Source organism: Ceratotherium simum, chromosome 36 (assembly GCF_057802395.1).
Source record: "Ceratotherium simum simum isolate JZ-2026a chromosome 36, ASM5780239v1, whole genome shotgun sequence".
NCBI classification, from domain to species: Eukaryota; Metazoa; Chordata; class Mammalia; order Perissodactyla; family Rhinocerotidae; genus Ceratotherium; species Ceratotherium simum.
The window spans coordinates 21,721,717-21,846,827 of record NC_141935.1 but is presented as its reverse complement, the minus strand read 5'-3'; the positions used below and the strand labels follow the sequence as shown (position 1 = coordinate 21,846,827).

Sequence of the window (125,111 nt, the reverse complement as noted above, 5' to 3'; positions counted from 1 at the left end):
TTTTGTATGTGGGTCGCTGCCACAGCATGGCTGATGAGTGGTGTAGGTCCACACCTGGGATCTGAACCTGAGAACCCCGGCTGCTGAAGCGGAGCGCACCGAGCTTAACCAGTATGCCACGGGGCTGGCCCTCTCATCTCACACGTTTTAAGATCTTTCATAAAACAATCTGAAATTCATTCACATTAAGGTGTAAATAACAGAAATTATCTTAAAGCATTACCCATCTCTTCTAGATTCCTATGGGACAACCAAGTTAGTGGAGCATGATCCTACCCTTAGGGCTGGCTACATAATTTGCAGGGCTCAGTGCAAAACGAAAATGTGTCCACACTCTTCAAAACCCAAGAAAAAGAGCCATCAAAATATAAAGCTTTTTCCTTTAAAAATATTTTTTTCTTGTAAAATGTAATGGGGTAGTAGTGATACATGAGAAACAGCATAAACTTACAAATTGCAAAAATATATTTTTAGTGTCATAATTTTATATAATACAATGAATAATAATACTCTATTAATCTGATATCTTGATTGATCAAAAGAGTTTTCTGGCTTACTTTTCTGCAAATGCATTGATCAGGCCATCAGAATTTATACTTTCAAGATGGTGACAGCAGAGCATTAACCAAACTTGGGGCCTTTCTGAGAGCAGGGCCTGTGTGGCTGCACAGGTTGCCTGCCCATGAAGTTGGCCCTGCCTACTCTGTTGCTAGTTGGGTTCTCCAGCAGTGGATGCTGAGATGGAGTTTGGTATGCAGAGTATTTATTAGGGATCAACACCTGTGAATGGAAGAGAGAAGAAGCAGTCTTGGTCAGAGGGAGAAGTCAGAATGCAATGCAGTTGTGACAAAATTTTGGCCAATCCCATGGGATGCTCTGGACCATCCATGGCCCATGAGAGATGCTAAGTTGGGCCAAAATGTCTTTATAACCTTGCCTCTATCTGTCATTGGATGTCGGCTGCCCCAACTGCAGGGAGTGGGATTAGCAGAAAGTTTCCAGCTCTCAGCTCCTTTAGGGTTTGTCTCAGTTGCAGAGAGCCACCTCACCCAAGGACATGCCCTCCCCAGGTTGACCCACATCCTTCTTTGTCTTTTGAAGAGAATATTAGCAAACTAATCCAGCTATATGCATATGATAATAATCACAACCAAACTTTGGTCTGTTCCAAGAACAGAGGGTTGATTTAACATTAGGGAATCAGAGAATCAATCATTGATTGATTGACTGATCTACATTAATGGAATGATACATAAGGATACAGATGCAGAAAATTTGAAAATAAAATTTTGGGAAAAGATAAATCATGTAAACATTAACAAGAAGAAAGTTGGAGCAACTATATTAATACCAGAAAAAATAAACTTTAAGGCAAAAAACATTATTAGAGAGATAAGGGAGTCGTTTGTAATGATAAAGGCTCAAATCATGAAGACATTTAACGGACAGGAAGAAGGATGGCTGAAAGGAAGTGCGGCAACGAATACGGAGAGACTTGAGCATCTCCAGGAAGCTCAGAGCCTCCTCACACCTCTCCCACCAGCTAGCAAATAGATATTTCAGGTTAATTTCTTTTGCTTAGAGCTTTATTGTATAGTTAAAATAAAAAAAAATTAAAAACAAATGAAGAAAGAAAGGGAGAAAGGAATGAAAGAAAGAAGGAAGGAAGAAAGGAAAAGAAAGAAAGAGAAAGAAAGAAGGAAGGAAGGAAGGAGTTATCAAGCTATTTGAAGACATGGAGGGAATTTAAATGCATTTTGCTAAGTGAAAGAACCCAGTCTGAAAAGGCTACATACTGTATGATTCCAACTATATGACATTCTGGAAAAGGCAAAACTACGGAGACAATAAAAAGATGGTTGCTAGATGTTCAGCAGGAGGAAAAGGGGGAGGGATGAGTAGGTGAAGCATAAAGGATTTTTAGGGCACTGAAACTACTCTGTTTGATAGTGCAATATTAGATACAAGTCATCATACCTGTGTCAAACCCACAGAACGTATAATACAAGGAGTGAACCCTAATGTAAACTATGGACTATCGTTAAAATAATGTATTCATATTGTTCATCAATTGCAACAAATGAATCACACTAATGCAAGATGTTAATAATTGGAGAAACTGTGTGTGTGTGTGTTGCGGGGTGGTGCGTGGTATATAGGAACACTCTGTATTTTCTGTTCAATTTTTCTGTAAACCTAAAACTTCTCTAAAAAATAAAGTCTCCTAATTAAAAAAAATATTGCAAGGAGGCTGTGTACAGAGACTCTTTTGGTGCAAGTAACAGAAACCAACTCAAACTAAGCCAAAAACAAAAGTACCACGCATGATACAGTCTGGATCCTGAGGTGTGGGGGCCTGCAGAGTGAAGACTTAATCCAAGGTCATGGCAAAGCATCTGAAGTTCTTAGCAGGGCTGTGATAGTACTGTGGAAGGTGCATACAGGACCTGAAGCAGAATACTTGCCATGGGTGAGCTCATTAAAGACATGAACTCATGGTGGTACTCTGAGAAGTCTTGCTGCCAGCCACAGTGGGAAACCTATGACACCTGCTGGTGGACATACAACATGCAAATGGCCTGCAAGATCAGTTCTTGATGCAAAAGACTGGGGCAGATCTGTGGAGGGCTGCTGAGGCCTGGGGACAGGAGGCCCAGTATGAAATCCGCATCTGGTTTGTGTCTCCATCCCTGTTCTTTCTCCAGCCTCATTTTCTCTTACCTTTCTCTATAATAAACCCCACTAGTCAGCACTGGAACCTCTCTTTTATTAAGTAAAAGAGAAACTGAGTCAAAAAGTGGTCTAGGAGTAGAATAGTGGTTTCCAGGGTCTGGGGGGAGGGAGAAATGGGGAACTAGTGTTTAACGGGCACAGAGTTTCAGTTGGGGAAGACGAAAAAGTTCTGGAGATGGACGGTAGTGATGTTTGCTCAACAATGTGAATGTACTTAACACCACCAAACTGTACACTTATATGGTTAAAATGATAACTTTTATGTTATTTATATTTTACCACAATAAAATTTTTTTTTAAAAGTAAGTGCATGATCAAGATTCTGGAATATCATGGGAAAACCAAGGGTAGCATATACATATACCTCAGGGACAATTGAAACAGAGACTCAAAATAACAGTAGGATTCTCTCTCCAGATCTTGCCTCTCTCGCCCTCATGGCAGGAAACGTGGGTGGAAAAGTACTGAACATTTTATTTCTCATTTCAGCCTTCAGATACAAGTCTGAAAACCCAGGGAAGGGACCCATTGGCCCATCTCGGGTGAGATATACTCCCCTGCATCTGTCAACTATGGGCAATAGGGTGTTCAAGTCACCAGGACTATGGTGTATGTAGTGGCCAATTTTGGTTAATGCTCCATGTACATTCAAAAAGATTGTATACTCTGCTGTTGTTAGGTGCAGTATTCTATGCAGGCCAATGCACGTTAACTGTATTGTTCAAATCTTCTATATCCTTATGGATATTTTTGTCTGCTTGTTGTATGTATACTAAAAGTATTGTATTAAAATCTTACATTAAGATTGCCTATTTTCCTTTTTTGTCCTGTCAATTTTTACTTTATATATTTTGAAGCTATGTTGTTAGGAGCATACAAATTTAAAATTATTACTAGAACTTCCTGATGAATTGATCTTTTATTATTATGAAATGTCTCTTTATCTCTAGCAATGCTTTTTGCCTCAAAGGGTTCTTTTTCTGATATTAGTATAGCTATACCAGTTATACTATATTTTCTTTCGATAAGTGGTTGTGTGCAGTTTTTGTTCTACTTTTAATATTTCTATATTTTTATAATTAAAGCATATCACCTTGTTGTTTAACTAGTCTGAGAATTTTATGCTTTAAATGTAGTCATTTAGATTTAATGTAACTACTGATATATTTGTATTTAAACGTACTTTCTTTTGGCTTTTTATTTGTCCCATCTATTCAATGTTCTCCTCATCTCTCTCTCTCTTTTTTTTTTTTTTGCTTTGTTTTGGATCAATTAACCTTTTTATTATTCCATTTCACCATTAGATTGGCTAGTTATACATTCATTTACTATTCTTTTCGTGGTTATCCTAGATATTACAAACTATATCTTTGTCTTATTAAATTCTAAGGTAAATTAGTACTTTCACCATTTTCTGGACAATGCAAAGCCCTTATAACACTTAAATTTCTTTGATCTCCTCCTGATTTACGTGTTTCTGTGATCACATATTTTCATTTTCTCTATATTTAAAATCCCATAAAACATTATTGTTGTTATTATTTTACACAGTCAATTTTCTTTTCTTTTTTTTTTTGGTGAGGAGACCAGCCCTGTGCTAACATCTGCCAATCTTCCTCTTTTTTTTTTTTTTTGCTGAGGAAGACCGGCCCTGGGCTAACATCTGTGCCCATCTTCCTCCACTTTATATGGGACACCACCACAGCATGGCCTGACAAGCAGTGTTTCGGTGTGTGCCCGGGATCCGAACTGGCAAACCCCGGGCCGCCACACTGGAGCGCGCACACTTAACCGCTCGCGCCACTGGGTTGGCCCCTACACAGTCAATTTTCATTTGGAGATGCATACATATTTACCTCTTTCTTTGCTTTTCATTTCTTTGCTTTTTGCATCTCAGACCTTTTATCAGGAATCATTTTCCTGCTTGGAGTTTACTCAGTTTTCATTTGTCTTTAAACAAAACTCAGATTTTTTTTTTAAAATCTGAAAATATCTTTACTTTAGCTTAATGCTTGAAGGATATGTTTGCTGGGCATAGAATTATGGGTTGGTCCTGATTTTCTTTCAGCACATTGACTATTTCATTCCACTGAATTCTTTTTGTGTGTGTGTGTGGAAGATCAGCCCTAAGCTAACATCTGCCAATCCTCCTCTTTTTGCTGAGGAAGACTGGCCGTGGGCTAACATCTATGCCCATCTTCCTCCACTTTATATGGGACGCTGCCACAGCATGGCTTGCCAAGCAGTGCGTCAGTGTACATCCAGGATCCGAACCTGTGAACCCCGGGCCGCTGCAGAGGAGTGTGCGCACTTAACTGCTTGCGCCACCGGGCCGGCCCCATTCCACTGAATTCTGACTACCATTGTTGCTGCTGAGAAGATCAATTGTCAATCTATTTCTTTTTTTGGGTGAGGAAGGTTAGCCCTCAGCTAACATCTGTTCCCAATCCTCCTCTTTTTGCTGAGGAAGATTGGCTGTGTGCTAACATCTGTGCCCATCTTCCTCTACTTTATATGGGATGCTGCCACAGCATGGCGTGACAAGCGGTGCATCAGTCCGCGCCTGGGATCTGAACCAGTGAACCCTGGGCCACCGAAGCGGAGCACGCAAACTTAACCACTACACCAGGGGGCCAGCCCCTAATGATATGTTTTAAAGTGGTATTTTATTGGTTTCACTATAATAATCTTAGATATTTTGTGGTTAGTGTATGAAAATTCCCAAAGCTTAAGTCTTTGTGTATCTATTTTCTGTTGTTACTTATGGCTCTTGATAAATATTGCTTTTGAAAAATAGGAATATTAAGAGACCTAGGATGATACCACCTTCCTCCAGAGAGGATTTTCATTTGTTTCAGATCCTGGGTCTAGTCCGGGACCACCTCAGACTTTCAAGGCTTGAGGTTCTTTGGACAAGTCACTCAGATTCAGGCTGCAATTCTAGGTGATGGTTTACTTCTGTTACACCTTTAGGAGATGAACCTTCAGGGTCTAATTTAAAGTGTGGGAGGGTGTTGGATTTCTCGCCTTCACAGGTCCTGGGCCATGGCTGTTGTTCGCTTCTTCCCACAGGGCTGTTGTTTAGTTTCAAAGTTATTTCTGAGTTGTTCTATCAGGAGCAGCAAAAACAAACCAACAAACACACATAAACGCTCAGGGCAAAGCAGCTTTGTATGCACGACTTATCTCTCTGGGTTCTTGCCTTCCTGGATTTTGAGCTGGTCAGTCTGCACCAATTTTTAAACTTTTGATGCTTTTAAAATTTAAACACTTTCATCCAGCAATTTGTTATCCTAGTGGGAGGGTTGTTTTGAATTACCTAACCTATCATTACTAGAAGCAAAAGACCTTTTCTCCACTCTTTTATTTTATCCTTTTTAATTTTATTTTTACCCTTTTGTTATGGAAAATGTAAAACACACACAAAAGTAAAGAGAGGAGCAGAATGAACTCCCTTCTACTCATCACACAGCTTCAACATTGATCAACTTTCTCAAATTCTTGTTTTATTTACTCACCCTTGCATTTTTTTTGGCTTGAATATTTTAAATCAAAAGGCAGAAAAATGGCAGTGTAATTGAAAAAACTTTAGTGTGTTTATCAGATTAGCATTTAAAATCTATCTATATCTATCTATCTATCTATCTATCTATCTATCTATCTATCTATCTATCTATCGATACATATCTATCTATAATATCTTATTAAACCCAACAAAACTAACAATAATATCTTAATATCATGTAGTACCCATCTTATGTTCAGTTTTCCTCGGTTGTCTCCAAAATGTTTTTTTTTTTTTACAGTTTATTCAAATTGGGATCCAAAGAAGGCTCATGCATTGCATTTGATTGATGGGTTTCTTAACTACCTTTAGATCTATAACAGCCTTGCTCTCACTCCCTTTTTTCCCATGACATTTATTTGTGGAAGAAAGTGCATCATTTGTCCCGCAGAATTTCCCACATTCAGGAGCTGGCTGATTGTATTCTCATGGTGTCATTTAACATGTGTCTCTAACCCAGTGGTGCTTAACTGGGGGTGATTTTGCCACCCCAGGAACATTTGGCAATGTCTGGACATTTTTGGTTGTCATGACTACAGGGGTGTTATGACATCTAGTAAGTTGAGACCAGGGGTACTGCTAAACAACCTATAACGCACAGAACAGCTCCCCCCTACAAGGAATTATCTGGTCCAAAATGTGAATAATACAGACATTGAAAAACCCTGCTTAACTTTCTATTTTCTTTAAAATGGCAATTAGATTTAGAGGTTTGATTAGATTCAAGTCCATTTTTGGGGAGAAGATAGAATTCATCACAGGTGGACCTGTGTGGTACAACCTATTATATCATGTAAGAAGGCAACAGTGTCCGATTTTAGTGATGCGTGATTGATAAGTGGGTTTAGGTGTTGTCAGCCTGATCCATCCATTATAAAGTTCCTTATTAACTTTTCATCTAATAGTTTAGCATCCATTGGGGATGGCTGCTTACATCCATCATTTCATTAAGGGTTGCAAAATGGTGACTCTTTTAATTCTATCACTCATTCTCTTATTAGCTGCAATTCTTCTGTAAAGCAAAGCATTGCCTTGTCGACTATTTACTCTGAAATATGGTCCATACAGGAAAGGCAGGATGAACGCATGATTCTTTCCCTTTATCAATTTTCAGAATGCCCCAGTCATTTAAAAAAAAATGTTTAAAATATTGTTTATAGGTGTTTTCAGAAAAACCAGCCAGCAACTATCCTCTGAGGAGTATAACAGGAAGAGTGTTACTACACAGATAATGTTATACCAAGCCCTTGGTTTTAAATGAGTCCACGTGCCTGTTGGGATGCAACAGGGTTCTAGGGGGCAGCAGAGACCACCAGCTGCTGAAGCCAGACACCTTGCCTTTGATAACTTTAAAAATTCCTTGCCACTGACTGCCTTTTTTGCAGCCCTAATTTCAGCTAGCTAGAATCTCACCGGATCTGAGAGGCCCCATCCTGTCGTGGCTGCCGCTCTGAGCACGGGCTTCTCTCTGGTGCTCCCGGCCCTTGTTACCTGGGGCTGAAAGAAGAGGGTCTCACCTCAGACGAGCAGCAGGAACCGGCAGCCCCTGCGGGAACTCTGTGATAAGACAGCAGCCTCCTCCAGTTCAACTCCCCAGGGGCATTCTACAGGTTTTCAAGCCATCATTTGACTCTTTAAACAGTATCAATATAGTATCTTGGAAAAAAATACGGGCTTTTAGGTAAGACAAACCTGGGTTCAAATCCTGGTTCTGCTCCTCATGAACCTGTGTGATGAAGCTCAGTTTCCCCATCTGTAAAATGCGGGTGGTGATAGTTGCTATTGCTCAGGGTTGTTGCTGAAACAGAGGATGACGTAAGTAAAGGCTCAGCCCGGGGATTGCTGCGCGGTGCTTGTGCGCATGCGCAGTACCCGGGAAGGCGCGCCTCGTCTTCTCCTGGGACGGACTTCGCCTGGCTCTGGCTGATGGTGGCGTTCAGCTTGGCTGGGAGCTTGTCGCCTCCAGACAAGTGTAGCTTGGGTGAGAGCTTAGCAGAACCTTGTTCTGGGCCTCCCGTGTCCTCTATGTCAGATGAGAAAAGGAAGACCCGGGAAAACATGACTTCTCCAGGTGATGGTGAGGATGGGACAAGCCGAGGCTGGGATCCGGGTCTCCTGAGTCTTGGTCTAGGGCTCTTCTTGGTTGCATCTAAATTACTATTTTACTTAGATACTCCTAGCCCTTTTCTAAGCTCTTCTCAAGTTATCTTGGTTTCAGTCATGCTTGCAAACCTTTTCGGAGAATCAAGCACGAAACAAGAGCCCTCAGGATACATGTGTACTTAAATTCCTGTAATGATACCCACCCTGGGCTTAATTATACTATGCCTCTTGCCTATCCAAGGAAGTGAGACACAAAGCTTGAATATGACTTGTATGTTTAGCTCGTTATTTATTCATCAATCTTGTACTGAACAGCTACTGTGTGACAGGTGTCAGGTAGTGGGCACGGCCAAGGGGATTGAGGTAATGGGAGAGATAGAGACCCAGGGATGAAAAATGCAGTCCCTGCATGCAAGAAATATCAACTCTAATAGGAGGAGTGGAGGAGATATGGAGCTAGGATGCAAACCAATGATTACAATTCAATGTGATGCACAGGTTGGCCTGGGAGCCTTTGTGGAGGAGTGATGCTTGAACTTAATCTAGGAAGATGAGTCTTGGCTGAGCAGGGAGAGAACAGAGTGACTGTCGTTTCAGTTAGAGGGGGCATGGAAGTAGAAAAGGACCTGGTGGCTTTGGGGGATTTCTCATAGTTAGTTCTGCCTGGAGGAAGCGTGGGTGGTCTGGGTTGTGATGGTGATGGGGCTGGGGCAGGAGCCAGGTGGTGAGAGTCATGGTGCCCGGCCAAGGAGCTGGGATGTCATCATCAAGGCAAGATGAGGGGCACTGAAGTACTTCAAGCAACAGAAGCAGACTAGAGACTGGTTGGATTTGAGAAATTTGGAAGGCTATTGCCGTGAACCAGGCTAGAAGGGATAAAGAATTGAAGCCGTGGCTTTGGGGATGGGGAGGAGGGAAGCAACTTAAGGAATATTTAGGAGAAAGACTGGACAAGACATGTGTGCAAACAGTCACCACGGGAAGGATCTATCTCAAATTTTTTTAAAAAATAAATTTAAGCTCATCTTGATTTTTTAGAATTAATTAATTAATTTTTATTTTTTGTGTTTTTTTGCTGAGGAAGATTCGCGCTGAGCTAACATCTGTGCCAATCTTCCTCTATTTTTTGTGGGTCAATGCCACAGTGTGGCTGCTGATGAGTGGTTTAGGTCCACACCAAAGCGGAGTGCACTGAACTTAACCACTAGGCCACGGGGCCAGCCCCATATGTCAATGTTTTGTCATCAACCTTGGGAAGTTGCTACTACACGCCCGAGTTACCACCTGGCTCTTGCAGGTTCAGGGTGGGGCATTCCTCTAAAGTTTGTTAGAAATGGAAGTCTAATAAGAACCTAGGAATATTTTTTTCCTCCTTTGCCTTCTCTTTGAAAATTCAGTGTTCTCTTTGTCCTGGTGATGTGGGCAGCTGGGGGTGGGACACTGGGCTGTTTCCCAGTGTAGCCTGCTGGGAGAAATGACTGAGGGGCTGTGGACGCCTTCCTCCCGTCCAGTTTCACTCCCGGCTCTGCTGTGGCACCAGGGTTGTCGGATTTGAGGGTCGATGGGCAGGATTCCCAGCCCATAAATATCTCCCCTGCTGCCTGCTATGGGAATTTTCTGTTACTGTCAATGTTTAAAATTGGATTAATTATAATCCTTGCTTCATGACATATTCTCATCACTAGTCCATGCATGGATTTTTAAAATTTATTATGAATAGTATAATGAACTCCTATGAATCCTCCACCCTACCCAAGAATGAAAACATTACCTAAAACTTACATTTTCTCTATACTCCTCTCCCACCCCATCTCCCCCTCTTCAAGATGGGAAGGACCACTATTCTGACCTCTGTGTTTATCTTTCCTTTTTTGGTGTGTTTTATTTCATACATTTGTATGTATGTGTGTTTTTTCTTACACATTCAAAATTGCCCTACTAAAAAGGGGAGGAACCTCCTTAAATTTGGAGAAGAGCAAGTATGTGCTCCTTGGGAATAGAGTCTGGCAGCTTCCTAAATATGTTTCTTATTCAAAATTTAAAACATTCCTGGGGCCGGCCTGGTGGCGCAGTGGTTAAGTTTGTGCGCTCCGCTTAGTGGCCCGGGGTTCGCCAGTTCAGATCCCTGACGCACACTGACGCACCACTTATCAAGCCATGCTGTGACAACGTCCCATATAAAGTAGAGGAAGATGGGCATGGATGTTAGCCCAGGGCCAATCTTCCTCAGCAAAAAAAGAGGAGGATTGGCATCGGATATTAGCTCAGGGCTGATCTTGCTCACAAAAAAAACAAAAACAAAAACATTCCTCTGACAAAAAAATCATTGAATAATTGATAGTTCAAGAAAATATGTCATGTTTATGGTCCAGCATGTCACCAAGCACCCTGGAGTGTGTATGTCCCCAGGTAGAGAGGCACTTCTGGCTTCCATGACTGCTGGCAAAGTGGGCTATGGCAGCCTGAGAAACACAGATAGGGGCTGGGGCAGCGGAAGACCCTGTGTGCATAAAAATGGCGAAGGGCTCCGAGGGATGTGGATGGACACTGACGTCACATGCCACAGCAACTAATCCCTTAGCTTGGTCAGGGGCAGTGGACCTGTGTGGCCTGGCTCAAAAGGTGAGCTGGGCCAATTGGATTCTCTCTCTTGGGAAAATGGACTGAGAAAACCACCAAGAACTATTTGCTAGTTAGTGGTGGGAGTTGTACTTGACGAGGCAAGAGATAGAGTTGGAGCAGGAGAAGCCATGATGGGCCATGGGGAAGGCAAAGTTGTACTGGAGCAAAAATGATGAGTAGTCCAAGGAGGCCAGTTGATAGCAGGACAGAATTAGGTGGTTGACCAGAGTGGAGGCTTGTTACTGGGAGGACGGTAGTGGGAGGACCCACAAGTCCTGGTGTTGAGGCTGCTGGAGCTGTGTGTCCAACATTCAGTGGAATTCAACTTCTGATTGCAGAAAGCCAGGCACCATCACGGCTCTACCTCTAAGATTTCCTGTTCTCAGATATCCATAACCCATAATCCAGCTTCTTACCTACGCTATGCCTGTCTCTGTACCTGCACAGATGAACGTGACTGGAATAAAGCATACAATCAAGCTGTGGTGGTTTTAAAACATGCCCACAAATTCTTTGATATTCCCCCATTTAAGAGGTGGAGGCTAATTCCCTCCTTTTGATGGAGGGCTGGACTTAGTGACTTGCTTCTAATGAAGAGAATAAATCAGAAGTGACAGTGCAACTTCAGAAACGAGGTCATAAAAGGCACTGCAATTTCCTTGTTGGTCTTTTGGATCACTTGCTCTGGAGGAAGTCAGCTGCCCTGTCGTGAGGATACTCAAGCAGCCTCTGAAGAGCCCCACAAAGTGAGGGACTGAGGCCTCCTGCCAACAGCCATGTGTGTGTGCCATCTTGGAAGTAGTCCTCCCACCCCAGTCAGGCTTTCAGTTGACTGCAGCCCCAGCCAACATCTTAATGCAACCTCAAGAAAGACTCGGAGGCCGGAACCATCCGGTTAAGCTACTCCTTGACTTCCTTACCCACAGAAATTGTGAGATAATAAATATTTGTTGTTCTAGGCCACTGAGTTTGGGATAATTTGTCAGCAGCAATAGATAACTAACATACATGCTGATTTGTCTCACATTCAACTGATCACTAACTCAACTGGACTCTTAATGCTGCCTGGTAACAATACTGTTATGTCTCCTGTCCCGTCATTTTCCCATTGTCTTAGACCATTATTTTGTACCTTCTCCCTTTCAAATCTCCAACACCTCCATCCCATTCTCACTCTCAGCTGATGTCCTTAATGCCTATTTCCGTGAGTAAAAATTCAAGCAAGCGGAAGAGAACTGCGCGAGGTACCACTGCCACATCTGCCCTCACATCTGCATCTGCCTTCTCTCCTATGACTAGGGATGGGCTGTCTGTGCTCCCAGCTAAGGCCAGCCTCTCCCCTTGGGTTCTAGATCTGATCCCCTCTTGCCCACTCAAGGACATCCCACATGAAGTTCTCTCCCCACCTCTGTTTCTAGGAGGAAAGAGCATTGACCTGTGTCCAATTGCTACTTTTAGGTCAAGTAAGATGAGGACTGAGAAGTAACCCTGGGTTTTAGCAACATCAGGGGCATGAGGGTCATTGGCCAATGGTTTACCTTGAATATCTGACTGGAGGGATGGTAAGGGAGAATGGGAGGGGAGAATTAGAGATGATGAGTATACACACCTCTTTGATGAAATTTTGTTGTAAAAAGAAAGAGAGAAATGGGGCAGGGATATGGGGTCAAGAAAGGTTAGAAACAGGAGAAATTAAAGCAAGTTTGTATGCTGAAGGAAATGATCTAGGAGAGAAGGAGAAAACCGATGACATAGGTACATCCATGGCCAGTTGGCAGCAGGGACTGAGAGCAAGAAAGTGTGTGACATGGTGATATGCCCAGCAAGAAAATCTTTTTTTAAAGATTTTATTTATTTATTTTTTTCCCCCAAAGCCCCAGTAGATAGTTGTATGTCATAGCTGCACATCCCTCTAGTTGCTGTATGTGGGACGCGGCCTTAGCATGGCGGGAGAAGCAGTACGTCGGTGCACGCCCGGGATCCGAACCCGGGCCACCAGCAGCGGAGTGCAGGCACTTAACCTCTAAGCCACGGGGCCCGCAATCTCAGTATTCTTAATGAGCCCCCAATCCCATGAGGCACTGTGAGAAGGACTGCATGATGAACTCCAGATGTGCACAATTGCTGCCTTCCTTGGCCTTGTTTTCTAAAACAGACCAGGTCAGGAGAATCCCTAGCTTTGTTTCCCAGCTTTTTCTTTTCTAGGAAGTGGTTTCCTTTTAGAGGAAATCACAAGTCTCTTCTATTTACAAAATCTCAGTCCTGGACTGTTACAGCCCCAGGGGTGGGTGGGATGAGGTCTCTGGGAGTGCCAGTGCTCGGTGGATCCTGGCTGTGTCTTCCCTTCCCATTCACCCCTCCTGGCCACTCCTGGACTCCCAGGAGGGAAGCTTGGGAATTCGTATTCCCACCTGCCCAGCCCCACTGCCACCCCCCTATTTAGGCTGTCATCAATTCTTGCTTCATTTACAGCAACTGCCTCTTAACCTTAGAGAAAAATTCCACTCTCAAAGCCCCTACATGTTCTTTCATCTTGCCCATCCCCTCATCCCCCACTCCAGCCACCCTGGATCACTGATATTCCTTCCTGCCATTACTCATCCTCCTCCTCTAGTCTCAAACACTCCTTTCTCACTTGCCCTCTTTCAAAATCCTAATCATCCTTCAAGTCTTTTATTCTTCAGGATCCAAGTGAAATGCCACCTCCTCCATGAAGCCTTCCTTATCATCCATCCTCTCAGAACTGACTACTCCTTTCTTTGTGTGTTGCTTTGTCTTTCCTATGGCATTGAAGTTCCTTGCGGGCAGGGATGGTGTTTATTTGTCCTTTCATCCTTCTACCCAGCATCTTCCTCTGCCTGGCATAGTGTGGCATGGAGAGGGCTTATGGGTGGGAGGGCTGAATGAGTCAATGGACTTCTTCCTTTCAGGCATCGTGCCTCATGGCCTATCGCCCAGATCAGGGCTTCCCCCTGGTAGGCAGTGTAGGTCCTGTGTTGTAGAAAGAACATGGAATTTAAAATCAGAAGACTTGGGCTCAAGTTTGCCATGTGAGTGACCTTGGGCTAGCCTGACAATTCGACCTACTTATAGACTTGCTGTGAGTTTCTAATCAGCCATGGACTTGCAAGTGCTACATAGACCTAACATTCTATTGGAATGTAAGTTTTTACAGCGTTAGTCATACTGGGTCAGCAGGATCTGGGTTGGCCACTGTGGGGCAGTCTCAGCTGGCATCCCAGCTGGGCTTGATTGGACCCTTTCCTGCCAGGGATGAGGGCCTCGGGTGGTGTGTGATCCCAAGACATGAAGAGTGATCCCACAGACCTGGAGAGGGATGAGCCCACACTCCTGACCCATCCAGCCTTCTGTTTTCTCGGGGCTGGTTAGACAGGGTTTGGTCTGACAGCTCTGGCACTCTTTGGCATGATGGGACACTTGCTGTCCTGGGCAGATAGGGAACCAATCTTTTCCTTAGAAAAGGAACCAATCTTTTCATTAGAGACCACTAATGAACGCTTGGATCATAACATGCCTTCTTCTCTGTAATACTATTTTCTTTAATTATTAATTTTTTATTGTGATATAATTCACATAATATAAAACTCACCATTTTAAAGTATACATTTCTGGGGCTGGCCCCGTGGCTTAGTGGTTAAGTGCGTGCACTCCGCTACTGGTGGCCTGGGTTCGGATCCCGGGCGCGCACCGACGCACCGCTTCTCTGGCCATGCTGAGGCCGTGTCCCACATACAGCAACTAGAAGGATGTGCAGCTATGACATACAACTGTCTACTGGGGCTTTGGGGGGAAAAAGGAGGAGGATTGGCAATAGATGTTAGCTCAGAGCCGGTCTTCCTCAGCAAAAAGAGGAGGATTAGCATGGATGTTAGCTCGGGGCTGATCTTCCTCACAAAAAATTAAAAAAAAAAAAAAGTATACATTTCTGTGATTTTTAGTAAATTCACTATGTTGTGCAACTATCACCATTATCTAATTCCAGAAAATTTTCATCACCCCAAAAGGAAACCTCTTACCTATTTGTAGTCAATCCCAATTCCCCTCTCTTCCCAATCCCTGGCAACCGATGATCTACTTTCTGTTTCTATGGATTTGCCTATTCTGGATATTTCATATAACTGGAACCAGATAACATGTATTTTTTTGTGACTGCCTTCTTTGTGACTGCCTTCTTTCACTTAGCATAATGTTTTCAAGGGTCATCCATGTTGTAGCTTGTGTCAGTACTTAATTCCTTTCTATGGCTGGATAATATTCAGTTGCATGAGTATACCATGTATTGTTTATCCATTGATCTGTTGATGACATTTGGGTTGTTTCTACTTTTTCGTTGTTATGAATAATGCTGTTATGAGCATTCAAGCACAAGTGTTTGTGTGGACTTAGGTTTTCAATTCTCTTTCGGTTCCCTGGAGTGGAATGTTTCTTGGAGTTACTATGTAACTTGGTGTTTAGCATTTTGAGGAACTGCCGGACTATTTCCAAAGTGGCTGCACCATGTTGCGTTCCCATCGGCAATGTATGAGAACTCTGCAACACTCTTGACATTGGCTTTAGTCCCTGCTTGCCTTAGAATTCCGAAATGGGAAGGCCCAGGAGAGAGAAGGCTGCCGCCAGCCTCCACTCATCCCTTTCCCATATAGTTATGCGCGACAACAAGCTTTGCAAACTTCAATTGTCTGAAAAGCATACTTGGGCCCTTGGGTGGTTTATCTTCCTTGCGGCGGGGACAACACAGCCTTGGTCCTTGCAGCCGAGGAGGAGCCATCGGTGGATAAGCTCAGCGCTGTGGCTTGGCTGGTGTGCACACCGGAGGGAGCAGCGTTTACCTGCGCCGTTTGCGAGAAGAGTTCTCATTATGTAGGTGCCGCCAGGCGTGTTTCTGCTCAGCCTCATCAGCCTCTGTAATGGATCCTGGGCTTCCTGCAAGGATGCTGGTCTTGGCTCTTGTGGATATCTGGGCGTGAGGCTGGGGAGACATCAGTCCAGGTTGACAGAGCCAGTGGGCGCAGGCTGCTTCCTCCTGGGCGCCTGCTGGATAACAAGGAGATGTTCGCTGTCTGCTCAGGAGGGGCTGGTGAGCAGGGACGGCTCCTGCCTCCCTTCGCTTCTCTTTTCGTGACTCTGTAAATGAAGGCTCCATTCGCAGCGGCTCAGACCTGTCTGCCTGGATGAGGAATGGTTTGTTTGTGCAGCCTCTGGATGTGACGAGGGAGGTGATTTAGGCAGGTGGGGTGGGAAGGAGATTGCTAACCCCAAAGGAGTCCCTTATGGAGAAGGAAGATTACCAGCTGCGCTTACTCTGCGATTGGATGGAGGCAGGGCTTGTTCATTTCAGTCACTCGAAAGGGAATGTTCCTGGGAGGCATGGGGGAGAACGGAGCCAGAGAAAACAATCCCATCAGATCCTGTCAATTAACTAATGACCTTTCCTGAAGGTGTCAGGTCCATTGTACCTGGTGTGCATATATCCAACCACTGGGTGTCTTATACCCATGGGTGTTTATTCATTCAACAAGCATTTGTTCAGTCCCTACTATGCACGGGGAGCCTTTCTAAGCTTGGATGATACAGCAATGAGCAAAACCAACACAGACAATCGTCCTTGTGGCGATCAGAGCCTGGTGGGGTGGAGCGGCATTAATTAAACGATTGCTGGGCGGGGCATTGCAGATTGCTATGGAAGCATATAAGACGGGGATGGCTTGTATAGGGGGGTTCAGAAAGCCTTCCCTGGGGCACTCGGGGTCTGAAGGATGAGCGGGGGGTGGGAAGTGGGGAAAAGAGCATTTCCGGCAGAGGGCACAGCAGGTGCAAAGTTCTGATGTGGGACACAGCAGACCTTCCAGGACCTGAAAGGAAGCCAGGAGGTAGAGAGCAGAGAGAGAGGGGAGCGTGGGAGAGGAGGGAGGAGGTGGAGAGGCAGGGAAGGGCGGATCTGCTTAGGGTCTTTTGGCTGTGCAGACCCATCCCCCCAAGAGGAATGGGCAGCCATTGGGGGTGTTACGCTTGGAAGTGACATGGTCAGATTTGTGTTTGAAATGGCCACTCTGAGTAGAGTAAGACTGCTCCTGAGCATCAATCCCAGGCCTCAGATAATTAGGCAGTAGATTCAAAAGTAAAAATATTTATGTTTTTCCTTTCCTTTCCCACACAGAGTTGCTAGATTTCTCCAGGAATCCAATGTGCCTGAGAGGATTCTGTGTTGATTGAATGGAGTTGTGGTTCTGGTTTTAAAGGGCCACCCAAGTGAGACCAGGGTCAACTTTGGGGGCTGGTGAAATGTCACTGTGAACCCTGGATGAGCTTAGTTGCAGGGCAGATGTTGAATCAAGGACAATGGTGCCAAGAAATGCAGGAAGGGCTCCCAGAGGGGTGAGGGCCATGGCCAAGTCTTCTGATGCTGGCTTGAGCCTCTGAAGGTCATTTTGGCCTTGAATTTCTGGTGAAACCTGAAAAACCACATTTTTTTATCCTGGATGCCTGGGAAGCAGACCCTTCTTTCTGCTTGCCGGACCTGCCCACCTAGCTAAGTGCTTTACACATAGGCTGTCACTGGCTGAGGTCAGAGCTGGGGGGCCTCAGAGGTCAGTGGGTCCAGAGCTTCTTGGGATGTGGTCTGTGGACCCCTCCATTGGCATCATCTCTGGGATCATAGTTTAAAAACTTCAGACTCCTGGTCCTACCTCAGACCACTGAGTCAGACCTTTTTGGGGAGGGAGGAACAGTGGTAAGGTCACTGAACCCTAAGGGACCGGCGACTCACAAGTGGGTCCTTTGGCCCAGAGCTGTTTGCACCAATAGAATGAGACTGGGTTGGGAATAGCAGAGCAGAAATGTTATTCGTTGATCAATGAATGGAGGAGGCAGAGGAGGCAGAGCTCGTGCTCTAAAACACCTCCCTGAAGGGAAGGTGAGCCGGGTCTTATGGGATGTGAAGAGGGCGGGGTCTCCACATCACTGCTTGGTGCGGGGGCATTTGGGGCATGCACAGATCTTCCCTTCTTGCACACGGCACCTTTTGCACACGTTTCCTTTTGCACACAGCACTCCATTGCCATCTTGGACCTGTCTGGTTTGGACCTGTTCTGTGGTTTGGCCCTCTGGCAGCGTTCTGCCGTGGTTCCTATAAGCAAGTACAACTTAGGAACAAAGCATTAGACATGGAAAATGTTTTAGGGACTTCCCTGGGTGACAGTAGGCCCTCAGGGAATCAGCATTTAAGAAGTGCTCCTGGGGATTCTTACACACACTATTAGTTTCCTGTGGCTGCTGTAAAAAATTACCACAAACGTGGTGGCTTAAGGCAACAGAATATATTCTCTCACAATTTGGAAGGCCAGAAGTCCAAAATCAGTTTCACTGGGCTGAAACTAGGGTGTGGGCAAGGCCACATGCCCCCCATAGGCTCTGGGGGAGAATTTGTTCTTTGCCTCTTCCAGCTTCCGGTGGCTGCCGGCATTCCTGGGCCTGTGGCAGCATCATTCCAATCTCCGCCTCTGTGGACACACCGCCCTCTCCTTGTTTGTCTGTTGTCAGATCTCACTCTGCCTCCGTCTTATGAGGACACTTGTGATTGCATTTAAGGCCACGATAATCTTCCCCTTTCAAGATCTTTAATTTAACTTAATCTGCAAAAATCCTTTTTCCAAATAAGGTACTATATACAGGTTCCAGAGATTAGGACTTAACATCTTTGGGGGACCATTTTCCAGCCTGCCACACACACTGAAATTCAGAAATCACTGATGTGGTCCACATCCTTTGGGTAGAACAGGCCTGGGTTCTGGAGCTCTGAGAAAATTGGTTAATCCAAGGTCACAGAGCCCATTTCACTTCTGAGATTAGAACCCACGACTCCTGATTCCCAGGTCTTCTCTTTCTGGTCCTGGTTCCTAGGAATCATGAAAGCTGATGTACCAATTGCTTCTTAGTACCATTCAAAGCAAATTACACGTACCACCTCATCACTCTTCCAAACAACCCTATGAGGTAGGTCCTGCTATTATCTTCCATTTTATAGATGAGAAAATTAGGGGGAAGAGAGGTTAAATAACTTGCCCAAGGTGACAGAGCTAATTACTGGTGCAGCTGAGATAGAAACGACCACAGTCAGTGGCCAAAACCTTCATTCGTCACTGGAACAGCCTCCACTGAGGCTGATCCACTCTGTGAATCGCCTGTCTCTGATATTTTGTCTTCCCAGCAAATGTGGACCTAAACTTTTCTGGAAGGAAAGAAAACCTCTGTAACCGCTGCCCTCCTCATGCTCAGAACCACTTCTCCAACTCCTTGGTGGATACTTGCCTCAAACTGCGAGATAGGCCTGCTCATCTCAGCCAGTGGGGCCAATGGGAGGCAGGAAGGTCTTTCAGAGTGGTGGGGATGGCTGTGATCCTAATGGATTTCTTAGGTTAATGGCCCAGGAGGGGCCTTAGAAGGTTCCCAGCCTCCGAAGTGTCTGCTGAAAGGCAGGAGGGGAAGGAGGTGCAGATTGATTTGTACCTTGGGTACATATTTGCTCCTGGCCGTGACTCAGCCTCCCTTGGGAGCAGGGCCTCGGGTGAAATGTTTACCTGCTCCGCCTCCCCTCCATGCTGCCTTATAGCTCCCGCCCTGTGGGGCAGGTCTCAGAGCACAGAGCAGCTCTGCCCTCCTGTCTACCCCACGGAGCCCACGGCCATGGCAGCCCTGGTGGCCGGAGTGTCCAAGCAGCGGGCGGCAGCGGAAGGTCTTGGCTCCAACCAGAAAGCCGTGAAGTACTTGGGCCAGGACTTCGAGACCCTGAGGCAACAGTGCTTGGACTCAGGGGTCCTGTTCAAGGACCCGGAGTTCCCAGCATGCCCGTCAGCCTTGGGCTACAAGGATCTTGGACCAGGCTCCCCCCAAACTCAAGGCATTGTCTGGAAGCGGCCCACGGTAAGGAGATGGGCTTGCTTTTGGGTGTCATCCGGGATGGAGGGCCCTCACTTCTGGTCAGAAGTAGTTGAGGGAGATGTCATGGCTCTAGATCCCAAGTTCCTGGATCTCATATTCTAGAACAACCTCCCACCGCCTTTAAAAAATCTTTTTGGAGGCAGTGAGGTACAGAGGGAAGAGCAGCTTGGGCTTCGGAACCAGATAAATTAGATCTGAATCCTGGCTCTGTCCGTGTGGCCTCGGACAGATAACCTCTGTGAACCTCAGTTTTCTCATCTGTAAAATGGGCTTACTGGCACCTTACTTTTCAGGTTGGTACGAGGACTAGAGATGAAACACAGAGCGTAGTGACTGGCACGTAATAGGCGCAGAATACGTGGTAGTTGTTGTATTATTGCGTCCTGGGCCAGCACACAATGCAACAGATCAGTGCTGGATGTAAGCAGTCCTGGGGTGGATGTGAAAGGTGCAAGGTGTTTAAGGTCATGAATTGTCATTGTTCTCTCAGAGCTGGTGAGTGGAGAGGTGGGGGCTGTGGGTCTGTGAACGCAGGTGGAAGTCAGGGGCTCCTAGGTGCTGTCATTGATGCCACCCAAAGCTCCAGGGCAGGGGATGGAGAACAGTCCTCCCCAAATCTAGCCCTATGACTTGCTGCTCTGTGATCCCGTCAAGCGATTTAACCTCCCCGCGCAGAGTGGTTGTGAGAAGTGAGATGATCGTACGAAGAGCTCTGATCAGTGTCTGCCACAGAAAAGGTCTCACAAGAGAGCGCACTCAGTGGTCTTTGACCAGGGTGCCTTTATTTTCTAGACCACAATGGGAAAATCGAGTCATGGTACCTGTTTTCTTGGCAGTGGTTGAAAAGGGAGGATAAGGAGAGAATAATTCTTTGGACATGGTCAAAATCATCATTTAGCTCCAGCTCTCTCAACCCCTCTGTTTTCATCCTCTCAATTTGGCACAGCAGTTTCCATCTCTGAGAATGACTCCTGTGCCCTGCCTCCCTCCTGCCCACCATGGCCCATCTTCCCATCCCCCTCCAAAACTTATGGGGTTACCCTGGGATGTTGGCAAAATCAAGGTTGGGAATCACACTTTTGTATTCTAATGTCGAGAGTTGACAGCCACGTTTCATTTCAACAGTTTTCCAGGCCCTGTTCTGTGTCAGGTGTTGGCTGTGCCCTGTTTAGGAAGGTGGTCGGGGAGAAACTGAGGCAGGAGCTGGGGTCTCAGCTCTGATGGAGATTATGGGGAGACAGACACGTGAATAAAGGACTGACACCCTGGGCAGGATGAAGGACGTACTCAACAGAGGCATGAACCATGGGTGTGGGAACCTGGGATGTTAGGACCCGTTGATGGAAAGACTTAGGGAGGAGGATGCATTCTAGCAGGATTGAAGGACCCCAAGGGGCTTGGGGGCGGGGGGAGATGGAAATGGGGGGAAGAGATTTCACTTTGTGACCAAAGTCAAGTGTCAGTTAACCTTTGCCTCGTTTTTCTCCTTTGTTTGAAATTCTTAAAGCCCTTACCTCCTCAACCACGTTGCCTGTTCCCCCTCTCAGACTGCGTCTTCACCTGGCCCCACTGTCCACGTAAATATGGTAGCTTTAGACTGGGTGTGCTGATTGTGCCTGTCAACAGAATGCTATAAAATCCAGAGGATGAGGTGCTAGAGCCTGATTAATGTGGAATTGAAGTACTCCCATTATTTGGAGTTTTCAGGTGAATAAATAATGCTTGTCAAAATCTACCCTTTCCATCCTCCATTGTCAGTGAGGAATTGTCACACGGCTGTCTTTGGCCAGGCTGTGCTCACACATTGCAAGGTACATTACAGGACACAGTTTTATTCTCTAAGATCTTACAGATTATTAAATAGACTCCTGAGGCAGTAATGACCCTGATTTTATCTCTATCAGGGACGTGCCTTGGAACCTGGGAAAATCAGACTGTTCCTAAATGCTTCATTTCTTTCTCTCAAGAGCCTCTCAGGGCCTGAAAGATGGTTGGGTTATCCATAAATGAGGTGCAGTAATGAGTTCACTTGCTACTTTCTTCCCTCCCTTCCTCTCCCCTCCCTCCCTCCTCCCTTCCTCCCTTCTTTCTCTGTCCCTGTCTCTCTCTCCCTCCCTCCCTTCCTTTCTTCTTTCTTTCTCTCATTGTGGTAAAATACACATAACATAAAATTTACCATCTTAATCATTTTTAAGTGTACAGTTCAGTGCCCATCTTCCTCTATTTTATATGGGACGCCGCCATAGCATGGCTTGACAAGCAGCACGTCGGTGTGCGCCTGGGATCCGAACTGGCGAACCCCGGGCCGCTGCAGTGGAGTGCGCGCACTTAACCGCTTGCCACTGAGCTGGCCCCTATTTTTGATTTTTTTGAGGAACCGCCATATCGTTTTTCATAACCACTGAACCATTTTACATTCCCATCAACAGTGCACAAGGGTTCCAATTTCTCCACATCCTTACCAACGCTTGTTATTTTCTGTTTTTTGATAGTGGCCATCCTAATGGGTGTGAGGTGGTATCTCATTGTGGTTTTGGTTTGCATTTCCCTAATGATTAGTGATGTTGAGCGTCTTTTCATGTGCTCATTGACCATTGGTATATCTTCTTTGGAGAAATGCCTGTTTAAGTCCTTTGCCCATTTTTAAATTGGATTGTTTGCTTTTTTGTTTCGCTTGCTGCTTTTAGGATGACTTCTTACTTTCTTAGTCTTCGGGGCTTTAAGTCAACTGCCCAGATGTGGCTTTTATGATCCTGGTTCCTACAAAGATGTTAATTTTTACCTGCCTTTGGGAGAAAGGTAATGGGATGGGCTAACTACATCTGCATGTATGTTTTTACCCTCTCAATAATAAATAGATCTTGGTACTTAGATGTTTTCTGAAATCATAAAATTTGACATCCTGCCCCTGCTGGGTGTTTCTGCCTATTTTGAAGCTGCTGAGTGAAAGATTTGCTTGGGCTCTTGGTCCAAGGGTTGGAAGACAGATTTTGCCCAAATTCGAAGATCTCAAGGTCAAGCTTGGGTTCTCAGGGTAAACGTTTGGCTACTCACGACCCTAAGGCGTTGTTTCCCACTAGTGTCGGGGACGAGCAGCAATCCTATCACAAACAAGGTAGCTGGCCGTGTAAGACCAGGGGGTGCTGTTAGCTGCTGCTTCTCTGCGTTCTCATGTCCCGGCTTCCCCACTGTGCTGAGTCGATGCCCAGCCCAGGCCCCTGTGGTTTGAAGGATGTTCAGTGTGTGCGGGCCCTAGTGTGGCCCAGTCAGTGATATTTGTCTCTGTCCAATTTTTGGCAATTCACCAGTTTCTTGATCCTAAGGAGAAATAGAGAGAAGTGGGGCGATGTCAGGTGCACAGTAAGGACCTGTGAAACAGCCAACCCACGTTAAGAGTAGTATAGACAGGTTGAATTGTTGGGAAGTCGGATAAGGATGAAGGAGAGGTGGCTCGGGTTGGGGCTTCCACTCTTTTTCTAGCTGCTGCTTCGTGGATTCATGAATTTGAAGTTTTCAGTTCAGCCTTGACTTACTGAGTGCTGGTCACGTGCAGGTGCTAGGGCAGAGCCTTCGTGGAGCGTTAGCTAGTCGGGGAGAGGGGCAAGTGGACAACTGACAGGCAGCAGAGTGGCTAAGAGCTTGGGCCTGGGCATCAGGTGGATCCGGATTCTGGTTCCCTCTCTGTCATTTACCCGTCTGGCCATGGGTAAGTAACTAACTTCCCCGGGACTCAGTTTCCTCATCTATAAAATGGGAATAATAATATTACCTACCTCATTGGGTTATTGGGAGGCTTGAATGTGAGAATGGGTTGAATGCAGTGGCTGGTCCATAATAAATACTTGATACGAGGAGCTGTCTCTAGCTGTTATCACAAGACAGAATGTCCAGAGGGTGAAATACAAATATGAACAAGATGTCTGGGAGTTCAGGGGAAGAAGCAAGTAAATTTGACTGTGGAATTGGGGCAGGTTAATTACTGCAGACATTCATGCTGGGCTTGGAAGAACAGGGTCATGATAGAGACCATGGAGAAGGCACAGGTGTGAGCAAAGGCTGTAGAAGGTTGTGGAAGTATATTCAGAGCAAGCTTATCCAGAAAGAGGCATGGTCCATTGTCATTAGAGGAGGGAGAACACTGTGAGAAACAGAGATGAGGCTGGAAACATCAAATGGGGCCAGATCCTAGAGGGACAGGAGTGCTGGGCTGAATGATGTGGCCATCCTTGACGGTGATGACGATGAAGATGGCAGCATCACTGGGTTTCCCAAAAGTGCATGGCCAGAGCTCTGAAATGCCAAACATAGACTGTCAAACATGGGCGAATGCCCTGGGGAGCGATGTTTCCAAGTTGCCATCGTCACTGAGAGTGTGCGGTTTAAGTCACTTCCTACCTTGGATTCCTTACTGATGCCTGTTTCTCTTGTGCCCATTCGTCAGAGGCTGATACGAGGCTTGAGTAATTTGTGTGACGGAGTGTTTTGAGATCTCTACCCGAGTAATAGTAAACATTATTACTAAAAAGACATGATTGTTATTAAGGAAGAAAAAAATAGTGTCCCAAGTGTGGGAGGTGGGAGCCTGCCTTTTCACAGAGGTCTGCCTCTTTAAACCTCTTTGGCAGCCAAATTACTCTGTATCTCTGATCTGTGCTCTATTAGAGAGCAATGGAGAGAAGACTTCGGGAATGCTCTTGAGGCATAATGCTGCGATGCAATCTCCTTGCAAAGCTGAGGACCTTTTGTGGCCCCTGAAAGATTCATACAACATTTTAGCCATGGCATTTCTTGGTTGTTTTTTCTTGGAAGGGGTGCATTTGGAATTATGCTAATAAATAACATGTAGCAAAATGAACATTCCACAAACCACTTAGGAATGTGGTTCTGTTATAACCATTCTGTTTATAACACTTTAATTTGTCTCTAGCCTTTGCAAACCACTCTGTCTTCCAAACCAAACTAAAATTTTAGCAGAACTTGGTAGATCTATTAGATATGAGTCTAATGAGCTTATATCCCATGAACAGTGTGACACAGGTAATTGAATACACAGCTCAGCGGGGTGATTTTGGAAGCATCATCATATTCTAATGTTAGGAGTTGAAGCCATGGGTTTGGATGATGTCACCAAGAGAGAATGCGTAGGGCATGTTATTGCTGTATGAAATGGGGTCATTGCAGGGGGTTAAGGACTGGCCCCAGGGTTCCCTGATTCTTAGGGGTGAACAGAGGGACCCTTGAAGGAGAATGAGAAGGCGTATTTAGAGAGGAATGAGTAAAGATGCAGAAGCCAAGAGAGGAGAGTTTTCAGAAGGGGAGACTAGACAGTAGTATCAAATGTTAAGGAGAAGTTAGACTGGCATCGAATAGTGCTCCATCTGTGACTACTGTGACTTAGGTGGCAGGAGTTCCATGGAGCTGTGCAGGTAGAGGCCAGACTTCAGGAGACAGGTGGATGGATGGGTGATGAGAAACAGGGGACTATTTCAAGAGGGTCTTTAAGGGGGCAGATTCTGCCATACCCCTGTAGGATGCGCTCTCCTCCTTTCCTTCTCAATGATGCAACCTCTTTCTTCCTTTCTTAAAACAAATTTTAAATTAAAAATTTTTTGTCCCTCCCTTTTTATTTATTAATTTTTCAATGAATGTTCACCAAGAGGTGACAGGCTGGAGACTGGGAGCTCTTGAGCACTTGGGATTAGAATTTGCAGCTGCCCACTTTTAGAACACCTAGTTTGGCTAATGACGCTTCTCTCTTGAAATTACCACTAGAGATTGCAGAAGATTGAAACAAATAAACAAACAAATGGAAATGGAGCCAAAGATCCATCACTACAGGACTGGCTAAATAACTCATGATACTTATAGTGAAATTTCAAAGCTCTATAGGTGCTAAGAAAGATGCACAAGACATGTGTGATAAAAAATGGATATATGTGTAGATGTGCTTTTATATGCAAAGACAGTTTCTGGAGGACACACGAGATATGTTAACAGTGAAGGATCTGAAGTGGAAGGAACTTTTTGTCTTACAGCATTATTTACTGTTAGATTTTTTTTATCCATGTGCATGTATTACTTTTTCAATAAAAAACAAGTTAATGAATTTTTTTTAATACTTGGAAGGAAAAAAAAGCCAGCCCAAAGGCACCGTTTCCTCCCATTTTGGCAGGGTCTGGCAGCTTTATATAGGGTTGTAGGGCTGCCGCTTGGAAGGCTCCATGTCATACAGCAAACCCCAGAATCCCAGTTCACGTCCCCTGGTGTCTGTCTTTAGCTCATCCTCTGGCTTCCTTGTTTTTTTTGAACCACCATTTCTTCATCTCTATGGAGTACGATGGAAATGCTTCTCGCTCTTTGTGGCCAGACGGTCCTTGATGTAATAAATCCCAGGAGGACTCTGGTGAAATGTGGGTTTACCTCTTTTGTCCGGAGGTCCCACCCTTTCCCTCTTACAGCTGGCGTGGTGGCTGGGCCCACCCACCCCTCCTTCGGGAACCAATCCATCGTCTGCTCCTAAACACTGTCTTTGTAATGTCCATCTAAGTCTTCCATACATAATCTCTAGGGGGCATTTCTCATTTTTCTCCCTTTGCGTATGTAGTTCACATTCCATCATTAGGCATTCGGCCTTTTCTCTGATTTTTTCGTGAATGGTTTGGATTCCCACGTAGATTGAAAGCTCTTTGAGGCCAAGAACCACGTGTTTTCCTTTCTTCATTTCACCACGCTCCCCTCTCTCCTCTGCCTGCCATGGTGCAAATAGCACGGTGTCTAGAATGGGCACCCAATAAATCCTTGCTGGGTAAACAAAGAAAGAAGGAATACCTGAGGAATGCCTTCTTGGGCCCCAATAGCGCACCAGGGTGGTGAGGTTGCCTGTGGGCAGAGGGCATCTTCACGCTGAATGTTTAACCTAATTTAGCACGTGTCTCAGGGAAACACAGGGCCAGCGAGGGGAGGAAGCACAGATATGTGAACATCCCAGAGGTGAGCTCTCTCTGCATATGGCACTTTGGTGTCTCCATCAGCACATGGGCTCATCATCATTTAGTTGAGTATTTAGTGAGTGTCTACAGAGTGTGTAGCATTTTGTAGAGTGCTAACCATTATCCTAATCTTCTCTCTGTAAATAAGGGTGTTGTCTGAATGGGTGAGATCATATTTCATCACCTTATTATCTCAGACTTTGCCTTTCTCCGCCCCGCCCCCTTCTCACACCCACACACCCATACAGTATGCATAGCCTTAAAATTACTGGTCACTTTGGGGCCATGGGCTCCAGCTCCTGCTCTGTCACCCCATGGCTGTGTGACTGTGGGCAGGTGTCCTCCCTTCTCTGGGCGTCAGAGTCCCCAGCAATAACATGAGCTATGCACAGTAGATGATCTCTTAGGTTTCTTCCAGGTCTGAATTCAATGACTCTCAAGTTCCTTTACCCTGGCTGCCGCCATCGCTGGGCATCCTCTTGTGACTTGTGTTTTGTTCCAAATTGCTTTCAGGAACTGTGTTCCAGCCCTCAGTTTATCGTTGGTGGAGCCACGCGCACAGACATTTGTCAGGGTGGTCTCGGTGAGTAACCTGGGAGAGTCCTGTTTGTTTTGGGAGAGGGCGGGTGTGTGTGTGTAATGAGTAACATCAGATTAAGCTGTTAGACTTGACCGACTAAATTCCGTCCCTGATTTACCCATATGGGTTTGTGTTTTTGAGATGGTATTCTTCACTGTGGGTCTGGAATGTTCGAACTACCTCTGGCTCCCCCTAACAAGAGATTTCCTGAATGCTCATTTAACCCCCCCCATTTTTTTTTTTTTTTGCTGAGGAAGATTCACCCTAAGCTAACATCTATTGCCAATCTTCCTCTATTTTGCATGGGGGTTGCTGCCACAGCATTACCGATGAGTGGTGTACATCCGCACCCGGGAACCCAACCCGGGCCACTGAAGACGGGCGTGCCGAGCTGAACCGCTAGGCCACCAAGCCTGGCCCTCATTTAACCTCTTTTAATGCTAGAGTAATGAGCCAGGATTATAGGCATGTACTTGATAACCGTGCTGTGCTATGTTTTGATAATAGTTACCTTTAAGTGGACATAATTTGCCCTATGGAATGGCAATGTCTATACAATTATGGGCTGTCATAATAGGTGCTTTTATAATTAGTAAGAACACAAGAATCTTATCTATCTAGCCAAGCTTTCTTTCACTAGCCCGGAATCCTAGGATTAAGAACCTTTACTTCCCAAACTTTCACATTCCCTCCAAATCAGGTGCAGTTAAGCTTAGGAAATAATTTCTTTTCTTTTCTTTTGTAAATTCTAGCCTCAAGTCAGAAACCGAGGTTCTCCTTGATAGCACATTAGCTTGTTGATCTCATAAACCCTGCTGATCCTAGGGCCTCACAGTTTCTGCATTGAGTTGGACAAGACTGATATTTTACGGGACAACATGGCCCTGAATTAAATTCACTGGGCTTCCAAATCGCCATCAAGTGATAGCTGCAAAATATAGAGTTGGAAATGAAGGCAACGAGGAAACAAATCCTACTTGGTGAAATCAGCACAACAAAATCTCAGCATCCATACGGACTTGCTAAGCCTTTATTTGTCAGGAGGTTCCCTTCCTTTTCCTCCTTGTTCCAGCGTGGTTCAGCCCGCTGGAAACCTTTATGATTTTGCAAATCACAGGGCATTTTATTTTAAATGCTTCCAGTGTTCTCTCCTTTAATGAGGAGAGCAAATGTCCCCTTAGCCGGAGCTCATGGAGCGTGAGTATAAAGTAGCGAGAATGATTTGGGGTGCCACACACAGACATGTGCCCGTTCCCTGAAAAACACAGCCTCCGGTCCCAACCCTTTGTGTCAGGGCTCGCAGCGGGGTGGCGTTCTGACCTTTTCTTGTTCTAAGTGTGGCTTGCCTTTTTCCTTCAAGCTAAATGTTTAACCTAATTTAGCAAGTGTCTCAGGGAAACACAAGGTCGAATCTGCTTTTAATGGCTTCTTCTTATGGATGTTTTAACTTTGGAAAAGGTGTTTCATAAGTGCCTTTTAATTGATGGACTTGGATAGATCTCCTCTGAATAGTTTTAAGCGAGGAGACAAGAGGGTTTCCAAAAAGAGGCCGGAGCGTTACCATGGTGAGCGTATGCTGCCAATGATGGAGCCGGCTGGAGGCGCAGGAAATGAACCCGGCTAGCTCTCAGAACCCATCTCACATCAAAGGGAGTGCGGCCCTGCTGCGGAGGAGGCCGCCCTGGGTTAGCCCAGCCGCGGCGGCGGCGGTGGTTTTTAATGAACAGAGCGGAAAGGAGCTGTGAAGTCCAGCTGCCTGAAGGGCGCTCGGTACGGGGCCTACGGTCCTGTCGACCTGATGGAGACTCAGCAAGTAGAAAAGTGGGTGCCTCATGGCGCCAGGCCTGCAACTCAGCGCCAGGGTGAAAGTTGGTGGCTGAGTCCCAACAGCCTGTGTGGCCTGTGAGATTTGTACCAGGGCTGGCCCTGCACGGTGGGTGGATTGTGGCGAGATTAAGAGGAGCCCGACACACAGCATGTGTCCCCACAGAAGAAGGCGGTGTCATGCGGCCCTTGTTGAATCAGGGCGTGACATGGATTAATGTTTGTTAAATGCTTTGTTGGTTTTTCAGAGTCCAGCACAGTGCAGCGGGGTCTACTCTAGATTTTAAAAAAATTCATGATTATTTTTGAACAGTTGATCTATACAGTGAACATGATGTCTTTTTCACAGAGTTTTGTGTTACTATTATTTTATTATTTTGAATAGACACTCTCCAAAAATTAAAACAACTGCAAGGCATGCAGTTCCCATCTGAAAAATCAGCTTCCCATCTGTCATGTGTGCAGAGACCTCGCTGGTCCCTCGGCCGCTTGTTCCAGCAGTCTGTCTCTCCCTTGCACGTTGGCCCACGCGTGTCACCGAACATCTTGGGGCTTCTGTGGCCACTGAAATAGAATCTATTGGCTCATCCAGCTAGACCGTGGAAAGGGAAGGGCAGCCTTGGTCTCAGGAAGCCTGATCCAGGGATCTGAAATGTTCCCGGAGCTATCTCGGCCTGTCTCTCCTCTCTGCTGGTCTCTGCTGGCTTCTTCTCTCTTCCATGGCAGGGAGGCTCCATATGGCAGGAAATATGACCACGAGTGGTTCCAGACTTCAACCCCGTAGAGTCACAAACCAGCTTTGGTTTTACAAATCTCAGAAACGGACTCTGATTTGATGGTTTGGGTCGTGGCCCATTTTTGGATTCAGTTATTTTGGCTGGAGGAGTGAGGAACTGTATGGTTGGCTCAGCCTGGGTCGTGGGCCTGCTCTTGTGACTGGGAGCCTCCCCGCCGAACCACAGGCGGAGTTCTCCAAAAGAATGGGGCAGTGGCGCTGGGCAGACAGAATAAAGAAAGTACACTTCAACATCTAAGTGGGGTGGAGGGGACTCAAGTCTACTGTGCTGGCCTGATCCCCTGATGACCTGATGGGCTGTGCTCTCCCCATCCCAGGTCATCTCTATTCTTTGAACCCAGTGGCCCTGGCATCTCTCCCCCGCCCCTAAACCCGTTACCCTGCAGTGCTCCTGGAAATGCCCATGCCTGAAGGCCCTCCTCTCTTTGGTATCTACAATAAACAGCAGTGCCTAATTCAGTCCGCCAAGTGGAAAGAGCTCACGCAGGGAGACCTGGGTCTTCACAGTCTACCTGTGGCCTCTCTGCCTCAGTTTTCACAGCTGTGAAGTGGGACTATAATCCAACCCAGGTCGCCAGGTGGTTATGATGAGTAGAGAATTGACACCCGGTTCCTTGTCCTCTGAGAAGTGGGCACTCCCATGGTGGAAGTGGATGTTAATGACCCTGGGTCCTGACTGTGGCTCCACAGGCCTGACTCTCTTACACGTCTCTACATCCACAGTGTCTGGGAGAGAGCTGGGCTTGATGGATGTTTGTGAACTTTTGACCTGTCGACCTAACCCCTCTGCATTCTACCATCATTAAATCATTTGAAAACAGGGAGAACCTAAATCTGAGGCTACTTGTGTCTTTCTTCCTTCCTCGCCAGTATCACTCTTGGCAATCAGGCTGGGTCAGGCATTTAGAATACAAATTCCATCCTGAAGTTGTCTATGTGTCTTTATTTTCAGAAGATTCCCAAGTTTCATGCAAACTAGCTTGTCTGCCTGTCTGTCTTCAGCTCACTGAGGCTGCTGGGTAGGAGTATAAAGGTGTTTGAAGGTGTTTGCTGATCCTTGACAATGGAGGAATGTCCCAGGGACAGACCTGGAATGACATTATCTCAAGGCCCTGATGGTGTTGTGAATAAAGGAACACAGGGAGAAGCCCCTACTTCCTGCTCGCCGGATCCTGTGACCCCCCAGGGGGACTCTGCTCTGAGGCCTCTGAGTTGGCCTGTCTCTCAAGCTCAGCAAGACCTTCTAACTCCAGCTGCCACACAGGTCCACCTGTCCCTACCTTAGTTCATCCACGTGGAGGGGAACACCGAGACCAGGTATCACTTATGCCTGTGGGTGCAAAAATGCAACAGGACTTGAAACTTCTTTAGGCATAAATGGGCCCAAAGGCCATGTGAAGGATGTTACTTTACAACCATAGGCGACCTTGGTCCCTGAAAAATGAAATTGGGCACTTGCTGTTTTCAGGAACAGGGAGCAGGAGATTTTCTTCTAGAACAAATGGGGAACAGAGGCTTCAGACTTTAGATAGGAGTGTGAATGCTTTCTGGATAACAAATGCCACAATGTTTATCCACACTTTTGATCTGCCGGGTGGTTTATTTTCCAGGCAGAGCAGGATTAGTGAGTGAGATAAGCTTTCCTTTGAAGGTTTGGTGAGTATTGGAGTTTCCCTCTCTTCATCTTGCCTTCTCGTCCATTTTCCCCTCTGGTGTGTTTGCGCTCCTGTGTGCCTGCTTATCTCTTCTATCGTCCTTTCTCTATCGACCCGATTTTTCTCTTCACCTCTGTGGAATTGATGTCTTTTTTATCTTTGTTGTCTTTATTGAATAGAGTTTTATATTCTGTATTCTTGTTTTGAAAAGGGAACGACTATCCCATTTCACATGTCTCTAGGGACATATAAAAAACAAAAACAACGACTTAAATTCAGGTGCCTTCTCTGCTGCATCCTCCACATTGATTTTGCTCCGTGAGTCAGGGCTTCCCCATCGAGATGGGCTGCCCTCCTGGAGCAGGGGCTGGATGCATACTGCTCTCAGCAGTCAGGACTGCTGTCAGCATTTTGAAAAGCACTTTGCTAGACACCTTTTGATCTGTAGCATCCTTCGAGGACTGGGGCAAAGTCAGTCAATTCACTAAGACTAAATGGTTCCTTGTAATGAGCAATCAGGGGACGCCTCAGAGAACTTAAAGGGCCAAATCCACTCATTGATTCTGGTGAGCACAGGGTCAGACTTCCAGCAGCAGAAAAACTATAGATGACATTTCCTTGCAGCCCAGTCATACGTGATATGGAGGAAATTTGCTTTTGCTCACGGGGTTGTATCCTGCCTATGGTGGTTCCCCATTTTTGTGGTGTATCTTTCCCCTCTATTTGATTCCTAGTCCTCATTGCCCTTGTGTTTTGTCCCACTATCACCACTGCCCTGTCTACCCTGAGGAAAGGGCCCAGGACAACCATTTACACTTTAGTGAGAATTTGAGTCAGTGGGTTATGGAAGGATTTGTATATTGAGCATTATTTCAAGAGCATGAAAGAATCCTAGTGTTACATCTTTAGTTACACTAACCCTCACTAACTTATTTCCTTTAGTATGAATGCAGGCATTGAAGCACAGTAATAGAACTCACAGATTATTTTCATATCACATTACAGTTGTTGCAAATATCTCAAAATACCATTTCTACTCATTGCTACCTCATAATTATGCTGTTTATTAGGCTCCACTCCAAATTTTTTATATAGAACATTAATAAGAAGCACAAACCTTACTATATTATAATTTTATAAAACATATTTTAGTAACTGTTTTAATATGATTTTTTGTAGTCCTATTTTGTATTTTATGCATTTAGAAACATTGTTCTAAGATCAGATCTTGACTTCACTGAACTGCCAAAGAGTCCACAGGAAAGATTAAGAACTCCCGGGGCCGGCCTGGTGGCCTAGTGGTTAATTTCTGGCATGCTCCACTTTGGCAGCCTGGGTTCACGGCTTCAGATCTTGGGCATGGACCTACACCACTCATCAGCCATGCTGTGCCAGTGTCCCACATACAAAATAGAGGAAGACTGGCCACAGATGTTAGCTCAGGATGAATCTTCCTCAGCAAAAAAACCCCCCAAAAAACAAAAAAACCCTGCAATACTGGAATGTTAGGCAGCTTCCATCAGGGGGAGATTTCTTTTGGCAGCAAGAGAATTTTGTCAGCACTCTCCAATTTCACTTACTCAGAGATGTCCTAACTCTCCCTCATTTCCTAAGAGAAATGCAGAAAGTGAAGACCAGCCTCTGAGTCCCCAAGGGGTCGAACCCTTGCCCTTGAGCTTACTAAGGAGGTGGTGAGTGGTGCCAGGCCAGGGGGGCACTCTCTGAGCTCCATTCGGCTGAGCAGCCTGAGGTTTGGGTCTGAAAACCAAGTCCCAGAGGGTGGCTGATTCCTGCGCAGAGGGGTGCTTGCTGGAATGCTTCTGTCCTCCGTTTTTAGAGGACCAGTAACTTTAATGTATTCCACAGACCCAACAGAACCCCAGCGTTGGGGCCCGACACTGTGTCTAAGGGCTCAGGGCACTGCCCACGGCTCAGGTTCCCACTTTGCAGACGTCACCCCAGGGTCCAAGGACAACTTCTCCATCAACGACAGGCTGTGAGTCTTGGGGTCCTCCAGCCCTCTCTGAGTTTAGGGGCACACTGCTGTCCCCACCTCAGCCATCAGGTCCAGCACACGTGGCTAGTTAACGGGCATAAGTAAAGGAGACCTGGGGGCCACCTGCAGACAGGCCGTTGGTGGAGTGCCGGTGATGCAGTGTCCGGGTCCCAAGGCTGCAGGGAGCCTGTGTGTGTTGGGTGCTGGGGCTCCTCCTTGAGAGGAAACGTCGAGGTGGAGGCGGGCTGGTGCAGGCGCAGGAAGCAGGAGGTGACGGGCTGTGCTCGGGCCTCCGTGAAATCAGGCTCAGCCTTGGGCGTTTATTAGAAGCTCCCACAGGAGCATGTGGGGCTGTGGTTCACGGGCGTGCACCTTCACGGTGTACCACCCACGGCACAGAAGCGTGGATCCTCCCTCTCCCTCCTCTGCTCTCTCCTCCTCCCACAAGAGCCGGGTCCTCCCAGAAGCAAACCCACGGCGCCTGCTCACTGGAGAAAGGACAGATGCTCCCTTTGTTCTAAGAGGCTACACTGATTTGAAGAATGGAAACAAGCAGAGTCTCCATTGCACCAGTTTGGGCCACTTACAAGCCCTTCCCCAATGCCACCCTCTTCCAGATGCTCTCTCTTGGCCCTGTCAGTTCCTGTCGCCTCCCTCTGGCCATCTCAGCTCTTGCCCTTTTGCCTATAACTCTAGGCCAGGAGGAGGTAACAATAGAGAGTAGTGGTGACTGTGGCAAACTAGAGAATATGCCCTGCATGACGGGGAAACACCCCCCAGCTTGACCCGGGTGTTACCGAGAAGGAGCAAGGAGACCCACCCCAACTGCCCTGCATCTAATGGCGCCCCATAGTTACTGTCACTCCCCTCTCTCTGCTTTCCTTTTCTGTCTGGCATATACCAGCACCTGGCATGTGTATTTATTTATTTTTTTTTTAAAGATTTTATTTATTTATTTTTTTCCCTCCAAAGCCCCAGTAGATTGTTGTACGTCATAGTTGCACATCCTTCTAGTTGCTGTATGTGGGACGCGGCCTCAGCATGGCCGGAGAAGCAGTGCGTCGGTGCGCGCCTGGAATCCGAACCCAGGCCGCCAGCAGCGGAGCGCGCGCACTTAACTGCTAAGCCACAGGGCCGGCCCGGCATGTGTATTTATTTATTGTTTGTCTTCTCCACTAGACTGGAAACTCCATGACATCAAGGATATTTTTCTCCCCACTGTTGTATCCTCAGGGCCTCGAATAGTACTTGGTACAGACTAGATGCTCAATAAATATTGGTAGAATCAATATATAGAGGGATTTGGTCCAGATTTTGCAATTTTTAAGAGAAGCCAGAGATCTAGTTTTTGATGTGAAACCTCCGCATTCAAATATATCAATCACTATGCAGGTCAGCATTGCACAAGCCGAACAGAATAGATGGGCAAGCTGGTTAGGACTGGCTGATCCCCTCAGTCTACACCAAGGCCCCGCCGGGCCTGAATTATGGCACCGACCCTTTGCACACTCTGCATTCCAATCGGTTTTCACCCTTCTGCTCTGCGCTGAACTGTTGCTCGCCATCCTTACCTGGGTCTTTAGAGAAATGCTGTTCTTTTGTGGGGGACCCCTAGGCACCTCTGCACTGGCTCTTGGTTGAAACCGTTTTCTCTGTGGCCGTCTACCCAGCGACCTGACCAGGGTCCCCTCGACCCCTCCCCTGAGACTTTTGCTTCCTTCCTGTCTCCTTTCGCATCTTGTTGCTCCTAGACTCTGTACTCAGAATATTTTCCCAGCCTAAAAATGCCTTGCTTTCAGTCCCCAACACCCCACTGGGCTCCCAGGCATTTTTACATCTGAGTTCACTTCACTTCATCTCTTAATATGCCTGAGGCTGGAAGGCTGTCCTCATCTTGCCACAGAGCCTCTCTGTGATCCTGTGTTTAATATCTGATGCATTTTAAGGACCCACGTGTACCTTTGGAAGGCTCAGGATCCCTGGCACGATTTGGGAGTGCCACACCATTTACAATCATTTTTGGAGGGGGGCGTTCTGCAATCTGGATCGGCTGCCCCAGCGCAAACAGCGAAGGACCACTTTTACCTCGCCGTGCGTATTTCAGCCTTGGCCAGAGCTAACAATGAGTGTTAGTGCTCATCTTTTATTTTTTTTCTCTTTAGACCTGGCTTCTAGTATTTTGTCTTATTTTTGAATCCAAAGGGCATTATAATTAAACTCAGTAAACAAACCACTTCCTTGTAACTGACTCTGAGGTGTATTTACATAAGCCCTAAATATATTTACTTACTGATTTTTTTCCCTCTGGTGAATCAATTCCATTTTTATAATCTACTAAGAAATTTTTCCCCTCCAAATAGCATTAAAGATCTGATTTAAAGTGAGAGGGAAAAAAGATAGGAAGTCCTCGAGCAGTTTCACACCACTGAGCCTTATTCCTTCAACAATAGCAGAAATGAGATGAGAATTGGCCTGGTGGGCTTCATGAAAACCAGCAGAAACTGAAATAATTTGAATATGTTCCCTCGGCTGTGAAGAGTTTTCTTGTTTTTTTTTTCTTTTCCTCCCCGCTGATCACTTAGAAGGTAAAGCAAGATGGCCTCTGATTTCAAAAGATGACCTGCCAACTTTTCTCATTTTTTCCTCTTTTTTGAACCACATTAACTCTCTGGGGTGCTCTGCAGCTCCTGGAAGCCAAAGACACCCCCGGGCCCAGAACTGTCCTCGGCCAAATGCTGCGATGGGTGAGAGCCGCCCTCTGCGCCCAGCTGTCCCCGCTCTGTTGTCGGCTGTGAGGGGCGCCTTCTGGGTAGCCATGGGAACCAGAGAGTGGAGCTGTGAGCCGACCTATGGGGGGCCGCAGAAGTGGAGTATAGTGCATTTTATTATACGTAATATGACTCGAAGGGAGTGATTCTGAGGATATAAAAATTATACTTGCCATAAGGAATCTCACCACCGTTGCTCAGAAAAATACCAGTAAGATTTGGGGCTCATCATTGAATCTGTGTTGGTGACACTCTTCCCAGACTCCAATGCCCCACCCCCTGCTGAGAATTTCTGGACATCCCCAATGCTAGAGAATGATGTGCTCTGGGGTCTTGCTTCTAGAACAATGGTAGTTTGTTCTAATGCAACGACAAAATGAGGAAGATGTTCCAGTAAGGTGTGCTGGATTCTTAATTTACAAATACAGCAGGAGGTGGGGGTCACGTGGCAGATTCAGGGATGGTTGGCAGTAGGATACTTACAAGACTGAAGTGACATGTGGCTTATCAGACATACTAATTTGTCAGAGTCAGGAAGAACTTTCACAGTTCATTCATTCCTCTTACAAATATTTATTAAGTGCCTTCTTCGAACAAATTGGCACTGTCTTTCCTCTCCTGGTAATGAGGGAGAGGAAGAAGGTTTCAGGCAGCAGAAAGAATCTGAGCCAAGGTCCTTCAGCTAGAAAGAGCGGGGCCCTGGGAAGGACTTGCAAGGAAGTGGCAGGGCTGGAGCACAGAGGGAGCAGGGGTGCAGAAGCTGAGGCCGGGAAGGAGGGAGTGGCCAGATCACAAGGGTCCTTGATGCTGTGTGCATTTTGGACTTGATTCCTCAGAGCAATGGGGAAGTGTGGAACGTTTGCCAGCATGGGTGTGTTCAGCCAGACTTGCTGAAGTGGGGAGAATGGAAACACCAGGCAGGAGACAAGTACCCCACCAGAAACCCTCATTATGTGAGGGTAACTGGTGTGGGAATAGGAGGCCACTAGAAGCAAAACAGAGGCCCACATTTCTTAGTAAATAGTTTCTGAAAAGGTTTGATTAGTGTACGACTTTGAAAAATAATACAAAAAATTATGGAAAAAGTGTTTTCTTAGATTTCACAACACTTATGTAATAATTGCAGCTTTGTGCTAAATCTTAGAACAAGGAATGAATCAATTGTTGACTTTTTAGGGGTTGTGCTTTTTCCAAAAAGATGACAAGGCTGCAGGATGCAACACCCTCCACTTCTGTCTTGAGTTTCCAAGCTGAATCAGGAAAACATTCAGACTTCACCAGTTTTCCCAAGGTCCTCTTTCAATCCTTTGATGCTCAACTCATTCCCTTTTGAAGTGTCAATCCTGCCATGAGCAGAGTCAGTTTTCTCTTCCTGCGCTGTGTGGGAGATCAAGATTTGACCACCCTGAAATCTATCTCTTTACCTTGATTGTTTTCTCTGATGGACATTTGACCTCCCCCACTAACTGCCTAAAGAATTTGACATAGTAATTCCTCCCTGGAACAGATCTTCCATCTGATGGCTGTAATATAATGTAAAATAGATGTTACAATAGGAAAGGCAACAACAAGCCCATCTTATCGGAAGTTCTGTCTCTTCTGGCCACATTCTCTGGATGGCCCTGCGAGGAGTTGCCAGACGAACATTTACATTTATAAGGGAAATCTCCATTTGTAAAGGTATCTCCCTCTCTGTATTGGGAAGGGGGGGTGACGTCATTTCTAGAAACTTATCAGTGTGGAAAGTGAGGCCTTAAATCTGCATAATAACCTTACTCTTGTTTACTGTGCTTTAGTGGTAATCTCCTGTAACTGACTCCCCCCACCCCCAACATCCTCCTTTGTCATTGGCTGAACATGGTATTTAAGACGAGACTTTCTGCTATTGTGTTGAGAAACTCAGTATCCCTGGTTTCTCCCATGTATACATGTTATTAAACTTGATATTATTTTCTCCTGCTAACCTGTCTTGTTAATTATTTGGCCAGCCATAACAACCTTAAGGGAAAGGGCAGAGGGGGAGTCTCCCTCTTCCCCCACAGCTGTAACTGCTTTAACTCTGCCAGGTTCAACATGGACTGTGGCTCAGAAGCAGGCCTCCAGTGTCACTTTCATTGACTTCATGAAATCCTGCAAGCTTAGCAACATGTTCGTTGTCACTTCGCAACTACTTTGCGTTATATTTGCACGTGAGACGGGCACAGGGACAGGTACTAGTGTTAAGCGGGAGGATGTTTAAGCGCAAATGCGTGAATGTTTTCCTTCATGACGTTTGTTTCTTTCTGCAACCTCTTAATTACAGCTCCTGGATAACGAACATTTGCAAAAAGCGGGTCCCTGATAGTCCCAGTGAGAGAGAAGGCAATGGCAGGGGTGTTAGAGAGGAGGGGCTGGGTTCTGGAGCTGTTTAGGAATAAAATCAAAAGCATTTGGGAAGCAATTGGATACGAGTGGAGTGAGGGGAAAAGAATCAAAATGACTCCCAGGAGCCAGCCCTGATGGCCTAGTGGTTAAGGTTCGGTACGCTCCGCTTTGGTGGCCTGGGTTCGGTTCCTGGGCGCAGAAGCACACCACTCGTCTGTCAGTGGCCATGCTGTGGCTGTGGCTCAATACAGAAGAACTAGAAGGACTTACAACTAGAATATACAACTATGTAGTGGGGCTTTGGGGAGGGAAAAAAAAAGAGGAAGATTGGCAACAGATGTCAGCTCAGGGTGACTCTTTCCCAGCAGGAAAAGAAAAAGAAAAAACTCCCAGGCTTGAGCAACTGGGAAACTAGGAAACTAGTGGTGCTGATGCCTGAGAGAGGAAACCGGGAGGAGAGGCAGGTGGGTGGGAGCACGATGGGGAATCACGCTTCATAGGTCAATCATGGAGGTTAGTATAGGGAATTGCACCAGCAACTTCCTAGTATAATTTTTTCTGTTTGTTTGCTGAGGAAGATCAGCCCTGAGCTAACATCCGATACCAAGCCTCCTCTTTTCTGCTGATGAAGACTGGCCCTGGGCTAAAATCCGTGCCCATCTTCCTCCACTTTATATGGGACGCCACCACAGCATGGCTTGACAAGCGGTGCATTTGTCCGTGCCCAGGATCCAAACCTGCAAACCCCAGGCCGCCAAAGCAGAGCGCGCGCACTTACCTGCTGCGTCACTAGGCTGGCCCCCCTAGTATAATTTTTGTTTTAGTTTTCTTACGGGTAGTAGCTGCTGGTGGTCTAGTATGGATGCTGGTGGTCTAGTGGTTAAGATCTCACCACCGCCACCCGGGTTCGTTTCCTGGTCAGGGAACCACACCACCTGTCTGTCAGTTGTCACACTGTGGCGGCTGCATGTTGCTGTGATGCTGAAAGCTATGGCACCGGGATTTCAAATACCAGCAGGGTCACCCATGGTGGACAGGTTTCAGCAGAGCTTCCAGACTAACACAGACGAGGAAGAAGGACCTGGCCACCCACCTCCGAAAAAATTGGCCATGAAAACCCTATGAATAGCAGTGGAGCATTGCCTGATATAGCCCCAGAAGGGGAGAGGATGGTGCAAAAAGACCGGGCAGGGTTCCGCTTTGCTGTACACAGGGTCACTAGAGGTCAAAATTGACACCGTGACACTAACAACATGCTCAGTCAATGTTTGCTGATTCCTTTGTTTGGGCTCCCCTGTGGTTTTGGTTAATCGTGTGTTGGGTGATAATAGCTAATAATAAGGAGGTTTGTTGAAGGCTTTCTATGCAGCAGGCTGTGAGCTAAGCACTTTGCACATATTATCTCATTTTTATCTTCATAACAACTCCAAGAAGTAGTGATTATTTGATGTTATTGTGATGTAAGTAGATGCTACTATAGGAGGTAGGTCAGAGGGTGAACCAAATGTTAACGAGGGCAGGGGAGAGGGTGTTACTGGCTCAAGACAAGGTTGACATAAGGGAAGCCATATTGTAGAAAAGAAACCCTATTGTAACTTTGAATGACCTCTGACAAACTAACCCAGATTGCTCTGCACCCTCCAGGAGATCTAACTGCTTTGTAGATTTTACGACCTCTGCTTGTGCATGTACCTCCCAGCTGTGATAAGATGATAACTTTGTTCTTTTGAGTTCCTTAGGAATGTGATGACCCCCAAACATTGTCTATGCTGACAGCCATCATCAATGAAAACTGAAAGATCTGGTGTGGCGACTCCCAGTCTGTAACACCAGAGGGTCAACATTCCTAACCCCCTCCTCTATAACCCACCAGCCTCCATAACTGCTGTAAGACTTTGTGCCCCCTTAAGATGGTTCTTTGAGACATTAGTCGCCATCTTCCCCCTTGCTAGCAAGCTGTAATAAACTGCCCTTTCTCTGCCACCATCTTGCTTCTCGACAGTTGGCTTTTGTCTCGTGCTGAGCAGATCGTGCCCTTTGTGCAGAAACAAGGAGGTGGTGAGGGCACGGAAAGTGAGGATGGAGAGAGGCTAATGAGGAGCTGTGTGTGGTTTGAGGGGAGGAGAGAAGGTTCCTGAAATTTCTTGCTTGTCTTGCCCAGACGTCTAGGGCAAATATTTCCAGTGGTGATAATCCTTTTGCTCTGCAGTATGTGGGAAAGGCAGCAAGCTAATTATCTTGCTGGGCTGGTCCTGGCTCTGACACTGTGTGTGTGACCTTGGAAAGTCACTCAACTGCTCAGGGCCTCAGCTTTGTCATCAGGAAAGTGGGGATTAAATACCTCCTTGACCTGGTACAAAGCCTGAAAGATTCAGATATAGGAAGGCACTCTCCTTGTGTGGTCCACCCGAGAGGTGGTTTCAGGGAAACTCTTGGAAGGTGAAGGGTTGAGCCTAGAATGCATATTTTTCTCATCTCCACTTTGTAGGAACTCACCCTGCCCAGAAACCACTGGGTTAATCTACTTTAGGATTTACCAGGATTTATTGTGGGCAACTTCCAGATGCGCAAGGCCCATTAACTGGAAGTCCATCTGCAGGCTCAAAGAAGGTGCAGGTATCTGGCACTTTCCACCTGACCCAGAGCAGGAGGGTGGGAACACAGTGAATGGGTTCAGGTGGAGCAGAACCCCGGGTAGGGGTTGATGATTGCAATTATGATGTGACTGCTGTACCCGGATGCGTTTCCTTGGGCTCAGAGTGGTCTGTTTGAGAGAGGGTAAAGAGACCACCACAGACAGAGCCTGAGAACTGCGCCCCATTCCAGGAGGCGCTGAAGCTCCTGGATACGGAAGGCGCTGGAATTTTCCTTATCTGCAGATATGTGACTGATTGTGGGAGACTTTCTGAAAGCTCATCTCAGCCAGCTCCTCTAGAGTCACTGGGTTTGGCGCTTAGCACATGTCTGAGATCTAAAACTGGTTTGATCCTTCTCAGGAGCCCTGCCTAGCGAAGTCAGGAACTAAATTTAGTCCAATTCAGTTTAAAACTTTGTCCAATCCAATAACTGAAACAGTCGTTTAAGGCCTAACTCGGTCCCTTTTGGGTAACCGGTTGGTCTTCCAGATTCCTCTCCTCTGCCCTTCTTTCCAAGATGGCGCTGGAGGACTGGCCCGCCTGGATCCTCACGTGCGGGCTGGCTGTGTTGGCTGAGCTGTGGTTGGCCTGGTTCCTCCCTGGCCTTCTGCTGGTGTCCACTGCTGGCATCACACTGGTGGCCTCTTGTCCTTTATTTGTTGAGGCCACAGGGGAGCTGAGGGGGTTTTCGGAGAACCAGCCAGGCATCTCTGTCCATCCACGGCTCACCACTTTCTTAATTCTGGGGAGGCCACCCCGGTTGGTGCAGAATTTCTCTCCAGAGTGGTTTTCTCTCTGAGTCCTGGGTGGGGAGGGCCCAAGAGACCCTCGGTCCTCTATGCTCACTCAACCCTTTTGGGCACCTCCTCCCTTCTCTGGAGTTTTGAAGCCCACCTCTTACAGCTCTTCCCTGAAGCTGTATTGGCAAGTGGGGTCAGGTAGACCGAAGCTGGCTTACCCACAGGGAACCATTAATCAAGATACTCAAGAGGTACTCTAAAAATATTATGTCTACTGTTACATGTGCGTCTTTCATATCTTTTATGTCCTGATGTCCTCTCTACCCAACTGGAGATTTATATATATATATATATGTTCACAGACATTCCTCTTGTTACAAATAAGTCCTTTTTGCTTAGTATCCAATGATCCTGTACAATCAACTATGAGGCACAAACCCATTTTACAGATTAGAAAATTGAGGATCAGAGGAGATAAGTGATTGTTGCAGGTCACTTAGCAGACATGTAGGGGCCTGAGGATTTAAACCAGGCTTTCTGAGTCCAAAGCCTGTGTTATTTCTGCTCTTGTAAGCTTGTGGGCTTCTCAAGGGCAGGGACCATGTCTTTTATGTCTCTCTCGTCCTGGAGTCCTGCAGAGTGTTCCCCCCACTCAACATGGCGATGCTTGCTGAGGGCTGGTGAGTGATGGTGACATATGAGAACGACCCCCTAGACCTGAAGGGAGGAATCTCCCTAAGTTGTTCTCCAAGGAGGATTGGAGGCTGGTGTGATGGGGGAGATGTAATAAATGATTTGAAGAGGCCGGAATGTAAATAAGGGTTCTGCTCTGGATGCTCGGAGGTGTGAACATGACTGATTTATTCACTCCCCTGGCCCGGTGTGCCACCCAGCCAGCCTGTGCAGGCACTGCTACCAGGTGGCGATGTGGCTTGGGAGAGCAGGTGACAATGATCTCAGAGTGGACTGGAGCCCCGAGGATGCCCAAAGGCCATGGCAGAGCTGGAGTCAAGTGTCTCCAGGGCTGGCAGGCAGCTGTACTCCAGGGCTAGGCCTGGGGAGAGGGCAGAGGGGTGTCTGCGGGATGGAGTCCGGCCACAGAGGAGGGCCAGGGCTGCAGGGTGGGGTCACCAGGGACCCAGTTGAGCTGATGTCTCCCAGGTTCAGAAATGTCTCGCTTTGCCTCAGCTTGTGGCGGTGGGGGCTGGCATCTGTATGATTTGGAGGGAAGGAAGAATGGTGTAATTATATGGCTCAAAGGGCCTGCAGGAGGTCAAAAGGTCAAGAGGTTACTCTCCCCATCCAGGGAGACCTGAGTCTAAGCATGCCGGAGGGCTTCAGTGGAGCCAATGTTGGCCTCCGGGTAAGATGAGACCCTACTTCTGACATGGTTGCCAAACTTGATGAGCAAGTCAGAGAATTCCTTTGGCTGTTACAATTTTCTTCAGCCAGAGAAGACAGGAGTGAGAGAAGGAAGGGGGAAGGAGAAAGGGGCTCTCAGAGTAGTGATAGGCTAAAGAAATATTGTTATCATCATCATCAGTGACATTGATACTGAGCAATTGTTTACCACTGTAGACATGCAGAGCCATTTTCTCCAGCCTCCCTCCCGTGCAGAAAGACTTTCCTCAGCCCCTGATTTCACTGTGGCTGTTCGGGCTCATTAGGTCTCAATGGGGAGATGATCCACCATCCCCTCGCCCCAGGGGACGTTTGACAATGTCTGAAGACATTATTGCTTGTCACACTGGGAGGCAGGTGCTACTGGCATGTTGTGGGTGGAGGCCAGGGATGCGGCCGAACATCCTACAGTGCACAGGACAGCCCCCACGACACAGAATTATCCAGCCCAAAGTGTTGATAGTGCTGAGTCAGGGAAACCCTGCTCTAGCTGGGTACACGATGTTATAGGAGATTTATTAACTAAGACAGCCAGCTCTAAGTTCTAAATCTGCTTCTAGTCTTACACAGTATTAATATATGCTGTTTTATCGCTCCCTGTTTGAGCTCTCCACTGCAAAATGGGCTCAGTCATAAGACTTCCCTGCTGGTAATCAAGGCGTGAATTTTCAAATCACTTCTGACAATTTCCTACCGAAGTGGTTCCCTTCAGTCAGTATTTTAGGCTGGGGTCTGTGAAAGGTATGAGACCCACTTCGCCTGCCCCCAGGGAGCTTTCCGTCTAGCCAGAGAGATGGGAATTGTCAGCAAAGCAAGAAGAGCCACAGTGTGTGCGTGTGTTTTAACATCGTCAAAAAGGCAGGAGTTAAATGCTGGGGGCTGGAAAAGGCATGTTCACCAACGGGAGGGAGAGAAGGAGGCAGGCTTCTGTGACCGCTTAGCGCTGACGTGCAGAGCGGAAATCGCGCCTGTGTAGACAGCCTGCGAGCAGCCTCATACTCATGAGCAGGGGCAGGATGCCTCAGCTGTAATCAAATATCGAAGATGGATTTTTACAAAACGAGCACATATTAGCAGGGTCGAAATCTCTGCATTACACTCAGCTGTGCAATCAGCAGAGCATTCTGTATTCTCCTCGACTGTTCTCAGCCTGCTGGGGAGCCCCGAAGGCCGCTGACCATGTGTGGGAGGGAAACTTTAAATTAGCCAATTAAAAGTATTTCTGTCTCTGCCTGTTTCAGGTTCTCCTCTCTTTTGGATAAATGTTCCTCTTTCAATGACTGTGTGTGGTGGTTTTTGCTTCTTCAAGGCGCCTCTCCAGCCTCCCCAAGATGGCGCCTGCATATAAGGAAAGCCACTGTCCTCCTTGTGTGCCCGTGCTGTCCTCTGGGTGTTGGCTGGGCTCCTGGAGATGTGACTGGCGTATTGTGTGGTTTGTTCTCTTGGTGCCCTCAGGGTCCAATGTGCCTTCCCTGGCTGACTCAGGCCCACCTCAGTGCGGGCTAACACATCATGCCGTCCATCCAGACCCTGAGCCACACAGTCACCACAGCCTCAGTAGTAGGGTTGACCTGCCTTTCCGTCCTGCCCTCAGCTCCATCACCATCTGACAGCAGAGGGAGCACTTGGGGGCACTCTTTGCCATCTTCTCTCTCCTTCTTTCTGCCTAAATACTCCACGTTGCCATTTTTATTCTGTTCCCGGAGTCCCCAGTGGGAAGTAGGGCATAAGTCCTCTCTGCTTTGGCTTCCCTTCAGTCTACCTGGGATTTAAGTCTTGTTCCCACTCTAACCATTGTTCATCCTCAAAGTGGGGGCGGGGCTAGTGCAGGGGTTCCCATGTCTGACCTCTTCTCCTCATTTCCCTCCTCTCTCCTTCTCCATGTAGCCCGGAAGCATCTCCACTTCCTCCCTTGGTGTTCGAGAAGTTCCCTTAAGTTACAGCCTGAGTTTTCTCTACATATGGCTTATAATAATGCTAGGTGTTCAGACCTTCAAGCTTTTTTTGTGTGTGTGAGGAAGATTAGCCCTGAGCTAACATCTGCCAATCCTCCTCTTGTTGCTGAGGAAGACTGGCCCTGGGCTAACATCCATGCCCATCTTCCTCTACTTTATATGGGACGCCGCCACAGCATGGCTTGACAAGCGGTGTGTCGGTGCGCGCCGGGGATCCAAACCCAGGCCGCTGCGGCCGAGCGTGCGCACTTAACCGCTACGCCACAAGGCCGGCCCCCAGATCTTCAAGATTTGATCATAATATGTAAAGGGAATTTTGAGTTTAGAGAGACCTTTTTTAACAAAGGCTGACTCAGGATTATTATTTTTTGATGGACTTAAAACATTTTTTGGCAGGGCAGAACAATGACTTCATTGTTATGGTTGGGGTCTGTCTGAAGTATTCTGGAAGGTCCCGAAGCCCACTGACGCAATAGGTGGCAGGTTCTAGGGGATTATTATTTGAGTGGAATACAAAAAAATAAATTTATTATTTTAATAATATTTAATATTTTAATAAATATTAAACCCCTTACATATATAACCTGAATAAGGAGTAGGAATAATAAAGCTCAGGGGGTTCCCCGACTTCCCATGAGGTCAGTGACCCCAGACACTCTAGCTCCGTGGTTGGCCAAACCTCTAACCCATGACCAGCCTTCACTGGAGGTGGCTGGGGAGGAGGGACCTGTCCATCCAGATTATTTCCCAGGTTTTTTGTCTACCTTATTCACCACCAAACTTGGATCCAGAAGCCTCTTGGCTGCTTTTAGAAATTAAAACTATGCTCAAAGATGAAAGCTGCGTCTCCACCGAGAAGAACCCAACGGATGTGCCACAGGCTTCAAGGCAGGTCTCCAAAACAAGTTCCTGAAATATGTTGAGCAACAGCATAAATGTCCATCCTCCCAAGAGGAGTCTTTGAAGGGGAACACGCTCATTTGGATATGTTCCCTAGAAAAAGCATCTCTGTCGTGACAATCCATTCCCACTGTAGACAGTCCCTGTCCGGGATCCAAAAGCTCGTGTACCTGCTGCCTCTCCTCAGAACTGGGCGCTCGCCGCGAGAGCCGCGTGGACCTGCGAAAGGCAGGAGTGAGGCAGATGCAGAGAGAATTAAACTCTCCTCCAGCTGGGCAGCCCCTTTTGATGTCAGCAACCGAGGGACATTTAGTTTCTGTGCCTTGAATTGTAATGTCTCCGGAGTGTTCTAGGTGGGCTGTTGGAAGCAGCTCGGGCCGGGAGCAGAATGTCGGTATCAGAAGAGAGACAGGGCTGCGCCCAGTCGTGAGGGCTGTGTGGCTGCTCTGATCTCCATGAGAGACCACCTGCCTCGCAGGGGGTTGCAGAGCAGTCACCTCGTCCACTGCCCAGAGGCCTGTGCCTCGGTGACTGTCCTCCCGTGTCTGCCCCTGCCCCAGAGCTTTGGAGGCACAGGCCCCCGATGTTGGTGGAAGCGGAACCTGTCAGGTTCAGTGCACGTCCTCGTGGGCTCCACCTCCCCACACCGAGGAGCTTCAGGTGCAGACATGTGTAAGGCGCTGTTGGGGGTTTGCACAAAAACAAAATCTAATTGATTCATTTGGTCCCTTGTTAATTTACTTTCATTCATCAAACATTCATTGAGTCCCTACTGTGTCAGCCGCTGGGGATGGCTGACGTCTGGGGATGCCCACATGAAGGAATCCACATCTCTCCCTGCAGGAGGAGATCAGAGAAGAATGGGGAAAGAGACAGCTCAAGTGGCGCAGGAAGGGGCTGGGGGCTCTCAGGAGGGAGCGCACAGGGCGCCGAGGTGGGTCAGCCATCGGATCAGGAAAGCTTGGCCAAGTAGCTGAGGCGCAAGTGGAGTTCTGAATCCAATCTGGGTGATGGCTGTGCTCTGAGGCAGTTTGTGGTCAGCTTTTAGAGGAGTATAAATGAGGTCTTTAGGAAACACAAAGAAAAAGAGGTGACTTGTGGCTGGAGGATGAGAGGCATTGCGGAAGGCTTCACGGAGGAGAAGAAAGATTCAACAGGTGGCGTTGCAGCGAGGATTTTGCTAGCAGAGGGAACAAATGAGGAAGCATGGCAGTGGAAAAGACCAAAGCATGTTTTATGCACATCCAAGTTAGACTGGAGATTAGATTCAGGGTGGGGGTGTAATGGGAGAAAGACGGGGGGGGGATGTGGGAGGAGTCATATTGTGAAGGGTCTTGATGCCCTGTTAGTTTTTTTTCAGTCTTAAGCCGTGGAGGCAGTTGGATGTGTTTGAGCAGAGGAACGACATGGTCACAGGTGTTAACAGGAAGGAGATAGGAGTGAGGGGAGGAAACTGTGTTTTTTCATTCATTCTTTGGAAATCGCCTTTTTTTTTTTTAAAGATTTTATTTATTCATTTTTTTCCCCCCAAAGCCCCAGTAGATAGTTGTATGCCATAGGTTCGCCTCCTTCTAGTTGCTATACGTGGGACTCGGCCCCGGGTTGGACGGAGAAGTGGTGCCTTGGGGCGTGCCCGGGATCCGAACCCGGGCCGCCAGCATCAGAGCGCGCGCACTTAACCGCCAAGCCACGGAGCCGGCCCTGGAAGTTGCCTTTCAATGAGATGCTGCCCCTCTTAAATCTTCTTTAGTGAGAAGCGACAAGACCATGACTGCCCGTACCAGCTCTGTCTCCCCCCGCCACCAGGGCTGGCCTCACCGGGGAGCCTGGCTGCCTTCAGGAGGATGATGTTTGTCAGTGAAGTGGGGCCGGGTGAGAGAGGGAGGCGGGAAGCAGAGTTGCCTTCTAGATCGAAGAGCTCTTCCAAAAGTAAATGTGTGTGTGTGTGTGTGTGTGCGCGCGCGCGTGAGAGAGAGAGAATATGAGGTTAGTTGGGGAAAGCAGGAGGAAAAGGAATTAACTTGGGACCAAATCATGAAGCTCTTTGTTGAGAGAGACAAGGGCAGACAGAGCAAAGGGCTTTCCAGGATAACCCGGTGATAGAGCCGTGCTGAGCACATGACAGATTCTCAGAGGTGGGTTCCTGGGCCATAATTTACTTACCTGAGTCTGAGAAAACCATGGGGTATTCACTCTTGGACTATATATGCAACTTCGGCCAGCGTTAAAGGAAAACAGAGCTAGACAAGGTCCTCAGAGGGCCTCCAAAATGTGGAAGGGGCTTCCATCTGAAGGTACATTGAAGAGATTCAGATTTTTTTTTTTATATGGAAAAGGTGGAGGCTGAGACACATAGGCAGGATTTTGGAGTCATCTGAACTGAATGAATGGGAGAAACTTGTCACCAAACCCCAGCCTCCTAGAGGTAGGGCTCTGTAGTGAAACTGGAAAGAGGCAGCTGGTGCGTCAGTGAGATGAAATATCCTTTCACTCAATGAGAAGCACGCTTAGGGACATTGAGATCTCAGAGACTGGTGTGGAATAAGCCTATGAGTGCATGTGAGCCAAGTTTACATCGGTTCCAGGATGATAGATCCACCACAGGATGTTAGGTGAGCAAGAAGCGTCTAGGGCTTATGCTTAATCTTTTGAAGTCCACACCATGGGTGACAATGACACCTTCCAAGAAAGTGCCACTCAGTGGTGCGGGTCTGGGAGGTCCTGACTTGCACAGAAAGGGGTTTTCTGTTTTCTTCTACATTAACTTGGCTCTCCAAAGTGACCAACACCACGCCCTAGGATTTTAAACCTCTTGACTTTTATTTCTTCTGCCTCATATTATGATGATTTAATGCTAATCAATACCTCAAGAGCGTTATAAGCAATGAAGCATCAAGGCTGTCATGGCGAGCTCTGAAACACAAAAGGGCAGTCCTGTAAACAGACGTGTGGGGCCAACTCTCCATCATCCAAGGTCATGTGGGGCAAGGAACACACCCGCGCACACACTCACATGCACACACGCTCACGCATGCTCACACGCACACATCCTGGGTTGGCTAAATAGCTTCAATGATTCCTCCAACCAAATGTTTTGTCAGAGTTGCTAATAAGGGACCAAAGAGACTGGTTTTTGCTTCTTTCTTTCTATTTTCTAGTCACTAGTCGAGTGCTTAGGAGATGTGAAATGGTCAGCGTGCAGGGGGCGGTATGGAGAAGCAAAGAACTTCCGATGGAGTAGGAGACTTCCAATGAGGCAGCAGGAGCTGACAGCTGCCCGTGACCTGGGAGGAGGAGAGTCTGACTATCTGACTTAGAAGGGAGTGGTGTGACGTGGGCTCTGGATTGAAGAGGACAGTGAGGGTCAGAGAAAGCAGGGCCCTGCAGGTCTGGCCTGACCAGTGTGTGTCCCCCGTGACACCGTGCAGGTGACTGCTGGCTTCTGGCGGCCATTGCCTCTCTCACCTTGAATGAAGAGCTGCTTTACCGAGTGGTCCCCAGGGACCAGAACTTCCAGAAGAACTACGCGGGAATCTTTCATTTTCAGGTACTGTGCCTTGCTCACGGCCCTTGACGCCCTTGATGCTACTTTCGTACTCTCTGGGTCCTACCCCAGATCTACTGAGTCAGAAACTCTGGGGGTGGGGCCCAGTAGCCTCTGTTTTAACAATCCCTCCAGGTGATTTTGATGCATACTTGAGTGTGAGAACCACTGATTTAACATATCCGTCCAATTACCCACGCGTCTATCCCCCAGCTGTCTCCCCCAGGCCGTGTGGCCTTGAGGAAAGCACTTTGGACTGAGGGTCAGGAGATGTGGGTCCAAATCACCCACTGTCACCACTGCGTGATGCTGGTCAAGTTTTCTTACCCACAAACTCACCCTTGACTCGGCATTTCCTGCTTTCTCTGGCATCTCCTACGTGCACGGATAAGTAAGACACAGATCCTGCTCTTAAGGAGCTTAGAGTTCATTGAAGGTCCGAAGCTGGACCACGGATGAGCACAGAGGCGCTTTCCGAGGTCCCCTGAAGAGACTCCCTCTGCCCGTCAGCTTCTTCCTGTGAGCAGCTGCTGTGTTTTCGCACCCCCAGTTCTGGCAGTTCGGAGAGTGGGTGGAGGTGGTCGTGGACGACAGGCTGCCCACTAAGGACGGGAAGCTGCTCTTCGTGCACTCGGAAGAAGGCAATGAGTTCTGGAGTGCGCTGCTGGAGAAAGCCTACGCCAAGTAAGCCGGGCAGGGAGGAGCTAGGAGACTCCACCGCCCCCTGGAGGGTCTCACCTGCCCCCTCCCCAAACTCAGGGTGTCAGGCCCAAGTCCGTCCCAGCACCTGGACCCCCATGTCTGTGTCCCTCTGTAACTAAGAGAAACAGAAATTTGGGCTATGAGTTGAAAAGCGCAACTCTGTTCTGAGTGAATCTGTGAATCAGGGGTAAGCCTTTTAGCCTCCCTGCCCCCTAGCTTTCTCCTCTTTCGAACCTCAGGGTCAGTTCTTAGGTCAATGTGAATCTTTAAAAGAATGATGAAGAAGAAGAATAAAACAAATGTACTTAGATACCAGACTCAACAAATTCTCTACCCTTTGCCCAGGAGTCATTCTCCTTCTCGCTGGTATTCCATGTTCAAAGCCTTCTTTTGGGGTCTTTTAATTAGTCTCATTTACTGGTACCCTTTTCTGCGTCCTCAGTGCCTTTCCAGCCCTATTCCCAAAGCAGGCCCCAGGGGATGCCTCTCGGCCTTGAGGGAGGGTCCCCCCTCCCTATCTATGCCCCAGAAACCCAGAAAGCCAGGGCCAGCTCTGGAAAGGTTGCACTTTGCTTTTTCTAGGAGGGGGTGGCCCGGTGAGAGGTGGTATGAGGTTCGTTCCCGGCCAAGTGCTGAACTGGCCACGTGAGACCGTGGCCAAAGCACCTTCCTGGTCCACCACAAAATTGGCCAAGGGCCCTCCTTTACCTTCCAGACCATGCTGTCCTAGCACCGCCCCTGCCCCTACCTTGCATGGTCCCCTCGTGAGGTTGCTAATGGCTGTGGATAACGCACGCTTTCTTTCTTTTCCAACAGGCTCAATGGTTCTTATGAGGCTCTCGCTGGAGGGTCCACAGTGGAGGGGTTTGAGGATTTCACGGGCGGCATCTCTGAGTTTTATGACCTGAAGAAGCCGCCAGCCAGTCTGTATCACATCGTCTGGAAGGCGCTCTGCAGGGGCTCTCTGCTGGCCTGCTCCATTGATGTGAGCCATGATGATTTCTCTTGCCCCCACTCCCCGTGTTGGTAGAGAAGGGACCAGACACGGGGTGAGAGGCCTGGGAAGGCTTTGGGCCAGAGCAGCGTCTGGGACTTACTGAGCAAGTCTGATGACATATTGGTCCCCAGCGTGTGAGAGCTGGTTAAGACCTAATTAGTGGGGAGGAACTGAGGTTGGTCTCATGGTAGGAGCCCCAATTTCCACTAATTGTTAGAGCCCCTTTAGTCCTGTGGGAATTGCCCTAAGAATGTAGCCTTGATCCCTGGATCCTGGGCCCTGCCTTTGCTACCTCCCTTTTGCTGAGTAATCTTGGGATTTGGGAAAACAAATGTGATGATTGACAATGCTTGATGGACTTTGAGATTGCTGAAGGACAGGGAAGAGGCTATGAACCAGGGTCATGCCCTCTCTGGGGGGTTGGCTGTATGGAGTGCCGAGGTGACGTGGAGACAGAGCCTAGGGGTCACCAGCCCTGTGGTCTGTTGTCATCTGCCCCTCCACCTGCTCCTCCTTCCTCTCCCGCTCTTACCTGATGATCTCAGACACGTGAACGACAAGCGTCTATGAACATCCCAGCAGGATATGTGTGTTTTTGGTGGAGAGGTGATATGGGGATCTGCGGGGTGGGCTCTGAGAGAGGAAGGACGATTGGGAAGCCCACTCAGTGACAACCTGGAGAACCAGGACTTGTCCAGAACATTCGTTGTGGATAATTAGTCTTCTTCAGGCAGCATGGGGTCGCTCTTGGGGAATTCATGTCTTCCCAGTTTCCTGGGGCATTTTAAAGGCTGGTAAGTCATATTCCAGGCTTAGCAGCCACAGAGCCCCCTGTCTGGAACTGCAGAATTAAAGAGGGGTGAATGGAGAGGGCTCTGTTTACCAGAGGTTCATCGTTGCATCTGTACCTCCAGCCTTGCACTGGGGCCCCCGTGTCGTGTGTCCTTTGAAAACATCATAGGACCAGCGCCACGAGGTCAGGGTCAGCCACCCTGAGTGGACTTGATTCTCAACCCAGGTCTCCAGCGCAGCCGAAACAGAAGCCATCACCAGCCAGAAGCTGGTTAAGAGTCACGCATACTCTGTCACTGGAGTCGAAGAGGTAAAATCGGGCGAGGGGAGGGCAAGGGTGATATGTAACGATATTGCCGTAAGTCCAGGGCATCCTGGAGAGGAAGAGAGAGGGGATAAGCGCCAGGAGCTTCCCTGCCCTGCAGAGGGGCAGTCTCTCTCTGGCTGCACAGAGCCCTGGCACCACACGTGTGCTCTTGCTCATGACAAGGGCCCTTCTGACACTTACCCACTCAGAGGTGGATAACGTAACCTCTCTGAGCTATAGCTCTATGGGCTCTAACTAAATGCAGGCTCTCCTCTGAGATGTAGCCAGGAAGAGGATGAAGGTTCTGGAGGAAAGTTGTAGAAATTGTCAGTTAGATTCTACACTCATTCCAAGAAGTATGTTTGTGCAGGTAAAGCAGTGGAAACCCGTAGGATCCCCAAAGAGAAAAAAGGCAGTAATACCTGCCCCAACTTTCAGAGTGGGGTATAATAATGGGAAGGAGCACACGTATTCCTCACTCTCCAACCCAAGGAGAAAGCATGAGCTATAATTTTCATTATTCTTATTTACTATATTCTGCCTACTTCCAAAAAGAATTTGAGGTGGCTTACAATGAAAAGTGTAGACACAATAAGACCATACCAATCTAGGCTAAGACCAATCGAGGCTAAAGACATTGCAACAATTGAGAAATTAATTTTGCCTTTGGGTTTCCAGGTGGCCAAGGCAAAAAGGGAAATGCAATGGGTGTCTCAGCTCTTGTTACTTATTAAAATGGCATTAATGCTTATTACATGTGTTTGTGTTTGACAAATATGCTCTTTAATCAAGTCAATTCCCAAATATGAATTGAGCACCTATGTGTAAACATTGGGCTAGCATATGATGAAAGATACAAAGGAAAGTAAGACACTGAAGAATTAACAATTCATCTTATTTGTGTGGGTGTGTGCAAATGCAAGCACGGGGCTCATAGTGAATGTTCAATAAATAGTAGGGGAAGGAGGTATGTATGGGCTTTGGAGACAGACTGCCTGGGTGCCTGTCCTCCATCCTGGGTAACTTAACCTCTCTGAGTCTCAGATTTTTGAGCTGTAAAATGAAGATAATAACAGTACCCAGCTCATAGGATTGGCCTGAGGCTTAAATGAGGCATTTGAAATGCTTAGCACTGTGCTAGTCGGCAGTACATACTCAATAAATACGAACTGCTGTGCTATTAGTATTTGTTTGGAGGGCGTTTATTATTGTTAGGTCTCGTATATTAAGAACTGAGTCAACCACAAAATCTAAATCCAAGTTAAAGCAGACATAAACTTGTTTTTGTGCCAGACTCACTATTTATTCAACCAAACTGAAAAATAGAGCAGTTGGCCGACGCCTGACAACATATGTTAAAAGAAAATAAAAGCACGGTTGTTTAGGGACATTTGAAAAGTTGAATGCAAATCCTGTCAGGTGCAGACATGAATGCAGGGCAGGAGGGTGCAGCAATTCATTTGCTTTTTGTGTGTGGACCTCGCAGGTGGATTTCCGGGGCCGTCCAGAGAGGCTGATCCGGCTCAGGAATCCGTGGGGTGAAGTGGAGTGGACGGGAGCCTGGAGTGACGAGTATGTTCCTTCCTCTCCCCCACAGTCCTCGCCTCCCCCGAGGAAAGGCGTCATGCAAACACACGATAATCATGAGACCGATGGTAGAGTGAGTTCGGCAGCATTTTCTGTCTATAGATTACACAGCCTACTTAGAAAAGAGTATTAATGGTTCCAGGCTGGGAAAAGCAAAACAAAACCCACTTAGCTGTTGTCTTTGATTCTGGATCTTGGCTTTGGTGTTTGCGAATTTGGCGGCTCAGTTGAATTTTGTCTAGGGCTGGAGGGTTTGCCTGTTTCCTGCCTCCCATGCTGGTGATCCAAAGGTGAGATCCGTCACTCACCATCGGATTCTTTCCATTCCACAAACCCTGGTCACTCTGATGAAGGCCAAAGCCATCAGTACCAAGAGGAAACCATGCTTAGAAAGCAGAACTCTGGCGCACTCCACTTCGGCGGCCTGGGTTCACAGTGGATTCCTGGCGTAGACCTACACTGCTCATCAAGCCATGCTGTAGGGGCGACCCACATACAAAATAGGGGAAGATTGGCAACAGATGTTAGCTCAGGGCCAATGTCCCTCACACACACAAAAAGAAGAAAGCATATCTCCATCCTAGGAGCCCACTGGCCGCAGCAGCCGATGCTCACTCTCCCCATGAACTCATTATGGGATGAGTGTCGATCTTTCCCGAAAAGTCATTAATGACTGGAGAGGTTCTTCTTGGGCGGGCCTCTCCGCTGGGCGGAGGAAGTCAGTCAGAGACAGTGACTGGACACTGAGGCCTCCGTGGTGTCCTGGGACTGCTGTGCCCTGGAGTTGATGTCACAGTGATGCAGGAGGATGGAGAGAGCATGGAGCAGTTTCCGTCTTGGTTAGCATTGCTGGCCTGGGGAGGCAGGTTGGCGCTGGGAAAGGAACTAGAATTTGCCAGCATCATTGATGAAGAGCCGTCAGAAATGGGAATGGTCATAATAATAACCCCCAATACGTCCTTAAACCTCGAGTGTGCCCCCATGTGCTGTCTGCACTCGGTGAGGCCACTGGGGCTCTTGAAGAGAACTTTATTACATTTAATCACACATCATTACTGCTCATAACTGTGATACTTCCCTTCAGGTTTGTGTGGAGAGGAAATATGTGTCCCTAGGGCCACAGATCGGCCTTCTGTATTAGAGATTTTTTATTCCACTGCCTAAGATTGAGCAAAACTCAAAAATTCAGTTCTGCCAACTGCGCAAAAACAATGTCACACCAAATGAAATTGAAACCCCGAGTTTTGGTCATTTTAACCAACAGCTGTTTACCAAGCTGCCTGAAGGGCTTCTCTGACTTTGTCTCCTTTTCTTGATGCCACTCAGTCTCTAGCAGGCTGGGACAGGTCCAAGGGTGGGAGGGGCTGACTGGTGAGGCCCATGTGCTCCATCATGTAGAGATACAGCCTGGGGTATATTTATACGTTGACTGCTGCGGGAGGAGGGGATGCATCTCTGAGCGACCATCCGTGGGCTCAACCCAATGTCTACTTAAATTAATTTTTTTTTTTGTTTGTTTATTTTTCCCCCAAAGCCCCAGTAGATAGTTGTAGGTCGTAGCTGCACATCCTTGTAGTTGCTGTATGTGGGACGCGGCCTCAGCATGGCCAGAGAAGCAGTGCGTTGGTGCGCGCCCGGGATCCGAACCCGGGCCGCCAGCAGCGGAGCGCACGCACTTAACCGCTAAGCCACGGGGCTGGCCCTCTACTTAAATTAAACAAATTTTTTTCTTAGTTTCAAAATACCAACTGGGAGATTTAGGTCAGATCTAGAATTCTCCAATGTGTCCCCTTATCTTTGTTTGTAACAAGCACGTTCTGAGATTTGGTTCTGATCCAATGAACGTTTCAATGAATTAAAGACGCCCTGGCAGCTCTCCCGCCTGATCCCTCGGGGCTCCTGGAGGCCAGCTGGGAGGGAGAGGCTGGGCTTGGGTGCGCCCAGCTTTTCTGCAGGGAAGGGGAGGTGTTTATGTATTGCTGAAAGTATTCAGGGAGAGATTTTTTTATTTTTTAAGACCGTTCTTGATACTGCTCGGTTATTTAGACGTTGCGTAGATATTTCAGGAAAACCTAGCTTTGTAAAGGTGAGGTAGCTGGAGATGGCATTTGAACAGAGTGTGTGGGTATTGCCACCAAAAGGCCACCAGCAGGAGGTCTCACCGGGCAACATTCCTTCAGGGAAATTGCCATAAATCTGGGCCTGGTTGTCCTTCTTCCGGATCAGGAAGTGGACCATGTCCCTGTGTCCAGAGATGCTCAGACCCTCTGCAATATCTTCACCACAGCCTGATGGATAAGCCTGAATGACAATTTACTAATTGATCCTGGCGTGCGTGCCTTCCTGTGACAGGCGTCCTCACCTCTCCTCTCTTGGACTTCCCTGTTCCTGTGATCAGGGGCCTGGGAGTCTTAATTAGAAATGTAAAACTTGCCTGGAGAGTGAAATTAGAGCAAAGCCGTGGAGCGTGTTTCTGCCGCATGTATGAGGTCACCTTGCCAGTGGCCGTGGAGTCCGTGTCCCCGGCCTGCGTCCCCTCCCCACACACTGTCTGTCCTGCCTTTCCTTTCTGCCTTGCTTGTTTTTTTTTTTTTTGGTATTCCATTTCTGGCTCTTCGAGGGAAATTTAGCCGCAGTAAACACCTCACACTGCAGCAAATCCTTCAGGAACGACCACCCCTGCTTCCTTTTTTTAAAGAAATTGAATTTTCTTATTTTTCCCCAGTGCGCCAGAGTGGAATTACATAGATCCCAGGCAGAAGGCAAAGCTGGACAGGAAAGCCGAGGATGGAGAGTTTTGGTGAGAGAGTCGTCTCCCGGGGAGCTGCCCCCTTCGTTGTGGGTTCACTCCCAGTTCCGATGCGGGGCAGTGCGTCTCTAAGGTGTTCCAGAAATTCGACATGATGCCCGGTCAGGGGGCTTTCATTCTTCTCCCCTTTTTACCCTAGTGTAATTCTACCTCTCCACCAGTATGTCTAAAGCGTTGAAACCGGGCCATCTGGGCCCTCAACGGGTCAGCTATCAGCCTGTCTTCCTCAGTTGCTGTATCTTTCCAATGAAATAAGGGTACTGCTTCTGTCTCTTTAAGTCTAAGATTTAGCTTGCCATCAAAATAGGATAACTTCCTTCGCGGGTGGGCTAAGGAAGAAATGAGGACGCCCCTTGAATATGACACAGCTTAGAGGACATCTCTATGCTGGACACCGGTCAGAATGAAATAGGAGAATGCTTCTTGTAGGCTTAGCTGTAACCAACCTGGAGACAGGGCTGTGTTCTGATTGCCTCCTGGGGTCTCCTCCAGTTGACGGTCAGTTTCTGCTTGGCTGGTTAGCTATGTGCGGGGGCCTCTCTCATAAGAATGGAGAGGCTAACGATAGTGAGGAATTTGGGCAAGTCTCTGTGTGTTTGTGTCAGTGGGCTCACATGGCCTCTGCTCCTTCCCATGCCCAGTAGACCTGCCCTCCACCACCTTTCCAGCCCAGCTCTCTTGCCCCAGAGCCCTCTGGTCCCTCTGCCTCCAGGATGTCTTTTGCGGATTTCTTGAGGCAGTTCTCGCGGCTGGAGATCTGCAACCTGTCCCCGGACTCCCTGAGTAGTGAGGAGGTGCACAAGTGGAACTTGGTCCTGTTCAACGGCCGCTGGACGCGGGGCTCCACCGCGGGGGGCTGCCAGAACTACCCAGGTAAGATGAAGGGCTGCCTGGGCCCCAGCTCCTCCTGGCTTGTCCACCTTGAGCTGGGTGTCTTCACATATTCATCTTTGGACATGCACCCCTTGCACCCCGTTCTCTGGCTCCTGGGCACCCCTTGGAGGCCCAGCTCCACCCTGGGGCTTGGAGGTCAGGGCAGCACGGCTGGCCGGTGGCTCTGCAGCCCCTCACCTGAGGCCTGATCTCAGGTAGCACCATTCTTCACCATATCCCTGCTTCAACCCACCTGCCCCCTGCCCGCAAAGGACGTGCTTCTTTGTACTAACCGTGCTCTTGGCACCCTGCGTTAAGGTCTCTTGTTCTTCTCTTGGGCTTCCGCCATCCCCACCTGACCCAGCTGCCTGACACCCATCCCGCTGGGCTCTGGGACAGAGCGGCTAATGCGCTAGAGGAACACAGGAGTGACATCTGCTCTTTCAGTTGACTGCGTCCACCAGGGCAGCCATTTGCTTTGTGTTTGTGCCTGAGTCGGTGGTGGAGGGGCCTGGCGTGTGGGCCGGGATGAGCACACACGGGGCATGCGAGCGGCCACTCCCTGCTCTCATGGGAGTCATTGGCGCTCCATCCCTGGGGAGATATCTGGTGCAAACCGTTGCCTCTGCACTAACCTGGGCCCTCATCTTATGAAAGTTGGGACGCCTGCCCGGGTGACCAAAGATCGCTAATATATCTGTATGTAGGCTCCTCCTAGGTTGAATCAGCTGAGGCAGCTCCTGAGGAAGAACCTGAAAAACGACCCCACATCTCTAAGGAGTAATGAAGGAAAGCAAACCCACTCTCTCCACTTCCCGCCTCCCCAGACCCCGCGCTCCCCCGCTCTGATGGTCTGATGTGACGTGTTGATTGACTAGACTGTAAGCACAGGGCAGGCCAGATGCTTTCTTCTCAGGACAGAGCTCATCGCGGGGCTGCACTCAGTGCTGTGGAAGCGGCATTATAATACAGTCCCATACAGGTGCAGGTCTGGGTCTCGACTGGATCTCCCCAGCTTCATGCCCCATCCAACCCAGAGCTCCCATTTGTGGCTGCAGAGATGCGTTCGGAGCAGAGAGGAAGGAGAGTGGATCCTTTCCTGCCACTGTCGCTCAGCTTACCAGCTGGGGACCCTGGGGGGATCTTTTCCCTTTTCTGAACTTCGGCTTCCTGATCCTCAAAACGGAGTGATAATACCCACCTTCGGAAGCGCCTTGTAAACCGGGTAGCGTTATACAAATGGGAGGTATTATTTTTATGGCCCATTCTCTTCCTCCCGTTCTGTTAAGGAGTAAACAAAAAAACATAGGGATTGTAGTAATGTTGCATTTGGGAGAAATTAAAATATGCTCACCTTTAGCACGCTCTTAGAAAATGCATAGGAAATTTGCCTGGATCATTCTGGGAGCTCGGAACTGTGGGGAGTGCCTAAGGTATCTGTGCATACGGAATCGCTATTCCCACCTGTGCCCCCAACTAGCTGTCGGGGAGAGATGGATTGTTCCTGCCCTTTGGTAATGATGTAAATATGGATGATTATGGAATTATCTCTGTCTCCCCCGGAATCTACAGATATTTGGCTTTAAAATCAACACACTTGTGCCCTAAATAAAAATTCTGGAAGTTGGAGATTCTGGGAAAGTGGAGTTGAATAAGTAATATTATTGTGAAGAAAATATAATAATCAGTGGCTCTTGGTCACCTGTGAATGCCTTGTGTTTTCATCAAGTTGGACCCTTAGAGGATGTAGGAACTCCCCTCCTCTCTCGACTCCTTTCTTCCCCCAGGGTACATCATTATTGAAATTGTTGAGGCCCTAGCATGGAGATGCCTGTCAGGTCCATCTGCTTCAATTGCGCTCTGCTGCTTGACTCTGTCATAGAACCGCTGTGTGCCCTTGGATGAGCCATTTGACCTCTCTGTGCCTTGGGTTGTGTAGTCACCATTTTGAGAGATTTTTTTAAAAAGTCACCTTTGAAACGAAGCAGTCTTTTAAAATATCCGTAGGTGGTGTGGCGGGCATGCTTCTTAATTGCCAATTATTATTCCTCATGCATTATTAAATGACTTGCTCTTGAAGGGAGTGTGTCTCATCAGTGGGCTGCAACGCCAAAGCCATCAAGTGAGGCCCCTGGGCCGATGGACAGAGGATGAGCAATCAGGGCTCTTTCGGGCTGTGATCTGAAGCAGGGGCCCTCTCTGAGGGAGAGCACATGCCCATCAGGCGGGGCTTTCCTGGGGGCAAGAGTGGTGGTCTTTACAGCCCATCAGCAGAGGCCTCCTGGGTAGCTTGTCTCCTCTGGACTTGGTCCTCATCTGTGCCCTGGGACATGCTTTTTACCTAGAGATCTCCCTTCCTCCAGGAGAGGAAGATCTTCTGGAGATCTCCCACCTCCAGGAGGTGGGTTTGTCTTCACACGCCAGGAGCTGAGAACAAGGAGCTGTCAACCATCTCCCCAGGAAGACTTGGAGGTTCCCTCCAGGGGGCCCAGGGTAGCCCTGGGAACATGACACCTTGAATACTCCCTGTCAAGTGTGTCTGGGCCCCTGGTTGATCAAATGGGCGAGTGCAAAGTTTCCAGATGCCATGGGATGTGTCTGCTGGTGTGTGGGTGGGGTAGGGAGAAAGGAGGGGATGCCTGACCACCTTGTAAAGAAAACCTGCCGAGGCCTGCTTGCCAGGCACGGTTTGGTGAGAGTTCTCTTTCATTGGGATGATCAAAGATCTTCCTTTTCATTTTATTCTTCCTCATCTCCTCACCCTGCTGCGGGGGAACCACCATCTCCCGGGTGACTTCCAGCCACTTACTGGACCAACCCCCAGTTCAAAATCCATTTGGACGAGGTGGATGACCACCAGGAGGAGAACGAGGGTGAGCCATGCTGTACGGTGCTGCTGGGTCTGATGCAGAAGAATCGCAGGCGACAGAAGAGGATAGGACAGGGCATGCTCAGCATCGGTTACGCTGTCTACAAGGTACTCCTGAGCTGGGGTCATCCTTTATTGCACACTTGACGTCTTTGGTTGGAGTATTTTGGCCAGTAATTGTAGTGTAACTTTCCTATTGCTTGAATATTCCTAATCAAGCATTCTCTTTGCTCCTCAAAATGCCTCTCCCAAGGGCCTTACTGAGCCCTGAATTCCACACTTAGAGATTCATTCCTATGCCGTATAAGTCTCTGCTGTTAACGTTGAGACATGTAATTCATCAAACTCTGCCTGTCATTGAGGGCTCAGTGGAAATGCGCCTATCAGACTCTTTCCAAGTATAGGTTTCGCAGGAGACAGGAGCCAAGAACATGGGGCACAAGGCATTTGAGGTGACACAAGGAGTATGAGGGCATCACAGAGTGATGGGGAAGGGAGGCTGGATATGGGAGCCAAAGACGTACACTCTCCTTCTCCTTCGGCAGCTTTGAGACACTTGTTGGGACACACGAGGCATGGGCTGGGGTGAGAGAAGCCACAAGGCCATTTTAAGTTCTGGTGTCTCTGGATTGGGGACCACAGCTGGCTCTGGTCAGGCGGCACTGCCTGGCTCAACATGCCAATTTGTGCTGGTAACCTCCCCTCTATGGATTTCACAGCTTCACAGATATGTAAGAGCAAGACCTTCAGGTCTTGACAAGCCTAGCCGGGAACAAATTGGCATCCACTTTTTCATACAGGCAAAGACTCCTTATAACAAATTCCGGAGGGATTCGTGTGGTTGTTTTTTTACAGTTGTGTTGAAACTGAATTTCTTGGGGAAAAATACAGTGCTAATCAGGATGACCAAGAGCTGGCTGGAGGCCCAACACCTCAGTATAAATTACTGCATGAAAAAGAAGTATTGTAATAAGAAACCAGTAAGGAAAGTGCCATTGTCCAGTTCATACCCCTCCAGCCTCTTTCTTTCTCCTATTTTGGAACTTAGGGCCTTAGAGTTGAGGGTGTGTGTATGTGTGTGTATTTTATGTGGGAAGCATGGGAATTGGAAAATAATTGCTGCTTGGTGGCAGGAGAAAAAAATTTCAAATAAATGAGCTCCAATTCTACTCCAGCTTAGCCCTTCCATCCGCACCTAGAATGTAAATAGCAGCAAACCAGATTCTTTGCATATAAGGATAAATATCCGAGGAGGCACTTACTGTATGCGTGTCCATTCAACGCGCGTTAGGGAGCATCTACTCGGTGCTGGGTGCTGTGCGGGAAGTTGAGACACGGAGGTAAAGCACGCAGTTACTGCCCTCCAGGTGCTGACAATCTAGAGGGGAAGTCAGACGAACGCTCTAACTGCAGGGCGGGGCAGATCCGCTATGATGGGGGACCAACATAGGGGGCTGAGGGCTCTTCAGAGAGGGACAGCTTCACCACGGACAAGACTTTTGATCAAGGCTTCAAAAGATGAGCTGGGTTTCAAAGGTAGAGAAAGAAGAACATTCCAGCCAGAGGGGGCACTATGTGCTTCCTGACAGATGGAAAGGAAATGATGGTTTTGGAGAGAGGGTAGTAGGCGGGTATGGCTGCAGGGTGGGCTCCTCAGGGACTGTGGCTGCCGGTTCTTCATCCGCCAGCCCTACTTTATATAACCAGAGCAGCAAAGCATTCTTTCAAAGGGTCGTGAGCCAACACACTGAAATAGCTTGTTTGGCATGGCATTTGCTCTCATAAATAATATATACAGCATGTCAATTTTTCAGACATCACATTACAGCTTCTTATAAAATAGCCCCATGTGGGTGATCCATGAGCCTTCTTGTGGCCAGAGGCATATAATTTAGAGCATGACATCTGAGAAAACAAGCAGTTTTAAAGTTAGGTTGAGGGGGATATAGTGTTATAGGGAGTACCTGGGGTTGTAGGCGTACCTGGGGTTGTAAGGGTACCTGGGGTTGTAAGGAGTACTTGGGGTTGTAAGGAGTACCTGGGGTTGTAGGGGGTACCTGGGGTTATAGGGAGTACCTGGGGTTGTAGGCGTACCTGGGGTCATAGGGGGTACCTGGGGTTGTAGGGGGTACCTGGGGTTGTAAGGAGTACCTGGGGTTGTAGGGGGTACCTGGGGTTGTAGGGAGTACCTGGGGTTATAGGGCATACCTGGGGTTATAGGGAGTATCTGAGGTTGTAGGAGTACCTGGGGTTATAGGGGGTACCTGGGGTTGTAGGGGGTACCTGGGGTTGTAGGGAGTTCTTGGGGTTGTAGGGAGTACCTGGGGTTATAGGGAGTACCTGGGGTTGTGGGGCGTACCTGGGGTTGTAGGGAGTACCTGGGGTTATAGGGAGTACCTGGGGTTGTAGGGAGTACCTGGGTTTGTAGGGAGTACCTGGGGTTGTAGGGGGTACCTCGGGTTATAGGGTGTACCTGGGCTTGTAGAGAGTACCTGGGGTTATAGGGAGTACCTGGGGTTGTAGGGGGTACCTGGTGTTGTAGGAGGTACCTGGGGTTGTAGGAGTACCTGGGGTTGTAGGGAGTATCTGGGGTTGTAGGGGGTACCCGGGGTTGTAGGAGTACCTAGGGTTGTAGGGGGTACCTGGGATTGTAGGGAGTACCTGGGTTGTAGGGGGATGTAGGGGTTGTAGGGGGTACCGTTCTCTGACCCCTGTATCTGCCTCCTCTAGCTTTAAATGTCTGTATACTGGAGTCTAGTTTGAGGTTGAACACCTGACACTGATTGAGAAGCAACCAGAAACCGCAAAGGCTAAGGAGCCATGCTTGTCGGGGCCTCGTCTCTCTCCCCTGTTACCTTCCTGCAGTGACAACAGGCTCATGCCAGGCAGGCCTGTCGTTTGCATTCAGGATCCTGCATTTCAAAGGTGACGGTCCCTTTCCATCCATCAGTGGGCAAGGGCTAAGGCCTGCTCCCTGCCTCCTGCTCCGGATTTGTGCAGGCAGAGGCCCCGCGGGCTGGCTGGGTTCCCGCCCGCTGACTCTGGGCTGGGTGGATTCAGAGCACATTGCCAGCAGCGGTGGGCGTGCTGAATGGAAAGCAGCAGGGAGGTTTGGAGAGTCCCTGCTGAGGGGGGTGAAGGCTTTTAGGCAGGAGCAGAGGAAGATGCCATGAGGACCTCTGCTCTTCCAGACACCCAGGGCCACTGCATGAGTGGTTTTGGTTTTAAACTCAAAATTAGAGGAGTGACAGTGACCCTGAACTTTTCTACCTCTGCTGCCAATTATAGATGGGGGCACCGGAGTGAGGATGCCAGCTGATCCACATTTTCCTAATTTTTGTTTCTGGGGTTGCAGGCAGTTGCCCACGGACCCAAGCCATGAACAATGCCCTTCCTGTTCTGGTCCAGAGCCTGCATGGCAGGGGCAAAGCGGGGAAAGGACCCTAGGGCATTTGAACACCCCTCTCTCCCCTGGACGTGGGAGGGCTCCCACTGTGCAGCTGAGGGCTGATCTCCTGTGCAAGCCAGCATTCTCAGTCACAAACAATAGAGCCTACCTCTACCTAGACTAGTGAAAAGAGAGTTGACCAGATCATGTAACCAAACCAAGGGACGGGAGGGCTGCTTGGGACAGGGGACTTGCATGCTAACAAGACCCTTCCTGTCCACATCTCCTCTCTGCTGTCAACGCCATTCTCCTGGTCCAGCTTTCTTCACAGTATCCCTAATATCAAAGGACAAAAGAAGGGTCCCCTTCCTTAGTTGCAATTCAAAAATCCCAGAGAAGTCTCTGATGGACTCAGCTTGGGTCGTGTGCCTGTGCCAGGACCAATCACTGTAGCCAAGGGCAGGATGGATTATGGCTCAAGTTGGGTGAGAAGCCCATTCTGGGTAAGCCCTTGATCTGGAGGCCAGGTCTGTAGGTCTGTAAGATGCTAGCTCTCACTTAAACCCCACAGTTATTACTCCTGAAGAATTTGGGATCCTGGTGGATGATATAACTAGAAAGCAAAGTAAAGAAGTGGAACATTTTTTTTCCATTCAGATATCTAGGGCTCGGTAGTCTACAGATGGCCTTGAAATTCATCAATGACTTTCCAGTTTTAGAAATGATGACTAGTCTCTTGCTTTAGCACAACTTCCTCCCGAGGGGCCCAGGATTGCAGTCTGTCTGCAAGATGTGGGGAGGGACGCAAAGGCACAAGGGAAGGACTTCGGCACTCAGGTGACCTGTTCTTTTCTTCTGTCCTGTAGGTCCCCAAAGAGGTATGTGAGTGCAGACAGAGATGTCCTTCCTTTGGTAAGAAATAGCTTTGCCACCTTCATGGATGGGCACGCAGCAGCACCTACTTCCTCTAATGGAAGCCTGTTCTCCCACAGACTCCCCCATCATCTGGTGAGCTGGTAACTCTGAGAGTTGGTAAGGACAATCCTGGGTCCCACCTGCCAGGCCCCCGTGGAAGGGGACAGTGGTGACCTTTGCCCCCGTGTGCCTGGTGGTCTGATCAGAATAAGATGATTATAGCGCACCTTAGCTCCTATTTATCTAGCCAACAGAAATAAATGCCCTGATCTCTAATAAGAAAAGGAAGCACCAACTCTATCTTTTTGGCTCCCGGCTTTTCCTGCGCCTCCTGAGGGATTTACAAGTGGATTAGAGAGACGTATCATCATTGTCATACTCACATCTGGGGTTTCCTGCTGCCATCCAAGGCCTCACCCAGCTAGCCCATCTGCCTCGACCAGTTGAAGGAGAAGCCTCAGGCAGCACTCCTGGGGAGGGTACTGGCATCGCTTGCTTGAGAGTGCATCCTCGGTGGCAGCCAGTGCAAAGTCAGGCCCCATTTGTTCTGGCCTAGTGAGCCTCTCCTTGTCTGCACGCTAGAGACACCTGGAGAGCTTTTAAAAATATCCGTGCCCAGGCTGCACCCCAGACCAATTATAACTCTGGAGTGATTCCAATGTGCAGCAGAGGTTAAGAACCCGTGTTCTGTCTGGGGCTCCCCCGGCTGGAGTGAGTTGCACTAATTATGGAGAGGTGTATTTGCCCTGTTGCAGTCTTACCCCCTCTTTCCTGGGTTCCCAGGCTCGGCCAGCTATGTAGCATGTGCCAGTGACGCCAAGTTCACAGGCTCCAGCCCATGTCTTGTTTCAAGGCTGCAGACTACGATTCTACCTGCCTGTTGGCTCACGAATACATATTGTCCATTATGGAGGTAACAGACAAGGGAGTATGGGTGATTTAGAGCACACACCTCTTCACTACTAGGAAATAATTAGATCCAAACCTAAGTTAAGTCTGGTCGATGGTGGTTCCCATCAGAAATGCCCCGTTTATAGGAGAGAGGTCGTATGCACACACAGTGGAGCTTCCCCTAACACACCTCCCAGTGCCCTCAACGTGTCACTGTGGATTCTGTGCTCTGCAAGTGCCGGTGGGTCTCCAATCAACGGTTCTCAAACCACTGCCTCAGAATCCCCTGCGGGGCTTGTTAAAGCACAGATGGCTGGGCCCCACCCCTAGAGCTTCCGATTCTGTAGGTCTGGAGTGGGGCCTGAGAATCAGCTTTTCTAACAAGTTCCCCAGGGATGCTCCTGCTGATCCTGGGCCCTCACTTTGAGGGCCACCCTCAGTTAAACCTGCTTGACCCCCATCCTGTCACTCCTAGCTGGGCCATCCAAGGGCAGAGGTGAGGGCCAGGGGCTGGTGGCACATGCCTGTTTGGAGTCCCTGGTGGGACAGAAGGGACCCAGCTCTTGCCTCGGTGTCCTCCAGTTCCCACCCTGGCCTCCCAAACAGGTCTTCTCTATCTGTCCCTCACGGGGTTCTTGCTAGAACTCAGTTTGCCCCTTTCCCAGCCCATCCCAAATTAGAGTCTGCTTCCCCACCTCAACTCCGGAGTCCTTTCTCCCTCTGGCTCTGCCTCTTCTGCGTGCTGTCATCAGGGAGGGCGAGAATGACACTTAGCCCCCTAGCACTTAGACCTCGACCATGGCCTTGCTGGCCATGCCCTAGCATCCTCCTGCCCAGAGGATAAACATTTTCAGGGGGAATCCCAAAGGCTGTGGCTGCCCTGGTAGCCAGGTCAGCCGGAGCTGGCTGGGGAATCCCTGTGGAGTCCTGACCAGGGCAGTGGGGGCAGGTGGCCCTGCCTTCCTCCCGTGCTTAGCAGACCTGTGATCCAAAGAGGTTCTGGTGACTGTGAATGGATGCTGTCCACTCTGGGGTGGGCATTCTGGCTCCAAGTCACACAGAAGTCACAGCCCTTACAGCTTGTCAGTGCCTGCCCTCTATCACAGGCATTCTGATTAAGATTGGTCATAAAGATACAGTGCTACGGGAGGCTTAATTACAGCAATAATAACATTGGCACCCATGTTTTCGAAGCACTCTGCAGGCACTAATTAGCCCATGTCACACGCTCACAACCTCCCTCGCCCTCCTACAAACAGGTGGGCAATGGGAAGCATCTTCTCCTCTCCGAGGAGAGCCTCGGCCCTGAGGGAGGCCTGGCTGCCGTCACCCCCTCTGTCTGCCTCCTTGGCCCCCAGCCTGACGGCCCTGGTCACCTTGCAGAGCAATTTTCCCTGAGAGGCCAAGGTAAGCAGCCCTTCTGGCTGCTTTTGATGAGGACCAGGGTTTAAGCTCACTTCTCCGGCCACAGGCCTGTACTGGGGCTTTCAATGCCACACGCCCGGGTACAGCCTCAGAATAAGAGTCTGTTGGATTCATTGAGCGGGGGATTCATGAGGACAAATGTCCAGAGAGAAGCTGAGCACACTCAGAGACCCTGCTGTTCAGCCCTTCATTTAATCCAGAAGAGGACAAGGAGTCTGGCCAAGGTCGCATAGTCAAGGTCATTGCCACAAACAGGGCCTGGCACCCAGAAGGTGCTCTAAATACACTCCATGATTGACACGTGGTGCGGTCATGACAGAATCCAAGGCCTCCTGATCCTTAGCCCAGTGTTAAAAATCAACACTTCCTCAATCAGCACGATAAAACCAAACTCCTTGGCCCCATCTGCCAGGATTTCAGGAGAAATGACCCGATGTTGCTTTGTGCAGCTGGAGAGTCACACGGACGTGCACCTGGGCCGGGACTTCTTCATGGGCCACCAGCCCTCGGCCCGCTCCAGCACCTATGTCAACCTGCGGGAGGTCTCCAGCCGCGTCCGGCTCCCCCCGGGGCAGTACCTGGTGGTGCCGTCCACCTTCGAGCCCTTCAAGGACGGCGACTTCTGCCTGAGGGTGTTCTCAGAGAAGAAGGCCAAGGCCCTGTGCGTGTCCTTTCCCTCCATGGAGGTGGTGGGGGGTCGGAGTGTCAGGGCTGGGGCCCCGTCCCTGTGTGTGACCCACCCCGGTCCCAGCTGATGCTTCCCAGAAGAAACTTGTAAAACACCACAGGTCCCAGGGTCCTTCACTGGGTGTCCCCTCCTGCCCCCTCTACTTTGGTCTACAGGACACTGGGGGAGTTTTTTTTTTTTTTTAAAAAGGTCAAGGCTGGAGAGAAGGGACACCAGTGACAGCCTGGTTGGAGGGTTCTCCTCCCAGTGGGGCTAGACCTGTGAGGCCCGGAGAGTAGGGTCCAGATGAGATGAGGGCACCACCTCCTCCCCTAAGACACACACACACACACCCCCCACAAATACAAATACCACACATACATACACCACACATACATACACCACACCACACACACCACACACACCCCACATGCAAACACAAACACACACCACACCACACACGCACACAAACTACCACACAAACGCCACAGTACATACCACAAACACATACCACACACACATATACACACAAACACCGTACATACACATACCATACACATTTACAACACATACACACACACCACACAGTCCACACACACATAAACGCCACACATACATACCACAAACACATACCACACAAGCACACACAAAAGCCACACATATACACCACAAACACATCCCACACACACACACACATGCCACAATACATACCACAAACACACACCACATGCACACACACATACACACATACTGCACACACATACACCACATACACACCCCCACACACACAAACACCACACATACACACATGACACATAGTAGACACAGACACAAATAACACACATACCTATATGCCATACACATACACACCACATACACACCCACACCACACAGTACACACACTTGCCACACACACAGTCACCACACATACACACACAGAACACACTCAGTACGCATATACCGCATACACACCACACATACCATACACGCCATACACACACACACAATACACCACATACCAGTACATGTATGCACGCACACAAGGGCTATGGCTTGCTGGCTCATTCCCCAGAGGCTGTTTCAACAGAGAGTCACATAGCTGGGTTCTCAGGGGAGGAGAAGAGTGGTAACTGAGGCAAGGTGGGGAGAGAATTCTCCAGAAGAGTGATCCACCAGGGTGAACATTCTAGACTTCATGAAGAGCAAACTGAATATGGCAGCTCTCGTCTCTGGTGAAAAACTCAGGGTGGGGTGGGCATTGCGGAGGAGAAGGGGAAGGATCCTGGTAGAAGATTCAGTTTATATACTTTGGTGCTGGTAGGAACTGAAGGTCTGGGTAGGAAGCCAATCCCTCAGAAAGGTCAAGAACTTCCTAAAAGACCCTAGCCATGAGCTGTACTTTTTACTTACTCATATTTGGTTTATTTCTTTCTTTGTGTTTCAGGGAAATGGGGGATGTGGTAGCTGGAAACCCACATGAGGTATGCAATCTTTTAGTATGCCAAGCTCTGGCACTGTTGCATAGCAGTCATTCGAGGTTTCTTATTGATTTATGAGTTCTTTATATATTAAGGATGAGAACTTTTTATTCATCAGGACCACAACTTTTCCAGGCCCTGGCTCTTCCTGATGAAGATGAGACAGAAGCAGCACTGGGACCCAGGCTTTGTAACACATCCCTACCCGTTGGGGGAATCTTATCGTCCCCCTATCTGGTCAGCTGGACCCTCAGATACAGCACTCCCTGTGTTCTTGTGCAGGATAGAGAAGGCGATGGGAGAAAGAGATCCAGTATCCTGCTCTTAGATAGACCTCTAGTCTTTTAGAGGATGAATAATGGTATGAAAAAGATGAAGGAAAGCTCATGCCAGGAATGGATCTAAACCCGTGCGTGTGTAGTCTGTGGGTGCTAGAGTGAGCACCTAGTCTGGGAGGGCTCCATGGAGGAGGTGAGTTCAGAGTAGACTTTGGAGGAATTTGAACTGTGGATTTACCTTCCTCTCTCCCTTAACCCCTCCTTTGTGTCCTCAATCTGCTGTCCTCTTCCTCAGATGATGTGCGTGGAGGCAGCATGTTGAGAGTGTGGCTGCTCCATGAGGGTACTGTCTGGGGGCCACACTGTGTCTATGGCCTGTGGGCACTCGCCAGGGGTGGGACAGGGCTATCTTCATGGGGGCACAGGACCAGCTTTCACCACTCCATTCCATCCATCCAAACGGATTGGGGTGTCTCTGCAGAAGCCACACAGAACACCCCACAGCTGCTGAGTTTGTCTTTGGCTGAATGGGAGATGGGGCAGACGTTCTATTATTTGGCATATAACAAATTTGTAAGCTCGTATTTCTACAGAGGCATGAGAAGCTGCCAAATACAGATCCATCTTGCCCTGGGGGGTTATGTCATGAGTTTCTTAGGAAATGCGTGCCCCCACTGTCTGTTCTTCCTCCTTCCAGCTAGTCCCTGAACTGAGCTGGGTGCACAGTGGTCAAGCCAGAGGTCAATAGGGGCCCCCCTCGAGTCAGCTGAGGTATCAGGCACCAGAGGCCCTTTCTGTGCTTGTGGATCTTGGTGATCTCGCTGCCCCCAGAGGACTTACCTGTCACAGTGGCATCTCTTACTATCATGCAGATGTGTTAGAAAGGCCAGTGTGCCAGTGTAGAGGGTATGCATCTGGGCCCACTATTCAATTTTCTTTTGATTTCCACTAAACTGAGTTAAAATTGACTCTAAGTCCACATTGTACCAGGTTGGTGGGCGTTCAATCTTGGTCATTGTGGGGGCTCCCCAGCATCTCCCACAGTCTGGGATTTTCTGAAGCACCAAAACAACAGGAAATCTCATCTGGCCATGAGTCCACCCTGGTCTCCCTTGAGATGCCCACCGTCTCAGGTCACAGGTTCTGTGCCAGGGCAGCTCTTGGGCTTCTGCATTAAGTCTGGGGCCTGGAATCTTTGGTGAATGAGGAGCTCCCAGGCCTAGGGTCCAGCCTTCCCTTCTGAGGTCCCCAGAGCAAGGCTGTGGAGCCATACAGGGAGCCATGTGGTATCCCAGGGCCCTGGACTTCCAACATCTTGGTCTCAGGTAAACTCGGTCTTTTCTCTGGAGGGCACAACTCACCCAACACACACACACACACACACACACACACCAGATAACGTCTTCAGAGGACTCAGGACTTTATAGGAGACAAGAAGAGCTGTTGCCTTCAAGAACTTCTACTTTCCTCCCTCCAGAAACCTCCAACTCATGGACAGTCAGACGTTCAAAGGGCCTGACTGCCTGCTTGGACTGGGGGAGGGAAAAAATACGGGTTGGGCAAACACACTCCTGGAATTTAGATGTGTTCACTTTGAGCAGGGTTGTAAAGATGTTGTCAACACATAATATAATAACAGTAAAATAGTTCCTTGCTTCTGCCACGCTGCCTTACCATTTACAAAGTATTTTCACATGTATTCTCTCAGGACAGCAGATAATTCCACTACAGTAAGTTCCTTGAGTGCAAGGACCATGTCTCATTCACCAGTGCATCTCAGACACAGATACAGAACAGTTCCCAACGTGTGCTGGACATCTAGCAAATCTGTTTTTGAATGAACGAGCAAGCTGTGAAGTGCCCTATACACCGTCATATAAATGCATCTTTGTCCTTCCTGGGTAGCCACAAATTCCCTTGTGTGCAATGATACCCCCATGGTAAAGTGCCTGCCATGTACCAGTATGTGCCCAGATCCATTTATTGGGTTTTTTTGGTGTGCAATTTCATACTTTTTTCCCCAGAATAATACGGTATTACTCCATGTCCAGAATTTATGGATCTCCCACTAGATTTCGGTGTATAGTATATTGTAGCACATGAACAATATAATGTTTTTATTCTGCAAAACCACTTTAGAATCAGATATGTGTGATGAGAAGTGTTTATCATTTTTTCTTCTAAAAAGTTTAGAGGTATTGTTGGATTTGCTCATCATATTGTGTAAACAGTATGACAGGCATTAATGTCACCATGTTAGGGGATAATAGATGAGGGGACAGAGCCCTGGAGAGGTTGGGTTGTAGAAGGATGCTGAGGGTATCTACTCTGGGTGTCATACCGGTGGGTGGTGGAGAAGTGCGTGGGCTTCAAAAACTAGAAGTGCTGGTTTGAATCCTGGCTCCACCATTTACTAGCTGTGTGATTGTGGTCTGTTACATAACACTTTTAAGGCTCAGTTTGTCCATCTGTGAAATGTAGACAGCAATGAGACTGACCTCATAGAGTGGTCATGAGTATTAAACAAAATAATCTATGTAGAGTACCTGACAGGTAGTAAGTACTCAGCAGAGGTAAGCACCGTTACTACAGTTATTACTCTCATTAGTACATAAGGCCATATTGGGTCTTTCGGACTTTCTGAGTGATAGTTTTGGAGGAAATTGACCTGGCTTTCTGGAACTCTTTGAGACATCTTGGAAGCTTGTGACTTTTCCCATTTTGTCTGGTGGTGACACTGGGGAAGTCATTCTATTTTGGAAAGAGCCCATTGTCATATCAGAAAGTCTCTGGACAGAGTCATTCATATAATGATTTGTAATTTTTAAAGGACTTTGACACGCATTAGCACTCATTTGATTCTCAACATGACCCCATGTAACAGGCCTAGTTAATTTAATATTAGAGTTGAGGAAATGGATGTTCAGAGCCCTGAGATGGAATCCAGTAAATGGCCGATGTGGTATTTGCATTCTGGTGTTCTGGCTCCTAGTTTGGTGTTTCCGCTAGGCTGTGATCTTAACTACTTTTTAATCTATGCAATTTCAGAATCTGATGAAAGCTAAGAAAATACCTATCAACACTACTCGAAATTTTCAGGCAATTTCTGGAGTTCATAGACCCACTGAAGGTCATCGGTGAATCCCTTAGGAGCCCACAGACCCAGACTGAGATTCTCTGTTGTCACTGTTTCTGCTGGTCTCTGGAAGTGATTCAGGGTTGAAACCAGAAATTCAGGGTGGGTGGGGATCACTTCCCCATATCACTCAGAGGGGAAGCCCTTAGACCCTGCCCCGCATCCTTGCTACCGTGAGCTCCTTGGGGCCAGGACCTTGGCTCCCTCCTGTTTACCACCACCTGCCCCCACCTAGCCAATGCCTGGCGCATGATAGGGGCGCAATAGATATAATGAATGACCGAAGGAATTTTAAACCTTCACCTTGCATTCTCCGCAGTGATTCCCATCTTACTTTGCAATTGTCCTGTCTTTTAGCCACATCCCAGTGAGGTGGATCAAGACGATGGCCAGTTCAAGAGCCTGTTTGAGAAGCTTGCAGAGAAGGTGAGTGGAGGGCAGATACGAGCTTCCAGACGGGCAGGAGAGTGTTCAAGAATGCTCTGGTCCTTTAGTCTTTATTCCCCTGAGTCTCTGTGAGTAAAGACGGTGAGGCCTCAGGGTCCCCCAGCTTCTGTCTGTTGCCACCTCCTGCTGTCTGCACTGCTGGGGAGAGTAACCATGGTCCTCAGGGCACTTTTCTTGCTGCCTTGACTGACTCTTGAGAAAATAGAAAATCTGAATCTCCAGGGCCTGCCAGAAGCCTTTCTGTTTGTAAACTGGCCCTGTCAGATCAGGGCCCTGCCTAAAAATGTGGGGAGGCAAAACTTCCCTAAGTCAATATCCTTCAGAGGGGGAGGAATCGCCCAGCGCAGTGGAAGATGGCTCAGTTAACCTGGCCTGGGGTTGGTGCTGTGTGTCTGGCTGCCTCACCTGCCCTCAGGGAGACCACCAGCGTCTGGCCTGTGGAATTCAAGCTTGGCCCCGGTGCCAGCACCACTTGGGCCCATGGAGCCAGAAAAAGAAGCCCCTTGTGCCAACTGCTCCTTCTCTCCCCCTCCCGCTGACTTGGGTTTATTGTGGTTTCAGTTCTGTGGGGCCATAGGTCAGAGCAGACTCAGGACTCCAGATGTCCCAACTGGCCCATAAATACAATGAATGTGCTGCTCTTTGAAGGATAATAAGGTGTGTCACAGGGCCTTGGAAGGTGTCAGTCACCTTGAGCTGCTGTAACCAAGTACCACAGTCTGGGTGGCTTATAAACCACAGCATTTATTTCTCAAAGTTCTGGAGTCTGGAAGTTGGAGATCGGGGTGCTGGCATGGTCGGGTTCTGGTGAGGACCCTCTTCTAAGTTGCAGACTGCTGACTTCTTGCTGTGTCCTCACCTGGTGGAAAGAGGGTGGGCGAGCTCTCTGGGGTCCCTTTTATAACGGCACTAATCCCATTCCTGAGGGCTCCCCCCTCGTCACCTAATCACCTTCCAAAGGCCCCACCGTCTAATACCATCACATTGCAGGTTAGGTTTCAACATATGAATTTTGGGGGCCCAAACGTTCAGTCCATGACAGAAGGAGAAAAATAATGCTCTCCAGGCTCCAGCGAAGCTCAGAACCGCTTCTTGGACTTAAGGATGGAAGAGAAGAAAATACATCAGAATCCTGTGCAGAAAAGAAAATCTAGGAACATAGTCCCTTTGCATAGCAGTTAATGAAACCTTTGCAAAAATGAGTCAATATATATTTTAGATGGATGCTCAGACCAGTATTTTTACTAACAAAACCTTGTTGCCTTAGCTGCCAAGGGGCCATATTTTATTAAGAACATCAAGACTGATAAAAAAAAATAAACGCTTATATTTGTATAGTTCTTCACTACCTTATCTTACTTTTCTCTCCTGCTGTGAGGGGCAATATCGGTCACTCTCCCTGCTCTGCTGGTGAGAGGTCGGGCACAGAGAGGTTAAGGAGCTGGCTGGGGCACAAGGCCTCGTGAGGGACAGGCCAAGGTCTGAACATCTCCACATCCCATTTCTTTCCTGGCAGGCTGATGGGGGCGATATTCTTGGCCCAGAGGCTTTTCTGAGGGTCCCCGGGTCTTATTATTGGGACTGACTATTCTGTGCCAGAATGAGGCTGGCTGCCCTCACAGGAGACGCTGCTCTGTGCAACTATATTGCTTGTTTCCAGTAGTACAGCCTCGGCCTGGCTGGTGGAGGATCGGGGCGGTGGGATCGCCCTGGGTACAAATGATAAAACCACACTGCTCAAGGGGAGGTGACTTGGCTAAGGTCACACGGTGAGTAAGGGGCGGAGTCATGATTGGCACCCAGATCTCAGTCCAGTGCCCCTTCTCTGTGCCTCATTTGTCACCCTGCCTGAGGTCTGTCCTCTAGCTGCGAGTTAAGGGACGAATCATCTTCTGGCTCAGTGTTTATCCCAAATGCACATGGGAAATCCTTTTCCCCTCAACCTCTGCTCCCAGTTTGAGATGGGCTACTGCGTGAAAAAACTGGCTGTGAAAACCCTATGAATAGCAGCAGAGCATTGTCTGATATAGTGTGGAAGGGGAGAGATGGTCCGAAAAGAGCAGGCAGGGTTCCACTCTCCAGACATGGGGTCACCAGGAGTCGGAATCTAATAAACTGTGTGTGAAATAGCAGCTCCCATAGGCACAGTGGGAAAAGTGGGCCCTTTGGGGGTAAGACTGTCTTAGGTTTCAAATCCCAACTCTGTCACTTGATAGCATGAACCCCAAGCAATTATATGACATGGAAATGACAAATTACATCGTGTATGTATATGGTGTTGAACAGTTTACAAAACCACAGCTTCCTCAACTCTAAAATGGGTGGAGAGTTGTTTGGAGGATTGGAGGACATTCCATGTCGGGTGTGTGGCCCATCAAGGCTAGCTGCCATTATTGCTACTCGCCACACTTTGTTCTCCGAGCTCAAGAAAGGCAGCAAGCCCCTGGTGTGGCAGCCTTCTGCTACGGGTGTACTGCGCTCAGCCCATTAATGCGCTCTTCCCACCAGGCTGTGGCGGACCCCAGAGAAACTGAGAACTGGAGTTTTTAAAGATGTCACAGCCTTTTAAAACCAGAGTCGGTGGACCTGGTGTCTGACTCTACATTAATGTCTTGAAATGCTTGTCAGGGTCTGACACGACTTGCATCTGGGTTCCTCTCTCTAGGATTCTGAGATCAGTGCCAATGAACTCAAGACGGTTCTGAATGAGGTGTTTTCCAAACGTAAGTTCTTCTTTGTGGCTTTTCAGAAAGTCCGTGGGAGCCTAAGAGAGATGCTAGGTTAGGGGTGAGGGTGGGGGCAGGCATGGGCCAGGAGCACCGCAGATGGGGAACAGGGGCCTTTGGCCTCTGACTCCTGATTCCCCTGATTCCAGGCTGAGAGAGTGTCCAGCAGGAGGAGAGGCTGGAGGGGAGGGGGTGCTGGGGGTGCCTATGCTGGGACCCTGGGGGCAGGAGTCTTGAGTCCTGGGAGGAAGGAAGCTGGGCTGAGCGGCTTAAGTGAAGTTTTCCCACAAAATTAATAACGTTGATGCCGTGGAAAGCTGCAGAGGGAAGCTCTTGCTCTGAAGCGCATCCCTGGGGAGGGAGGTGGAGGGATGGTTCTGACTGTCCTAGACCACGCTCAGTTCCCTATCTGCAGACTTTAGCGAGCCCTGGGGGCTGTCAGAGGGTCAAACTGCACCCAGGAGGGAAGGCTTGCTCCTCCGTCTGAACCCCAGCCCCACGGGAGCTGACACGGAGCCGGTCTTGTTGGGCCCCAGGATGACCAGGTGAAGTCTTCCAGCTGGTTGAGTGACGGGCATGTTCACCCACTGCAGCAGGACAGGGTGTGAGAATGCAGACATGGGCGAGGCCGAGTGTGGGCCCTCCCGGAGACGGCTCCCCGGGGCTCAGAGCCCAGGCCCTGGCTCTCATGGCCCTCCCACCCTCTGCTCCAGCTCTTTTCACTACATCACAGGCATCTCCCTGGAGCTGCAGCCGTCCCTGGCCTCCAGCTCACCTTGCCCACACCTGCGAGCCAAGGCAGGAAGGAGCCAAACACCCTGCGGCCCTCGCCACTTCTCTCGGCTCTTTCTCAGCGAAGGCAGGAGCTATGGATAACAGCTGCTCTTTGAGAGGCTGTGTGTTGTAATTAACAGTGCAGGCTATGGAGCCAGGAGGCCTGCATCTAAATCCAGCTCTGCCCCCTACTGGTCGTGTGATCTTGAGCAAATTAACCTCTCTGGGCCTCAGTTTCTTTATCCATAAAATGGGGATAATGATAATATCTACATAGAAGTCCAGTGCTTAGAACAATACCTAGCCAATAAAAAGTCAGCTGTTTTATTAAGAACTTACCATATACCAAGCACTGTGCTAAGAATGTCACTTACGTTATCTCATTTTATCCCCAATCCGTCTTTGGGGCAGATGTTATTATTGTTCTTATTCCCCCTTGCTGGAAGAGGAAAGCAAAGCTCAGAGAGATTAGTTTGCTGAAGTCCCGTGACTTGTGAGTAGCAAAGCTGAGGTTCAGACACTGAACCCCGATGCCGGTGCCCTCCCGTACCACATCCCAGGGTGCGAGGGGACTCAGGGGCCTCTGCCAAGGAGCCTGCCACCGTACCCTCCCCTTTGTGTGGAGACCACCTTTGGCTCCGCACTCTGGCTGGTGGCTCTGGTGGCCTACGACCACGGAGATTATTTCCCCTGTCTTCAAATGATCCTGAGTCCTACCCCCTTTGCTGTTTAAATGTTTAGGAACGGACATAAAATTCGACGGATTCGACATCAACACTTGCAGGGAGATGATCAGCCTGATGGATGTATCCTTTAAATGTCACATTATTTTGACTTTTTTCCTATTTTTAACGACTCCTCAGCCTTTCCCAGTGAGAAGGGAGGGAGGGGTGGAAACAGGGAGGGAAAGTGGCATTTAGTGAGCACGTGTCAGGGGTCCCGCTTGAGTTTTAAAGATAAATATGTCTTCTCATTTTTGCTTCGCAATAAGCTTGAGATTATCTCCGTTTTACAGGTGAAGAAACTAAGGTGCATAGTGTTTAAGGGACTTGTTTAAAAATCTTTTAATTCAGAGACAGCAAATATGTGGCATTTGTGCCCCCCGTCCACTCACAACATTCCTCTGTTTAGGCTCCATGCCCACCCCCCTCCCTCTCCTCCCACCCCTGCCTCTCCCCCACCCCCTCCCTGCTTCTACCCTCCCCCCCATTCCCTCCCCATCCCTGTCTGGTCTTTGTCTCCGAGTCTTGACACAGCCCTCCGACAGCCACTACCAAGAGTTTAGAATTATCACAAGAGACATAAACCTATTTGTTGTCTCTGACCCAATTTAACTCTCACTCTATATTGAAGAATGCGGAAGAGTTTTCGGGAGGCCTGGAGAGGGTTAGGGCATTTCGAGTGGAAGGAACAGCTTACATGAAGGCACAGAGGGAGAGTGGTGGGGCATCACTTCCTTCAGTCTTCGCCTCGCTTGGGTCCAGGTTACCCTCTCCATGGTGCTGATGGAGAAGATGATTTCTTTATATCTTGGAGCCTTGGAGGGTTCTCCTCAGTTCTTAGCGCCTCATCCATGGTGCGATCTGATGACCTCTGGGGCGGGAGGAATGCCTTTTTTGGCACGGTGGTCATGCAGAGGGGTCCTGGATAGCCAGCGCACGTGTGCTGAGCTCCGCTGGGGTTATCAGCGGTGGAGGGATGCTGCTGTACTTGTGGTCTCAGAGCTTCAGATGCTGGGGCTCTTCGGCCCAGTGTCCTTCTGTGACGTCTGCGTGATTAACAATTTAATTCACAGGCACAGAGAACTGTCACTTTGCTGCAAATAGTTCCTTGATTTCTGGATTGTTCTTCTCAAACTTGCCTGTAGATTCAATTTAGATTTGAGAGTGGCCTTGTAGTCACCCTATCATTGTTCCCAGTGGTATTTGCATCTCTCATGGCTCCAAGAGCACTGTGACTCTTGTTCTTCAGGAGAGTCTGTTCCAGTTTGGATGGTACGGGCAGTGGCTCTGAACCAGGGTATGCAGCAGGCCCATGCATGGAGACTTGTAAAAATAACGACCCTATTGAGATATAATTCACATACCATACAATGTACCTGTTTACTGTACTCACAGAGTTGTGCAAAGATCACCACCCATTTTAGAGCATTTCATCACCTCAAAAAAGAAACTCTGTACCCATATTAGCACTCACTCCCCTTTGCCACTCAACTCCCCCAAACCCCCTGCCCTACAAACATTTTCTGTCTCTCTAGTTTGCCTATTCTGGAGATTTCACCTAAATGGAATCATATAACCTGTGGTCCTTTGAGACTGGATTCTTTCATTTAGCAGGATATTTTAAGGACTATGGCATGTATCGGTACTTCATCGTCCATGGAGTTTTAAAAATACAGTTGCCTGAGTCTTACTCCTGGAAATGCTGATTCAGTAGGTCTGGAACCAGGCCTGGGTTTCTGCAGGCAGTTCCGTCTGGAGTTGAGAACCACTGGTGTTCTGGGACAAAGGCTTTGGAACCGAGGGAATGCCAAGTTTTGGCTCCCCCACTTATTATCGCATATAAATTTGGAGAACTTACTAAATGATCTGAACCTCAGTTTCTTCTCCTGGAAAATGGAATAACAATGCATAGCTCCTATGGCTGTTGTGAGGATGAAATGAGATAGAAATATACAAAGTGCCTAAACCCAGAGCATTAGGTACCTTTGCAGACCACTATTGTGAGATATGTGGGTTGAATTATTAGGGAGGGTTTGAAGGCTCTGGTGCCTTCAACACTCAGCCTGGATCATAGACATAAGAGCACAGACTTTCTCAACGGGTGAGGTTTACGCTCTTGGGTGTGAACACGACTTTTCATTTGGCTAGTTGAAGGAGGTGGGACTGATGGTCTGTTTCAGAATTTTAATGTCCGTGCTGTGACACGCTGGTGTTTATTGATTACTTGTGATTGCCGAGAAAAGAGTAGAGTTTCAGAGAGACTTAACTTCGTGAGGGTAGAGACAGTTCAAAACCAAATCCTATTGTGCAGCCCATTGCTTAGTAAACATTTGTAGAGTAATGTAAGCTGGACACAGAGAATTCCACAAAACCCTCTGCCTGTGTTGGTTAAGTAGTGGCCTCTGGGTCAGCTGTGCTCCTGCGTCCCCGTGTCCTGGGAATCAGTGTCGGGAAGCTTGGACCTCCCTTTGAGGCACGCTGACAAACCCACGCAGACTGTTATGGCTGAGAATCCCAATCCTGTGTTCCGATGATTTTTCTGATAACATTTTGACATTCTAAACAACTACTCATTTTGATTATCAATCACAGAAATTTAAACCTGGAAGACAATTTACAGATCATATAGCCTAACCCTCTCAAAAACCCGGGATGTCTAGGGTGTTAGATGCCAATTAATGATATTTCGAGGAGGGCTTTAGGCTCATGACTTGCCCTTTGTTCCTAGCTCTGCGCCTGACCTCAAAGAAGGGCCTTCGTGAGTGTTTGACTCTTTCATCTTTATTTGAATTTGTTTCCCACCAACTCTTCCCACCATGACCCCCAGGAGCCCGCTTACTGTAGGCATGGATGTTCACTGAGGCCTTAGGACTCTCATTGGGCGAGGTCACAAGAGAAAGAAATCCATAAGGCATGTAGAATTTTGGCTTGATCATGTTGGCCTTTAACATGCCTGGAACAATGGGACAGGCACCTTGGGACCAGTGGAATTCAAGATGCTCTGGTTGAAGATTCAGAAGTATCTGGTAACTCATCTCTCCCTCTTGGGCTTCCTCTGGGCTCTGGTCCCTCTCCTCTGTTCTGTTTCTAGCCCCTCACCCTCCCTGACACTCATTCCTAGACTATTTCATGCTCTAGTCTGACCGGATCCTTAATCATGGTCAAAACCAGCACAAAGCCTGGACACATTCTTCAGGAAGGACTAAGAAGGCAATGAGAGATGTTCATGCCAATCTTTCACCAGAAGCCCTAATGTTCAGAGGGCAAGGGGGCCAACACTGGCCCTCAGCCCAAGCTCTTATCTTTGTTCTGGAACTTCTTGGGAGGAGTCAGTGAGGTCCCTTCTTGAGGGCATCCCTGACCTTCTGAGAAAGTGATGGGGTGGAGGCAGATGGGTTCTAGCAGGGGCCACAAATGACTGTTTTCTACCTGGAATTTCTCTCCTGCTTTAGGAGATCTATCGGGAAACTGATGATAAGCACCTGGGGACCATCGATGCCCATGAGATGAGGACAGCCCTCAAGAAAGCAGGTGAGGACACATCTTGAAGACAAGGTCTTGGGACTCAGATGTGCCCATTTTAAACAGTTATTCTTATGAGGATAATGATCATCAGTGGTAGTTATCTTGTGTTGGAAATCAGTGTGACAACAAAGATTTGTTGAGCACCTTTTCCCTCCAGGAATGTGATGTGCAGCTGAGTTAGTGTTGGAGCTGCAGGCATGACTTAGGAGCAGGGAGGAGGCTAGTTTTGATGAGAATTATCTAAAAGGAGACCGATTGGATGACCAGACCCTTCTGGCATCCCTTGGAGGGGGCAGAGTCAGGCCCGGCCCCTGCACTGTCAGCTCCTGAGTCCCACTGGTGACAGTGCCGAGCCCTCCACCCCCCTGTGACCCAGGTCCCCTCTGCCCGCAGGTTTCACCCTCAACAATCAGGTGCAGCAGACCATCGCCCTGCGGTATGCATGCAGCAAACTCGGCATCGACTTCGACGGCTTCGTTGCTTGTATGATCCGCCTGGAGACCCTCTTCAGTGAGTCGCTCTCCCCTTCAACCCCGTCTCATTTCTCCTGAGGTGCAGGGAGTGGCAGGGGGGCCGGGCCAGGAGGCAGGACCGACAGTGCCTTTGGGTGGCCAGGGAGTCAAAGAAACCACGGACAGGACTCTGTCAGTGTGGCACCCTTGGGGGAGGGGAAATAAAGGTGAAGGTCCTGAGGACGTCCAAGCTGGCCACTCCAAGCTCGGAGGCTGCCTTTTCTTGGAGACTTAAAAAGCTACCATGCAGATGGCTGTGCAGTCACTAGGCCAAAGTGAATGAGACCCAGTAACGGCCCTTAAATGGCTTTTACTGTCAATTCACATCCATGCCTCCGTGGGGATCATGTTGAGAGCATGTGTCACCTCCCAGGGAGGGGATAGGGGTCCACCTCTGGAAGGCAATAGGTTCTCCTGCCCCCTGGGGTCTGGGGCTCATGCTGAGACGTCCTATTAAGGGAGAGCGTTTTCTTTCCCCTGGGGGGTGGGAGGGGTCGGTTCTAACGGGAAAGGGTCAGCCAGCCAGAGATGAAGCTAAGGGGCTGGACGCCCCATAAATGGAGCAACTACCATCTGTGCCACAACCCCCACCACCTCCACTCCTGTTAAAAGAATTGCAAGTTTCTAGAGCTTCTGAGGATGGAGATGACAAAAGACCATCTCTGCTCACAAGTAGAAGTTTGTCCATTTGGGCAGGGGGAAGTCTGCTGCCAAAGAACCTCGCCCCGGGCACTGGATCTAGAGGGAGATTTTCAGGGTCCCCACAGCTAGGTAGCGGATGGGGGGATGGTGCAGGGGAAGGGGGAGGGTACCCTGTGGGGATGGGTGGACAGAGGCAGCTCCCTGATTATTCCAAAGTCCAGCAACATCCCTATCTAATTTCATTCCTTCTCGGGCGTTCTAGAACTGTTCAGGCTTCTGGACAAGGACCAGAGTGGCACTGTCCAGCTCTCTCTGGCTGAGGTAAATGGCTTGAGTTTTGAGGAACTGCTTGCTGATGGTACTTTGGAATTCTTGGATGGTACTGGGGCTGAGTGGTGTTTAATCGTATTGACCTGTCTTATTTCCATGAGCATACAACACATGCTCTGTGGCAGGTATTGTGGGGAGGAATGGGATTGTCCTGCACTTTTTTAAAACATTTTTATTTATTTATTATTATTATTAACATTTTAAAGTTAGAGCTACAGCTCCATTTCAAATCGTTTCAAGGATACAAGCTCTTATTAACTGGGGTGGAATTGTGGGTGGTGGGTACAATTTAAAGTGTCTGACTTCTAGGACCAGATGTCGTAGATTGACAGGTGGAAAGACATCAGAAACAAAAAGTTAAATTGCAACAAGGTAGAATGAGGATGCAAAGTAAATGGGTGTTCTACCGCATAATGTCAGACAACACCACAGCACTGCCCCTGTGGGGGGCCGCAGCCCCGTACAGCTGAGGCCTTTGCTGGCCTGTGGGGACGCGGGTGGGGGATGTCCCTAGGGTCCAGGCCGGGAGGGAGGCATTGCCCTCCACCTGCTTCTGAGGCATCAGAACTAGAGGACCGGGTTATTCCTGGCCCTGCCAAGTTGTCTGGACACAGCCACTTTCTTTTCTTCTCTAACATGTGAATGTCGTTGAGCCTCCTAGGGAAACCTTTCATAGAAGCATATCTGTGGATGCCTCCAGACATCTGGACAATCGTGTTGAACTTGAAATTGAGTATGTGTATATACACACACCTATTTTTGGAAATCCCTCTTGGGTCTAAGCTTTTCCTAAGTCACATATCTATAGTGGTCTGGCTTAGGGGTTAGTGACTTAGTTAAGGGCTTCCTCTTATTGAGCGAGGCACTTACTGGAGGACAGAGCTAGAACAAGCTCACACCCACGAGAGGCAGGAGAAGTCTCTGGCAAAGTGCCTCCAGCTCCCGGAGGAGCGGTGAGCTCACTGGTGTCCTTCTTTTGCAGTGGCTGTGCTGTGTGTTGGTCTGACCCAGGGTTTTGGACCTCAGTGATGCTCCCTGCCAGCATGCCTGCCTCTTTTCTCCCCGTCTTTACAGATTTGTGAACATTTATCCTTGAATGGCATTCATTGGTTATTCATATCTTCCTTGTCTGTCATTGTTCCCTGAGATCCTGGCCTGTCCCCCTGGAGCAGTCTGGGGAGCCCTGGGTCTCTTTCAGCAGCACTGCACGTGAATGAAAGGGACAGAAATCAATTAAAGATGTGGCCCAAATGGTTTCTGCCTTTCTCTAGTGATATGCAATGAGGGAGCGCCCTGGGCTTTTCATGTTTTAAGGAAGAAGATGCTCTTGGGAAATGACACGGCCCAAAGCTGAGGAAAGATGGAAAATGTGGGTGAGTTTCTTGGAGGAGAGGCTGCAGATCAAGCTGCCTCTGGGGCCCCCTTCAGCCCTCCCGAGGAAGGCTGCAGGGATGGGCTGCGGGAGAACAGGCCTCTCTTCCTCACTTTGCAGACTGGAGAGGTTGCCGTACTGCGCATGTCAGCATCTTTGAGTCTAGAGGTAAATTCTTGTGGAGCGGAATTCTTATCTGGCGAATAGCTAGAGGGGACATGCACTTCTGGTCAGTTTTGCTCACAGCTGTGCACAGGGATCTTAGTTGTTGGTAAGAAAATAGATGCCACAGCCTAGCGTCCTAATGGGTAGATGGGGACAGAGCGGGTCCTTACACGTGGATTTTGGAAATGAGGTATAAAGGAGGATGGATGTCCTAGTCAGTTTGAGCTGCTACAACAAACGCCATAGACTGGGTGGCTTATAAACAAGAGACATTGATTTCTCACAGTTCTGGAGGCTGGAAGTCCAAGATCAGGGTGCCAGCAGGGTCGGTTTCTGGTAAGACCCTCTTTCAGGTCGCAGACTCCTCGATGTGTCCTCTTATGGAGAGCAGAGAGAGGAAGCGAGCTCTCTCGTGACTCTTACAAGGGCACTAATCCCATCATGAGGGCTCCACGCTGATGACCTCACCTAACCCTAAAGACCTCCAAACACCTTCACATGGGGCTGCGGTAGGGCAACATATGATTTGGAGGGGACACAAACGTTCAGTCCACACCAGAACTACCGGAGAGAAGATACACATACACCCCTGGGCCTCTGTATTAGTCTGATTAAAGATTAACTTTTGACTTTCAGAGGTAGAGCTACCCTGTAGCTCTAGGGTAGAGCTCTACCCTGTTCCAGAAGTAGAGCTAGGTGAACGGTCCTTATAGGAGAACAACTCATAAGTATGGCAACACACTGGTCAACTTTAATGCTGCCTTCGATTCTCCCAAGGCCCACCAGGGTAGAGGGGGCAGGCCCTTAACCGAAGGGGAGGTAAAGCTCTGGGACTCACCCCTCGGGGGGACCTCTGATGGAACCACTGCAGGGAGAGTTCAGTCCATTTGATGGTGGAGAAGGAGGAATATTTTTTTGGGCAGCCTGTGGGTCCCAGAAGAAAAGGGGTCTTTCCTTGTCCAGTTGGATGTATGAGGGAGCTTCCATCAGCAGGACTCAACAGGTGTACATCCAGCCACCCTCAGGCCGCCTGGAGAGACCACCCAGCCGCCCCTATGGGCCCAGCTGGTGTCAGTCCGACACTCATCGACCGGATACAAGTCTCCACCCCATCCTTTAAAAATAAAGTGCTACAAACCAATTCTCCCTTACTTTTCAAATATAGCATAGCTGCCTAAATTTCAAGTGCTGTGTTATAATCAACTTGCAACAGGTAGTTTTATTTTCAAGGCCCTTGGGCTTCAACAACCTTAGGGGATAGTCTGGTAACCCAAAAAATACAGTCTCATTAACAGAACAGCATTTGCTTTGGGGGTCTCGAGTCCCAGGTAAGGGTTGTCCTGGGGACTCCTTACCAGTACAACCTGTGAGGCAGGTTAAGGGTCCCAATGCTACATAGTTTCTCTCAAACACCTTAGAGTTTGCTTTATGCTCCTTTCTCTCCCCCAACCTCTCCCCCATTAGGGCAATGGAAGGTGTTGCTTTCTGGTGTGGCTTCTTCATTGCTCCTAGGGGAGATGTGGCTGCATCTCAGGAGAAATTAGTCCCTGCTGGAATTTGGGGCTCCTCAGCATGGACTCCCCAGGAAGGCTCCCAGCATCCTGCGCTCTCCCCTCCAGAGCCCTCTCCACTCTTTGTTGCACGAACATGTCTCATGTCTTCCCTGTTCCAACTGGATAGTCTGTGAATGCAGAGTGTTGTCCTAGCACCCCCAGAGCCTAGAACAGTGCCTGGCACAGAGTGGGCACTCCATGAATGAAAACTACACCCTTTCCTTTGCAAATGAGGAGGCTCTGTAGAGCAAGCACCTCACTTTGTCTTCCTGGGAGAGAGGATGGGTTTGCATAAATGCTCACAGCATTTATGGCAGCGGAAGCCCCCAGTGGGGGGCGACTGCTGATATGTGGATGCCTTAAAGCCGGCCTCTGTAGGGTGCGCAGGGCTGGGGAGCTGGGGAGAAGATATGGTGCCTACAGGGTCCCCTGCTGAGTGGCTCCCTCCCGGCCCCTCGCCAACCCCCACAGTGCCAGAGCAGCACCAGCTGTTGCTCCAGTGGGCCAACTCCCGTGTCAGCGGGTCTTTGATCTGTGCCGAGAATCCCGTGGGAGCTCTCGGGTTCCCCACCTTCTGGAAGGAGAATAGAGCAGCTCCGTGGGAAGCTCAAGTCAGTCTGGAGAGACAGCTGTGGGGGTCTGGGTCGCCCTGCCTCTGCTGCACTCCGGTCCTCCCTGGCCTGCAGAGCAGGGTCACTTTACCTCTTAAAGGCAACTTAGTGAATGTCAGGAAACATGCCACCACGCAGTCCCCAGACTCCACTGAGACCTCGGGAACAGGGAAGCTGACATTTGGGTGGGAGGTGGTTAGGGGGTATGGAACATTCTGGGTAATTCCCCACCAGCAAGGCCATCTCCTGCACATCCCTTTTCCTGCAAGAGCTCAGAGTCATGGATTAGCTTTCTCCTCACATCCACCTGCCCAGGCAGAGCTTTTCGTCATTGCGCACAATCGCAGAAGCAGCTTTGAGCAGGGCTGGGGGAATCCAGCAGACAGCCCTTCCACAGGCAGAAGGGGGCTCTTCCCACCAAGGTCCTGAGAACATCGGGCGGCTCAGCAGCCCGGATCTGCTGGGTTATGCGTTCTGCTCATCACAACTGGCAGAGGCTCCTGGCCCCCCCCCGGGTGGTCTCGCTCTGCCTCTTTGCCCCCCCTCTAATGCCAGCTGCTCCTCTGAGTTGGGGCAGCTGGTCCACAGAACAAAGTCTTCCTTTCCTGGGTCAGCTGTGCCCTCTCTGCCTGACTAGGCTGACTTCTTTCTTCTCACTTCAAGCTTCAAGCTGCCTCGCCTCTCAGACGTCCAGCATCTTTTCAGAGTTAGAGGGTCAAGTTTCCTGCCAGTCCCCATTCTGTTATTGCTTCTGACTCTGGCTCCAGGACCCTGCCATTCCACCATACCCCAGCCCACTGGGTCTCTGCTCTTCTCCCACGGGGGAGCCCAGTCCCTGATGACAATCTCCCTTCATACATTAGCCCTTCCCTTTGATTTATGGGCTAGGTTGACCACAGATGGGTTGACATAATTGACAGTGGACGACCAAGACGCCCACCGACCTCTCCTTACACTTCAGAAAAGACTGCATCAGCAAGGACCTTATCTGCCACCTTTTCTCTGCTCTCAGTCCCATGTTATGGATGGTGTGACTATGGAGGCCATCTGTATGGTACAACAAGATGGAGAGAAGCGTCCTGGACATCACCTGCCTTCTACCCTGTTGGATGTGCAACATGCCATGTCCAAGCTTCGGTCTTTGGAAAGGATGGCATTAGTCACTTACTAGGGGCAGCTGCGTGGAGAAGGAGGGCCCACTAATGGGGAAAAGGGTGACAATTTGGAGTTTGCAAGTTGTAAAGTCAGGTGTTGGCTCCTTACAATTTTAAGAGGCCTGTGCTTGGTCCAGCAGTGACGTGTAGGAGAACTTTACAGGGGGTGGAAATAAGGCAGGGGACATTGTCCTGGCCACCAAGTTACTGACAGTCTTGTGAAGGCTGATGATGCTTCTCCAGGCACCTGTTGTACTCTGGAGCAGAGCCAGGGGTGCAGCACATGGGGAGACCCTGCCATTCACCTCCATCTGTGCAACTTTGTTTTTTCGTTTTGAAAAAATTTTATTATTTATATTTACATTTTTGTATTTTATAAGTTTATTTCTAATAAAATTATTTTATTATAATTTATTATTAGGTTATATATAAATTTATTTACACATTTATACATTATGGATATTTATATAAATCTAGTATAAATAAAAGTAAAAGAACTATATGCTGAGCCCCATATATTATCAATTAGATTGAACAATTTTAAATATTTTACTGTATCTGTTTTATCAGTTTTTGCTGAAGTAAGTCCCAGATATTATGACATTTTACCCTAAATTATGCATCTCTAGGAAAGGGCATTTTATTACACAGCCACAATACCATTATCCAACCTAACAAAATTAACAATAATTGTTTAATCACATCAAATAACCCATCTTTATCCAAATCTCCTTGTTTGACTTCAAAATGTACTTTTACAGTTGGTTTATTTGAGTGGGGATTCAACCAGCCTCACCTTGCCCCTTTTATTTTATTATTTTTTTTTGGTGAGGAAGATTGGCCCTGAGCTAACATCTGTGCCAATCTTGCTCTATTTCGTACATGGGACGCTGCCACAGCACGGCTTGACGAGTGGTGTAGGTCTTTACCTGGGATCAGAACCTGTGAACCCTGGGCCGCCAAAGTGGAGTGCGCGAACTTAACCACTACGCCATGGGGCCACTGGGCTGGCCCCACCTTGCCCCTTTTAATCTAGAGCAATCTTCCCCTTTTTCATGATATTGAATAGTTAACGAATAATTGGACTTTTTTTTTGTGAGGAAGGTTAGCCCTGAGCTAACATCCGTTGTCAATCCTCCTCTTTTTGCTGAGGAAGATTGGCCCTGGGCTAACATCCGTGTCCATCTTCCTCTACTTTATATGGGACACTGCCACAGCATGGCCTGATAAGCAATGCGTCGGTGCGTGCCCTGCAAATCCCAGGCCGCTGAAGCGGAGCGTTTGCACTTAACCGCTACGCCACCAGGCTGGCCCCAACCAATAAGTGGACTTTTAAGAAAGAACGTTGGCAATATGACTCTGCTCTATGTGCTTCTCAGTCTAGTTAAATCTCACGCTGAGTGTCCATCCTGGCTTCCTCCCTCTCGCCAGGGCTATACAAGATGGATCACAGGGCCCTGGAATGTGGGAAAAGGGTGTCTAATTTTCCCCACTCTGTGGTTGCCATCTGAGCACGCCCATCCTGGGAGGTGGGATCTCCTGCTGGTGGCCCGTTGGCTCCAGGACTCTCCGGGCTGGAGCCGCCCCTCTTGGGCCACACCTGGTCTTTGCTCGGGGTGTCTTCAGTTCTCTGAGCCCCTGCCTGGGCGTGGGAGGCAGAGCCCTGCTGGGAGCATCTCCTTCCTGGCCTCTAGGAGTCCCTGCCTCTCAATCCCTCCTTGCCTACTACTCCTTGCTCCCTCCAGGATGCTCAGCTTTCAGAGAAGAAAAGCTCTGCTCAGGCTGCCTCACTTTGTGTGCCCCTGAGGCCGGAGAGCACACAGCTTGGCCACCTGCTGACAACAGGGGGAAGGAAACTCACAGAGAGGACAAACCCAGCTTGAGGCCTTAGTGAATTATTCTGCACATTAAAGCAGCAGCTCATTCAGTGGAGAAAGGGACGGTAGACAAAGGTTGCATTCCAGACTTCTCTGAAAGTGTTGAGACCCTCTGGGCTGGAATTTCACATCATCTATCCATTTAAACATGAATTACCCTACCCCCCCACCTCCAACTTCAAGCACATTTCTACAGATTTCCTAGACTGTCATCTTACTGCTAGTTTGTCTGTGCCTCAGCTTTCTTATCTGTAGAATGGGATAATAATAATACATACCTTATGGGATTGTTGTAAGGATTAAAGAGATACTGCACCAAAGCATGCAGAACAATGCCCATTCTCTAGAAAGCACGCCATAAATCTCAGAGATTATGAAACCAGCAAACAGCCATTGGTGATTAAACAGCTAGTAACTATGGGGGACTGGAATTTGCGAACTCAAAATATGTCTCTGCTTGAATGACATTTTGACCCCCACCCCGACTAAGTGACCAAAGGAGTTTGGGATGGGAGGCCTGCCCTCAGAAAAAGCCATTACTATAGATATCTCCGGGTACCTGGGTGGGTCGTGCTAAGCCCATTCTTAGTTCTGGTTACCCTTTATGAGAGACATTTACATTTGTAAAGAAAATCTCCATTTGTAAAGGTATCTTCTTCCCCGTACCAGGAAGAAGGGGGGATGGCCTTACCTAGAAATTTATCAGAATGGAAGGCGAGGGATTAAATCTGCATGATATACTTACCCATTGTTAACTGTGCTGTTTAGGCAATATGCTATCTGACTCTCACTAGGTTCCTATAGATGACATCTCCCTGGAGCCTGGGTTACCATGGTAATGGGTGTTTGAGCTATTTTTTTCAGGAACTGAACCCTTTGTCCATGTCAGGCCGGATTGAGACCACCAACCCCTCAACTGGGCCCTTTTGAGGGCAAGAGGTTGGAACTCCACCCTCAGGGCATGCTAATGCTGCCATTCTGTGAACATGTGCCCTACGAAGAAACATGAAGGCTGACTACGCTTGCGCAGATCATCAATTGCCTCATCTCTCCTCACCTCCAATCATTTCAGACCACCTTGCCCCCTTCCCCATAAATACCCCTGAGTCCCTATTTTCGGGGAGGCGGATTTGAGACTTGTTCTCCCGTTTTCCTCACTAGGCTACCTTGTGATTACACCCTCTCTCTCTGCAACCTCGTCATCTTGGTGATTGGCTTTGTGGGTGGCGGGCGGGCAAAAACGGACCTCGTGCGGTAACAATTACTATCGTTTTTGTGGTTGTTTTTGTTCCAGGCAGAGTCTGGGTCTCTTTTGTGTATTTTGAGCCTTGCCTGCTGGGCTTCCCTTTGGTCCTGATCAATTTTTGGTCCAAGATCGAGGATCCTGAGGTTCAGCCATGTTCCCAGAGTCTAGGGACCACCAAGCGCTCTTTGTGGCCAGTGGGGCGGGCAGTACCTGTACTGGCCCTGAGGACGCCAGGCCTGGGGAGGGCCCTGCTAGGGGGAGGCTGCTTCTGAGTTTTCTCTCAGGGGAGTGGCTCTGTTAGTAAACACAGAGGAAAGCAGACGGGAACTCTCTGGGATTTTAGGAGGTACTGTGGCTCTGTGCATAGTGTAAGCCTTCAATTTCGGCTTGTTGAATTGAATTAAATTCAACAAAGAAGAGAGGATTAGGAGATGAGAAACATCAGCTGGTAATGAAATCCAAGCCAAAATGATGCTGTGGTTGAAAGGATCCTGCTTATGCTCTGGAAGGGATTTCTGGGGAGCCTGTTTGAGAACCTCACGGACACTCATGCGTGGATTTGAACAGTGGGCTTAGCCAGTGGGCATGGGGTGCTCATGTTTGGCCCCTAGGCTCCTCCTGGCGACCCGGAGTGGCATCCTTTCACCATCTCGAGGGCAATGGGGCAATTCTACTCAGTCATTCAATCAATAAACTTGTCTTAAGCACTAACTGCATGTGAGGCTGGGTGCTCACCCTGGGAGTTGCAGTGAGGGAATGCAAAGATGGATAAGACAGGTCCCCGCCTCCAAGAGGCTTACCATCTAATGGGGGAGACAGACTCACATACAAGTAACAACAGTTTGAAACAGTGTGGTCTCAGTGCTAGGAGACAGGTACAGAAAAGTCAGGCCACAAGAGGAGAGAGAGGTTAATGCTATTTCAGGAAATGGGGCAGGCTTCCTGGGGGATGGGTAGGAATTTGACAGCTGGAACTTCATTCATCCATTCAGTAAATATTTATTAAGCACCAGCTATATTCTAGGCATAGCCAGCCCTGGTGGTCTAGTGGTTAAGATTCGGTTCTCTTACCACCGCAGCCTGAGTTCGTTTCCCGGTCAGGGAACCATCACCACCCATCTATGATTGTCACACTGTGGCAGCTGTATGTTGCTGGGATGCTGAAAGCTGTGCCACCAGGATTTCAAATACCAGCAGGGTCACCCATGGTGGACAGGTTTCAGGGGAGCTTCCAGACTAAGACAGACTAGGAAGAAGGAACTGACCACCCACTTCTGGAAAAACTGGCCATGAAAACCCTATGAATAGCAGCGGAGCATCGTCTGATATAGCGCCGGAAGGGGAGAGGATGGTGCAAAAAGATGGGACAGGGTTCTGCTCTGCTGTCCACAGGGGCTCTAGGAGTCGGAATCGATTCCACGGCACTAACAACCAATATTCTAGGTATTGTGCAGGCACTGGTAAGTGAGAGGGAAAGATGTTCCAGATGGAGGGAATAGCATGAAAGAAGGCAAGTGTGTAGGAAAAGACGGAGCCCGTTTGGAGAAGCCTGGGCTCTTGGAAGATTCGGTGCTGCACCGTGACTTCGAGGCTGTCACTGCAGCCCCGCAGGACCGCCCGGGCCAGGAAGCAGCCATCTTCCTTGCTTATTTGCATCTTCTGTGCCATGTTCCTGCCTAAGGTAGTTTTCATTTCTATATCAGAGGGAAATAATTGGAGGCTATTCCCCAGATAGGGCAAGATCCTTGGCCTCCTGAGGTTCAGGTTGCTTGGTAACATCTACCCCTCCATTCCCTGGGCTGGAAAGACCTCAGATCTCTTTGGGCAGCTGAGACACACCTGCTGTGGCTAGCAGTGGGCCAAAGCACCTTGACCTGCAGCCAGCTGTGGCCTCTGCAGCTATGTCCTCACCAGCCAGGGTGAGGAAGAGAGGGCCAACCCCCCGAACCACAGAGGCCCCCAGGAGGGTCCTTTATGGGCACGGTCCCCGGGTGAGCCCAGAAATGTTACCCTGGAGCTGAAAAGCGATCCAGATGCATGGCTAAGAAAGCGGGTAGGCCTCCACTTCCACCTGCAGTCTTGAAACATTTACTACTAATTAATTTCTGAATTATACAACAATGCACTTCCTAATTACACAAGGGAAGCACTAGCAGCTATAAAGGGGTCGTTATGTATTGCACAAGTGATTCTAATAGACTCTCTCCCAGAAATGAGAGAGGAAAGCAAGACGCAGGGGGAGGGGGAGAGGGGGGAGGAGAGAGAGAGAGATGGATATAGATTGAGATTGAGAAGGAAAGCCTGGCTGGCAGGGCCCTCCTCGTCTCGGAGGCTGGCTCTCGTCTGGAGGAGCTCAGCTGTCTGGGGACCCCAGTGACCTTTCCAGGAGACGTGCAGCCGTCTCTGAGCTCAGAGAGAAAAGGCTTCCTCGGGAACCCTGCCAACTGCGCAAACACCAACACGGAAATGTAAATAATAACATGCAGACATGATGCAAACATAATTATAGCCCAACATTATGAGGAGAGAGACTCACTGGGGACTGGCTACGTTTTCGCGTCTGAAAATCTCATTTTGCATTATGGTGATTAAAGCAGAGAGTTTCCAGTTTCTCTCTCTTTTTGTTTTGTTATTACTGCCACGTGGAGTTTTTTTTTTCTGTATTTATACGAAAATATTGGATAGCACATTAAAATGGGTGGCTTTCATATCACGTTGGAATCTCTGGATTCGCAAGTGTTTATTAGGCTCATCAAACATTATTGAGCACCTACTGTGTGCAGGGAAGTATGCTAGGCACATGAATAAGATATGATCCATGCCTTTGGGCATGGCACTATAGTTTGAGGACAGAGACAGGTGTCAAACAAGTGGCTTCAATGTGAGGCAAAGGGGCAGTGGTGGGGGCTGGTACAGGGTGCCTTGAGGGCCCTGGCTCATCTTTGGGTTCAGACAAGGCTGTGTGGAACAGAAAGTGTGAAACAGGCATTCTCTCCAGTCTGACCCAGATGTGAGGGCCAGGGAGCCCCACCCTCAGCACCTGGCTTACAGGTGGAAGGCCAGGGAGGAAGGCTGACGGCGGTGGGTGGTTATCCTGAGTGGTGGGCTGTGTCTGCCGCAGTCCATCAGGAGGCAGAGACCACAGCACTCATATGAACAGAAAGAATTAAATGTAACAAATTGTTAACTAGGTATAAAGTTATAACTAGTAATTGAATGGATATAAAGAGCACTTCAGGGTATCCTGGAGGTAACAGCTGCAGGATGCTGCTATGCGTCGGGCTGAGTAAATAAAGGGAAGAGGTTGGAATTATTAAAATTTAGAAACTTAGAGGAGAGACCCAATGGAGCCGAAACAGACCTCTGAGGAACTGGTGTCTCTGGAGGGGGAGGCTGTGCCACAAGGAGGCAGGCTTTACAACTGAAGGAATAATTGCAAAGTGGATTCAACTGCCGCTAGCGCCCCCTGTTGGCAGAGACTAATATGGAGCCCCCTGTCACGTGTTAGTCTCACAGAGGACGTAGGTTTAGAAGGTGGGTCGTCTTATAAACTGGAGATTCATTCATTCAACATAGATTTTTGAGCACCCACAAAATGTCAGGTGCTTTTCTAGCTCTGGGGATACCACAGTGAACAAAACAGAAAACATCCCTGTCTTTATGGACTTAGCGTTCTAGTTGAGGGAAGCAGACGACAGACAAAAATAAATGAGTAAATTAGATAGGATATATAGCATATTATATGAAGACAAATAAAGCATAAGAAGGTTGTGTGTGTGTGTGTGTGTGTGTGTGTGTGTGTGTGACTGGGGCAAGCATTCAATTTTAAATAGGGAAGTCTGGAAAGGCCTCTCTGAGAATATGTCCCTTGAGTAAAGACCTGAAAACTGTGAGGGACTGAGCTGTCTGGATACTCAAGAGAAGGACACTCTAGGTAGAGGCAACGAAAGAACACAGACAGGTTGAGCAAGAGCGCGGAGGCCCGTGGGGCTGGAGCAAGAGCTGGATGGAGAGAGCAGGAGCCGGGTCACGGCCAGCCTGATTCCCACAAATCATGGTGAGGACTTTGGGTTTGACTCAAGTGAGATGGGAAGTCATTGGAAGGTTTGAACCAGAGTGACAAGTTCCCACTTGCATTTTATCAGGACCATTCTGGCAGTTGAGTTGAGAGTTGAGTTGAGGAGCAGCTGAGAGACTGTGGGGGGGCTGAGGTCACAACCTGGCTGGGAGGTGACCGTGGCTTGGACCAGTCTTGCAGCCGTGGAGGCGGTGCAGAGCGCTCGGATCCTGGGCACACTTTGAAAAGCGAGTTTATAGGCTCTGCGGTCGGGTTAGAGATGGGGTATGGGTGCAAGGGAAGAGTCAAGGATGATTACAGAATTTTTGGCTGAAGCAACTGAAGGATGGAGCTGACCTTAACTGAGGTGTTTTTGCTTTTTAATATTTACACCATTTGTATTATAAAGTTATGAAAAGATTCCATTTTAATTCATTAAGAGAAAATTAATTTGAAGAATGCAGTCTTAATAACCTGAGATGTAGAAATCATCCAGAATAATTCAGAATATTTGCATAGTTTCTTTTCAACACTCTATGGCTCACATGGGGCTAGAAATTCTTTTCCCAGACAGGCCCTGTGAGTGGAAGTGACTTTGTAGCCTCTGGGGCTGTATTTTCTCACCACACGTGCATCTCTTCTAGAGGTTTTTTTTCTTTTTCTGACTTCCGTTATCCTCAGGTGGCCTCCCCATTGCTGGCTACTGAGGACCTGTCTGTCCTCACATTTGTCTGCTCTGCATTCTCCTGGGTTCCTTCTCAATTTCTCACCTTGTCCTCCTCAGTCTCCCCTGGCTCCTTTATGCCATCAGCCCCCAGATCCACATCCTTTCTGCAGCCCAGCTCTCTCTGACTTGGTCTTGAGTTTCCAGCTGCCTTCTGGGGTCAGGATTGTCTGAAGTATCTGAGATTCTCTGTGTCCCCAGCTGAACTCATTCTCCTCCCTTTATTCCCGATTCACCACCCTCCCATCCTTGATGTCACTTACTGTCATCCCCTGGCCATCCTGGCTACAAACTCAGTCATCTTTGACACCTTCCTCTTACTTATCCTCGTGGCTAATCCATCGCTGATTCCTGTCAGTTCTCTTTTCTCTTTCTCTTGGTTTCCCCCTTTTCTTCCCCTTACTCAAATTCAGGCTATTACCTGCCTCTCCCGGCCTGCCGTGTGCAGAGGCCTCCTAATTAATTCTCCTTTCAAGTTCCTACCTCTCTGTCCCCTGCATGGGAAGTTGCTTCCTAAAGCACCAGTAGATCCATCTCTCTCCTTCTCAAAACTTTCAGCAGAGTTCTGTCGCCCCAGAATGACTGTCCCACTCCTTAACACAGCGTCCGAGACCCTCCTTGGGTGGGTCCCAGGCCATCTTTCCAGACTCTTCCCCAGTTTCATTGCTGTGTTTCAATCACACAGGATGACTTGATATTAATCAAAATCACCAAGCATGCTCACACATTTGTGGTGCTCTTCCGTCCTCCGTGCTCTCCTTTCGTTCTTCCTCCCCTTCAATGCCCACCCACACCATCCCCCCTCCTTCCATCACCAACAAAGGTGGGGAAAAGCAGAGTTTCTTTACTTCTGTGCAACATGCCAAAACTCAAATTATATCCTATTGAGTCCGAGCCTCCAAGCCGGGTAGGGATGAAGGCCAGGGCCCTGGACCAGAGAGGAAGGGTCTGCAGGGCCGTGAACTTGAGCCACGGAAAGCCCATCTGCCTGTCCCAGGCACGATTTCAATCCGATCCAGCCCCGTCTCTCACCAACTCGGGAGAAGGAGCTGCTTTCCTGTGGTCTGCGATGGGTGTGAAATGAACCAGCGAATTCCCCGTATTTAGCCAAGTCTCCGCCAGGAAAACCACTGTAGACTGAAGGCGTGTCTTCTAGGCTCTCTCTGACCTCATCTTTTGCTCTCAAGAGGGAGAAAAGCCTCCACTGAGTTCCTGGCGCCCCAGGGTCCCCAGTCCAGTCTCTCCATAGCTGCAGCTCTCAGGTCCCCCTTCCCGGGTCTCTTCCACCAGCAGGGGCCAGTCGCAGCCGAGCCTTGTGCTAGTCTCTCACCCCTGGTCTTCTTGGGCTCTAGACAGCGGGTAATCTTGAGCTTGCAGTCCTGGCTGTTCTTCCCCAGCAGGCCTGTAACTGCTCCATTGGCTTCTCTTTCCCATGCGGGCTCTGTGGGTGATTTTCTTCTCCCTTCTGTGGCCCCACCTCCAGCCATGTTCCCAGGCCAAGCAGACCAGGATTAGCGCCTGCCTGCCTCAAGAATATGTCCCCAGGGGACCACCCAGGATGCATCCATACAGCCCCAGCACTTACCTGTCCTTGGGCTCATTTGCTCATGGCCTCTGGGTTTTCCAAGGGGACAATTCCTTAGGAGGGACAGCTCTGAGCCAATAGAGGAGACTTAGTGGCAATCCTGAGACTCCTCCCTCCCCAGCCAGGGAAGGAAGCGATTGCACTTCAGCAGAGGCCTCATGGCAGCTTCACCCCGAGGTGCCATAATTCTAGGGCTGGGAGTCAGGAGACGTGAGTCCTTGTCTTGGCTCTGTCGTTAACTGTCCAGTGATCTTAGGGAAGTCACTTCACCTCTCTGGGCTTCAGTGCCCATGAGTGCTGCACTAGGAGAACTCATGTCTTGGATCCGTGTCCTAGTTCTGGTGGGCTGTCGTGGAGGGGTTGTCCAGTGGCTACTTGTAATAGCTTCTGTGTCATGCTGGGCACAGAGAGAAGCTGTGTCCTACGCTCCTGCCCTCCCTCATCAGCCCTCAGCGGCCCTTTCCTTGCAGCCTGGGGCTCTGTTCTGCATTCAAGTGCATCGAGATGATTATTAAGTTTGAATTCAGTGTCCATAAGTTTTATTTTGATTCACATGCCGGGTCCCTGGAGCCCAATATGCAAATTTATGGAAAGCAATATGAAAATAATAGCATAGGACATCGAGCCTGCTGTCGAGGAAAAAACCCTGAACTATCAGGGGACTCAGGCTCCCCCTGGCCAGCTCTGCGCTCCCCTGTTCAATGATTTTTTCCAGGCTTCAGTTTCCTCATCTGTAACGGGAGGGAGTTGGGTTAGAGGGTCACGCAGCTTCCTTTCCAGATCTCCAAACTCAACATTCTGTCTTTGGGGAAATTATTAAAGTGTCTATGGAGAAAGAAGCTTCTGGAATGGAGTTTGCAACTGTGACCCCTTTCAGCAGGGAGATCTGGGCTACAGGGGGAAGCATGTAAGCTGGAAACCTAGGATAGTAGGGTCCCTTCCAATGGAATGTCCCTATCCTTACCCCTGTTTGGCTTTTCCTCTCCATCCCACTAAGGTGCAAAATTAACAGCGCTAACAGCCAACAGCAGTTGAGTTTTTCTATAAGCCACAATTTCTATGAAATGTTTTGTGTGTTATGTCATCCATTCAACAAGCCACAGCGGCTAAGAGCAAGGCTTGTGGAGGTGACCATCTAGCTCCTGAGCCCAGCTCTGCCACTCGCTGGCTGTGCAACCTTAGGCCACCTAGTTATTGTTTATTTTGCTGTCCCTAAATTTTCTCATTTTAAAATGGGAATAATTATTGTACCTCCCTCATAGGGCTGTGATCAGGATTAAATGAATTGGTCCATGTGTTCAGAACAGTGTCTAGCACATGGTAAATGCTCCATTAAAATCCTGCCATTAACACTACAAATGCTGGCCCTCACCACGGTCCTCCGAGGTGGGTACTTTATTCCCGCTGGGTGCCGAGGAAATTGAGGCTTAGGGAGGTTAAGGGTAGGTGGCTGTCTTAGCTCGGGCTGCTCTGACAAATTACACAGACTGGGTGGCTTATAAACGACAGACCTTTATTTCTCACAGTTTTGGAGACTGGAAGTCCGAGATCAGGGTGCCAGCATGGTCGGGTTCTGGGGAGAGCCCTCTTCCTGGTTGCAGACTGGTCTTCTGGTGTCCTCACGTGGCAGAAAGGGGGTGAGGGACCTTCCTGGGAGCCCTTTTACAAGGGCACTATCCCATTCATGGGGCCTCCACCCTCATGACCTAATCACCTCCAGAGGCCCCACCTCCTAATACCATCACATTGGGGGTTAGGGTTCAACACATGAATGTTGGGGTGACACAAACATTCAGTCCATTGAGCAGCAAAGGTGGAACAAGCCTGTGACTGTCCACGTGTGTCTACTCCGCACCACCCAGTGCTCCCAGAATGGTCCTCTCCAGCCTGTTGCTCAGCACGGTCCAGACCCAAGAAGTATGCTTTCCCCTCCCCTTCCACGCTCGCCAGCTGTTCTTTGTGGCTGTCAAGTTGATGGGAAAGCAGATGTGTTAATTCACAGATTTTCCCATGGAACCAAAGAGAGAGGCAAAGGGCAAAGCCAACCAGTAATGAGGTCTTTCACAGCCTGTTGCAACTCTCAAGGATCATGACCGGAGTCCTGGAACAGGCCACTGGTAGACCCCAGGCCAAGCTGCCCAACCACAGACTCCTTTCCCGAGCACTCGGGCGCCCCGGCAGCCATCTAGGCTAGAGACGGTGAGCTTGTCTATCCCCAGCGCACACAAACACTCTGGCTTATCTACAGGACTAATGAATTCTGCCAACGCAATCATCAGCAGGAACGGAAGAGTCAGCCAGAGCTAATTCTTTCCAGGGTGCAGTGTAATTAATTTAAAATGACTTATTTAGTAAAATGGTAACTGTGAGGCTAACGTTGTCTCCCCAGATGATGAGCTTATTAGTGGTCTGCTGCCTTCCGGGGGAAGCAGGGAGGCGGGGCAGTCGTACAGAAGTGTGGGCTGTCTTGCAGGCCCACTGCATCCCCCGCCCCCAGGTTGATTGCTTCTGCGTCTTACTAGGTCAGAACAGCGGTAGGAGCCACTCCCCTCAATGCCATGGCCCCTGGGGACAAGCCCACAGCAGCCAGGTGTCCTCTTCTCTAATCATCCAGGGGACATGACTGTGGTTGGAGGGAGGGCCATGGGTGACTGACGGATGCTTCTTGTTCAAGAAGAAGTGCTGGCCCCAGATGAGAGAGCTCAAGGGAGTCTTAGAGTTAGAAAGCATCTTCTGTTTGGGCAGGTCTGTGTTTAAATCTCTCAGACATGTGACCTTGGATGGATCACTCAACCTTCTGGTCTGTTTCCTCACCTGTCAACTGGAAATGGCGACACCTGCCTCAGGGAACTGCTCAAGTCCTTCTCTCATTGGCTGTGAGGGTATTAGAGACAATTATGGCCCACGCAGAGCAAAGATGGCGTGTTGCACACTTGGCAGTTTAATCTTGGTTCATGTGCCCTTACTTCTCTCTCTTCTTTTGCTGCTGCTTTTAATTCATGCTAGTTGGTCTTTAACGGAGTCTCATGAGGCTTCTCAACCCATTTCTGGAATAAAGTGGAAGATAAATAGATTACAAGTAGTCGTGAGGATTAAGTGACCATTGCCGAGTGCCCACACTTTACAGGTGCTCCCTCACTCCCTCTCTCCCTGATGGGATTCCACTGTCTGCTTCCCACTCTAGGTGGGGGAGGGCTGCACGGAGGGCCAACCTCGTGGGGGACGCTGTGAGGAAGGGGGCAGGCGAGCCCATGAGCAAACACAGGAAGCAGAGTCTGAGGGGGCGATGGTCTGAGCTGAAGAGATGGTCCAGGAACTAGGTCACCAGGGAATCATCTGGAGAAGGCAGAGCCAAGGACTGAAGCGAGGAGTGGGTGAGTTTAGGGGAAGCTGATGATAAGGAGGGTCAAAGTGGGTGGTGTGGGTTCTTGAGCTGAAGTGCTCCCCACTGCGGCAGCTTTGTATGGGGTGTGTAGGGTATTTTGAAGGAATCAAAGGAGGGGAGCCAGCTGGGACCCCATTTGGAAACCGTGGGGCACAGATAATCTGGGAGGTTTCTGTGCACCCAGGAAGGATGAGAGGAGGTGGCTCTAGGGGGCCCCAGGGTACTGACTGAGCCCAGAGGGATGATATAAGCGCCGTAGGCCACTGAGGGACTCTGGTGGACAGAGTCCAGGGAACCAGCCTAATCGAGGTTCAGCAAGCTCTTCTCAATATCGCTATTGGCCAAACAAAAAATGCTAGGGTAGGCATCTCAGGGAAGCCTGGCTATAGGCTGGATTTCCACCAGCCCTTTGATCTTCAAACCATACAGCAGCTTTAGTCCTTTGGGCTCTGACTCACCTTGGTAGAGAAACTGACTTCTGGAAATTTGCACTCTGGCCCAAGAAATAAATGAGCATCCGAATAGATAGAAGGTTCTTTCTCTGGGCAGAAGTTTAGTTTTCTCAAGCCTGATAAAAATGAAGTATTAGAAACAGCAGAAATAGAGAAAGTTTATACAAAATTTCAGAAAAATGTCAGGATGGATGTTGACTAAAAACTCAGACTCTGTGTCAGACAAACTTTGAATCCTCATTTCCTAGCTGTGTGACCCTGGACGAGTCACTGAACTTCATCACGCCTCCGTTTCTTCATCTGTAAAATGGGGTAATAGTGGCTCCTGCTGGCCTGGGTTGCTGCAGACTTAGACGAGTTTATGGCCGTACAGCTCTGGGTTCAGGGACGGGCACAGAGCAGACCCTCCATCAATGTGAGCTCTTCTCCTTATGAAAAGCAACAACCCCATTCAGAAAATTTAGAAATATTTCTATTCTTTAAAAATCCATTTTCTTCCTCTACCTTCTTGACATTGGAAGGCACTTAGTGCAGAAAATATAGTAACTTCCTTTGTTATGGTAATGTCGATGTCTGCTCCTCCTCTCTGACTTTCACTCATTTCTGGTAACCTAATAAAAGCTAAGAGATGCCAGATTGCTGAAGAATTCAGTTGCTGGGAGCTCCATTTGAAATGAAAATTTAAAACATTTTGAAGTAAATTCTATTACATTTAAAAATATTGTGTGACTAGGGACTCATTTACATCTAATTCACCAAATATGATCGTTTTAAATGCAAACAAGTCAGATGCAATCTATTTTCCTACTTCCTCACACTTAGAGGAGATTTTCAAAATACAACCCATATGATTAGCGGGTCCGTGTCTGGGATGTGGTGCTCAGGAGTGGGATTAAGTGGGTTTGGGTGTGCCCTGTGGGTTGTTGGGGTGTTTCCCAGCAGCCGTTGCAGGAATTAATTTGCTTGGAGGAAGGGTATTACCATGGATGAAAGGGCTTTAGGGGCATTGGGTTTGATGGTGTTGGGTTTGATGTTGGTGTTGGAAGGTAAGATGGCGCTGGTCTCACATTCTGGTCCCCTCCCCGGCCCTGTGGCAGGAGCAGAAGAGCTGCCTTTGTGGGGACAGGGAGGCAAGGGCCGGGAGTGGGATGCTAGGAAGTGGAGAGCCTCCTCTTACCCAAGGATGGCTCAGAGAGAATGGAAGAGAACATGGCAGTAATTCTGCCCCTGAGTGTTCCAGGCTTTGGGAGCACATGGAGAGAGCACGAGGTGGACACTCCAGCTTTCTCACCAGAGGCACCAGACGCAGTGGAGCCATGCCAGTGAGAAGCTGTCCTCAAGTGTCTTTTGGGCAGTGGTCATCAAAAAGGGGATGGCTTGGCCAGTAGTACTGTGTGAGACACTGCCTTCTCAAAACTGCTGTTACTTACCACTTGTCCATCTAATTTCCAGCTTCCAGATTTTTTTTTTTTTTTTGCTGAGGAAGATTCTCCCTGAGCTAACATCTGTTGCCAATCTTCCTCTTTTTTTCACTTGAGGAAGATTAGTCCTGAGCTAACATCTGTGCCAATCTTCCTCTCTTTGTATGTGGGTCGCTGCCACAGCATGGCTGATGAGTGGTGTTGGTCTGTGCCGAGATCCAAACCCCTGCACCTGAGCAGCCGAAGCAGAGAGCATGAACTTAATCGCTACTCCACGGGCAGGCCCCACCAGCTTCCAGATTTTAAGTTTTTTTTCCTAAAAAAAATCCTTATGGGGGCGGGGGACATATGGGAAATCTCTGTACCTTTCTCTCAATTTTGCTGTGAACCTAAAACTGCTCTAAAACAATTGTCTTGATTAAAAAAACAGAGCTCAATGGAAATGAATGGCAAACCATACAATAGGGCAGAAAAGAGACTAAATCCTAAAAGTGGCAAATTAAGAAAAAAGTCCTTTACCGTAATTTTCGTGGAGCTTAGGGAGGGAAGAATGTTAGATGCGAGTGTTCAATCCACTGTCTTTACCCAGAAGTCTGCCTTCTATTTCTTTTTAAGTAAATGAGTTAAGTTGTTTAGGAAATTGTTCATTTCATCTAAAGTTTTAACTTTATTGGCACAAAACTGTTCATGCATTTTCTTATGATGTTTAAATCTCTGCTGTATTTGTAGTTGTGGCCTGTTTCATTCTGATTATATTTTATTGGTATTCTCTCTCTCTTTGATCAAATCGCATTGGAGTCTTGTCTGTTTTCTTATCAGTGTTTCAAAGTGTTGGCCTGACCACGTTCCCTGTTTGTCCCATTTTAGAACAGGCTTGGCTTGTCACCAGGGTGGGACTTTGTGTTGGACTCTTTTTGTCTGTTTTAAGCTCAGAGCTAGGACGCCAAAGTGGTCTCACTAAAGGATTGTGTGTGTGCCAACTTTTACACAATTATTTCTGAGAATTTTTTTCATGCTAAGAATGAAGCCGACTCAACACTGTCCCTTCAGAGATGGAGGGGAATACGTGTGTGGGGACGGTAGTATGATCTTGAGCTGCCCTTGTAAATGACATCTAACTAATACTAAACACCACACGATGAGGGGAGAGAAAACTCCCCTTAGAAGGCTCCACGGTGCTCAGAGAGCAAAGAATTAGCAACCACAGATAAGATGGCAAAATAATGCTTATGTTTTATCATCTCGCACTTTTCAGAGAATTAAAGGCAGTAAGCAGCAGAATCAATGTCACCATAAGTAATCCACATCAGGAGTGTTTTAATATTTTAAGTGGATTTTACTGCTGGAGATGTTTGAAACACATATACACTGTGTCTGCTGTCTGCATGTGGTGACGTGGAAGTGATGAGCAGGGACAGGTCTCTGCTGACATTTAATTCTCAGTACACTGCAGGGGCCTCACTCCCAGAAACCTGCTTTCCTAACATGGATTTGTGTGTCTCTGCCTCCGGTGATAATTTTTTCCCGCCATCTGTAGCATTTTACATATATGACAATCACTTACATGAAGAGTTATTTATGTGGCACTTTGCAAAGTGCTTTAAAAACACAATTGTTATTCAGTTATTCCTTACAGCTCCCTTGTGAGGGGGATCATGTCTACATATCAAGATTTGGAGGATCTGCAGGCATAATGCTTCGGGTTCCCCGAGAAGTCACAAGCAGGAATCCTGGCTGCCACCCCAGGGCTACTCATGGGCTCTGGATATCTCTATTTGTGCTGGAAGCTTCCTCTGCAGGAGACATTTCCAGTTCAAATGGGAGATTCACAGGGATCAGAAGGACCATGAAAGCAGGGCACAGTACTGAGTACTGTTTGGCCAGGGCACAGTACTCAGGACACCCAGGGACACTCACCTGTGCCGGGAGCCCTGGAGCTTTGGGGCAGAAGAGCTCATCTTTATGAACAATGACTTCCCTGAGAACACTCTTCTTGGGTGGTCCATGTGGGCTATTGTTCTCATTTAGATCATCACTGACCATACAGAGGTTAGGCACCATTACTGGGAGATGGGTGCTTCCTGTCCAGGCACTACAGGGGTAGGTGGGAGGGAGGTGGGGCTGGTGTCCTTGGTCCTTGAAGCCATAACTGCTCCCGACAAGTGGTTGAGGCTGGGAGCGGGGACAGCAGCCCTCATGAGGGCAGGCCCGGGATGGGTGGTTTGGAAGGAAGATGCAGGAGAAGTGAACTTGGACCTCGCAGCAGCTCCTGCCATCCTCCCCCAGGCTCTGAGGGGGCAGAGAAGAGATGGCTCCAAGCAAACAGAGAGGGCGGGGTGCATCTTTGGTTCCTTTGAGGAACCATCCAGACCTGGCTGATATTCCGAGTGTGGGGACTCATGGGTGGGATTCCCTGCCTTCGTCATCCTCCCCTGCTGCCAACTGGCAGGCTCAGAGTTGTGTTGGGGACAGAGAAGAATGTCCATGCTGTAATGATGTCAGCCTCCTGCTGCCCCTGGAAACCCCAGGGCTGAGTGGGGAGGTGGTTAGGAAGGGAGATGGTCATGGAGACTTCACCCCCATGTGCCTCATCTCATTTGATGCTCGCAGCTGCCCTGTGCAGTCAACATCATTAACTCCAATATTCAAAGCGGTTATGCGACTTGTCCAAAATTATACAACTAATTAGGAGTGGAGAGTGAGCCATTAGCCTCTCCAGTGAGCCGAATTACCTCTGTGTCTCTCTCTGGGCTTCAGTTTCCTTAGGTATAAAATGAACACTTTTGTATTCCTTCTGCCTCTAATGGCCCTCTGGGCTGCGCCTGGCATTCACCACGGAGTCAGCTGTGGCAGAGTCTGCTTCTGCTCTCTTCGCTTGACGTGCTCCTTGGTGAAGTCTCACTTTTCTCTGGTTTTCTGGAAGAAGCTGAGTGCACACAGAGAGAATGCTGGTAAGAAGCCACGGGGCTACTGAGATCAATGAGATTTTGTCAGAATTACAAGTTGAAGAGGCTGTGACGTCTGACTGAGTCCCCATCTGCATCTTGAAGAAAAAGGGAGCGTCCTGCCGCAGGTCCCGCTGGGGATGGGGATCTCGGCAGTCTGACACAGCTCGCCTCTGAACTCTGCTCTCTTCTCTTGAAAGCCGTTTGATTCAAGCTCCTCTAAAGGGCCCTGCGTGGAGCATCTGTTTTAACCAAAGAGTGCTCTCCTCAATTTCCCCAGGAGCGTGAACAAGGCCCTTCTATTTCCAGATCTGAAGGCAGGCCCCCTGAGTTCAAGCCTGGGACAGGCTCTCTCATCCCTGCAGGGACAATTTTGCTCCTGTCAGTGGCTCCTCTCCTGCGGGGTCTCCAGGTTTCCACTGCCTGGGCAGGTTAAGTCTCTTGCATGTGACTGGAGAGCAGGATGATGACAAAACATGGAAGTGGATCTCTTCCCTGTTTCCTCAGTGGGCCTTACCAGCCACTTCTGGGACAGGCGGTCGGGAAATGAGGCTGGTTCTTGGTGCCTATGAGGGAGGCTACTGAGGCAAAGTTGGAAACACCCTTTCGGAAACGGAGATGGAACTGAGTGAGCATGGGTCCCAGCTGGCTCTTGGATGTTTTATTTCTTAGCTTGTGTTTACCGAGTACCTACTATGGGCAGAGCATTGGGCTATGGCTTCAGGAAAGAGCAGGGCTGTTTGCTGAACCAATAACCTTTCCCAACCTCCTTCTTCCTTTCTGGTCAAGGATGCCACACGTGATAGAGGCTGAGATCCCATCTGCCCACTTTCTCTTCCTTGCACCTGGAGAGTGCACAGGAGACTCAACCTTGATTAAGGAGCCAGCAAGGGAAGTCTTCTAGGGAACTTCTGGGAAAGATTTTTCTCTCTGACAAAAAGAGAAATGTGAAGAGAGGTTGTCCCTCCTTCCTTCTGATGCAACTGCATGAGAATGGGTGGTTGGCAGCCATCTTGTTACTTTGAGGGTACCAGGTAGACACTGAGGATGGCAGAGGATAAAGGTAGAAGGCAATAAGTCCTTGATGACTTCATCACACTGAATTAACCAACCCTAGAACTTCTTATCTCCAGACTTCTTGATGTGTGAGATAATAAATGTCCTTATGGTTTATGTCATTTCGATTGGAAAATTCTGTTACTTGCAGCCACAGGCATCCTAACTGATACACATAGAAAACAGAATCTTTCCCCTTAGGAGATTAGCATCCACTCCTCAGTCACCTGGAGAGCACTTATCAACTCATGCCATACCCATAACGTACAGCTGGGCCTTATTTTATAAAAAAGATGCATTCATAGAAACAATGTGTTACACAAATTACAATTCCCCAATGATTTCATAACTCTTTCTGAGATACTTTGTCTGTATTAATAATTGGTATTCAACTCACAATAGCTCCTAACACTGGAGAGTTTCTTTCTGCTGTTTTGACCAGTGGTAAATATCTGGAAATCTCTTCCATTAAAGTGAAGTATTTTGTAAACAAGGTATCCTTTGTAGCAAATGAGTATTCATCCTTTATCTCCTTCGATTTCAGATTTTGGAAATGGTGGTCCTAAAGAGAAGCCCACCTGTAGTCTCACCTGAATATCAGGCTGTATGATCATGTCTGTTACGCCCAAAGACCAGACTGGGGTAAAACATGGAATGATGTTCATACTGTCATTGTTCCAAGTGTTTTGTTGTGTCCTAGTTGCTATAGGTGTGATGAGATGTTAAAATGGTACTTGTGGCTGAAGCTTGGGGACTGTACATACATCATTCAAAGAAGGAAGGAGACTATTTGCGGGATTTGGCACAGAGCTCTCCAAAATCCAGTCACATGAGTTCCTCATCGTTAGCGAGGGCATCAAGGATTGGTAATGGAAAATTAGGAAGTGGATTTCCAGAGAGCTCCTGGTGAGCCCAGTGGGGGAGCAGTTCACCCACTCTGGCTCTCTCCTGTCCAGGAGGTCTAGAAGCTGGTTTCCAGACTCAGTTGTTTGCAGAGTGCTGCGTATGGTTTAATTTTGCCAACAAGTGGCCCTGGAGTTAGATTTGGAAGCCAGAGTGGAGAGGAGAGCCATTCTTTCTCCTCCAGCGTGGCGGCAGCTGCATGAACTCTGGCAACATGTGTTTTTCTAGTGGATTCTCTCTTTTCCAGCCAGTCTCCTGCCTCAGGGCTGCTGGGCAGCTGTGAACATCAGCGGTGGTTTCCGCACTTTTCAGACTCCAGGCTGTGCAACAACTTCCTGATCTTCGGGACCACTGCCCTGGGGACGAACCTGATATTCTGGGGTGGGCTAGTGCGGCACTCCTGAATCTCTCTCCAGCCCTTCCAAGAGTTTGACCAGCATCTGATAACTGGGAAGCTAGAGGGGACAGTCCACCAGACTGCCCTCACTTCTGACACCAAGTCCAAGCTCAGGCGGTTCCAAAAACCTGTTTTGACAATTCACTAGAAGGATTCACAGAACTCACTAGAGTGGTTACATTCACAATTATGGTTCATTACGAGAGAAGGATATAGATTAAAATCAGCCAAGGGAAGGGATGCACGTGGCAGAGCCCACAAAGTCCCAAGCATGGAATCTCCCTTCTCCTCTCCCCGCGGAGTCAGGATGCATTACCCTCCGGCATGTGTGACAACAGGCACAGAGTACTACCAACCAAAGAAGCTGTCGCTCTTTCACCCTTTTTGATTAAAATAACAAATGGCTTCTATTTTCTTATCTGAACCCTGACTGATACAGGGGCATGGCGGGGGGCGGGGGGGGGAGCGTATATCCTCCTTCACCTCAGGTCAAGATGCAAGGGTTTTAAATAGATCACCCAGAAAGCTCAATCGGGGTCTCCTTCAGTTTGGGGATACAGTGGTCCAGGGTCTGAGCCCCCCTGGAAAAGCTAAAAGGTGAGAGACAAGCTCACCAGCAGCTTTGTGAGGAGCAAAGCAGAGGTTTCTGCTGCACTGGCATTGGCCTGCACCCTTGGGGTCCGGCAGGTCAAAGGGTGTGGGGTGATTCCCATGGACCCCCTTGGACCATGCATGACAGAGGGCCAGTGTGGGCCATCTTAGGGCCTGTCCAGGAGGGCTACCTGGAGTTGCAGACAGAATGCAGCTTCCAGATATACATTTAAAAAAATTGGAAGGCAAAAAATAAAGTTGCTCATTCAGTGTAATGGTTACACAGATCTGCTTTCTCCTCTAGACGGTTAATTCACTGTGGGTGGAGATGTGTGTGTGTTTCATTTTCAAACCCCCAGAAGTCGTGCCTGGTACATTATAGCCACTCAACAAGTGTCTGGGGTGTGAGTGACAGTTTCTTTGGCTTTCAAGGTACTATATCAGTCAACTATTACCGTAATAATTCTGCTTAACAAACTACCCCAACTTAGTGGCCCAAAATGATGAGCATTTATTTCTCACTCCTGCGTCTCTGGGTTGGGTGGGTTTAGCTGACCTTGGCTGAGGTTAGCTGGGCTTGACTGCAGACTGTGAGTTGGGTCTGGGTCTGCTCCATGTGTCTCTCATCCCCCTTGGGGCAGGCGCCACCCAGGGTATGCGCTTCCCGTGGTGAGAGGCAGGTATGCAAGAGGGTAACCCAGCTGCTCCCATTGGCCAAAGCAAGTCACATGGACCTACCGAAAGTCAAGAAGCAGTGATGTACACTCAAGCTTACTGTGGAGGTCTAATGCATTGAGAGGGGAGCAAGGAACTGGGACCAATAAGTCAATGGACTGCAGGTACCATGTAAATTTTAAGGTCCAAACTTAATCAAAGATGAGGACGGCCTGAGTCATTTAAGTTTTGTGATCTGGGGTCTCAGCTGAGCTGGAGGGAGTGCTGCGGTTGCTGATGGGAATTGATGGTCATCGGGGACACCTGGCCTGGCCTCAGGACCTCTGAGCTCTCGGCCTCGGTCTGCTGAGTGATCCAGAAGAAAAGTGACATAGGGCACCCGGATTCTCTGGGCCGGGACGCTTGGCTGCAAAGTGAGAGGGCCTCAGCCTGTTCAGCTGAAACTGGTGCTGGTCAGTTCCCATGGGCAGGGAGGACTTCTGGCACCGGGGAGGGACCCTGCTTCGTTTAATGCTCTGCTGCAAGATACTTTCAGTATCTTGAAATACTGAATAATTTTCGGACAAAGGGCCCTGCATTTTCATTTCATACTGGGCCCCCAAATTTATGTAGCCAGGCCCGCCCCTGGGGATGCGGGTTTCCTGAAGATTTCCTGATGTAACTGCAGCCCTGGAGGGTCTGCTGCTCACTCTCACCCCATTCATTCAACAATAATAACAACGATTACAGCCGCCGTTCATCCAGTGTCCTCCAGGGGCCGGACGCTAATCAGGGCTTTACAAATATCATCCCAAACCTCACAGCAAACTTGAAAGCTTTTCAGGCAACAAGACTGAGCTCCATTCTTAACATAAAACTCATCCAAGATTGCACCGCGAGGACTGAATCCGGCTTTGTTTCTCTTCTGTGCCTTTCCGCTAGACGTGTTGCTGTTTTGTCCCAGGAACCATGCGGAGACCTGGGGATGGAGAGTGCAGTCCCTGCCCTCCAGGGGTTAAAGCACCTTACTAACAGTAGTAGCAAACACCTATACACACTTAACAATGTGCCAGACCTGGTTCTCAGCAATTTATATGTATTAATCCATTGTTGTGGGTACTATTATTAGTCCCATTTTATAGAGGGGAACACTGAGGTATAGAGAAGGTAAGTCCCCTGCCCACGGTCGCATGGCTGGAAGGTGGCAGGGCCAGACTTCAGGCCCGGGCAGTCTGGGTCGGCAGCCCCTGAACTTGACCGCTTGCTCTGCAGCCGCTCACTTTGGCCCCGCCAGGCCTCTCTGCTTCAATGACGAAGGAAAGAACATACATGAATATTGAGCTCCTAGGCTGTGTCAGAATCTGGGGGTACAACTGGGAACAGGACACAGCTCCTGCCCTCAAGGACCTTACCCTGTAGACCGGGAGGCAGATGAGGAGGTTTAAGGGCCATGAAGTGGCCCGCCGCAGGCTCTTAGGAAGTCCTGAGATGTGGAGACAAATCTAGATGAGGGAGGGGATAGGAAAGGCCTCTGGAATTGGGAAGGATGAGTAGGAATTAGCCAGGTAGGGGAGGCAGGAAGGGGCAGCGTGGACAAGGGAGAGCGCAGAGCCTTTAGGTGACACACCTGGTTTGGAACGGCTGGAGGGAAGTGCTGGGGGATCTGTGGCAAGACATGGCTGTGAGGGGCGCAGGGCAGACCACGCAGGTCTTGTTCACCTGGCTAGAGAGTTTACAGTTTATCATCTGGGAGAAACTGGAGCTTTGAAAGGGAGCACGGTTAGGTTGGCCTTTGAAGATGCTCACTGTGGGAGTGGAAGGGAGACCAAGGAGGGGAGAAAGGAGGCAGGCTGTGACACGGGGACCCTGATGTGACATGATGGAGGCTGAGGTGCAGGGGTGGCCGTGGACGCAGGTGTTACGGGTTCACTGAGACGTGAGGACGCAGGATCTGCGCACACAGCTAGAAGGAAGCTACCCGTGACAGATTCCGAGCTGTCTGTTCCAAACCTCGCTCACTGCTCTTTCTGTGTCTGAATCCATGGGGATTTGTTCTCTCACCTCTCTTCTCAGCATATGGTCTGATTATGCTGCTGCCTTTCATAGGAAAATCTCTCCATCCAACCCATCCTGGGTCCCTCAGTGCCCTTTGTACCTCCCCAGTCAGACTAGAGGAGACACAGAGCTGGGCAGAGCTGACTGCGGGACCTGCCTGTGACTCTGGCACATTGTGGGGGGACCAGTGGGTGTCACTCCATCATCCACACAGAGCTCCTACCTCACACCAGGGACCCTGCTCACAGAATGAGGTTCGTTTGGATAGTGACCTAACAAAGACATAATTGCGAACGTTGCTTATAAAACCAACCCACAGCATCTTCCAAAGAGAAACGTCTGTGGTTTTGGGGTCATTTCTGGCTTTGTTCTATCTGTGCCTCTTCCTCCCATCTCAGCGCAGGTGATTGACGGGTGAATCTTTACTATCAATCAGGCGATTATGGTCGACTTGGAATGTGAAACAAAACTCTGATGGAGGAGAGCCTGCAGGTGAGTGAGAGCAGGTGAGGGAGGGAGGGGCAGCCCAGGCCAAGTGACTAAAAGAGGATCAGGGCGGAGAAGAGGGGAGGGTGGGAGTAACGAGGCATGCAAGGACCAGCCTAGGGCTCCCTGCAGAGTGTGGGGGCTGGACAGTGATGTCCAGAGGAGGGTTGGGGTCCTCTCCCAAGGGGTCTAGAAATCCAGATAGGCCTGGAGTCGGGCCTTTTGAGAAAGACTCTCAAGTCTCAATTTACCCTGTGGTAAATTCCCAGTGTGGTTCTGTGTTGCTACTTGGCCCAGGACGGAGCCAGCCACAGAGAGGCTGCTGGCTGGAGTTTCCAGAAGGGCTGGGAACCAACCCGCCTGGACAGGCAGAAGTCCTCTTCTCCCCTCCTTTCTCTGACCACCCCTTGCTCCCAGGCACCATCTCCAGGCACCTCCATCCCGAGAAAGGGTGCCTCAGGTCGCATGGGAGTGAGACATCTCTTCCCTGCCTCCGGTGCAGGTGCCCACATCCCCCGATGGCTGAGGGCTGGGTCTCTCCTTCCAGATGGCCTGCCTCTTAGTCTGGGGGTGGGGTGGGGCAGTGTCAGCAGGGAAGGGCAGAGGGACACAATTGAAGTCATTTTCCCTCTACTGCAGTATCTTTTTTCCTTTGGGCACAAATTGAGGCAAAGTCAATGAAATGAAAAAGTCAGTATGGTTGGGTTAAGAAATTACACAGAAACTCAGATATGCAAGCTTTACGCTTCTTATAGGAATATTAATTCAACTTAATGGCGGTGTTGGGGCTGGGTAGTGGGTCTGGTAATTCGGAGGCCTGCAAGAGCACTGTATTGCTAGTGCAATTTCCACTGTTTCATATCAGAGACATTCATAATACAGTTTGTGATCTTCTTGCTCAGGTCATTCTCATAAATGAGAAGTTATTCCCGAAGGATCTTATCTGATACAACAAATGGATAAAATTATTGAATTTATTAACATCTAAATTAAAAAGTCTGAAAAATGGAGTTCTAATTAATCAGCTTGCAAACAGCTACCCCCAAGGATAAGATAAGAGACCCTTTAGCAACGGTTGGTGATTGGAGACATATTATTTTTTACAACAATAATAATATTTGCACAGCAGCTCCTATCTGAGTTCAAAGCTGTTCCATAAATGTTAATTATTTAAAGACTTTGTGAAACGGAAGCAGATAATTACTATTTTCTCAGGCTTTCTAATGAGGAAATGGTGCAGAGGGGGAAGGGTGGGTGCCTTTGCCCAAGGTCATGGGGCCGGTTGTCAGAAAGAGGATCAGGAAACAGCAGAGTTCTCAAAACTTGCTCCTCCTTGGACCTTGTGCCCTCCTGCTTTCTGGTTCCTGCTCTGTGCTTTGTGACCAGTCTGCCTCCCACCCACCCAACGCCGTCCACCATCTTGTTCAACCACCCCCAACATGGCCCTTTCTTTGGTGTTTACCAGATTCCCAGGGACGTGGACCTGCAGCAATGGGAGTTCCCAGATGCCCAGGTGAGCTGTCACACTCCCCTAAATGGTCTCTCACCTGTCAGGACACCTGTGGAGGACCTCCCTACAGCCCTGGAGCTGGCCCTGCATCCTCCCACCACAAGCTGATGGGAACGCTCAGTCTCTGACCAGCTCTGGGAGGAGGGCTGGTCTTTGGAGAGGCTTTCCCCTCTGTCCCATTCTGGTTTATCAACTCTGCACTCTGACATCTGGTCTTCCGAGCTGGCTTCCTGGGACCTGGTCCTCCCCTTCCCCCAAGGGCACAGGGGGTGGTCCCTGCCCTCTCCTGAGCTTTGCTAGGAGCGAGAAGTGGCTCCCTTACCATCAGGCAGGGCAGAGTGCAAGACGTCAGGGACCTCACTGTCCTCTCTCCAGAAATCATCATCCCGGCCCTACATCATTTACACACAGGGGGAGGCCAGCCAGTGCTGGGAAATCAATGTCGCCCTTTCCCGGTGAGAATGATGGGGGGAAGCTGTGCTCTATATAGATGACGGGTCACAATGTCTTCATAATTGATACCTCACCTCACTGGCACTCAATCCCTGTAAGGTCGGGAGAGGCAGGCAAGACTAGTTCTCTTTTATAGATAGGGAAGGAAACTAACCTTTTTTGAGTAATATTGTGTTGGGCAATTTACATATGCTATCCTATTATACCAGGTAAATTTTTTCTTCTTTTTTTTTTAATAAGAAAACCAGTGCTCAGAGAGGTTAAGAAATGCAGCCAAGGTCAAACAGCTAGTAAATGAAAAAGCTGAGATTTGAACCTAGGCTCTCTTCCTTCACACCTGGGTCCTTCCTGTTGCCCTCTATAGATGCGGTTCCTGTGACCTCAGAAAGGCCAAATGAGCCTCTCAGAGTGTGCAGGCAATGGAACAGGGACAAGAGGCCCAATGCCTCTACTGACACCCCAGCCCTCTGTGCTCTGCACTCCACTGGGGGTGGGGTCAGGTCGCACAAGAAGATGGTTGATGGTCACCTTGTTATCCAGCCAAGGCAGGGTGGGGTGGGCCAGGGGCAACCTGGAGGGAGCCTTCTTTAATCCCTCCCTGTTCTGGGTGGTGACTCTGGCCCCTGGGGAAAGCAGAGGCCCTCTGTCCTTCTACCTGTGCAGGTGCAGAAGGACAGAACTTTCCGGGTCCGCTTAGCTTTTATCATGAGCCATCAACTCCCTGCAGTGGGAGTAATCAGTCTCCTGCTCTGTTTGCTGTGAACTAATTAACTCTCCTCCCCCAAGCCATTCCCAGAGCCGTTATCATCTGAAGAGCTACTGCTGATGTGGGCTGTTGTGCCCTGGTGGGCGGAGGTGACACGTGGAGCAATCTCAATGATTCAATCTCAATGATTACCCGTGGCCATTGACCTCTGCTTCAGGGGTGAGCCTGTGCAAGAAGGGGATTGAGTGACTTATTTTCATTGATTGACATGCTTTCTTAGTGCCCGCTCATCTTCTCCTTCATCCATTTACTCGCTGTGTGAACTTGGTGCATCCCTTAGCTCTTTCTTGGCTTCCTTATCTTCAGTATGGCTACCTGTTAAGTTTGTTGTTAAGGAATTAAATGGGATAATGTGTTTATACCATTTAGACAAAGCCTGGCACATAATCAGCGCTCAGTGAGAGTGAGCCGTCATTGACATTGTGATTATCATCAGTATCATTAACAACCTCCCTGAACTCCCGTTTCCGCAGCTGTCAGATGTGGATGAACATACTCAGTGAGGCTGTTGAGGGAGTGAGGGGTAATATGAATATGGCACTTAGAACAGCACTGGGCCAAAGTTGAGTGTTCTTTGTTCCCTCAGACACAGGACCACGGTGAGCTGCCTGTGACGGGTGTGGGAGGGGAAAGAAAACGGAGTTCAGCTTCTGATTCATTCATTCAAAAACTAATTGTTGAGGACCAACATATGTCAAGTTCTCTAGAGTCCCCTGGGCCAGCTGGAGTCTCTCAAGAGGTTCTAGGCATGAGAAATAAAACTGGAGCCTGAATTTGCCAGCAGAAAGGACTAGACAGGCAGAATTTCGAGTTCAGGGGCTTACGAAATGTCATTCTTCCTCCTGAGGGACCTGGACGCCCCAAGGCCCACTTGATTTACTTACTTTTCACCAAAAAAGGAGCCATGTAGACTTTTCACATAAAAGAGAGCAATATAATGACTCATTATTTTCTGCCCAAAGTATCAGCATGTGGGTCAAGACATCATCAAGGATGATGGCGGGCAGGGTGATGGGAAGGGGACCGTGGGGACAGATGTGCTGCTGAGAGGACAGCGATCTGACTGGCTCCCACTCCAGGCCTTCACTCCAGCTTCTGCCAATGTCCTTCCTCCTCTTTGCTTTTCTAAATGCTTTCCTTCTCCCTCAGTTCAGCTCCTCCCTCCCTCACGATGACTTCTTGGAGTTAGCTTGCCCACCCTTGATCTTTCCTTTCTTTGACATTTTATTTCAGTGGCACTTAGGGCTACATCCTCTAAGGCAATTGCTTTCAGATGGTTCAATGTCTATTGATCTTATTCCCCAATTAGATTGTAAGCTCCATATGGGCAGGGCCGTGTCCTCACCTCCTTGGTACACTCACAGCATACAGCACACACCACAGCCTCTCACTAGTTGGAAAAATCACCAAGGCCTCTGACATCCTGTCTTTATTCCCACGACCCTGCCCTAATCCAGGCCTGCATGGTCTCTTCCCCGGACCCTGGCAGCAGTGGCTCCCAGCTGAGCCCCCTGTCCCCTCCAACCTCTCCTCCTCCACATCACTTCATGCCCCACATCACCAGAATGGACTTTCCAAAGCACACCTCTGGTCCCCACCCTCCTCTACTTTACCAACCCTCCCACAGCCCCTCTCTCCCTGTGGACTGACATTCAAGGCTCCTCCCCTGGTCTCCAGCCTCTGTCACTGGCCACTGCCCACACCAGGCACCTGGTCATCCAGCCCCACGAGCCCAAATGAGCTGGGACATTGGCATCTCTCTGCCCCAGCTCGTTCTTATTCTTCCTCCAGTCTGCCTAGAAAAATCCTACCCGTCCTTCAAGGCTGAGCACAAATGTCACATTGTCATTTCAGAGAGGATGCCCCAGGCAGAGTTAATTCCTTCCTTCACGTTGGTTCCATAGCACATCTTCTGTTTTTAAAACAACCCATTTTTGGCTTGTTGGAGGGCTTAGATGAAGGCTGCTATGGAGCCCCATAGACCTGGCTCAGCAGGTCTTCTGGAAGCATCGGTCTCACAGACCCCCAGGACCTCCCTGCTTTGGCTCTGACCCTCATGTAAGTTCTTTTATAGCTCTCACCTCTTGTTTTACTATTTCTGTCAAGTCTTCACCCTTGCAGAGAGGCTGCGAAGACAAATGAGGTAATATGTAGAAGTGCCTTAAGCTCTAGAAGATGGACTCTATCACCATGGCTGTAAAGCTCTCTAGTGGGGAAATCAAACTTGACGATGGTGAATAGAGAAAGGAGAGAAGAGAGAAAGAGGGAGGGAGGGGAGAGACAGAGAGAGAACACAGACCAGCATGTCCACCCTGGGTGCCGGGGAGAGATGTCTGCCTGGTCTCCATAAGGCGGCAAAGTGTTATGTTCACTCCAAAACAAAACACCCACAAAACTGTTTGAATTCAGTTTCTGCTACTTGCTCCTAGAAAAATTCATTCCAGTCTCGGGGGACAGTATGTTGTAGTGAGTTAAGAGCTGTAAATTGAGTCAGACCTGAGCAAGGCTCTGCCCCTCCACCTCCTGGCTGTGGGGATGTGATCAAGGGATTCCCTGAGTGTCTGTTTCCCCATCTGTAAAATGGGCGCACACTCCCTACCTCCCGTGGTAGTGTGAGATAATGTAAGCGTGTGGAGCACCTCGCACCTGCGCCGTAAATGCCACATCCCTTGTTCCTTCCTTTTATCCCTTCACTGCCCAGGGCTGCCTCGTCACCTGGGGAGTCAGGCTGAAGTCAGCAGTTTCAGAAGGAGGGATCTCATTCTTCTTCCAGTAGTCCTGAAAGTCGCACACCAGGATTTCCAGGAAATGGAGGAGGTGTGACAAAGTTTCCAGAGGGTCAATGTGTAACCCTTCTCTTTCCTCCTCTCAAGTTCAGAACCACCTGAGAGATGGCCACAGGGTCTAGAGAGATGGAGATCAAATGTGAGCACTCCAACCCAAAACCAGCTGGAGAATGCAGCTTTAGGTCTGTAACCACAAGGGCTTGTGGACATTTCTCTGTCCATGTCAACAGGTTTATCCACCCAGTTGCAACACAAGCCTCCTCATGGGGCAGGCCCCTCACCACGGCACAGGCAGGCAGATCTGGATGGAGAGAGAGAGAGGGAGACAGAGAGAGAGATGTGATGCCAGGCAGGAGGCTCCTTGCCTGCAGAGGGGTCCATTGCCATCCCTTGGATGTCTCGGCCAGAGCATCCTGTAAATCCCCCTTGGGACATAGTTAATTTCGGGCATCAGTAGGTGAGGCCTCTTTTGCAAAACCCTTGGAGAATAAATCCTGTATGGGTGGGTGTTTACCTGAAGGCAGCGTGCCCTGGTCTCTCTGGAAACCACATGCCATAGAAACAAAGGAGCCCACACACGGCATCGTTTACGGCCACCCCTGTCCCTCTCTGTCCCTCTGCCGCAGCGGATCTGCTCACGGAGGGCGCCAGGGACACGCTCTTCACTCCATGGGTAACTTGTTTTCCCCAAGAGACCTTTCATTTTCTCGCAGAGTCGGTCTTAGTAATTACTTATTTGGTGAAACCAAGTGGACTGTCAAGGCCCTGGGGGAGGAGGGTCTGTCTTCCCTGTAGCTCCTAGCCGTACTCCCTGACCCCCAAGTCCCTTCTAATACTCTCCCCAACTCCTTCCACACTTTAGTGAAGGCACTGCCTCCTCTGGAAGCTTTCCCAGATAATCTTACCACTCCCCACCCTGAATGGGATCCCCCCCAACTAATTCCCACAACGCAGGCCTGGAACTGTCTGTGCTCCTGTCAGCCTTCCTGCCGGGACCCTGGGGAGGGCAGAAGCTCTCACTAATCTTTGTATCCCCAGAGCCCTGGTGGAGACCTGGAAATTCTTGTTTGTTGACTGACTGTCAGAGCCTGGCCTGGCACAGACCCACCCGTAGGCAATGCGCTCCGTGGTCCTTGTATGAAACCAGGAAACTGAGCCCCCAGGTCCTCTCCTTTTCCTTCCCCAGCACACCTGCCTTGGTTCTGAGGGTTCATTTCATCTGGAGACGTGGGATATGTGGAAGGGTTTCCCCTTCCTCTGCAGGCACTCAGGGCTGGTCTCCCCTCCCTGCCCACCTTTCTTGGCCCCTTGCCCTGCTTTCCACGCCCCTCTGGGAGGCAGGCCCTGCTCCAGTGCCTGTTTTAGATGCTACCTAAGGAGTCTTCAAGAGCTTCAAGGCCAGGCCCTTTCAGCCGTTTCAACACAGTGAGGCATCAAAGCCACCCTTGTCTTTAGCTGATTGTGTGTGTTTTTTTTTAAATCATAGTAAAATACACATAACATAAAATTTCCCATCTTAACCATTTCTAAGTGCCCAGTTCTGTGGCATTAAGTACATTCACATTGTTATGCAGCCATCACCACCTTCCAAGCACAGAACTTTTTCATCTTCTCCAACTGAGGCTCTGTCCGCATTCAACAAGAACTCCCCATTCCCCTCCCCCAGCCCCTGCAACCACCATCCTACCTTCTGTCTCTAGGAATTTGGCAGTTGATTGTCTTAACGGCACCAAATACTTAAGTGCAGTGTGCACCTGGATCAGGCACAGACCACCTGGCCTCACCTGGAGACCCCTGAGACCTCCACGTGCTCTGCTTGAGATGTAAGCTTGCTTTTGACATGTCTCATCTTTTTTTTTTTTGCTGAGGAAGATTAGCCCTGAGCTAAAATGTGTGCCAATCTTCCTCTATTTTATACGTGGGTCACCGCCACAGTGTGGCTAACAAGTGCTGTATGTCCGTGTCCGGGATTTGAACCCATGAACCAGAGCTGCTTGAAGTGGAATGTGCCTAACTTAACCACTATGCCACAGGGCCGGCCCCTTGACACGTCTCCTGTTGTGGATGACAGGGCCTAACTCTGAACTCAAGTCCATTTGACTCTAAACCTGTGCTCAAAACTCCAAGGAATGCATCTTGAATGCGGGCATTTCAGGAACCTCGGTAGAGGAGGGCAGGGAGCTTGGGGCAGGCTGTGAGTCTAGAAGGTTGAGATTTTTGGAGTCTCTCAGATCACACTTGGTTGCCTATTCATGAGATCAGCTTTGTTCACGTACACTGGAATTTCCAGCTTTTCTTTTCCTTGTCCCTGAGGGCTTATTTATTACAAATGAACGTTCCTGGTTACTTAGAACAATCCGGCTCTGTATTAACAATAGGGCTGCGGTAGAGAGTATTTCACAGACCTCTGTACCCATGGCAGTGAACTGTGCACACACTCCACTTTCCTGCTTGAACTACTTCCTCCTGGGCTTGGCGGGGTGAGCTCAGGCACGGGTGGTGCATTTTAACGCAGTCATAGCCTGGGGCCACGGGCGAGTCCCATCAGGCCCTAGCCCCAGCAGGAATAATAATCAGGCCAGCTCCCTTTTCTTAAGCACCTGCCATATGTCAGGGGCTGTTTGACCCTCATAATCTCATTTAATCCTCACCACAACGGTTTCAGGTTGGGTTTGCTAGAAGCAGATTTGAGATGCAAGTGATTCTAATGCAAGTGGATTAATGAGTGGGCATTGTCGAGAGCAACTTACATGGACATGAGGAAATGGGGATAGGGATGGGGTAGGGATAGGGCAGGGGAAGAGGCAAAGCAAAGATGTGATTAGCTGGAGTCCAGCCCCAGCCTGACCCCATGGAGCTCGAGCCTGGATGGTATGACAGAGTTGCCCTGCTTTGAGGCCAGGGCTTTTGGTATCCTCATCAGTCAGTCATTGATGTTGACTTCCCCAGGGTGGGGGGTGGGGTGTAACCTCTCAGGAATCTCTGGGTCAGGTGGCTTAAGGGGGACAAAGGCAATTCTCCAGAGAAGGGAAGCACTGGGAGCTGTTAGCAGCCTAGCTTGGGAAAGTGGTCTGGGTGAGGCTCCAACAGCACCTTCTAGAACAACCTTCTGAGGTATGTACTTATACTATCCCCATGTTACAGAGGAAAACTGAGGCCCAGAGAGGGCAAGTGACTGGCCCAAGGACATCCTTTCAGTAAATGGTAGAAGCAGGACCTGGACCAGAGAGTACACCTCTGGAGTCCGGCTCTCATGCTGCTAGAGCCAGGAGGCTTCTTCCGGGAGTGGGCTCTGCTTTGTTCCAGGAGCTGTGGCTGATCCCATGAGCCCTTCTGTCTCCCTGGCTCGGGCTTTCTGCATTGCAGGAATAGCAGACAAGCCCCAGATCTCAGGATTTTCTTTTTTGCTCACATGAAGTCCAGCTAGTGGTGGGGGGAGGGGTCGACGTCACACAGACACTCAAGGCCGGGCTGAGGGAGGCCTGCCATCCTGGAAGCACGGCTCCCACCTTTACCTTGCTGATGGAGGGCCAAGGGAGGTGGAGGATGCTGCAGGAGGCTGTTAGGGGCCTGGAAGCCGTGAACACCACTTCTACAACATTCCATAGGTCAGACCCAGCCACGGCCCCTCCAAGATGCGAGGGGGACTGGAGAAATGTAGTCCTTGACTGGGCAGCTGCTTCCCAGCTTCAAGTCCACAGAGTGGGGGGAGAGCCCCAAATAGGGGGGCCACATGTGTCACTTCCTTGGTCCTGGGGTCAACTCAGTCTTTCATCCCTTGTCTCCAGCCCCCAGTCTCTAAGAGGCAGAATGTCCTTTCACTGACAGGTGCCTGAGACATATCTTCAGGACTGTTTCTCAGGTGGCACCTGGTCCTGCCTTTGTGCCCTGTTTTCACCCCTGGGTGGTGGGTGGGCATGGGTGCGGGTGAGGACGAGGACTGCTGGGAGCTGAGAACCCTGCCCGGAATCAGCATTGGCATGTTTTCAAAGAAGCCAAGTCAGAGCCAGGCAGAGCAAAGACAATGGAGGTGGGGAGGGAATTCTAATACTCAACAGAGTCTGCATCTCAGTGATCCAGCTGAAGTCCTTGGACCTATTCGCTCCCTTCAAAAGCATGCCCTAAGCCAGGCCCAGGAGATACAGAGGTTAGACCTTGGCCCTGTGCCCCGTGGAGCCCATAGTCCAGCAGGAGGAACAGAATATCGACTCCCAGGGATATCCCAGTGGGGGCAGCCTCATGATGGGAGGAGGAACCTGGGGCAGTCAGAGCCCCTGTCTGAGACTGGGGGAGTCTGGGAAGGCTTCCCAGAGGAGGTGAGGCTGAGTCCAATCTTGGGAGGTGACTAGGAGTTGTCCAGCAGAGTTTTTGAGGAGTGGTGGGCTGGGGTTGGGTGCCATGCTGAGTGCACGGAACAGATGGGAGCAGCATGTGCAAGATGTAAGAGAAGGAAGCAGGTGACCCATGGAGGGCCCTGCAGGTCATGCCGGGGGCTGGGGCTTTATCCTGAAGGCCCTGGGGGATCAATGAAGGATGACTTGGGGAAGAAACCTTATCCGATCTGTGTTCTGAAGGCCAGGTAAAGAGTGGGGAGGAGGATATTGCCTTAATCCAGGTGAGAAATAAGGACCTGAATTTAGGCAATAGCAGTAGGGATGGGGGTGTGGGTGGATTGCAGAGATACTTAGGGTAGAACGGTGGGTGGGAGGTGATCGGGAGAGGAGTCAGGACGACATCCAGTTTTCTGGGGTTGGGGGCTGGAATGGAACCATTCACTGGGAGGGGCTGAGGCCATAAATCCTGATGTTCCAACAGGCAGGGAGCCACGTGGGCAAGTGGAAAACCACCAGTGTTCTGGCTTCTAACTGCAAGTCTTCCCCTTAGAAGCCAAGTGTATTAGTTTGCTGGGGCTGCCGTAACAGAATACCATAGACTGGGTGGCTTAAAAAGACAGATATTTATTTTCTCACAGTTCTGGAGGCTGGAAGTCCGACATCAAGGTGCCAGCCAGGTCAGTTTCTGGTGAGAGCTCTCCCCTTGAGCTGTAGACAGCCGCCATCTTGCTGTGTACTCACATGAACTCTTCATACTTTAAGCAGAGAGAGAGAGAACAAGTTCTCTGGTGTCTTTTCTTATAAGGGCACTAATCCCATCGTGAGGAACTCATGACCTCATGACCTCATCTAACCCTAATTACCTCTCAAAGGCCCCACCTCCTAATACCACCACATTGAGGGCTAGGGCTTCAACATATGAATTTTAGGGGGACGCAAACATTCAGTCTATAGCACGAAGTGACCTTAGGCAAGCCATTAAGCTCTCAATGCCTCAGTTTACTCATCTGCAAAATGGCGCCAATACCCCCCCTGCCTTCCTCCAGGGAAATGTGGGGATCAAATAAAATATGTGTGTGAAAGTGTTTTGGAAACCACAAGAAGTTTTGTGAATATAAGGAGTTGAGTCAAGGAGAAGGGCCACAGGAGAGACCACGCAGCCGAGCTGCCAAGAAGTCTCTGGAGAGCCTTGGCTTGGGGTGCCATTTGACTACTCTTGAGCCAGTCCTGTTCTAAATATCCCCAAAGAACCTTCTGCCCTGCTGAGGCCTGAGTTCAGAGGCCCCACTGGGATATGGATCGTTTGTACTGCTCCACTGCTGCAGGCACCTCCCACCAGGTTCTTCTGGGTAGGAGGTGGGATGACCTTTTCTCAGCCTCTGTGGACTTCACGGGCCCCAGCGACTTGTCAGTTAGTGGGCCCTGAAGGCAGCCACATTATGGCCTTCACAATGGGCTGCAGCCCTCTGGCTCCTTGGAGAACATTCCAGGGCTCAGCCAGGGGCTCTGACATCACAGACTCTCTGGACTTAGCATTTCTTTGGCAAATTCCTCCCTTGCCTTTGGGAAGCGGCTGTTTGCACAGGCCCGTAGAGCTTTCTCCTTTGCTCTGCAAAAAATGTTAAGCAAACATTTAAGGAATAAAGGCTTTATAATGATGAGAGTAAACACTGAGGAATACCAGCTATTATGGAATAAAAGTGTTTAAAAAAAAGAGAAAAGGGAAAATAAATGGAAAACTGCTGCTTGTCTCCAACAGGCCTTGAGTGACTTGCTGGTGTGAGGAAGGGTAGAGAACCAGCCTTTCCCACACTTCCAATTTCGGGCTACAGCTACCAGATCCAGGCCTGCAGCCGGCTCCTAAGAGCCTCGATGCCCAGGTGCTTCCAGATCAGTGAGAACTCTCTCCTGGATCCTTAGAAATGCAGGACAGATGGGATGCTGAGACCAGAGAGGACCTTCCACCGTGCTCTAAACTGTGCGGCAGGCCAGGCTGCTCCCCTGAGAAAAACGTGGGTGGAGAAGCCAAGGGAAAGGAGATGGGGTCACCCCAAGGACAGCCTCAAGACTTTACCACAAGATGGAAAGTCTGAGCAGAGGTCAAGGGCTGCCCACCAGGTATGGATGCTCTCACTCGTCCCTACACCACAACTCACACACGCACCACCAACCCCAGGCAGCTGAGCCTAAAAGAAGGACCTTTTTTGAGTTCCCTGTCTGGAGGGCCCAGTTTTTCTCTGAGAATGGATGCCCCACCTCTCTCTGGGGGTGTACATTGTGGTTTGACATCTGGGGTCAAATCCTAGTCCCGACACTTGTTGGCTGTTGGCCGCAGTTGCTTACCTTCTCTGAGTGTTGGCTTCCTTGTCTATAAAATGGGTTCATAAAGAACCTGCCTCATAAGCTTGTTGTGAGGATTAGATGAGACGGAGCTTGGGCAGGGCTTGGCCTGGGGTGCAGTACGTGCTCGGTCATTGTCAGCCACTCTTCCCTCCCTGTCTCCTCTCCTTGTCCCAGGCTGGGAGCCAGCGGTGGCCTAGTTGCCGGCTGAGATACACACTCTTGGAGTGTCGGCTTGCCAGGCTCACCCCAAAGCCAGCCCTCATGGGCTCTCAATTTGGCTTGGCCTCCATCCAAACTGCTTGCCTAGCACCCTTTAAAATCCAGAAAGGTTAATGGCTCCCAGGGTGGTCTCTTTACCTCCCACTCGAAGCCACCATCACATTGTAGAATGGCTTTGGAAAAGACGCGTTTCATTACATTTCAGAGCTGGAAGGGACTTTTGGAAGCAATTTGCAGCACCGCAGGCCTCTCCAGGAACAACCATCTCCAGATGGACCAATCAGCCTCAGAACAGGAGCGCATGTGCTGTGGAATGAAGAGCAACATCAGTCAGAGAGAGGGGAGGATGCTGTGCCTAATAACATTCACTTTTCAGGAGCGTTTGATGAACTTCCGCTGGGCATAGACTTTGAACTAGCTAAGGGTGCTGGGAATTTCTGGGCCTTCGGTTCTCAATGGGTTCCTTGGAAGAGCTGAGTCTGGGGGGCTTAACTTGGGAAGTGGAAGTTCATGGTGGAACAGTTTGGGGATATTTTTCAAAACACACATCCTCCCGTAGCCCCACCAAGATGTTTGAGAATCTTGATTGGGGGTGTGTGTTGATGAAGCTCATACTCGTCCTCCTCTGGCTGAGCCCCACACAGTGGTCAAGGAACAGAGAATAAGGAGCACGTAGTAACGACCTCACAGCGTGGCTGCTGCTATCGGACCATGATGCAAGAAGTGGGCCTCACATTTGTGTAATTTATAGTTTACAAACTCTTTGCAGACATCTCCTCACTTATGTCCAAGGTTACACTCTGACAGTCAAGGCTGGCACACCTCCATTTGACAAATGAGAAAGTTGAGGCCCAGATAGGACCAGTGCATACAGCAAAGAAGGATAAGCCAGAGCAAGAATCCAGCTCTTCCAACCCACACTGCTGTGGTCCCAGTCCAGGCCATGCTGAGGCTATGACCAGTGGGGCTGGCCATTGTCCAAGTGTAGGTGGGGATGCTTTATGTGCATTCAAGAAGCATTTTTTCTATCCCTTTGTCAAACACACCTTGAAAGGGCACCCATTTCTTTGCGTGATGTCATTTTCTGTTG

At 48.9% G+C, this 125,111-nt stretch overlaps 1 protein-coding gene across 1 annotated transcript; it reads left to right on the top strand.

Annotated features, from left to right (window-relative positions):
• The first annotated feature begins 19,726 nt into the window (after positions 1 to 19,726).
• On the top strand, positions 19,727 to 88,090 carry CAPN8 (calpain 8). Its single transcript, XM_087424395.1, has 21 exons — positions 19,727 to 19,963; positions 27,484 to 27,553; positions 50,014 to 50,132; positions 50,680 to 50,813; positions 51,648 to 51,816; positions 52,847 to 52,930; positions 54,414 to 54,499; positions 57,240 to 57,314; positions 58,036 to 58,196; positions 60,998 to 61,173; positions 62,419 to 62,432; positions 68,097 to 68,345; positions 69,796 to 69,832; positions 73,601 to 73,669; positions 76,356 to 76,413; positions 77,932 to 77,996; positions 80,870 to 80,938; positions 81,365 to 81,443; positions 81,831 to 81,947; positions 82,854 to 82,912; positions 83,904 to 88,090. The coding sequence occupies exons 1-21, from the start codon at positions 19,727 to 19,729 to the stop codon at positions 83,925 to 83,927; spliced, it is 2,151 nt and encodes a 716-aa protein (XP_087280521.1). The 3' UTR covers positions 83,928 to 88,090.
• The last annotated feature ends 37,021 nt before the right edge of the window (positions 88,091 to 125,111 follow it).

Bases quoted from the DNA above. Each gene is read 5' to 3' on its own strand.
- CAPN8 (XM_087424395.1), top strand. From the start codon at position 19,727: ATGGCAGCCCTGGTGGCCGGAGTGTCCAAGCAGCGGGCGGCAGCGGAA. The intron at 19,964-27,483 runs GTAAGGAGATGG...AATTGCTTTCAG, and splicing joins TTGTCTGGAAGCGGCCCACG to GAACTGTGTTCCAGCCCTCA. The intron at 50,133-50,679 runs GTACTGTGCCTT...TCGCACCCCCAG, and splicing joins CGGGAATCTTTCATTTTCAG to TTCTGGCAGTTCGGAGAGTG.